This window comes from Camponotus vicinus, unplaced genomic scaffold (genome assembly GCF_025532165.1).
Source record: "Camponotus vicinus isolate PSW18456_S1 unplaced genomic scaffold, iyCamVici1.0 SCAF_2, whole genome shotgun sequence".
Taxonomy (NCBI): domain Eukaryota; kingdom Metazoa; phylum Arthropoda; class Insecta; order Hymenoptera; family Formicidae; genus Camponotus; species Camponotus vicinus.
Window position 1 is genome coordinate 2,334,909 of NW_028141956.1, and position 140,861 is coordinate 2,475,769.

General features: G+C 31.8%; 7 protein-coding genes and 1 long non-coding RNA gene across 12 annotated transcripts; 6 read left to right on the plus strand and 2 right to left on the minus strand.

Moving 5' to 3' along the window:
* The first annotated feature begins 9,887 nt into the window (after positions 1-9,887).
* On the plus strand, positions 9,888-64,010 carry LOC145966393 (uncharacterized). 2 transcript variants are annotated; one of them, XM_083090446.1, is made up of 3 exons: positions 9,888-9,980; positions 10,071-11,061; positions 58,709-64,010. In XM_083090446.1, exon 3 carries the CDS (start codon positions 58,826-58,828, stop codon positions 61,190-61,192), a length of 2,367 nt encoding a protein of 788 aa, XP_082946572.1. In that variant the 5' UTR covers positions 9,888-9,980; positions 10,071-11,061; positions 58,709-58,825; the 3' UTR covers positions 61,193-64,010. The 2 variants fall into 2 exon arrangements, with proteins under 2 accessions (XP_082946572.1, XP_082946573.1); XM_083090447.1 differs by lacking the exons at positions 9,888-9,980; positions 10,071-11,061 and adding an exon at positions 53,868-53,996.
* Mrm2 (Mitochondrial rRNA methyltransferase 2) lies at positions 64,007-65,086 on the minus strand. 2 transcript variants are annotated; one of them, XM_083090449.1, is made up of 2 exons: positions 64,287-65,086; positions 64,007-64,196 (listed from the first exon to the last, which is right to left on the minus strand). In XM_083090449.1, exons 1-2 carry the CDS (start codon positions 64,851-64,853, stop codon positions 64,113-64,115), a joined length of 651 nt encoding a protein of 216 aa, XP_082946575.1. In that variant the 5' UTR covers positions 64,854-65,086; the 3' UTR covers positions 64,007-64,112. The 2 variants fall into 2 exon arrangements, with proteins under 2 accessions (XP_082946575.1, XP_082946574.1); XM_083090448.1 differs by having other exon boundaries at positions 64,007-65,086.
* A 668-nt stretch (positions 65,087-65,754) lies between these two features.
* LOC145967217 (uncharacterized) lies at positions 65,755-66,510 on the plus strand. Its single transcript, XR_014437313.1, has 2 exons — positions 65,755-65,980; positions 66,239-66,510. It is a non-coding gene; the product is annotated as an uncharacterized LOC145967217 (long non-coding RNA).
* Positions 66,511-85,207: 18,697 nt separating this feature from the next.
* LOC145966456 (uncharacterized) lies at positions 85,208-86,801 on the plus strand. The gene is made up of 3 exons (XM_083090512.1): positions 85,208-85,340; positions 85,680-85,799; positions 86,225-86,801. The coding sequence occupies exons 1-3, from the start codon at positions 85,280-85,282 to the stop codon at positions 86,425-86,427; spliced, it is 384 nt and encodes a 127-aa protein (XP_082946638.1). The 5' UTR covers positions 85,208-85,279; the 3' UTR covers positions 86,428-86,801.
* A 118-nt stretch (positions 86,802-86,919) lies between these two features.
* Positions 86,920-90,398, plus strand: LOC145966455 (WD repeat domain phosphoinositide-interacting protein 3). The gene is made up of 6 exons (XM_083090511.1): positions 86,920-87,122; positions 87,871-88,047; positions 88,119-88,376; positions 88,446-88,647; positions 88,731-88,954; positions 89,031-90,398. The coding sequence occupies exons 1-6, from the start codon at positions 87,056-87,058 to the stop codon at positions 89,135-89,137; spliced, it is 1,035 nt and encodes a 344-aa protein (XP_082946637.1). The 5' UTR covers positions 86,920-87,055; the 3' UTR covers positions 89,138-90,398.
* LOC145966454 (uncharacterized) lies at positions 89,913-93,539 on the minus strand. Its single transcript, XM_083090509.1, has 6 exons — positions 93,134-93,539; positions 92,342-92,472; positions 92,087-92,261; positions 91,881-91,966; positions 91,674-91,809; positions 89,913-91,434 (listed from the first exon to the last, which is right to left on the minus strand). Exons 1-6 carry the CDS (start codon positions 93,522-93,524, stop codon positions 91,241-91,243), a joined length of 1,113 nt encoding a protein of 370 aa, XP_082946635.1. The 5' UTR covers positions 93,525-93,539; the 3' UTR covers positions 89,913-91,240.
* A 650-nt stretch (positions 93,540-94,189) lies between these two features.
* LOC145966391 (UPF0193 protein EVG1) lies at positions 94,190-95,887 on the plus strand. Its single transcript, XM_083090445.1, has 5 exons — positions 94,190-94,446; positions 94,598-94,728; positions 94,807-94,903; positions 94,996-95,139; positions 95,378-95,887. The coding sequence occupies exons 1-5, from the start codon at positions 94,350-94,352 to the stop codon at positions 95,602-95,604; spliced, it is 696 nt and encodes a 231-aa protein (XP_082946571.1). The 5' UTR covers positions 94,190-94,349; the 3' UTR covers positions 95,605-95,887.
* A 4,339-nt stretch (positions 95,888-100,226) lies between these two features.
* On the plus strand, positions 100,227-118,725 carry LOC145966606 (sorting nexin-8). 3 transcript variants are annotated; one of them, XM_083090802.1, is made up of 9 exons: positions 100,227-100,503; positions 101,789-101,916; positions 111,658-111,790; positions 113,982-114,172; positions 114,347-114,464; positions 114,626-115,085; positions 116,247-116,463; positions 116,794-116,982; positions 117,298-118,725. In XM_083090802.1, the coding sequence occupies exons 1-9, from the start codon at positions 100,479-100,481 to the stop codon at positions 117,379-117,381; spliced, it is 1,545 nt and encodes a 514-aa protein (XP_082946928.1). In that variant the 5' UTR covers positions 100,227-100,478; the 3' UTR covers positions 117,382-118,725. The 3 variants fall into 3 exon arrangements, with proteins under 3 accessions (XP_082946928.1, XP_082946929.1, XP_082946927.1); XM_083090803.1 differs by lacking the exon at positions 111,658-111,790; XM_083090801.1 differs by lacking the exon at positions 100,227-100,503 and having other exon boundaries at positions 100,533-101,916.
* The last annotated feature ends 22,136 nt before the right edge of the window (positions 118,726-140,861 follow it).

Sequence of the window (140,861 nt, forward strand, 5' to 3'; positions counted from 1 at the left end):
GTTCGCGACTACGAGCGCGGACGCACGCGATTCGTGCTGCATCGCCGCCAGCCTTACATGCGGTCGAGCGTCGACGGGTGCCCAGGAAACAGGAAATCCTGAACAGTGAAACCGAGCAGAAACGCCGGGAGCGCACAGAGCCACCACTGTCTAGGAATTCTCGATCGGTGGAACAAGATGAGGCGAGCGGTGACCAACCAGCGGCCGCCTCCTCTCGGCGAGGAAGGATGCAAATGAGGGGGCTCTCTACCTCCTCGTGTGTCCATACATGCATCGACCTACCGCATCTCTTCTAAATAACTCGTCGCTTTTATCGGCGCCGCACGTCGCCGTTAATTACGGCCGTACTCGGAATGAGAACGCGGCGCACGCGCGTGAAAGAAAGGATACCTTTAATAAAAAAAGGGGAATACAAAGTTAATATATAGCGTGAAAAGAATACAAGTGCATTTCCCGAATTCAATGTGAGGTGACAGAATTCCTTAGCAAATATAATCGATAATTTCCGTTGAAAATTATTGAGAGAAAGCAAGCTTCTTGCAAATAAAGAATTCTAGGAAAATTATAATAGTATATAACGAAGCTTCATTCGTGATTTAATTTTGAACGAAATACTTTTCACATGAGTTAACCTGAGCTTTAGCAAAATATTTTATATTAATGATTTTATATTATGCGAAAATATATGAAAAAGTATGTTGTTTAATTATATTAGGTTTGTTCTTGTATTATATCTAATTAAAAAAAAAAAAACAAATTAATTATCAAATATTTTATCTGAGTATTACAATTTTCTGTTTATTTTAATCTCGTAATGCAACATGAAAGGATATTGAGAATGAAAGTAAGCGCTTTGCATCGGATTATGTGTTAAATCATTAGATTATATCATCTCATTATATAACGATTTTGCTTTGCATAAACATAAAAAGCATATTTTTAAAACAAAGCTAAAAAAGCATGCGCTCTCACATTGGGCCAGATTAAAAAAAAATCTAAAATAGCAAATTCATTAAATTTTTGTTGCCTCTTTTAAAAATGATAGTGTTATTTTATGTAAACAATATGTAACTTTTTAATGAAAAATATAAAGAAGGACAAAATCTAACTGAAGCATATTTTTTGCATGACTGGAAACTGTTTTGAAATCAATCTCAGGCAATTTCGAGAGCACAGTAAGCATAATACGATGACACACGCTGGTAACATCAGGCCGAGCGTTAAATCGGTCGGATTATATCACCTCATTGCGGAAATTATGATCACGAATTTATCTCGCGAACGCGATTCTGTTTTGCGTAACGTAAAGCGCGCGAATGGACGAATCCGGACGGGTAGCGGGAGGAAGGGAGAGGGATCGAGAAAGCAAAGAACGGCATACGGTACGCGCGGCCGCAATTGCAGCGCGCGCAAATCGCAATCGCTAATCACGAAGCAGCTGGTCGGCTCCATGGCGCATTAAAGGTCGATCGATAACGCGAAATTGCGAGAGTTGGAAAGCATGTTGCGCAATGTTTCTCTAACGTTGCTCTAACATCTCAACATTTGAGCCGGTTGTAACGTCGCGATCACTATTAATTCCATTAATTATATCTGAAATTTCTTTCGTCTGTAATATAACTTTCATTCAGGAAAAGACTTTAGTTGAAATTATTCATGCCGCTCTTGTTAACATCGATTTCATTGCGCCATTTATGCTTTACTTGCAACTAGAGATGTAAAACAAACCGTTTATTTTTAATAGAAAACAAACATTTAAAAAAAACATGGTTTTTTTTTCATTGAAGAAGAACAGATTTAGTTTTTTCCATTATTTTTTTAAAAATAATATTATCTTTCTTTATATTTTTTTGTTAATAAAAACTGTCTCTCTCTCTCTCTCTCTCTCTCTCTCTCTCTCTGTCTCTCTTTCTCTCTCTTTAAGTTCTTATACTTTTAGTTTATCTGTTTTTGAGGTAAATTTAATAAATTAATGAACTTTTGGGACAAATTATATCAAACACGATATAATTTGGACAATTTTTAATTTGATGCATAACAAAAATTTTTATTACGCATCTGAGATTAAAAAATTATTTGAATTGTATCGTGTTTAGAGAATATCATTTTAAAAATTTAAAAATAATTTTTAATTTGAAAATTTCATTAATCCATTGAAATTATTTTCACAAAAATAAATTAAGATATATAAAAACTTTATTTTTTTTATATTGTATTAAAATAGTGGTTAAAGTATATTTTTAAAAATTACAAGTTGTGTTACGAACTGTTGTGTATATAATAAAGACAATTCATTTAAATTTAATTTCGATTTGTTTTTCGGAAAATCTTTCATAACTATATAGCAAATTGAAATTTGACCTACATCCAAAAATAATGATGGTTAGTTTAAAAATCTATCATCTAAAAAATAAAAAATAATGAGAAACTGACAATAATCAAAATATAAACATGTTAAATATCTGGAAAAAAACAAAACTTTGAAAAAAAACGGGATTTGTTTTTTCCACAAAAGAGTTTTATAGGAAAATACCATTTTACTGTTTTTCTCTATTTACATTCTTATATTTTACTTGCGACAAAGATTTGTACCCAAATTACTAATAAAAAAGATATTTTCTAGATATATAATATTTATATAATATTTATATTTATATATAATATTTATATAATATTTATATTTTACAAAAAACACTATAGAAAAAATATATTTTTGGTACATAATATGTATACTTTTAAAAGATGCTGCACACAATATTTAATTATATAAAATTATAATATTTACGAATCGCTTTGAACATTTACAATAATAAATAAAACTTATAGAACATATTTTTTACTGATATTATAAAAGTTGCATATTAAATCGTAAAACTGATACCATAAAAATTGAGGAATTAGTTGAAATTATTCATTAATTTTTATTATCTACTTTTGTCTTATAATTAAATTATCATCGCCTTCAGGCACTTGTAATCCATATACTATGCATTGCTCTTCGGCCAAATTAATGCGATATGTTTCTTTCAAATTAAACTTCTGTGCTCGGGAAATTTCTTCAATTTAAAAAAAAAAACAGCCAGAAAACAACAGTCTCTTCCTTTCCTCTTTCTTCACTGTGTCTCTCTCATCCTCTCTCTCTTTCTACAGATCCACCGCGGGTGTGCCTAACCGACAATTAAACTTTCATAACCTGTCCATTAGCGCGAATTAACGCGCTGCACTAACTCATCTGAATTCCGCTGATGCAACGCACTTAATTTACGTGCGAGCTTCAATCGCGCGCGTGTGCGTGCAGGGGTGTGTTTGCCCTCCTTTTCCCTCGAGGATGCGTTCGCGCGAGCAAAACGCTACTGAGCGGGAGAGATCGAACAACAGAGAGCGTGCAAATTTGGATAAAATGAGAGAGAGAGAGAGGGGGGAGAGAGAGAGAGAGAGAGAGAGAGAGAGAGAGAGAAGGGAGAGGTGCGAGAGCGGAGGCAAACGACAGAGGGACATTTAGAGACTGATGGCACAAACCTTTTAGGCAAACTAATGCATTGAACCTGTAACATCACAGAGGCTCTGCTCCAATAGCTCGATCTGTTTCGTCCTGCACCCCTCCCGCCCGACAATGTTCGTATACACGCGTGTACGTGCCAGTGGGTTCATTATGGGAAATGTATCGAGTCGCGCGGGCCTCTGTGTACACAAATATCCGGTGATACGTGTACCCAATGATAATCAACAACGTATATGTATCGCATATTTCTTTTTTACTTTGAAGAAAAATTGCGAGCTTATGAAAGTTGTCCGTCTTATTTCAGAGAAGATTCAAATAACTAGAAAATTAATAAAAATTATAACATTATATGTGGAAAATTATTAATAATATTACATTCTTTTTTAAATATATTTTTAAATGCTTTATGTCTTTTTTTATTGAATTTTACAAAATTTTTCTTTTGTATGAAATCTTATAAAATATTAGAACTAATTTAGGATTTGTATATACTTTCTTTTTTTATCAATTATTCTTTCATAAATTTTGAAAATTACTCAAAAATTTTTCAGAGGAACTAATATCTATAATAGAAAAATGTTAACGTTTTAAAAATCAATTAAGTGTTTCATGGCAATAAATTGAATTAAAGAAATCTTATTTTTCAGACAATTTTAAGGAGAATTTAATGAATAGAAGGAAAAGAGAAGAATGGCTGTGGGATAGAGATAGAGGAAGTTGATCGTTTTAAATATTTATGTTATACGTTGCAAAGAAATAATGGAACAGAAAGACATATTAAAGAAACGTTTAAAAAAGTTATGTGTCATGAAGTAAGTATGGGGAATAGGATAAAGAAAATTCGCTGGAGGTTTTAGAAAAAGGATCTGGATGTTTGATCATTTAATAAATAGTATTTTAATTTATAGAGCAGGTTTTTGGGGATGAAAAGAATATGAGACTATAGAAAGGTGCCTGGATAAGGAAAGATGCCTGGATAAGGAAAGGTGCCAGGATAAATATATAAAATGGACACTAAGATTAGACTGGAATACTCCAAGTTATATTATGAACAAACAAAAAGACACCTTTTAAGAATAGAGACAGGTAAAAGAGCTGTTAGTTTTGAAGAAAAAATTAGGGAGAAATCGCACAATAAATAGAATGTTTTAGAGAAATAGAGAAAAATAGGGAAAACAGATGGAAAATAGACATAGAAATGTATTTTCGAAGAAATGGAATGTCTGGGATAGAAATCAAAAGATTAAAAGAGGAAGATTTCGAAGTAGTACAAAAGCTAAGCGAAAGAGATGTAGAGAATCAAAAACAGGCCTAACAGAATAAAATTCAGAATTCTAGATATGATATAAGATATAGAGAGTTATACAGGATAGGAATACTTAAGAATATTTAAGAAAACAAGGTCAGAAAGATTTTCAAAAAATCATAGCGAGATTTAGATGTGGAAACGAAAAACTCCGGAATAAATTTTGGCGTGAACAGGAGAAAAAACTGTGTAGAATATGTCAGAAGGAAGTAGAAAACATTAGAGCATTTAGCAACAAATTGTACAGAAAATAAGGAATAAAAGAAAGAGTCAAATTTTAGGAGAAAAGGGAGAGGGAATTAGTTGGATGAAAATAATTCTAAGATTAAGAAAAGAGAATAAAACCAAAGAAATTATTAATGACAAGAAGCAATTGAAATTATTTATATAAATCTATCTATAAATCTATCAATAAATCTATCTATTTATCTATCTAATGAATAGAAATTTTTTTATTCAAATGTTAATTACAAAATATTTATTAAAAATACCTATAGATACATAAAAATACCTACAATATCTATAGATCTCTCTACACAACTCATATAATTCGCAACTTGTTTTACATTTGCTATATATATTTATATCATGTATAATGTCCGGATGTAGAATCTGCATACGCGATTGCGTGTATGCGTATTTCTTATTTATGTCATTACATTTTCCCTTAACGTATCTCCCACCACCGGGTATATTCAAGGCGGACGGAAACGTGCGCGACGGGATTCATTATGGCAAATGTACCGAAAGTTCGACCCGTACTTATGCGCGCTTGCATACTGATACGCGAGAATGCGCGCGTGCAATTACCTAGGAGTCACCTCGTCTCTCTGCTTTTCTTCCATACACCCCTTCCATTTATGCACGTGGGTTAGAGTGCATGCATAATTACCATCAGAAAGGCATGATTATTAATTTGAGCATTACTCCAAAAAATAAATCCTCCCCTATATATCGAGGTGCATTCCTTGGCGGGACATTTGGCGTCGTGTTGAAGATTTCCATTTCCTTAACTTCCATTCTCTCTTCGTTAACTTTGGGAAAGAAATAGTAGTTGAAAAGGTTGACTTGATAACACAGAATTCGTAATTAAAAAATTCCTGAAAAAACTTCTCGATATATTGTATATAATTTTCTTTATATTTTTTTTTAGAATTACGAATTTATGAATTCATATCAAATTGTATAATATTCGATATATGATAGAATCAATATAGAATTTTTTAATTTGATGCAGAACTAAATTTAAGTTTCTAAAGTGACTTTGAAATTGTAAAACAATCTGTTTAAAAAGAATTTCTTTTTTATTAATGTCAGTTTTAAATTTTACAACAATATATATAAAACGACACACAGTTAATTACATCAAATAAGATCGAGATCAGTATTATTATCTTCATATATGAAATTGATACTTACAAATCTATTTTTCGCGCAGAGTATATTTAAATACTTGAGATTATTTATGCAAATGATGTTGAACAAATTCAATTTATATATATATATATATATATATATATATATATATATATATATATATATATAAATGTATGTATAAAAGTATTTAAGGAAATAAATTTTAGTTCTAAAAATAATACTAATAATATGTTGGAATAATACATTATAATAACCATCAAATACCAAAATAATAACCATTAATGAAAAATATATAATTATTTTTATTCCTCTATTTATAAAAAATATAACGATTAAAATTCATCATACATTATCCTATATCATCGTATTCTATATATTATTCTATTTTCTATTATATTCTATTCTTTGTTCTCGTAATTGATTCAATATTTCAGTTGTAAGAAATACTTATAAATACTTGCAAGTTTTTGTTATAATTTTGTTAAAATTTATATACACATTTTCTTCAGATTAATGAAAATATTTATATATATAATAATTCTCTATTATAATTCTTTTTAATTTTTCTTATCATCGAATAATTATCAGCGCATTGATGGAAAATATGAAAATAGTAACTGGAACTTTCTCTCTCTCTCTCTCTCTCTCTTTCTCTCTCCTTATTTTTTCTTCTTTCCTGTCTCTATTTTTTCTTTCTTTCTCTAGTTCCATCATTAACACGGATAATTTTCAATTTTTCGGTTTTTAGTTTACTTAAACACTTTGCACGTGAACCACTCTGTATGGATGTGTAATCACGATTGGCGAATCGATTTATGCCTCAGGCTCCGCCGTTCCCGCGCGCACACAGCTCCATTTATTATTCTATTAAATTCGTAGTTTCCCGTCGGGGGTCCACCCTTCCGCCTAGAGCTATCTCTAACTCACGACTTAATGCGATATTCATATCGAGGCGAGCGAATGGACCCTGGCTAGGGGCCGGTCGTAATTAAGTCGGACACTGCGAGTGGAATCCTCCCGCGCGCTTTTTCTTATTCCTGGGGAGAAAAGCGGGAAAAGTCTTCTGTCTGTGCAACTAGTTGGCAAATAATTGCAATCAAGCTGCAACTATAATATCCACCGATCTTTCTTATCGCTCCCGATCCCTGTAATTATTTTAATGATCGTTCAAACGATGACAACGTGCATTACTGTAATTGCCACGCGCGCCGATTAAACTCGATTGCGTTCACTGAATGTGTAACAAATAGATAACATGCATTACCTAGAGCACGAGACTTAAGTAACGGCGCCAGACTTGGAATAGCCGGCCGATTGACTTTGCATATACCTGGTAGGAAAAGTTTAAGTGCTCTTTCGTTTAAAGACGATTGAAGAATGACATTTTTTAAAACTTATATTAGGAGAAATGACTTGTAATATTTTTTCATTTTGATTTTTTTTTTTTCATTTTGCGATATATGATGATTGCGTGTATTAGTAAATCCGCAAAAAATTGGATCATTAGTAAGAAATGGAAACTTATTAAAGCTGAAGCCAGAAACTGTCTCACCTACTTCACGATAGGAAGCCCCGTAGAAGAGAATACCAACACAGATCTGTCACGCATTAACCTATGTAAATCTAGACCTATTTTTTAACACTTTCCAGATATCTCGATTATCTGCACAAATGTAAGAAATATTGGAGAAAATATAAAATTTAAATGCGTGCTCAATTGCGTTGACGCGATACAAGATTAAAAATGCGTACTGTAGACAATCAGGAGTATCATCAGAGTTGCGATAGAAAAGAAGGAGAGAGTTGCATTAAATTTAGCAAGTACTTCAATTTTTAAATTCCGAAAATAAATTCAAAATTTATTTCTCCCAAAAATTTACCAAGAGTCGATATAAATAATCGATATAACGAACGAAACTATTGACGGATATCTTAAGGTTCACTCTTAACAAGCTTAGAATGTTATCCGAGAGAGATTCGCACGCGCTCGCTGCAACTGTCATCGGCGGCTGCAGCAGATGCGCGAAACAAACACGCGTGCCGTGTAAAGGGGGGACAGCTTAGGAAGGGGGGAGGGGGAGGGAGGCGCGGCAGCATCCGTTGCACACTGATAACACAATTAGCTTGTCTTGTCATGCGCGACCTCCGATAAGGGCCAACTGTGCCCCGTTTCTGCCTCCCTCTCTTCTCCTCCCCTCCTCCCCTCCTCCCCCCATTCCCCTCTACTCTTTACTCGCCCCCATCCTCCTTCTTCACCGTGCCCACATGCAAACCCGGCAGGATTGGAGCGATCCAGTGGATCGTTCGCGTCAGGCAGGATCAGGCAGAGAACGAGAAGATCCCTCCCGGGACCACGCGATAAGGGCGCCGGCTTAACCCTCTCTTGGATGCGAAAGGTCCCCCTCCCCCCCTTTCCTCTCCCTTCTCCGCGATGCGATGGGACGCGACGTTAATACCTTCCGGCAGGTTTTCCTCCGTTGATTTATTCCGGAGAAGGGGGGGCCCGGAATCGCACGATACATATATACGTAAGCGGATTTCGGAGGGAGGCACGTGCCCCAAATAGAGCAGCTAAAGACCACGGTTCTCCTGTGTATCTCGTGTTCAACGGAATTTTTCACTCCTTATAAATGTCTAAATATGACAAGACACACTGTTCTTGTTGGCAACGCACATCTTATACAGCTCGAGCCTCGATAATTACATTTACAGGTGTAACGAGAACTTACACTCCCTTCAAGGAAATGAATGCACGTGCGACTCGAGGACGAACGCGTGCCCTTCTGCTAAAGCTCGCTCATGCTTGTCCACATCCGGGTTTGAAAAGAGAAGGAAAAAAAAATATTATTTTTATATTAAGATTCTTTTGCGGATTTCCGGTTCCTAAAGGAAGTCAGCATTGTTACATCCCCGTACTCACGTGTCCAGAGCTTTCTGTATTTACCATTGCACACGCGTGCACGAGCCGACGATGCGTCGTGCATACGTCATGATCGTCATGATCCTTTTTGCATGGATATTCGTGTTTATGGGGATGCGGAGGGTCGACCCTTCGAGGGAGATACTTAATCGAATTGTATATCCGTAAGTGGCATTAATGCGGGGGAGAGAGCCTGGGAAAGGACACTTCTGGCAAAACCCATATTTCAAAAAATTCATACGATTAATAAAAACACGACAAAAGGCTGTTGTAAATGTAATATAAAGTTACTTTTAGAGCAACAAATGTCGCGGAAGATCCTCTTTCCGCATAAATAAATTTAAACTCAAATCGCGCATTTTTTGTTTAAATATTAATCTAATATAAATTGTTTAAATATTAATTTTGTTTAAATATTAATTTTTTGTTTAAATATTTTGTTGAAATATTAATCTTGCATTTTTTTCCCACGCAAATTTATTCCACGTACCTAAACTTTTTTAATAATGTCCGAAAAGAAATTCGCTCGCGTGAAAAAAATGCATCGGATCCTCCTACGGGCTTCGAAAGAGCACGGAATTAAAAAAAAATAGAAGGAAAGACCAAAGGGGGGGTGGCTGCGGGCAGTGTGCACCGGCCACGTAGAGGGTGGAAAACGGTGCCGTAATAGCATAAATCCGTGAACTGTGCGTAGTCGGTTGGGGAACCGATGCCGGTCGCCGGGGAAGGGGAAGGGACAGGCCAGAGTCAGATCGAGCGCTGGAAGAAACGGCAGTCGCCACTCGACGCCTGCACCGAACGGAAGGTAGCTCTGCGAACGCACGGCTCTTTCGAAATTTCACCCTTCGCGCCCTCGCCGAAGAGAGAGTCTCGAGGTCGGATTTTGAGTATAATTCCCGGTGATTGCAAATTTGCCACATCTAGAGATTTTATTTATTTATTTATTTATTTTTTTTTTTTTAAAGATCTCTCGTCTCTGGGATATTTTTCTCTCCTCATCTTTCTTCGTATGAATTAAGAACGATCATCGAGGAACGATGAAACGTCGCGGGATCGTCCTGGATCCGATATAAAGAAGGAAGTATCCGACATCGATCGGGAGATCGATCGATCGGAAAGCGGGCCGAGCGGAAGTGCTTCTTCCGGCCGGTGCGAATTTCGATAGAGTAATCGCTCTCGCGACGAAAGGACCAAAAGGGGGACACGCTGCAATATTCGTTGGATCACCAGCGTGGTGTTTCACGCGTTGAATTGAAAAACGAAACGGCGCGGTTCGTGAAAGTGTGCTTGGTAGCGTCGGCTTGTCAGTCGGACAGGTGCGAGGATAGTGACATAAAGAGGCGGCATAAAGACGGTAAGACGAAAGAAGAAAAGCTAGAAGAGAGAGCGAACAATTTTACATAGTTCCTAATATTTAAACCAATTTAAACATTTAGAGAATTGAGAATTAAGGGGAACGAATAGATGCATCGCAATAGTTTATCGTCAAAGAATAGATATAACGGGCAATATAAAGTAGTGCATTACGTTTAACGGGCGACAGAGAGAAAGTGACATTTATCCGATCGTTTTGAAGGAGACCGAGAGGAAGGGAGAAAGCAGACGACGAGTGGACCAGCGCGCGAAACAGGTCTCCGCGACACGTGACACGGACAAAAATTCGCCGGCTGACACATTCGGGGTCGCTCCTCTTCGCGCTTCGTTACCTTTTTTTTTCAGTTATTCCGTGAGAAAGTGTCCGATTGGAAAGAGAAGCGGATTATTCAGGAAGGCTCAAGAAGAAGAGAATTTCGCGAACGCGTAGAAGAGGAAGAGGAGGAAAAGGATCGCATGCGTAAACACGTGTATGCGTGAGAAGACGCGATAAATTGATATTGTTTTATCGGATATCACGCAACCAGAACACAAGAGAGAGAAGAACAACGGATCCGCGTTTCCCGGACGAATCCAAACGTGGTAAGTCGAGTTTTGTTTATGTATACATACACACATGCGGATGTAAACACGCGCCGACAACGCGCAGTAGAAATTTATCATCCTCGCGATTGAACCTCACGAATATTCACGAAAATGTCACGTACCTTACGCAGAGTTGTAAATTGAAATAGGTGATGAAATACGGGAATTGAAATACGGGATGGCCAGAAAAAAATGTCAAAAAAATTCATATATGTATATGAATTATCGATAGCATTCAATTAAAGAATTATGCTTCCACAAATTTATTATAATACAAAATTTTATATTTTGCATATGTTAATATTTCTCAGAAATTTTTGAAAAGCGAATAAATTTTAAGAAATATATGTTTCGATTATTGCTTAACGAGATAAATTAATAATTTCAATTATTACTCAACAATAAATTAATATATATTTCAATTATTACAAGCAATATAAATTAATCTAAAAAAATTAATGCTTACTTAATGTTAAATTTTTTATAGAATAATTCTGCAATATTTATAACAATCTTTCTTTTCCCTCTCGTTTTATTAAATTCTGAAATTTATAATACATTGTAATGATATTACACATATTTAACTTTTTGATGAGATTACACATAATAAACATATTTAAATTTTTAATTACGTTACAAAATTTTAAATTAAATTTTTATTAAATTTTTAATTACATTTCCGCAAAATTTTGCTTCAATGTATCATATGACTAAATAGTTTTAAATGAAAATTCTCGTGGTTCTTCGAAATTTGAGTGCTGAATTAGTATCAATCGTTCAGCAAACGTTACATTGAAATGAACGTATGACCGATTAATTAACCCAGAGAGTGTTGCGGGTTCCCGCAGTTGATTTGCTTGTAAACAAACGATGTAGAATCAGGCTAAAAGCGCGATTGTTGATACTCCGACCGCTCTTTGCGTAATTACTCACCTTCGCGATCGTCGCTCATTAATATGAGATATGTTGCGCGCGGAGGAAGGTGCCGTGTAATTAAATCCCCTTGTATCCAAGAACAATTACGCTCGTTAACGGAGCGCGCTTCGCGATTCTCAATTAGATATATAGTTTCTCGAGTACGATTCCAACACGAAACGCAGATCTAATCCTTTGCGAAAATGGCTTCATCTATTTTTCTCGGCCTTCTAGAAAGCAAATGAAAAGTACTTGCGAAAAGAGTTTCGTATAGCATATCGAGAACAAACTTTTTAATGTTGATTGTATTTAAGAATTTTGTAATCCCAAGCAAACTTATGGAGCACATTTTACAAATTGCGATCCTTTTTCTCTATCTTCATTACATTCATATTTTGATTCTTACCATAAAATACAGTATAATTATATATTTAATATCCCCGCGGCTATTTGCCAAATTGCAACACGTACACGTACAATGTTCTATTTAATGGCTATTTTACATATGTATTGTGTGCAACGGAAATTACTCGGTTTAGCATAATAGTCGCCATTGACCATAAGAATGCTCGATTCATTAAATTCTCGAGTATTTATCTTTTGTGATAAAAAAAATCCGATGCTTTTAAAATGTAATTTAAAACATGTATACAAATACCAACAAAAATATTATTTTTAGCAAGTGTTTTTTTTTGCTGATGATTTTTTAAAGAAAATTAGTAAGCATTATAAGCATTATAATAAATATTCCTAGGAAATTTATAAAATACAAATATATTAAATCATTATGCGGGCATTTTTCTGTAAATTGATACAAATGATGAGGACAAAATATTTAATGTTAAAAAATATATTTAAATATAAACTGTATTGTTAAAAATTGATTGAATTTTTATCAAAAAGATTTGAAATTTCTTCTTGTACAACAATAAAAATTAATATATAACGTTGCCATAAAACTTGTACATTTTTAACAGTTGCATTGTTGAGGAAACAAGTAATGTCTATAAATGGATAGACAATAACTAGACAATAGATAGTCGTTGTACTCTCTTTTTTATGATAGGTCAGGTTTTATGGCCTTGAGGAATAGTAGCATCATCGGAATTCTATTTTAGTAATAGCATAAGGAGAGAACAAATGATTCAGTGAACAGTCAACAGCGATAGTTATCCTGTTTTCTTTTTTTATGGCAGATTATTTTATTTTGTAACACAAAAGACTCTTTTAGATAATTCGTTCTCAGTAACGTTGACGCATATACTGGGAATTTGAAAAATTTTTACAAGTAGCTACGGATGTTTTCTAATGTTTAGATTTCTCTGTTTTTCATCTTTAATCTACAAATTATCGCAAACATTCCAGTGGACCTTTATTTAGTTATCCTGTTTCCTAAATTTGTACAAATAGAAACATTTTCACTAGAACCTTTTCAATCTTTTCAATCTTTGTAAAAATCACCTTTGCCGCTTTCTATCGTGCTGTATACTTTAGGGATGAGTCCACCTCATAGAAGATAATGAAATGCAGAAACGATGATAAACTGCGAAGAAGGTGACATCATCGGCTAGATTATTTTTTAAAATGTTAGGAATGTCTTAATGTCTTTGGTCCTCAAAAGGAAAATGATCAGATACAGTTACTGTTACAGTTATCTAGTTATCCTGTTTCCTAAATCCGTACATAAAGAAATATTTTCATTAGAACCTTTTCACCTTTGTGAGAATCACCTTCGCCGCTTTCTATCGTGCTGTATACTTTAGGGATAAGTCCACCTCGTAAAAGATAATGAAATGCAGAAACGATGATGCAAAAAGGGTAATGTCATCGGCTAGATAATTTTTTAAAATGTTAGGAATGTCTTAATGTCTTTGGTCACTAGAAGGGAAATTACTTAATTAAGCAATCGTTCTATTGGATCAAAATGCGACTAACCTGTCTTCTTGCATCACTGTATGATCGTCTAATCCTGTCCGGCTGATCAGGTCACCAGTACCCGGTTAGCGGAGGTCAGGATCCGCGTTTAGCTCTGACCATAAAGAAAGACCAATCTAGATCAAAGTAGATTATCCCATCACTCGATGTGATATCAACTTCTCAATAAGGTTAATTCTCTGAAGTAACATGCTTTACATGCTTTACATACCATATAATATATAAAATTATTTTTATATAATTGATAATAATTAATTTTATTATACATATAATAATATCTAAATATATATTTTCAAATAATTAATATTTTTTATTTTAAACAAGTTAAAAACAAATTTTTATTTCTTATTGCTATCAAAAAATATTTTACTATTGCTCCAATATGTATTTTATTTAAAAGAAAAATTTATATAAAAAGCAATTATATGATATTTTTTTAGTAATATAGAGGATTATATAATTAAAATTACTTATAAAATAAATTAATACATGGTACAATAAAATTATCATCATTTTATAAAATTCAATAGTGCCGCAACGTATGTTTTACTTTACAAAATGCTTAAATTTCGCATCGTGATAGAATCTGATTTTTCTTTCACATGTTCCACATATGTTAATACCGTTATAATTTTTCATTGATCTGTTCGGCACTGCTGGACGGATTAAAGAGCAACGGCTCATCCCACACACGTGCACGCCTTGCGACAATATTATGAGCACGACACACACACTCGTTCGATTCTGTTTTATAATCTCGCGAGAACGAATATCCGCTAGCGTATTTATTTTGCCTATCGATTGTGCAAACACGGAAAATACGAGCGCGGATAAATCGCCGTACATCGACACGCACATTTAAGTGCACTATCGTGTCATCTCTAATTATCATACAACACGCCATAATTAATTATACGTTTGCAAATAATTATCCCGTCTATCGCACAAATGGATCTTTTCAATGAGAATCTTGTGTTACAAGAGTTTTATATGTGACATTGTTGTAGGATTATCTCTGGCAGAATTAAGGAAGCGAATTTAAAGATGTCATAATATGATTGACAATTAAACAAAAATAATGAATAAATGAAAAAAAAAAGAACTGTTATTTTTTAAACACAAATCTATATTAAATTCTAATCGCAAAAGTGAGAAGAGAGATATTATTTATTTACGAATTTATAATAAATGTCAGTCATTTATAGTATTTTATTTATGCGAATTTAATAGATGACATTATAACATTTTTCCCGCTTGCGGATAATTAAAAGATAATTAAAAGATATTTTTAATGTAGAATTATTCGCTTGTAATTCGCTTATGATTCGCGTATAATCGCGCACTTTATGACACGACACATGTCGCGCACGCAACACTTTCTAATGAGACTTGTGATCGGAATATCAGGTTCGACATCGATCTCGATCGCGTAACCCGAAGATTCATCTCACGTTTTCAGACTTAACGACGAAAAGTATACGTGCCCACAATTTGGGTCGGCCGTGACACTCTCCTCTCGGAGCTTTCCAATGCGTTAATGAATAAATTATTGTTAGTGTGAAGAAATTTTATTTGTGCTGGATTGTCCAGAAATATGGAACTCCTAAAATTATTATATTAGGTTTTTTCTAATAAGTAAGTACTATATAGCTCATATTCTATTTGACAAGCTGTACTTAAATAATATAAAATATGTAGATGGAAATTTTCCGCGACCATCACATTAGCGAATTCTTTCGATTTTCAATTCTCGATATGGTACAGAATGACAAGTTTCGTAAAAATGGGCAATTTTTCACGTAAAACAAGTAAAAATAACCCCATAGGTTCCTATAATATTTTTCTCTATAACGCATTTCAACCGAGATATTTGTCTTTAATATTAAAATTTGAGAAGCATTTTTCTTAAATAGGTTTTATATCACTCTGTAGATTATAATAATTTGTAATAATTATTTTTGTGTTAAGTAAGTCTTTAAAATACAACGTGATATATTTTTGATGTTAGAGAGACGAATCACTTATAAACCTTAAAACTTTAAAGCCAGTTTTTTTTATTTTTAAATATGTTTTTTCTCCACATTATTTTCTAAAAAAAGGGACACTCTTATTTCATTTCGTTAAAATTGTTTTTGAGAAAAAAATTTTATCGACTAAAAGGACATGAAAGATATGTTGATAAAATTTTGGGCATTTATGACATTATTTTTACCTGCTCATGCTCACAAAAGATTGCTGACCTTTATCGAAACATCCTTTAGAAACTACGAGATTGTTTTTACCTGTTCTTATCATGTCTACAAAAGATTGCTCATCTTTATCGAAACATCCTGTATCATGTGACTAAAAATATGCATGTCTATCTATATGGCATTTTATCTTTTCCTTTGCCTATGATATTATGTCATAATTGAGTCACCGCTTTTATCATTTCAAAAAAGAAATTTATCACAAATGTTTAGCTTATAATTTCATGTCCCAAGCGGAAAATATTCAGTAAATGCTCTCGATTTTGCAAAAGCAATTCTACGTCGTTTCGGGGTCGTTTGGATTCGGACTTACCCTTCTTTGGACTTGCCCTTGTCATTAAAGGCAACAGTAGCAGCTGCGTTTAGACGATTGCCATGGAATCTGGTCCCGCGTTTCGTACGTGGGCAACGCGCGGATAAGAGGGACGGGTCGATAATTGTGACAGAAATTCAATCCTTTGCAAGCTGGACCTAATGCCCGGCACTGACCGCCAATTCAATCAAGCGCCCGCCAATCGCGGCTTCCGGAACGGGATTTTAGCCGGCGCGCAGCGCCGAGGGATTTTGTTACGGTCCGCTGCCGCCAAATAAAATTCTGTGGAACGTGTACGGGCCAAACGAAAATAGGTATTAACTACTCACTGGCGTACGTGATGGCTCCAAAACGCCCGCCTATGTAAACCGTTCGCTAACGTCCGCCGAAGCGCGACAACGGTATGTCCGCCGATTGGTGAAATGGATTAAAAATAAATTAAATCACGGATATATAACCGAGGTCGATGACACGCTATCGAATCGCATGGAGAAAATTTCGTAAGAATGATATATGGATCAATTCTATCGTTGAAATCTTGCAAGTTCGACTTTTGTGAATTTTCGAAATAGGGTTACACAGGATTCAAAACAAGACAATATTCGTAAAAATATTGCATTGATGTTAAAAATTTTCGGAAATTCAAATTTTGTCTTGGTTTTGAGTGAAACTTTGTAGCAAAAATCTCATCTTGTATTGTTTTATCTCAATTTTATTAAAAATTTTTATATAATACTTGAAACAATTGTTTAAAATAATATACAACATATAGTCTTTATAATGTAATGTAACATAATTACTACCATTTATGCGTCATTTTTCAAAAATATTATATGAGAAAAAAAAACATTATATACGAAATTAAACAATTTTATTTAATAAATAAAAACATTTATATATTAATAAACTTGGAAACAATTAATACAATAAATAAAATAAATAATATAAAATTTTAATATTCTTTTACAAAAAGATAGTTACATACAGTGCCAGAACGCAAACGCTCATACAAACAATACTAACGCAAAATTTTGTGTAGCTAAATAATTAATTGTTTTATAATTTTTTCTTAATTAATTATTAATTGTTTTTAAATTTATTAATATAAATGTTTTTATATATTAAATAATTTTTCCAAGTTCATATATAATGTATAGTATGATTATTTTCATTTGTAATAATTTAAAAATATACATACATATTTTAACTATTTTTAAAAATTAATAATCTTGACAAGACAAATAATTTCTTGGCAATCTTAATTTTGATATTGTTTTCAGAATTAATCAAGAATTTTATCTTGATCTTGTCTGGAATTTCGAAATAAAACAGGATAATATCAAGATTAATCTTATCTCGTGAAATCCTTTACAAATAATCCTAGTAATATATTTTTTGTTCGTTTCTTCCTAGCAATATATTTTTTTGTTTGTTTCTTCAAAACCTCTCGCAAAACATATTTTTCGTTTGTTTTTTCAAAACCTTTCGTAAACAGTATTTGAATCATTTCCCAATATTGCTTTATCCACAGAAAAGGATGCAAATATTCCCGATTAAAATTAAACCTGTAGCTAAATTTAAACTAAATGTGTCGCATACGTTGCTTTTGTCACGCGCGATGCTTTCCATTTAAACTGCTTGCAGACATATCTAAATGCGAGAAACGTTGCAATTTTGTGGCGAGATGCGCTCAAGACGTTTCGTCGCGCGCGTCACCGATGCATTTCCTCGTCGACGCGAGAATGTTCACGCTGTCGGAGCGAAATGCGGGAGACGATGACACGCGCGTTCGTGATGTTTTCCCGCGCGGAAAGAAATGTCCAGTAACGAGCCAGGAAGTGGCAAGAATGATACGACGTTGCGGTACATTGTCGCACGTAACATCGTGATGTTACGTTACACGACGTTAACATGTCGGCGACGCCGTACAATCGATTTAAACGCTGAATCGACTATCTCCGGTGTTTTCAAAAAATGAAATTCTTGCGACACAACACACAATGGGTAACACAATTTTGTGTACAACATAGTGTTCTCAATTTTAACAGTAATCTAAATTTTTTCAACTCTGCGAATGTAAACATTTATCATAAATGTATATATTATAATGTATATATTATATATATGTATATTATATTACATATATGTATATGTTATTATATATTTATATTATATATTATATTTATATTATATATTATATTTATATTTTTTATTATATATTATACACGTAAATTGCACGTATATTACATATTTTTTCATATATTACATGTGTTATTTGAATATTATATTCATAGGAGAAAAGAAGTATTTGAGTTTAGTTAACTCGATTTAAAAAAATTTAATACTTGCATTTAGCTGAACAAACTAAAATGTTTCATTATAATATGTACACGGAAATCATTATTTATTAATTATAAATAATACCGAAAATTGAAATATAAATTAAAACAACTACAAAATTTCGACAAAACATTGATCATCATAATGCATAACATTTGGTTTATGCAACTTATACCGTTAGGTATTATACGTTGGGTAATTTGAGGAAACAATCTAACGAGGATTTGTTTCGTGCTCCCTGGAGAAGAGTCTCTCCGGTAACTACTTTGTGGGTGTAATTATAGCACCTCCGTTAATTTCTGCAAGTCGTTACGCGGCGCGTTGGCTTTCTGATAGCTGGAAATAATGCCAGTATTGTGAAACGAGAAAAACTATTCTATTTTCACAGTTTAGAAAACTCATGATTATTTCAAAGATTTCCACATTTTCTTATTAAGAACGCTAAATTGAAAATTTTTATACAACAATTAATACAACAATAAATATTCAATATATATTATTTTATTTTTACGTATTTATTTATTTGTTAAATTTTGGCTTTCGGCTTTTACTTTTATATCTCTAATTTTTGTGTAAATGAACTTCTTAAATATCTAAATTAAAATGTCTATAGCATCTGGTGATCTCTGGAGTAAAATAAAATAAAAATCATTATTAAATAGACAAAAAGTAAAATAACAACAATATTAACTTAAAATTATTTAAATTAGAGTTATACATAAAATAATATACATAAAAATAGCATAATATTAAATAAAAAATAAATAAATAGCATGAACTGTATAAAAACTATATAAAAATAAAAATAAGAATTAAAATCAAAATAACTTTAATTGTGACCCTCAATAATCCCTTAAAATTAAAATAAAAATCAATATCAAAAATAAAGTCAAAATCAAAATTATAATTGAAATTGAATTTAAACTTCAATATTAAGTATTCTAATTTAAAATCAAAATTTTATAATTGAATACAGAAGCAAAATAACAATCGCAAAATTAAAAATTAAAATAAAAAGTAAAAGAAGAACAATAGACTTAAAATGTAGACATTTTTAATTATAACTGACTCTATATGTATATATATAATTAATGTAAAAATTAATTCTCTTATAGTACATATTTAACGAGTTTAATTTAAAGATAATGATTTTCTATGGAAATATATATAATATATATAATTCAATGCACATATAAAATATATTACACTTGAAGATGTAAATTATAATTTTTCTCACTGTGGGAATCAACCATCGTTTTAACACAAACGGTAAAAAGTGTCTTGCTTTCGTGCCTTATTCCGCGGTTGCGAGCGGTTTCAGGTTCAAGGCTCTCACCGCACTACTGTTTCTGCAGCGTCCTGCTGACGCGTGGGCAGTGTCTCGATTTTTGCCGGTGAATTGGGCTCTCATGGTTGACCCCGTTTGGAAACGGTAGTTCGCTAATGAATATATATATAGTCGGAGAAAGGAGTGCCGCAGTTGACGCGGAGGTTGGAAGGTTAACAGCAGACGGTACTTAATTGCGGGGGACAGGGGAGGAGAATGCGGCATTACATAACGCCAGGATGTCCGTTCGTCCGTACTTCATAAGGCATTCAACGTCCGTGCATCGACTGCTTCCACCTTGGAACAGTTTCGAGTCAGCACGAGGCTATGTGTATATCGCGAAAGAAAGAGCTGATTGCATGCAATATTTAAGTAATTTAAAGGCATCTCTCGACACGCTTACGTAAAAATAATAATACTCGAAACTGTTATTTGTATTTTAGTGTTTCATCAATTAAGATGCTTCAATCTTTATTTATATAAAATATATTTGTGAAATACTAAAATATATTTATTTTATATATATAAATTTTTTTTTATATATAAATGAGTTATTTTATTTTATATATATTAATATAATTTTTTTATAAATCTTTTACATTTTTTATTTTAATATAAATTCTTTTATATATAAATTAATGAAAATTATATAAAACATAAATATTTAAAAAATAAATTTGCTCTCTTGATATTCATGAAAGCAAAATTATACTCTCTTCTTTTTACAGAAGAATTTAAATATTGATGGACGGAAAAAAATCGAGTATTTTATTTATAATATATATAATTGAAATAATATATTACAATTTTTTATGCAAAAATATAATTCTTTGAATTGAAAAAATTATCATATACAAATGTATAAAACCTAAACTTTTTTGCATATAAAATTCTTCGTAAAAATCTGAAAGAAAAATTGTAAAAAATTATAATTTTTCTACAATTTTTTATATTCTCTATAATGTTGCATTCAATCTTATTGCATTCGCATCGTCATCTTCGCCCCTTTAATAGATATTAGCTTGTAACTTTGAAAATATTATTATATTATAAAAAAAATCGAAATCTCACAAAAATTTCCATAAATGTGTTTTTTTCGGAATACAAAAGATTTCAAAATTTTAAAGATCTGATCTAACCAGATCTGTCTCCAAAATTTTATCGTTTATTTTTTTTTCAATTGAAAAGGAAAAGCGATAACAATCAACGATCGTTATCGTAAGTGGCAATAATGATCATAATCGTGCAAAAATGTCTATTGCAATTATGCAAATGCAAATATAAGAATAGTTATTACTATTCCAGCATATATGTATATGTAAAGTTCGATTTCTTTTCTCCGTAAATTAAAACAGCGAAGTTTAAATTAAAGATTCAATCTTGTATCAGATCGATGTAGGTGCAGTAAATCATTTGAATTATAATCACACAAAAATATCGATAGCAAATCTTTTTTCGTTGTAACGCGTATCTCTTTTGGAGGAAATGATCAATTAAAGAGAAGTTGACAGTGCAGGAAAGGATCTTTCTTTTTGTTGATTGATAGCACTCGGGAGGTTCGCTATTAAAGTAATCATAAGACTTGATGCGGGCAATTACGCGATCAGGTGCTTACTTACGGTGAGTACCTGTCGTCCGCGCTGAAATATGACGTAGCCTGGAGATAGTGCTGGTCGAATCTTCTTTGGGAATGGATATGTCTGCGGGATCGCGAAATTCTCGGAATTAGCTGTAAGAGATCTCGAGCGTGCCTCCGACACGGACTTGCCATCGTGGGACATGTTCGCGGGAACTTTTGTATAGGCGAACGAAGCATTATAATTAAAAATCCATTTAATGACAAAATAATATAAAAAAAATGTTGAAGAAAATATAATAAAAAAAGAAGAAAATATATATCATTGAAAAAGAAAATTATAGATAAAGAAAATAGAAAGAATTTTGTTTATGATTTTGTTTAAGAGTGTAGTTTCTTTTATAAAATTATATATACAAGTATTTTATATAATTTCTACAAAATTATTTTACACTACCGAGTAAAAATATACATCACTTATATGCAAAATAGGAAACTTTATTTAATATTAGGAAACTTATTTAATATTACTTTAACGAACAAAAATATACATAAATATTATCAGATTTTATTTTGTATTATTTTATATCGTAAAAATTAAAAATTATAACAAATAATAACAGAGAAATATTAAATTTTTAATTCTTCAAAATTTCTCTTCTCTACTTTCAATATTGCCTCATTCAATATCGCCTCTTGGCATTCTTGATAATAGATTTTTTTTTAAATTGTTATTGATATTTGATTTTTGCATGTTTGCAAATGCGTCCAAAGATATTGAGAGAATATAGAGGACAGAAATAGATAATAGATCATTTATGTAACACATGTTGTAGAAAATATAAAGATATAGAAACCGTTTATAATTAATGCGATTACATTAAAAGATATCGGTAATATAACACATTTTAAGTAGTATTTAAAAAAACAAGTATTACAATAATTAATCTTAGAAACCAAAAAATAGAAAATATATATACACTTTTCATATTTTATAAATATGATCAAAGCTAAGAAAAAAAGAATAAAACACTTTAATCATTTATTTGCGTTTTCTGTATTTTGAGGAATGATGCAATATTTTTGACCGATACACTGTATATATTTAAATTATTTTTCCAATCTAGTTTGTAACGACTGCGTTATATTTATATGTCGTTTCAAAGTACGTTACATTTATCAGAATTTTATTATATCTTACGACATCGACGTTTTTCGCGAGATGCAAATATATCGATCAATTTGACAGCGAGGTGCAGCGACAGAACCCTTCTTCTCGAGGCCGGGGTCTGGACAAGGTTTACGGTCGACCAAACGCCCCGATGTAATTCGCCAGCGCGTTTTACACGGACGACTTGATCGTCGCTCAAGCGGAGTCACCCGTCATACATTCTCATTCCATATTTGACGCGAGAGAAATCAATTAGACATGGCTTAATTATAGGGGCGAGCGAACGTGCGCGCACCATCTGATGCGGTGATTAACGAGAGAACTATTTTCTGCCGTGTTTGTACCGCGATTTTCCCGCGTGTAACGGTTCCCACGGGTAGACCGGGAGAGTTCTCGCGAAACGGATGACGTTGTCGTTTATTCACGCGCTAGAACGGCTGTCTTCTTTTTGTCTTCGCGTCCGACTCAAGGGTCAACAGGAAACAGCCGAGGTAACTTCCTCGGAGTAGGCTGATACAGAAGTAGAAAATGCGGCTACTCAGATTTCATATTCACTTGAAGGAATTAATGAAAAGAATGTTAAAATTGGCATGCCACTTTGTTTTTGGACTCTAGTTTCTAGAATTGCAAGATAAAAGTTTATATTCACAGATATTTATTAGAGATTCCTTTCTATCTTATAAGTTTGATCTTGCTTTAAGATTTTTAACAAATAGTCTCAGAAAGCAAATTTACATCAATTCTAATAAAATGGCACTAATTGGTAAAAAAGAATAGATATCGATTTTTACCTTGTATTTACTTAGCAAGATTACTTGGAAAATCTCATCAAACAATTGCATGTAGCTACTCAGATTTCATATTCATTTAAAGGAATTAGTGAAAAGAATGTTAAAATTTTGGCATGTCACTTGGTTTTTGGACTCTAGTTTCTAGAATTGCAAGATAAAAGTTTATATTCACAGATATTTATTAGAGATTCCTTTCTATCTTATAAGTTTGATCTTGCTTTAAGATTTTTAACAAATAGTCTCAGAGAGCAAATTTACATCAATTCTAATAAAATGACACTAATTGGTAAAAAAGAATAGATATCGATTTTTACCTTGTATTTACTTAGCAAGATTACTTGGAAAATCTCATCAAACAATTGCATGTGGCTACTCAGATTTCATATTCATTTAAAGGAATTAGTGAAAAGAATGTTAAAATTTTGGCATGTCACTTTGTTTTTGGACTCTAGTTTCTAGAATTGCAAGATAAAAGTTTATATTCACAGATATTTATTAGAGATTCCTTTCTATCTTATAAGTTTGATCTTGCTTTAAGATTTTTAACAAATAGTCTCAGAGAGCAAATTTACATCAATTCTAATAAAATGGCACTAATTGGTAAAAAAGAATAGATATCGATTTTTACCTTGTATTTACTTAGCAAGATTACTTGGAAAATCTCATCAAACAATTGCATGTGGCTACTCAGATTTCATATTCATTTAAAGGAATTAGTGAAAAGAATGTTAAAATTTTGGCATGTCACTTTGTTTTTGGACTCTAGTTTCTAGAATTGCAAGATAAAAGTTTATATTCACAGATATTTATTAGAGATTCCTTTCTATCTTATAAGTTTGATCTTGCTTTAAGATTTTTAACAAATAGTCTCAGAGAGCAAATTTACATCAATTCTAATAAAATGACACTAATTGGTAAAAAAGAATAGATATCGATTTTTACCTTGTATTTACTTAGCAAGATTACTTGGAAAATCTCATCAAACAATTGCATGTGGCTACTCAGATTTCATATTCATTTAAAGGAATTAGTGAAAAGAATGTTAAAATTTTGGCATGTCACTTTGTTTTTGGACTCTAGTTTCTAGAATTGCAAGATAAAAGTTTATATTCACAGATATTTATTAGAGATTCCTTTCTATCTTATAAGTTTGATCTTGCTTTAAGATTTTTAACAAATAGTCTCAGAGAGCAAATTTACATCAATTCTAATAAAATGGCACTAATTGGTAAAAAAGAATAGATATCGATTTTTACCTTGTATTTACTTAGCAAGATTACTTGGAAAATCTCATCAAACAATTGCATGTGGCTACTCAGATTTCATATTCATTTAAAGGAATTAGTGAAAAGAATGTTAAAATTTTGGCATGTCACTTGGTTTTTGGACTCTAGTTTCTAGAATTGCAAGATAAAAATTTATATTCACAGATATTTATTAGAGATTCCTTTCTATCTTATAGGTTTAATAACCTTGTTTTAAGCTTTTTAACATTGACATGCCACTTTGTTTTTGGACTCTAGTTTCTAGAATTGCAAGATAAAAATTTATATTCACAGATATTTATTAGAGATTCCTCTCTATCTTATAGGTTTAATAACCTTGTTTTAAGCTTTTTAACAAATAGTCTCAGAGACCAAATTTACATCAATTCTAATAAAATGGCACTAATTGGTAAACAAGAATAGATATCGATTTTTACCTTGTATTTACTTAGCAAGATTACTTGTAAAATCTTAGTCAATCAGTTACGATTAATCCAATAGGCTGACCCTATGGATTTCTTTCTTTATTTCAAAAATAAGATAAAGGTGACGATTTATCTCGAGACTGTGAAAAAATACGTGATCATTGGCAATGCTACATAACATTGTAAGTGGGCCAGACGGTGTGAGTGTATGTGCGTGTGTCTGTATCAGTGCCAAACCCACATCGAAGGTGATCGTCGCGAGAGGGATGGGGTTCTCTCAGGGCCAGCGACCGCCGCTGGCGGATGAATCTTGGTTCCAAGATCGATGTTATCGATCGCGAGACACGCGTGTCACACGGGCGAGTTGTAACGGATTTATTTCAATCGCGGTCGCGATGACCGCAACATCGGGGTCGATTCTAATGCCGGCTTCAGCGCAGGTAAAGCTCTCGATTCGGTTCTATCCGTATCGACCGATCGTGATTGATTCGTAGATGCGACGCAAAGTGGCATTCCACGTGTAATAATGTTTAATTAATTTATGCCAATCGTATGTTATTTTATTGCTCAGCAAACTTGCTTCTTTTAAAAAATAATTAGATTCATGCAGTTCTTGTACAGATCATCAAACAAAAATAAGCGTGTCTTCGTTATTTTCTGCAGGCATTTCTTGTAGGGAAAAAATTGTGTGTGCACAGCGCAGGACTACCTTTTTTGCCTTGGATGAAAGCAACTAACGCATTCTGTTCACGCGATACACAAAATCCCTGTGTTTATGCAATCGATATATCGCGCGGGGAACGACACGGGATGAATCGATAAGACACGCCGAGTGAAAGCAAATCGAATTTCAGACGTGGTATCTCGGCTTTTTTTTCTCTCACAAGCGACGTGAGTGCTGTTCCCGCGTTTAAGCACCGATGGGCGCATAAACGTCGCCTCTTTTTTCGGTGTGAACGACACTTAAATCATTTTGAGACGATGTTCTCCGTGCAAGGCGGTCTGGTGGCCTTAGGCTGTCGGTCACTGACACTGTTTCACAACCCGCACGACGGGCTTCAACGGCCCGGCTCGTATTCTCACGTGATCGCACGGCGGAACCGAAAAACCGAACGGGTGCTTCATTTCGATTCCACGTGGGATCAAGTATAGTTCTCTCTCGAGACATCCTAAGACCTAATTTCATCCAAATTAAAAGTGAATTTCGAATGACCGAAGATTATGTCACTAAAATTAAAATCCCAGTTGAACAACTTCTACATAGATTTATGAGATATGGAATTAATTATTTGAGATAGAAACTAGAAGCTAGAGAATCTTCCCAATTTTGTCGAATATCAATTGATTAACGCAGATTGAAATTATTTATTATTTATTATTTTTAATTACTAGATATTTTTAATTTAAGCAACATTATTGAAATGTGAGTCAAATATTTCCGGAGACTACGATTGAACGCGGATAGGCAAAGAGGATTCTCTCGCGAGGCAAGGGAGCCACAAAACGAGAAGGCTACCTTCACTCGGTGATGGAGATCGAAACTTTTCCGCGACCTTGGCTTGGGCTTTGGCATAAATCGTGTCGAGAAAGAGCTACGCCTCGGGGAGATTCTTCCCAAAGGACATTCTAAAATCGGTCTTAAGGTCGCCCAGGAAACTGCAATATCATTTGTTCCCCCGCAATCGAAGAAACTTCTCTCGTATAATCGCTCCACTGTCTCAAAACCCGATGTCTCTCGCATGTAAAATGAATCAAATAAAGTGTTTCCAGAAAAACAACTTAAATTTTACACAAATCTGAGAGCGCAATTTAATCGAGCAGCTGGTAGTGCAATTGAATAGATGTTGCCGATGACAAATCCTTTTAATATTTCGGAGCAACGACCGTACTAGTATGATTAATATGGACCGTTCTCTCAATTTGCTCTTCCTCGAAGCGCAAATCGCCCTGAACTTTCGCAGTGGATCAAAAGCCATAGCGCGTATTACATCGGAAGAACCGAGCTGCTGGCGAGCAAGACTAAGGGGTTAACAATCGGGTCAATTCATCATCTAAACCAGTTAGTCGTAAGAAAAGACCAGATACGATCGGCAAAATCGATGGTCTCTCTAACTGAATTATCCCCGATCGATCAAGCGTACGAGACCTGTTTTTCATGGGGCATATTTTAAAGTTGTTGCTGGTGGTCTCTAATTTCCTTCAATATAAAAAAATATAAAAAATCAGCGTTGAAATAAGTGTCGAAAAATATGTTAAAAAGGATTCATCGAAAAATACTTTTTTAATTTAATAGAAGATACTTTTTTAATTTAATCAGAAATTATTACGATTGTTATCATTGTACGCAGAGATGATGCGAGAGAAATTGATAGAGACATAATGCTCCTCTTCGCGCCACGGATCATATCATCTGCGCGTTTTCATCATCTCAAGTATTATATCGTTTTTTGATGCGAAGCGATATCAGCCCGTCGAGGTCAGGGAGAGCAAAGCGATGATGCGCATATTCTCTTGGCCACATCACTCGCCAGTTATTATGTTTCAAATTCCTGCGTCGGCGGACTGTTATAATTGCGGTAACGTCGCGATTACGTAACGAAGGCCTCTCCTCGCGCCCGCGATAATTTGCGTCAATATTGACGCCGAGACCGCGTGTTTCCGGGATGACGAACGACGATAAATCTCGATCGAGGGATCAAACCAAGCGGCAAGCTGCGGCCAGTTTGAAACAATTGTGATGAATGCTCGCGCGCGATTCGCGACTCGTTGTGCCGCGGGTCGTGCAGTTTACTTAAACTTCCGTTCGCGGCTGTCGACGCGTTTTCGCTGGAATTCTTAAATATAGTAACCGCGAGCTCGAGAATATCATTGCAGTGGATTATAGTTGGAAACTCGCGGCCCTAGTGAAAGTATAGCGATCGGTCGTAAAAGTAATTGCTGCGCTTCCTTCTCGACGAGAGAAAGCGAGTGAGTCAATGAACGGGTCTCTTTTCTTTTAATTTAAGATGTGATTCACCCTCCAATTCATTCGTCGTTGCTGCAAGAGCGTTGCAACTTTGTGTCGCAAGAAATTTCATCGAAATTTCTCCTGTCGTCGCTTGTCATGTTCGTGCCTATCGCGCTTTTAACGGAAAAAAGCATCTGCCATCGGCTTGACAGTTTCGTCGAAATTTTTATCTCTCTTTGCCGTTATCCTCGGTAATCCTCGGTCATGCAGACTGAATTCACTTTGCGAACACTACCAACCATTCTGAGCGAGTCTTCTTGAAAGCTCGAAGAACATAACGACCAGAGGCTTTTACTTGCGCACGAAAGCTTAAACACTTTTGACATTCGCGATTCGTAATTTTATGTTCGAAAATTCACGTGTTTACTTTCTGTTTAATGCTTTATGAGATTTATTGATAAAAATAACTCTGTAATATCTTTTATAATAAATAAAGAAGGTAAATATTTATTATAAATAATTCGACGACTTCTCGTTTTTTATCAAATATTAAAAATTCGTATACAAGGTGTTTTAGAAATATTTGTACAAACTTTGGAAATAAGTTCACCATATCTAAATAAGAAAAAAATATTACATATGCATATGTCTGGTTTATGAGTTATAATCGAAAGATTACATTCAACAAAAAATACAGATGTCATATTTTATTTCTGACAAAATACATTTACAATAATACATGACTAATATAATAAATTTTTAGTTTAATTGTTTATCTATTCATAATTTACCACAAATGCTCAAAATTTTCCACCAATGCTTTAATGCATGTATGGACACATCGAATCATGAATTATCGCACTTTTTCAAAGATTTTAGGATGATCACGATAGCATTGAATATAATCTTTCGATTGTAAATTAGGCATTTCCGGACATATGTGACATTTTTTCTAGTTTAAGCGTAAAATACTTGCCCCCAAAGTTTGTATAAGTATTCCTGAATCATCCTGTACATATATTTCTGTAAAATCTTCAGTCTATTGGCAGGCATAAAATATTCGTAGTCTCGAATAAATGAATCTTTTTGCGACGAATCTGCAAACCTTGTCGAAAACCGCAAGCTCAATGAGGATCGCCTCATTAGGCGCTCATACTAATTCGCTTTTATCCGGGAGAGAAACGCAGAAAGCTTCTTTTAACACCGTGTATTTTGGAACGTATCCAAAAGCTTTCCAGACAGTTGGGCGCATAACTTGACATCTCGCGAGAAGGTTATCGAAGAATAAGTTTATAAAGAATAATATTTACGGTAGCGAATGTTGATAGTTACGATCAAGATAGATACGATCGTAACTATCGTCTGTCGACGTTGAAATTAAACGGAAACTGCCTCTCAAAATTAAGCGAACTAGTTGCTTCTGTTGTTATCGGAAATTGCCTGAAATTTGTTTACATCTCGTTGTAAGAAAATTTCCTCTTTTATTGAAATTGCGATTCTGATTTTGGCAACACGCAAGTGTAACGGTCGAGGTCGCCTAAGTGAATTAGAGTCGAGATGAAATTTGGGTCGACATTGAGTGTAAACAGAATACGCGCTACTTGCATCTTCGTCCTTGGCCGCCCTCAATTACCTTGGCACTTCTTATTATCAAGCGTTGCGTAAAATTTTGATTTATGATGATCTAAAGTGATGTTTAAAAAGCAGATGTTCGACAAACGCAATTTACGGAGCGAACGGAGCTTGCATCGCACGATAAAGTCTACGTAGAACAATTTGCAATGAAAAATATTATATATATAAGCAATAATGTAATAAAGTATTTTTAAGAGCAATTTTAATTATTTCTTCAATTAATTAAAATTGTTGATTAATTAGATTCTAAATTAGATTCCAAAGAATATCCAAGAAAAAGATTAAAATCGAAATATTGCATTAGATTAATCGATATCAGTCGTTCTCAGAAATAATCAAGTTTAATAAAAAGAAAATTTATAAATAAATTGATAGATTCTGTTGTAAACATTGGAAAAATATTATAGTTTATCCATCTTACTTGAAGCATTGTAAGAGCTTAAGCGCTCTTCAAACAACCAATAAATTCGGCCAAAAACATATTGCGCCAATCGTGAGTACTAACACAACGTTTACGGACAAATATATCATGCCTGATAAATGTACCATACAGTTTTGACATAAATAAACGACCATGCTGGCTATAACCACTCTGGATCCTCGTCTAAAAGCTTTCGCTCAATTAAGCGAGCATATGTCAGTTACTTGACGCAGCTGGCAAATTTCAATATATGTATGTCTGCTGTATTTTTTTTTCAAATATCTCCTCCTTCAAACGAAAAGATACATTTTTTTATTTTTCGTATTTTATAATATTCTTATACTTTTTATGTGATGGATTTCTTTATAATATAATATCTTTTCAATTCGAAATTACGTAAATAAATTTGGAAGTAATAATTTTTCTTTTATCAAAATATATACATATGCAAATTAATGCAACTGAAATGCATTTTATATGCCTGGTATATTTTGTCACTTTGAACGATAAATTTCAATTAAAATTAATTATAATATGCAATTGAAGAACTGCATCAATGATGATGGTGCATCTCAACTTCTCGTTTTTCTTTCCGCGCATTTCACTGACCCTCTTACCTTGACTATGACCTCTTGAATTCCTCCGATAATTCTTACTCGGCACTATACGAAAGTAAATACCGATTGTGCGTTTCGCTTTCTCACTCTGACACTTATCGAATTTTCTTTCTCGTCATTATCGAAAAAAAGCAGGAACCTGTTATCTTTCTGCCGACGACTTTACAGAATCTGAGTAAAAGTTTATTGAAAGTCAAAAACCCTTTTTTGGTTGTCCAGGGACGCCCCGATCTCAAGGTGAAATTAAAGCGTCTGTGACAGAAAAGATGTAGAAATCAATACTGTAGGAATTATTTAATTTCAATTTTAAATATTTTTAATTTAATTTTATTATTTTATTTTATTTTATTTTTAATTTTAAATACTTCGGCAATTAAACGGAAGAGATTTATACATTTATAGGTTTATAAATGAAACATTTTATAGCGTTAAATGTAGAAATATTTATTCGAGAGAACCTTCACTCGATGCAAATTCAGAATATTTGCGGGAAAGAAATTGATTCGCATCGTCGTTTTGCCGAATGAAATGTTTCTCGTCCAATTAGGGATCGCTGCTGGTTTTATGATCAATCCCAAAAAGTTTCGGTGAACATCCAACCTTTATAATTCCACGAAATACATTTGTCGTCATGGTCATCATTTTCCTTTCCGATCGAGAGAGCGACAGGTACGAAGTTTTCTCTTACCTTCTACGTGCCTTTACACGAACCATTAGAGATGAAATAGTGCTATAACTCTCAGACACACAAGATGTTGCTTAGAAAAATGGACACGTCCGTTTGAAGGTCCGAAACTACGTAAAACACAAAAATAACTTTTACATCCGGAGACTTTTCGTTTAAAAAAGAAAACTCTGATTGATGCTCCAGACGTGATACTGTATGTATTAATGTTTGCCATATTTTTTGTTTGTTTTTTATCTAGTAATTTTCTGTTCACACACACCCACAATGTATCAAGAGAATCAACTGGTAAAATAAATTTTGTTTTTTTTTCTCTCACGTACTTGGCACGTATCTCATTCTCGCAGTCTCGTTCAGAAAATTCACCTACTTCTCGATAAGCGAGATAAAGTGCGAGACTCAAGAATCGCGTTCCTGCGTCGTCAGCTCCACCGTCTAGAATCTCACTCGCGCTATCGCGCGATTTGGCACGTTTTTCCAGTATTGTGGAGCATCTTGATTATTTTGGCGCCGCTCATGGCTTTTAACACTACGCTTAATCTTCAGTTATTTTCCCTAAATTTCTCGATTAAGTTAAATAAAAATTTATTAAGAATTTTTTCTATTGAATTTTCGATGTTTTAATATCTTTATATTTATTAATTAAGAAAAAACATGAAAAAACGACACTCGACACTCTTAGAAAACAATTTATTAAAGTTAATTTCCAATGAATCCTTACGCACTACCATCTGTATCTGACTCTTATTTATGAAATATTATTACGATATATTATTTAAATTTATTATAATATTTCTCTATAAAAAAAAAGCATATGAATGTTATTTTGAAAAAGATTAAAAATTAAAAGATTTTTAAAATAATAATTAACATACTTTATATTTTGTATTTGTTCTGTTTTTCGACTAAAACGTTCAATCATATTTAGTTTTAATTTACTCAAATAGATGTGTAAATAAATTTGAGGATAAATAATTGTAAGTTAAAAATGAATGATCGAAACTAAATTAAATATAAATTGTACAACAAATTTATCTATTTACACCAAGTTTTATCACCTTTACAACCACTATTCACTCACAATCACAATAAATTATGGGGAATTAAGAATATAATTAGCATAATCGTGAATAATTTGTTCCTTGATTAAAAAATCTTTAAGGTCGCTATGTAACTGCTAAGTCAGTCATGTTGTATATCTTCTTCAACCGGAAACGGGTCGCATCATCGACAATTTTATCGGATTCTTTTTGCGGCATGCTTATTATAAGCAAACAAGCGAAAAACAATTACTGTTCTTGCACTCATCTATTTATATTTTTATAGCTAACGAATATATTGAAGTATAAAAGAAATATAGAAATTTTTTTATAGACACAACTAACTGAAAAATACTGTATCTGTAATTTATATTTATTTATTTGGATATATATATATATATATTTATTTATTTAGATATTACTTGTGTATACTATTACTTACATGTTGATTTGCTGATATTTGAAATTACTGGATACTCGAGAAAATTCGTTAATTTAGAATAAACTTAGGTAATAAATAAGTGTTCAAAAAACACATACAATGACTATACGATTTTTAATGATGAAATAGTATTTTTTTAATGATGTAAGTATATTTGTAAATTAAAATTAATTTTTCCGTAAATTTATTTTTAAAATATTTAATCTAGAGCTTTGCTGTATAAAAATATACTGATACATGTTTTTCTCATTTTTTTAAACAATTTTCGATTTCAAAAAATCCACTATTGTTCTGAAATAAAAAAAGATCGATAGTACCAGAGCAAAAGAAAATGGCTATTCCCACGTTTCATTCTCAACCCCTTTCTTCCGCCCTTTCGTCGTTTCCGTTCGTCGTTGAGCTTCGGCCTCGCGCAAAATCGTCACCGTCGATTTCCATAATTTCCGCGTGAATGCACGCGCGTGTCCTATTAACGGCTTCGGCCATGTCCGGCTTTTGAAAAAAGCCAAAGAAACGACGTATCACAACGTACTCGCCCTTTTGCTGTTCTCTATGCGAGTACAAGCGCGAATTCATCGTATCATGGTGAATGTTATGAGTTTGAATTCCCGTCCGTTATTTTATGGGCGACGGGGTGTGAATATAATGCCGCACATTAACACAATTAACACAATGAATCATATTGCTAATGAGACAAAAATCGCCGTAAATTTTGCAATTGTTCGAAGGGTACTTTTATGAAGAGATGGTTAAATCCAAATGACAAATTAATCGAGACCTTTCGATGGCTGTGCATAATAATTGCGTAATATCAGTTCGTGCATTACATGAAAGAGAAAATATTTTCTTTCTTCTATTATTATTTTGTCTTTTATTGAAACTCAAATTGAAATATAGGACAGACACAATGTATATATTTCATATAAAGTATTAGACAAGGTTATTTCCTTCAAAACTTGATATTATATAAAAATATTTTAAACAAAATTAATAGAGTTTTGAGAGGAAAGAAATTGATAATTTTGAATTTTAACTAACATTATATTTTTCAAGATTATATGAACTTAATGTGTTTTAAATAAACCCTAATTTTTTTATATAAATCGATTTCTCGCAATATTCGACGTAAAAAGTCATAAGGGTAGAATGGTTAAAAAAATTGAATAATTTACAAGATATTTTATATTTTTAGAAAATAATTTGATGTAATTTTTTACATAAATTGAATCTCGAAATATCTCATAAAATATTCCTTTTTTTTATTATCTTGCCTCAATACTTTTATGTACAAAATAAAAAGAGGAATTAATTGATGAATAAAAAGCATGTGGTTGTTTTTAAGAAAAAATATAAATTTGCAATGAGTTACATATTTTTTCTTAAAAACAACTATGTACTTCCTTTCACCAACTGATTTTTTAATATAATTTTATAAATAATACCGACGATTAGAACATATTACAATACAACGAAGTGTATATTGTGATAAAATGTATCTTAGTCTTTTGTTATTATTTGATATTAATATTTAATAATTTGTGAAAGTACATATTATCTAGTAATTTCTCATTACAAATCACTTTTTTACATTATATTAAGAAATTAAAAATTAAAGATGATCTATTTTTTAATCAATATTCTTAGAGCATTTAAACTAAGCCTTCAGTTATCGTCTTATCAGCAGTATGAAATATAAAGTTCCTCTCAAAGAGTCAAACTTCAATGAAGATGCAAGAGCATTCAAGCCGTATTTCTCATCCTTCTACCGTATGTATCGTCATGCGCACCTATAGGGACTTCCTATTTATTGCAATCTTCATTTTTTCACTACATGACACGTCGTATTCTAAAGTGTCTACTAATTTAATCACGTATAACACGAGATAACCTAAATTAGACGAGCCGGCTTGATGCTTAGAGCGTGTTAGAGCAATTATCAGAATGATTTAGAGCAAACAACGGCGGTGAGACTTTGTGGCACTCACCAGTCTGCTAATTAAGTGATACTGTAATTATTATCGTAGCCTGAAAGAAGACCATGTCTATTGTTCCGTATTTCTTATTGCGCAAATAACTTTTGTAAATTGAACACAGAATCTATTATTATACAATCAATTGCACATAGTAAAAGATGAAGAGAGTGAAAATATATTAAAAATAAAAAATACAAATTTTATAGAAAATTAAACTTAATAATAATTAAATACTAAATTTTTTAGAAAATTAATAAAATTTTTTTTATCTCTAAATTTTCTTTTATCTCATATCAAATCGATTTCAAATCATTAAATAAAATCAGAGACTTACTTTACATGTTTTACATTACATGTAACCGATTCGATTAAGAGAAATAATCACGAAATTATGTTTTTAAGTTATATACAAGAGATTATATATATTTTTGATATAAATAAAAAAATATTAATCTTATTATTCTAATAAAATATTACTTAACTTTATGTAAAAAAGACATATATAAGTAAACAGATATTGAGTGCATCTTATCAATGAATTTTGGTCAATGATGAAATGATTGCGCAATTCGGTTATTTTTCTCTTAAGTAATTGGCGGGATGGAACACGATCAACAAAAACTGCGAGACTCCTCTTGAGCATTGAGGTAGGTCCGGCACGCGACCAGATGATTCGCGATAAATTCCACGGTGATGGTACGCGTCATGCTGCGGCCAAATGTTCACGGATGCCAGAAATGCCTTAAAAATATCCGAGCGAATGCCTATGGCTCCCTATCTCTATCAAACACGCTGCAACTTCTTACGCAGATGTATTTGTAGCTTCGAGAATGCAGCTCTTCTAGCACGAACTCCTGTTTCATAATCGCGCCTATTCTTTAATGATCCGGGGAAAAACAAGGCGATTATATACGCAATCTTTATATGTAAAAAATACTTTTTTTCGAAACTGCACGTTGTCATTTACAGGGAACATCTCGGAAATGATTTTGTGCTCATCGTAATTCACGCAATAGGCAGCCGCAAACAACGAGATAACATCGTACAAATTGTATACGAATCGAGATATTGTATAAAAGTTGGAACAATATAATAGATAAATAATGTATAATGTGGATTTTTATTCCGCCAGCTACAAATTCTAGTTTCACGTCGCAAAATTTTGCGATGAAGTGTACCTTTCACTATTAATTTGTGTGAAATTTTTGCGACGACACGATTCTAGTTATTTTGCATAGTCATTCTCTCTCTCTCCACCAACCAGAGGGAAGGAAACATTGTGTAGGAAATTACACAATAGGAAAAGACAGAATGGAAACGAGTTTTTCGAAGATAAATGCTAGACGTGCAGCGAAATTGCAATGCCATATTAGATACAGATAGGTAGATTTTAATTAAAATTATGATGAAAAATCGAGAAATAAGACTATGTGAAATTATAGATTATTCCGTTGAAATATAATTAGTTCATCTGATCTGAATATCAGCCGGAACTGAAAAGATTAATAGAAAGAAAAATGCTTTTTTTCAAATATTTTCAATGGTTTTTTGTGAAAAAATTGAGCTTTGTTTTTTTCAAAATTTCTCAGATATTTAACATCTTTATTTTGATTATTGCACATTACTTTTGATTATTTTTGATTTTTTAAATGATAAATTTGAATTAATCACAATTACTTTAAATGCAAATCGCATTCTAATTTGCTATATAGTTATGTAATTATTATTTAATTAGATTCAAAAGAGATTTTCCAAAAGAAATTCTCCAAAAGAAACTCTCTAAAAACAAAAATTGTACTTGAATGGATTTCTTCATTATAGACACAAAAACTTAGGTTATAATTTTTAAAGATGTATTTTAATCTAGATCTTATTTTAATATAATATTTAAGAAAGATTTATAATTTTTATATTTCTAATTTTTTTTAAATAATGAATTAATGAGATTTTTGCGTTTAAAATTATTCCAGGCACGACACAATTCGAATAATTTTCAATTAGATATATAATAAAATTTTTGTTATGCATCTAACTAATAACTATCTATATTGTGTTTAATGTAATTTACCGTAAAAATTGCATTAATTCAATAAAATTATTTTCGAAAAAAGATAAAATAAAAATATAAGAACTTTATAGTTTTTTTTATTATATTAACAAAAATGTGTGTGTATGAAGAAAAAAATGTTAAAAAAAATTATTAGAAAAACCATGTTAGTTTTTAATTTATTTTCTAGAAATAAGACAATTTTTTTACATCTCTGATCGGAACGGATAATCAAATTATGCAAATCTTGTCTCAAATCAGAATCATCTTTGCCAAAGGCGCACTCGAGCAATTCCTTCGCCACGTTATAAATAATAACGAATCAAGCGATAACGAATTGAGCCAATTTTTCTCTCGGCTTTATTACTGATTGTCTCGTTCGTGAAACTGAGATCGCGTAATGGAAGTATCGTATTATTTCGTCATCAACTTGTGGAATAATCTCTTTAGCGGTTCTCGGGAACTTCAGGAATTCGAGCGGGAAACTATTTGAAAATCGCGAAGCGATACCGATCGCGCGGCACGCTCTTATTATCGCCTTCCAATTTGATCGGTCAAGTATGCGAACTCGCCGGTATAATTATCGCGCATGAATTGTTACCTTCGTCTGTGTCGCTCCCGTAGCAAAAGAAAGCGCTCTTGCGATAGAGCCGAGGCGCGAGTCGCCGTCGAATTGCGAGAGACTTGCGAGCGTCGAAGTCTATCAGAGCGTGTCTGAGGGACTTGCATTGATTTTTCATCGATTCCAGTTTGCGGTAGTTGGCATTAGCTGGCCACCGCTCTGCGCTAACTACTGGACTATCTCGGCCTTTATAATGCCGTTCGGTGATAGGCGTGTTTCGTGAGCAAAGCAATATTCCTTATCGAAAGGGTAATTTTATAAAAAATCAATAAAATTTTCTTTTATCTTATATAAGATCGGTCTCGAATCCTTAAATAAAACAAAATCTTATTCTGCGTGTTTTTTATGAAATGTAATTGATTCGATTGAAAGAGATAATCACGAAATTATGTTTTCAAATTATATGCAAGAGATTACATATATATATTTTTAATGCAATAAAATATTAATTAACTTGATGTGAAAAATATAAATATAAATAGATATTAAATGAGTACATATTATCAATGAATTTCGGTCAATGATGAAGCGATTATGCAATTCGAAAACCTCACTAATTGACATTCCAAGCATTATCTTGAAGACTTTATCAATTTTGGAGGCAAATAGGATTAAAGTAAAGATCATGTGAAACTAATTGACAATTAAAGTTTTTTATTGTATTACATATATCTTTAAAGTTTAATTCGGCAGAACCTTCTTTTCTTTATTACTCATGTTTGGATATTAGACGTTTTTTTGTTAAGATAAAATTAACCTGATTTTATTTATGATATTCATAGCGTTTCACGGCAAGAGGTATTTTAATTGCCTATAAATTAAACATATCAACCTGTTGTTGCTATCAAGCAGAGCTAATAAAAAGCTTTTGTTCTTGCATTCTTGTCAGCATAATTATTCATTTCGAAGTTATAATCTTGCAAGAATGTGTCCCAGTTTATCGAAAAGCGCTTGTCATTGTAACATTCATATGCTTAGGTGGTGCGTTTCTTTTTCCCGTCAGATCGTATCTACTTTGTAAATGGCGGAATACAAGATAAAACGTTGAAAAAGATGAAAACTCTTTAATGTCGATTCGCGCGAATATATATAGGAGATAAGAAATAGAAATATGCTGCAGCGCATATATAATTAGGGCGATGTTGCAGTACTTGCCGGTTTACGGTAGACATTTCACGTTATGGCATTGTGGTTCGCCGTTTTTCTTCTTTTCAATAATAAGCAACAGCCGGCGGAGCTATGTAATATTCGTCACGCAATTGGCCGCGGCCAATTGGAGTCGGCGGCGAAATATCGGAAGTGGACGATTTGCCAAACCAGTTTCCTGTAGACTTTACTGCGCTCTTTTAAACCGATCGCGGACGGTGAGCGGATTTTACGCGGCTCCATTATTGTTGCTTTCCATTTAAATCCTCGTCATCATTATTTTTATTATCTCGCGCAGTCTCGGGTGTTAACTCGAAATATTGTCTCTCTCTCTCTCTCTCTCTCTCTCTTTTTCTCACCGTCGCCCGAATTACACGTCACGGATCGCCGCAATTTATCGCGAGTATATTCGAGATCACGAGGATCATTTCGCGCTCTTTTCGCACGCGCTCTCCACAGGCCACGATGCTTCACGGAAACATAATTCGCGATAAAGTCGGGCGATCGCGCGAGAAGATAATATATACGATGTTATTTTACGATGGCCGGCACCACATGCGCGCGTCGATTAATTGGTTTGCCGATGCTATCAAAGCGAGAGACAGTTGGCCTCAAGGTCCTCACGCGTGTCTTCTCATCGACGATCAAAACGAAGACGATGACGATGACGACGATGACGACGACGATGAAACTGCCGTTAAATATTAAATAACTGCCGTTGCTATTTTTCGTCCGAGGCGTGTTTGTGAATGTGTTACGCCATTTATCTAATTAGCCGCGACGATCTATTAATCTTTCTCGATTATGAAATAATTGCATGTTTCTTATAGAATATTTCGTAATCTCGAGATTTCGAATTAATTATATATGTATATATATGTAAAATAATGTGTTATAAAGATGAATTTAAAGGCAAAGTTATTGTTGAAATTCAAGATGAGATTTCTGTCAATTTTTTAATATATATTTTAATATATATTATTATTTCTTTGCAATCTTTAAAATATTATTAAATATCTTGATGCGTATATATTAACTTTGAAAATAAATTATTCGTTAAAATTCTTTTATTTTAGTTTCTCATAGAATATTTTGTAATCTCGAGATTTCGAATCAGTTATGTAATATATTGTAGAATTTAAAAATAAATTCTTTTTCGATGAAATTCAAGATGATTTATAATCGATGATTTTAATATAGATTTTTAATATATATATTATTTTTTCTTTTTTTAAAATATTATTAAAATATTATTATCTTTAAAATATTATTAAATATTTCGATGAGTATATTATTTAAAAAAAATAAAAGATTATATTAAACATAATTACTACATATAAAACGTAGTGTACATAATTATTATATATGAAATATTATTAAATATCTTGATGTAAATATATATATTATATTAATATATATGTTATAACTTTGAAAATAAAAATAAGATTCTATTAAATTGCACTCAAAATTTTTGTTAAAAAAGATTCTATCACATTGTAATACATAGAAATAAATTCATTTTTAAATTCTTTTATTTTATATCGTTTACAATCAAATATTTAGTCATTTATCCCAATTATTAGAAAAAGAATGAGAAAAAAAGATCGCGCACATTATATATATTAGAAAAACATTCTTAAATATTTTAAAAGTTTTTGAACACGTCAAAAGCACAAATCAGACAAGAGAAAATTGGAAAATTATTTTTTCATATCTTAATGGCGACATAGAGGCGCCGAGGTGAGATAGAATGCATTACTTCCGATAAAATGGGAACGTGCTCGCTTGGAAGGAAACCTTCACTTCGCCAAAGAATTTCAGCGATTCTTTATGAGAAGTACGTGTAAAATTTCTGAGCGTGTATGCACAGACGCTCCTAATCGCTCGATACCGACACCGAGGGTGGATTCTTTCGAGAGGACAGGCACACAGCTCAACGGACAAGAATGTTTTTGTCGAGCTTGGAGAAAGTGCAGTCTTCGATATTCGTCTCGTTTTCTAAGACCCGGCCAAAAGCCGACTTGTGGGTCAATGTTCCACAAAGTGCTATTTACACGCTAACTTACACGATGTTAAATGAACATGTGTGGATTTATCAAATGAAATGAACGGTAATTAGTGACTATGGGATTGCGCTTAATTATTCAATGCTTTTTCTTTTATATACGCGATATCCTTGTTTCATAATAATCACGTGATTCCAGCCGATACGGTTCGATGTCAGTTTTCTGCGATACATATTATGTATAAAGCGCTCCACTCAAATGCGATTCGTTTCCCCGGGTCGGCTAGTAACGGAGTCTCTTTTCTACTTTCAATTTGCCTTGAACTTCTTTGTCTTCATCGCTCGCCGCGGCCCGTTGAGCCCGATCACTTGTTTCAGAGCTTGCATAATCTGAATACCTGCCGCGAGATCTCTACCCCACTCGTGGAATAATCGAGATATCGTTAAACCGGTAAAGTGGGGAAAGTTTACCAGTTTCCCATAGAAATTGTTATTAAAAGTGACAGCAAAAAATTAAGCAAGTGAAAAAAAAGTCATAAAAGAAATACGTCTTTCGTTTTTTATTTCAATTATCTGAAAATGTTGCAGGGCTTCTTTAAGTACTTAATGAACAAATTGTCGATGTTCATTCTAGACATTCTTCGACTATTTAATAAAATGCACAAAGGTGGTACCTTTTTAGTAATCCTTTTAAATTTTCGAGACAGCAACAATCACAAGCTCAACAGGATAATACGAGTAAACGAGAGCCGTTTTTCGGCGGAATGTAATTGGGACTTAAAAAAAAAACCACTTGACGAGCCTGGCCCGAACGCTTCTTTAAGCCGACGCATCCACTTTTGCTTCTCTATCCTCTCGCTTCGAACACGCATCGAGATAAAGCCGCATAAGATGAGGACCCTGTCAGAAAGGTAGAAAAGATCGCTGCTGTTCATATACCATGCTGAGAAAAAGACATTTGATTCTAAATATAGCCAGTTGTTGAACAGATTTAGAAATCCGGTTCGAGTCACGTTTTTAAGCAGCGCGCTTGCTCTTGGGAATTAAAAAGAAAAAGAATATAGAAGCCGGGTTTCTCCCCTCGGATTCCAAACACGCGTCATTTTCTACGCCTCTGGCCTCTGGTTCAACGAAACGAAGCGAAACGTTTTTACCCTCTTACAAGAATATGGTTTTGACGGGGCCATAATAAAACGCGTTAACTTCGGCGAAGGATTAACCGCGGCAAAACAGCGGGATCCGTTATGACAGGTTCGCACGAAAACAGGGAGGCGAATCAAGTGGAATAGTTACCTGCTTGTCTACCTTAACAAAAGGAAGCGCTAGAAAAGGTAAGCATGTTACGCGCTTCTTGTACCTACCTTGTACGTGGCTTTTTTATAAATTCCACGTTATGGTGTTTCGTGTAAACTGAATAAAAAAGTGAACGGAGAACGAACATCCTGGCAAAATGTGATGCGGCAGCTTGCAAAATCGTAAATCATTTAAATCACAATAAAAAGATAGATTTTCTTAAATACATTATTCATTTCTTCATAATTATATTTTTTAATTATATCATCATTAATCTAACCTCGATATATTTTTAATTAATATTTCTTAGTAAATTCTTGCGGAATTTGTTCTCGGTTTTTTGACACGCAATTGAATAATCTATTAATTATAAATGTCGTCGCATAATTATTCTCAGTGTGATAAATGCCATTGATGCAACGTGTTTCTAACACAGTTGTTCTAAATACAATCTTCTTTCTTTCGCCATTTTTCACGTAGCAATGATTAATTTTTAGAAAAAAAAATGCAAATGTCGTGTACTTAATTTTTCAGAAGTTAATCGAATGAGCAGATGACAGATTGCAATAACATGAATAAATTCGGCAAGTTCTTCAGCATCAAAACGATGAATGAGAGTTTAGAAAAAATAGGACAAAATGTGTATGTTAATTCGTTATTGACGTCATAATATAGCATATCATATTTTTTAATTATATCATCATTAATTTATCGTATTGTTTGTCTTATCTTGTAACGGATATTATTTTATACGCAATGTTCTAGATATAAAATAAGTGATAAATACACACACACATAAATAGGAATAAAAAATACAAGATTTAGTTTATTATTTTCTTTGTCCAAGCAACATCGATATAAGTTTATCTGTTCAGTTGCAAATTAGCACAACTCATCAGGATGTTCATTAAGATTACGATTTTACAAGAAAAGCCTTCGTGCCTCTTTATTTCCGATAGAAAGCAAACGCATTTTCTCGATTAGGAAGGGCAACAAGTGTCGAGACAAGGTGAATAAGCTTTATCTGTCGGCGGCTCGTATTGTTTCCTGTCAGTGAGAACATCTTCGTAATGCATTCTTCAAGGTGGAATAACGTTAAACACCTTGCAGGATGCGCCGACAGTGGTCGGAGCGTCATAAAACACGCGTTCCTCGTACTTCGCGCAAAAGTATGAGTATGACAGCATAATATAATGACGTTGATTAAGCTTTTCATAATATTAATGCTTGAAACCATTATATTTATATGTAATATCATTAGGTAAAAAAAATTAAAGTATGTAAAACAATTTTTTTCTAATAGAAAACAAGCGTTGGAAAAGAAATTTAGTTTTTTTAATTATAACATTACATTTTTCGATATATTTTTTTGTTAATATAATTAAAAAAAACTAAAATCCTTATAATTTATCTTTCTAAATCCTTTTTAATTTATTTTTATTGCGGCACATTAAACACGACATGATTGGGATAATTTTCAGTTAGCATAGCAAAAATTTACATTTAATTAAAGATTAAATTGTATTTGATATAATTTTAATTACAAAAATCTCATTAATCCATTTTTAATTACTTTTTGTAAAAAAAAAAGTAAATTAAAACTATAAGAACTTTAGTTTTTTATTATATTAAAATAGTGATTAAAGTACATTTTTAAAAACTACAAACTGTATTTTTGTATCTGTAAAAATAATTTATTCAATTTCAATTTGTTTTTAAAGAATTTGCCTAATTAAAAAATAATAATTACATAATTATATAACCAATTGGAATGCGATCTGCATTTGAATAGTAGTTCAAATCTAAAAAATAAAAAATAACAAAAAATCAACTTGTAATAATCAAAATATAGTGATGTTATATATCTAAAAGAAAAACGAAATTTTGGAAAAAACGAAGTTTGTTATTTTCTTCATAAAAAACCGTATTGTTCAAAAAACATTTTGTGTTTTCTCTATTTATATCTACAAAAAAGATATTGATATTACCTTTAAACGTAGAAGGTGATTGCTGACCCACGACTGGAGAAGGTTACGCATAAGAGATCGGCGGAGACCTCGTGTTTTCAAGAATATTCAACTATCTAGAGAAAATGAATATTTTTGCATCCTTGAAGATGTTCTTTGCATAATGATATAATGTCTTATAATTCTCACTTACATATCTCAATAAAATGCTAAAATCACATTAATAGATGGATCATCTTTCAATGTCATATAATTATATATGTCATCTATAAAAATCTGCAGAATTTACAGAAATTCATGAAAAATGTTTAATCCTCTCAAGATAATGAAGATAATGATGTTCCTTGAAAGTTACACAATAGTTTTAATTCATCTAAGCGTTAAATCGAGGAAGGGATTTATTATATAAGTAATATTTACCTGCACGTGTTATAAACTCTCTGTGCAAGCTTCTTATGAACTTGCCTAGACTTCAATGCCTAGGTTATAATTATAATGCGTCCTCGTAATATCAAAAATTCCGATAGCAAGCAAAAACTTGATACTCGAAAGTTGACATTAAATGCGATCCCATCTTCGCAACGAAAAATATAATGACGTCGAGATGTCACAATAAATTTCGGCGTGCTTTTTCTTTTCGCACGTGTATTTTCAAAAAGCGCGTCATGTAAATATATTTTTACATCGACGAAACGTTATTGTAAGGATGTCTCAAATACATCGAATTTAATATCTTCGCTGTCTCAGTGAAATTCAATACTGAGAGCAAATATATTATCTCTTTAGTTTAAAAAACCATACATCTTTCATTTCTTCTAAATAATATCAAGTCACTTTTTTACGAAATTCGTAGCTGATTTGTTTATAAAAAAAACGAAATAAAAAGAATAACATAAATAAATTTATTATATTAATAAATTCAAATTAAAATAATTGTTGATTACATTCTACGGGATTTTACTAAGAAAAATAAAATCTTTGTAATATCTAAAGTTCCTTTCAATCAGAATATCTTACGAGTATTTCTTGTATCCGTAACCGCAACTAAGAAAGAGAAAGCTGGCGTTGATTTTATTTTCTACATCGAAAGAGCAGAAAGAAGAAGATCCACACCGATCCAGCGCGTGGTCCAGACTCATAAGTCAGTCTCGGAAGCAGGTGTCTACGATTAACATTATCGGAGGGAGTGTCAATTTTTGCGCTCGTGGTAGTGAGTTTGGCGGCGCGCCAAAGACTTAATTCTCATGATCCAGACGAACTTTTGGCCGTGCCGATTATTACCGCTGTGTCTTTCAACCTCCTTGGACGACAGCCAGACATGTTGCAAACATGTACTGGAATTCCCGTTGCGAACCTTCGAGTTGCGCATGCACGCGATATGTCACGGACTCAAAACATCTACGCAGGACTCGAAATTGCTCCGACACGTTCCCGCGAATGCAATTTCCGCGACGAGCATGGCAACGAATCGTATACACTACCGCTCAAAAGTATTGCATCACTTATAGAAACAAGGAAGTTGTTACTTTTATAAAGAAACATATATATTACCAAATTATATTTTATTATTATTATTTTATTTATTTATATTTTTGCGATATTATGCTTTAATATCATGAAAATTAAAAATTATAATAAATAATAATAAAAATATTAAATTTTTGAAATTTTCAAAATAGCTCTTTTTTTATTTCAATATATGAAATTCTTGACAGCAATTTATTTTTCAAATTGTTACTATATATATAATATTTATTTTAGCACATATTTGCAAATACTCCTATAATTATTAAAGGAAATTCAGAGAGAAGAAATAGATAACATTTACGTAACGTATATTGTTGACATAGAAATTGTCTATACTTAACGCTATTACATTAAAAAGTAAAGTAATATAAATTTTAAACAATATAAAAATAAATACTTATAATACTTGTACAGTAATTAATTTTGGAAATCGAATAACAGATAATATATATTTATATTTATCATATTTTATGAATATGAGCAAAGCATCTAGAGAAAAAAAAAAATAAAAAACTATCATTCATTTTCTTTTATTCTTTTTCTGTATCTTTTGTGATTTTTTGGCGATGATACTATACTTTTGATCGGGATAATGCATGTCTAAACTTATAAAAATAAAATTTATCATTATATCAAGGTGCATATAATTTTTTTTTTATTTTTATTATAATTAACATTTTATTTTTCATTGAAATATATTTAACAGTTCTTTTTAATATTTTTATATTTTTCCCAATATAAGTGTTCACTATTAAAAAAAAATATTGTCATAGTTTCGGAACCTCTTTGAGCGTACGTAGCGTCACGAGCGTGTTCGCGAGCATATGATTCCATCGCGGTGCATCGGCACCGGGAAAAATAAGACAGCGAGGAAGAATAAAAAGAGGGAGCAGAAGCCGCCGCCGCCGTCGTCGCCTCCGGGAGTGGAGGCCTCGAGGTCGCGACTGTGTAGTTCCCCACGACTGCGGCTCCCACGAGCTCAGCCACCGCGAGTACACGCCGCTTTTCAGATCAGATTCATTGACCCCGCTGAATCTCTCGGAGCGGAGACTCGGAGCAGCTCGTGCTTTTTCCTGCGTGACAGAAACGCGGCCCGCCCGCGGCGCGAAGAGGAAAACGAAGCGCGTAACTCGTATAGCTTTGTCTGAATGATAGTAAATGATTACACGTAATACGCACGAGAGTGAGAGAGGGAGAGAGAGAGAGAGAGAGAGAGTCCATCATAAAAAAAATTAAGTAAATCCAATGTAAACAAGATAAATAGAAGATAAATAGAGGGACCACGAAAGGAAAAATAATTTCTTATGACAATCAAACACGTTTTTTGAGAAACGAGATGTTGAGTGTAGGAATGAAAAAAAGGGGTTAAAAAAATAAAAGATTGTTTCTTTCTCTCCTTAAAAATTTCAGGAAAATTTGCCTCATTATTAGAAGATTCCCTCTAGATAAGCATCTTTTTTAAAGGCATAATTTTAGCTAACAAGAAGTAATAGTTGGATATAATAATAGGTAACTCTAACAATGTTTAATTAATTTTATAAAAATTATAATTCCATGTGTTTGTATGTAACACGCATATAAAGTACATCGGGACAATGATCTCGAAGTTTCGTCGTGATAGCCTAAACGAAGGTCAACGAGTAGAAATATAAATTATTACAGATAATAAATGATGTGTATGTGTGTGAGAGGCAAACAGGAAGTGTGCCGGAAAAAGCGCTCTACATCTCTGGCTCAGAGCCAACTTCGATTTTCGATTCGAGGTACACGTACTTTTAAAAAAGACGAGGTAATAACGGAAAAAAAGTTTTATATTGCCTCATAATTCCGATGTGACGGTGTCCATAATTTTCAAACAAAAGTGACGTATATATCGAAAATTCAGTATTATAATATGATCTCTCTGTGCCAACCAGCGATTTAGTCATTCCTTGATAAAACGCCTCTGACATTGCGATGAAATAATAACGAGCGTCCCTTAAAGCATACATGGTAAAAGAAACTTATTCATTTATTAAAGAAAAATACAGAGAGAAAAAAAAGAGAGAGAGAGAGAGAGAGAGAGGAACTATAAACAATTTAAGCAGACTCAAAAATTGTATTAATATTTCATAATATGTGAAGATATCAATTTTTTATAATTATGCAATAAAATAATCTTGAAAAAATTATATTAATTTTTATTAAAATCTTTAATTTATTTAAATAGTAGACAATTTTTTTTATAATTCAAAATTCAAGCAGCAAAATTCTTTAGTATAAAGAATCCTTAGCTAATGTATCTTAGCTAATATTCCTTAACTAATAAACAACTTGCAATATATTCTTTTTTTTAAGATTATTCAAAAACGACTGACTATCAATCGAATATAACTATTAATTCCTCACCATCAACCATCAGCCCGCAGCGAAACACGAAACCTTCAATTTTTCTGTTTCAATTGCGGGCGCCATGATTATCGATGATCCTCGTTGAATCGATTGTTCCCAGACAGTCGTATCACCAGAAGAAGTGTGTCACATCTGCTCAGTCGCAGCGAACACGATGTTGCGAAGGAAATTGATCTCGCGTCTTATTATTTAAAAGCCCAGCAATTCGGATCAATCGAGACCGCCTCTCAAACGGTGAATTACGATATCACTCAAAAATTAACAGTGTCGGACCTAATTTCATATTTAATTTAACGCACCGATTACGTTAACCGGCGAGCGCACCGCTTCAGGATGCGATCCTGTCGATCAACCTTCGCCGTGATATGACAAAATTTTGAATTCGTAGAAAACAGTGAATGTTCGTGCTATCGACGAGTTTTATATACCTGAACAATCCCAAGAAGTTTCTCGCAACTGAATAAATACATAATTTTTAATCTTTTTTTCTTTTTTTTATTTATTTATTTGAAAAGGCTGAGTAATTGATTGAGTTGTTCTAGCATTTATCTTGCTTGTTTGACGTGTCGTCAACGTCGTATAATAGCAATTAATGGTCCGTTTAATAAAAGTCAAAAAGTTTTGCAAAAGTGATATTTTTCGTATAATATTGAATAAATATGCGCACCTATTTTAGCCTTTATTTATCTATTGCATTAACAACGAGTTCCGATAATTTATTCGGCTGATCTAGTATATGATTCATTTTTTATACGTTGTCGATGTCATAAGGTAGTGTCATAGAGCTCATTTAAATAAAGTCGTAAAATGTTATTAAGGGTATATGCACTCGCTTTATTTTCTTATAAATATACGGTTATTTATTCATTTATTCATTTGGATTGTAATAATTGACTGAAACATTGCTCGGACACTTAATCTATTTGACATATTATTTGTGCACCGCGTATAATAATTTATTATTATCAAAATGAGTAAAATTTTTCTTTAATATTTTTCTCAAAGGCTGTTTTTCTGAATATTGTGGCAAAAAATGAACGATACATTAATCCTAGAAATACAAATTTGTTACAAATTGGCACATTTATCCTTATATTTGCTTGCATAATATGGAATAACGTATGATCTAAAATGTCGATTAATGCAGCATAGATATTCCGTTGTGAGGAAATGTAATCGCGCGGAGAGAAAGAGCGAACTACTCGGTTGAGCGTTCGCGCAACAAGTATGCAAGAAGTGGCTGTTGGATGCAAGTAAGGTGTATCAGAGATTTAGAACGCGTACGCACGTATATGTAGCACGAGCGAGGGAGCCGAGACGCTTTGAAATATATACGGCCATGGTCAAACTGCACTCAATCTCAGATAAATACAAACTCAGCCGAGATGCACCAGCTCCGGGATACGTACGAGAGCAGACAAAGTGCACGCTGTTGGAGATATAGGAGATTCTTAGCGAAGATGCACCTGCTGTGCGACTCGTACTCGCATCTCAGACTACAGGGTGTCCTAAAGAAAGAGAGAGAAAGAGATGTTGCATCTGCGCCTTCAGGATTTATGAACACTCGTGATTTATGACTTGCAGGACTTTTTTCGATGAAATTTTATTGTAGAAATAGTGTGCTTGCAAAAGAAGAATTTCTCTCTTAGGAATATAAGCTATTTTTATGACAACTTCTTTTGGTCAGACTTTTCAAAGATAAGAATTTACAGTCGATTTGTAAATTGTTATCGTATCGAGAATGCAGGATTAAACTTTCATTAATAACTATGCATCACGCATCTCATTAACAATCAAAGTTGAAGAATTTACTGTTGCATAACATCATGTAGGTATGCATTTAATATAACTGAAAAACGCACCGATAAATGCAAATAATAAAATATATAGTATTGAATGAAACTATAAATAAAAACATAAGTGAAATTAAATAAATCAAGTTTATCATGAAAAATAATCTAGCAGCTTAAAATGTACTTATAATAAATAGATCACGCGCATTCCTCGTTAATGTCAATATGCATCAGCAAAAAATATTTGGCCACTTTATCTCGAAATACGGTCACATTGATTGTCAATAGAGCGGAATCTCGTTGGAGAGAAACCGAGAGAGAAGCGGATTTACTAATCACCCGAGAAACGCCGAGATTACAATCCTGAGGAATGCGCTTAGAGCCGTAGTTTCGAAAGGCTTCTACTCTCACATTCTAGCTGCACCGTATTATGTTCGTCCACGTGTACAGATTTGTGGTCTTTGCTAGCAACAAAGATTTATTTATCGCGTGGTCGACGATCGTAGAGCTCGGTCTCAATATTTTCTTTCTTGCACACCTGTTTATCACGCACATCTTCGATTATTATTAATTAAAATTGAATTAATGCATAATAAATTATGGAAACGTCCGCAAAATTCTTCCCCGAATTTTCGCTTTAGAAATAAGGATGTCCGCTCCTAAAAAGAATTGTTTGCACGATATTTATTGTCTGCTAAATTGCTTTAAAACATGTACAGATTTTGATTATCTCGGGATAACCCGAGCGCGAGGATTTATTTTACTTCGTATTATATTGAATTTGCTCTGCTAGCGTCGCGTTATTTAGGGAGAGGTCAACTCGCAGTGAATCATCGCAGATTCGAGCAAGAGAGTATTTGCGAGAGAATTCAGAAGCGACGAAAGTCGAAGAAGACGCGATCACCATTGGTCATCTCGAGGCCATTTTAACCGACCGAGAATAGTACCTCTCGGGATAAATCTCTACTCTTCGCGATTTTCTACAGGGTGATCCAAGATTACCGCCTTTTCTTTCAGTTGCATATTTTTTAATGGGATTTCACCTGATTCGTGAACGAGAAAATAAAACAATTCGAATTTAACATGTATATATATATATTAATTTAATGAGATGGGACGATTTTGAGATAGAGGGAATAATTTTAATATTGTAAAAAATAGTCTTAATTAGAAATCGAAGCTTTCTTCTTTCTGAACGATCTACTTATCGATTTGATCTTCAGTCGAGGCTTTATAATTTCATCTATCATATTAATAATATTAAAATATTCTATGCATCGATCATTGCGTTAGACTCGAAATAATCTTTTATTCATGGATGTGTTGATTTGTTATCAATTTGTAATTAAATTAAACGGATCAGCGGAAGTGTACCGTTAATTTTCCCGGATAATATTATCATAGCTGCGTTGTATTAATTACATGCAACGCATTTGCGTTAAAAATCAATGCCTGCATTCTGCCAATAATTCACAGAAAAAACGAGAGCATCGCGCCATAATAAACAACGTATGATAGTCTCTTAATTATTCTCATGCGTATGTATCACTCGGTACGATCGCGATTTGCTTCGAGTAACTCGAATACGAAATACATTTGGATGCAAAGTGCATTTGAATTCCACGATGCGTTTATGCAGTTTCTTTGAGCGATTGCATCACGAAATATATAATAAATAAACCATATTAAGAAAACGTAGAAGCTTTGTCTCTTTCTCTTTTTCTCGATGAAATATATGTAACACATGAATAAAGTCGGCCAAACATCTGGTTCTCGTTTGAAGATTAATATCTTTCAATATATCTCTTTCTTCGTTAAATTGTGTGTTTTCAATTTGTTACAAGCTCTAAAGATTTTCTTTCTCTACTTAATTTTACAAAAATGTTGTTATTGATTAATATATAACTGTGAATCTTGATACATTCTTAAAATTTTTAAAGATAAAGATATTAATTTTATTTTAAGTTTTAATTTTTAGCAATTAAATCTTTTTATATTTCCGAAAATTATTTTAACATTAAAGATTGATTTGCGAAAAATCAATTCTTGAAGTGTAGTCCAAAAAAGAGTTTAATACTCACGCATGTACATTTATTATATATGTATTATACATATATATATATATATATATATATATATATATATATATTATATATAATATATATTTATATATTTATATATTTATATATATTATTTATTATATATAATATATATTTATATATTTATTTTTTTACATATCTTTACTCTATGTAGATTTTTTGAACACTTAAAACAATAAGTGATTATAACTCGTAGACACTTTCTTTATTTATGTAAAGAATTTTATCTTTATATGAAGTAGTTTTTTATATAAAATATAATAGAGAAAAAATATTGATCATATTGCTTAATACGAATTGATATTCAAATAATTGTAGAATGTTTGATATCGACCCATTTCTCAACACTATCTCGGATCGCGAAAGGTTAATAGTTGTTCTGCCAGCTGTGTCCAGATTCCTCAGAACAACAAACGTTTCTGCAAATTAGAAAAGTCCGACAATCATATCAGAATAATTGGCGATGTAATTACATAAGGAAACATATTACGGAAAATTTTTAACGATGCATCGTTTTATCATTAATTTTTCACGCGGTATATTCTAGATTTTGCTGTTAGTTAATTTCCTATTAAATCTTAAAGATTTATTTTCTATTTTCACACAATTATTGTAATTTTATTTAGCAAGAACTGCTCTAACTTAATTGTTTTTATTATTTATTGATAATTTTTATAGAAAAGCTTATATAATTTTTTTTAATTGCAATAGATACATAGAGTTTTTTAAATATAAACTTTTATATGAACATTGTCGCGATTAAATGGCTCTTAATTAATCTTCTTTGACTTAATCAATCTTGAATGTCCACGATTAAAATTAAAAAGTTTAAAAGACAATAGAATTCATAAATGCTGGGTAATTAAATAAATTCCCTCCCCGCGAATAATCTTGTTTGTCAGTTGGAACGTCACATTATAATTAATTTTTAGGAAATCAAGCTTAACGGGCGCGCGTTATCGCTTAATTATAATCCCCTAATAAACGCTGAAGCGTTAATTAACGGATTTTCCGAACATTCCTCTCTATATGACCCGCTATCCTACCTTTTTCGTCGAAAATGACAACCTTATCGGAGAAAGCTTCCAATACAGGAACGCTCGTTGGTACATGAGCAATCAAAGTCGCTGTTCATTGACAAACGCGGATAACGAATCGCGTAGGAAATACTCTCGCCATTGGCTATCAGTGAAACGTCTCCTCTTAAGTGTTCGTTGAAACGAATGGATAATCGTTGGCGAACTACATACATCGCTCGTGTGTCCCGACTCTGTAAAATACGTTTAACGAAAACTTTTTCGTCGAACCGGGCAGCCATCGATATTTTTATTACGGTGCACATTTGAATAGCGAAAACGCTTTGCGCGAAAAACGTATTCAGGACATCAAAGGATGTCAACGTACAATGCACGCGTGTTAAGTCACTTGTTAAATCACTTTAAGAGAATCGGTACATCTAAAACATATGAAACAAGATTCTAAATAATTAACTTTTACGAGAGAAATAATGTGTGTATTATATTTTAATTTAATTAGATGACACAATTTCTTTCCCACAGTTTCTATTTTCTTATTAATTTTATATATAAATTATATGATTATATTTGAATGTATGTGTGTACATTTCACTTTCTCTACATTTTTATCTCTCATTCTGTATAATTTCTCCATTCATATTTTCTCAAATAATTGATAAAGACTCATTAATTTCCCATTAGCACTATAGTCGATGATCTTGATAAGAAAAGAATCACCGAGAAAAAATGTCAAAATGACTGGCGACGAAGAATAATCGGATCTAATTCTCAAACACCTCGGCATTTGATGTCTTGCTAGTGGTGAGAGCGGTAGTTAGACATTATACTCGTATCATATAGAAACATATATTTTTGCAAAATAACGAGTTTGAAACGATAAAGTGTCACGAACGTTAATTCCCTTTCGGTGACCTCGAGCAATCAACACATCCAATCAGGCAAGTAGTGAAAAATTTAAACTATATTTATATTTCGCTCTGTCCGAATTTCTCGATTTAGCTGGATTAGTGCCGTTTCTTTGCGCCATGTAATGTGTGTTAAACGTGATATATTTTCACTTACTTATTTTCTTTTTCGGATACGCGCATTGCACGTTTTGTTTTGCGAATAAGCTTGAATTTTATTCGCATATGCTTAGCTCTTTGATTCTCGCGACATTGGAATAAAGACTTAGCATATTTGTTTCCTTTTTTTTCCTACAACTCAAACATGTTTCTTTCTTATTATTAAAAAGGACTAAATTTAAAAAAGAGAAGTTTTAGGCAAATTCATTTTTCCAAACAATATTTTATGTCTTTATATTTATTTTATTAACTTATTTATTTTTAAAATTAAACGAATCAGTTTTAATGGCAATGCGAGTCAAGTGTCGATCTTATAACACATTTATTATACAAAACAAATAAGTATGAACCAATAAATACAAATGTGAAAATGTTTGCGAACGTTTCGATCCTATTTTTGGGCCATCTTCAGCGCAAGTTTGATGATTGAATAAATAACAAAGGGTTTACATCGGAGTCAATTATATTAAAAGCGTGCCGTCTAAAATTATATTAACAATGAATGATTCCGTGTCTCATTATTTTCGACACTTGACTCACATTGCCATTAAAACTGATTCGTTTAATTTTAATATTTTCGAGTCTAATATTTTTAATAATTTTATTTATTTTTATTCTTTGAAATATTTAATTATTTTTATTTTTTAATAATTTTATTTATTTTTATTTTCTTCTATTTCAATTCTTAAAGTTTGTAAATAATTTTGCAAAAACACTACGCATCCTGTGCATATTAATATATTCATACACAGCGCAGAGAGCGCGCGTTATGATGCCTTTTATTGGCATGGAATACATTGAATAACCAATTTAACAATTAAAGCTGAAATAGGCTATAAAGGATAAGTATCCTAGTTTAGCGATCTTACCGCGATCGGAACTGTGAACATTAATCGAGCGCCCTTACGCCCTTAACAGCTCTTAATAGAGACACTTCCACGTGCTTACACTGCGTGTCGAGATAGGGTCATTCCGAAGGAAGAATCGTCCCGATATATCGCAACGACGATCTCAAGAGGCACGTAGATACATACTTATATAGTTATAGCTCTCGCATAAATCATACACAGTCCTTTCTCCTCCCGCGATAACGATTATTATCGATGTTTCATATCCCAAGTATTCACGATCCGCGCTGCTCTACTCCAGCGTATCACCGATATCGACGATCACCGGGACCGGGCGTTAATTCAACTGAGATTGTCAATATCGTGGAAAATCGCATTTCCCATCGCCAGGCGAAATTATTGCGCGAGTGGCAGCGGCGAGATATAAAACGTACTCGTATAAAAACGGGAAAAGCCAGACGACGGCGCTTCCTGTCGCGGCCTGACATTTACCTCGATGTTAACGCATCGACTTTCGTTGATTGGAAAGGCTGATAAATATGATCGCGCGCGCGAAAGATTCAATCTCCCCGGTCATTACACGTCGTTTTATTCATAGCATCAATTTCAGCAGCCGCGGGACACGTTGAACTTTTTTGGAATGTTAACGGACTTGTGCTCGCAGGAAGCTATATTTTACATCTGCATCGGAATACACGTTTATAAATTGAGCGGTTTGAGTTCAAGAAGGAAAGAAGAAAAAATCCGTTCGTGTTGATCGGCATCGCGTTAATTTGTATCTGCATTTTGTCTAATCTTTTGAATGTCAGCACTAGATTTAAGTCGCTTTCGGAATAAATTTGTAGAATAACGAATTTCTTTTCCTTCCGGAAGTGAATAATTTATAAATATATCTTAGGATATATTTATAAATTTAGGATATGGAGAAAGGATATAGAGAAAGAATTTATAAGTATTTCTTTGGATAGAGAGAGAAATTAGCCTAGATTAAATGCGATTGTTTATCTTGTTAAGAATTATTAAGAGAAGAATTTGAAAAATATATTTCTGTTTTTTATAATGATATTTAACATTATTTAAACTTCTATAGCCTTTTTTTTTACTCGCGTGTGTTAATTTGTTTATATTACTTAAAAGAAGTCACATCATCAATACGAAAACTAAAAAATTTTCCGATTTTTTATACATTAAATATAATACAAATTTATATTTTTTGGCTAATTAAAACAAATAGAAATATATATAATTAATTTAAATATACTATATTCATATATCTATATGTGAATTATATATAATTTTATGCAAGAATGTTAGTACAATCAATTACGATCAATTCTCGTATTTGTATGTATTTATGAATCAACTATAAATAGAGAAGTATAAAAATAAATTCTTTGATTTTTTTGTCTATTAAGAAACAGTTTTATATATATATATATATATATATATATATATATATATATATATATATATACACACACATATATTGGTACACACATATATTAATCTATAATAAACCTGTAATTTATTATGTAAATTTGTTATGATACATATTAATTTATAAATAAATTTATAAATAAATCTATAATTTATTATGTAAATTTTGCATTCACACATTAAAACATATTCTGTGAATTTCAAATACTAGATTTTTTCTATTAAAAATCCGATTACGTGTTATAACTATTAATTTTTCATGTTAAATATATGAGGCTTACATGACACTCTCGAATTACGACGAAAGTAAAATCAATTTGAGATTAATTAAAGTATAAAACATTATTCGTTTTTATTAAGCGTTTAAAGAATTTAATTGTAAAAAATTATTAAAACATATAATTTTTTATGTCGTTAATCGAATCATTTAATAACATAAATAGGAAATAAATTATGCATATCAAATGTCATTGATTGACATTGTCGTAATTGTAAAAGATCAAAAAAACCTTGATATACATATTCATTCTAATTAAACATGAAATAACTAAAAAAAATTTTAAAGAAATAATAAGATTCAACATAACATGACATTGTCCTGCCTGATATAAATTTTATAGAAAATATGAGATTTTCATAAAAAAGTATGAACTATAAAAAAAACTGTTATGAAGTTATTTCTGTTTGCAGTAAAAATTTATGCGACGTCGTTCGCTTGATTGACAAGCGCCGAGGCAATCATCATATCATAATAATTATTAATTAAAAATATTATTTTTTTTTCTTTAAAAAACAAACACAAATTTGTCTTAAAATAGTTCCCGATAAAAATTATCGGCATAAACTGAGATATGCAATATATTTCGCAGCTTCTTTTGCTCGGAACATCGTAAAGTAACTGCCGCTGTTGCTTTTGCTGTTATTGCTACTGAAAATAGAAAGCAAAAGAACCCTTAAGAGGCCCCATATATTCTACGAGGCGACGACACATAAACGATCGGGAAGTCGATTCTCATATTTGTACGTCTTATTCACGAAGCAGACATAATCCCGTGCCTGCGTAACGGTAAAAACAGATCGGCGTGCATTCACTTTTCCTCGCTGTGCATACACACACACACGCAAACATATTATTCAGTTGCATACGCATATGAAGCACGCACTTTGCAACGCGCCTTTTAAGGATATATGCGAACGGTATATCCTTAGTAACGAGCTAAAATATATTCTATTTTTTGAGAAACAGTGCAATCTGCATGCAACCAATTTTTCTTTAGTACCTTTAGTATATTTTTTTAGATGCAAGAGTCTCGATTCAAAAGGAAGGTATAATATAAATATAATTGACAAATAGGAATAATTGGTGAATCCTGTATTCTGAAGTTATATTTACAGATATATTAATCATATAGAAAGAAACATCATCATGCAAATTAATACGATCATACATTTTTCCTTTACTGATATAAAATAGTAATAAATATAATTTCAGAAATCAATAAACATTTTTCTATTTCGGATGCATTTATGCAAAATTTTTGGTTGGAGATAGATTTCTTAGAAACATGATATAATCCTTCGAAAAAATTGCTTCGCGTTCAAAAATCGCTTTTGATTAATACGTGACATTCGTGGGCGGTTGACTAAATTAATAAAGCCGGCAATTGACTTGTGGCATACATATGTGTACCATCAAATTTAACACGTAGAAATATATCCCCAGATTTCTTATGTGCTCCTAAAAGGATACGCAACTTTTACTTCATAAAAATAATGAACCATTATTTTTTATACGTATTATTATAATTATGATTTGCTTGGAATTGTTTGAAAAATTACTTCAACACTCTTTGCGTCGATTTGTTTTTCTCTCTTTCTTGTAATAAATATTTCTTTATACATTATCCCTCGTAATAAACGCGATACACTGTCTTAATTCGCTCTAATTTGTCAATTTATGCGACTTGCGGACCGATAGAAATATTTCTAGAGGCACTTCAGACGCGCTCAAAGCAGATGCGCAACATTCTGAGAAACTCCTGAGGAAACTCCCAGTCCTAAATTACCTCGGGGAACGTTGCGTCCGGTATACGCATCGACTAAGTGGCGTCTATTAAGATTAGAAACTGGGTTAATATTGCTCCCTAGGAGATGAGCGGCTACTTAAGTGAAAGCCCTAGCGGTTCAAGTTAATTCATCGTCATGTTACGTAAACGTATAGCTAATTTCTCCGCTCGACCCCTTAAATACCACTTACATATACAGATAATAATTAACTTCATCCTTTCTATCTGTTGGCAGATTCATCCGATGCTTCCAAAGAAGAATAGGTGACAAGCAAAGGACCATACATAGACAAGCATCTCTGAGAATATCTGAAACACTCTTTGAAGAAGCTTCGTCGAGAACACGAAGAAGATGTTGAATCAACGACGAAGGCATTCTCGATGGAGAATGTCTCTTATCTTCGTGACTTTTCTCGGATTGATCTGCAACAGCGAATTGGCACCCCTTAATGTACATGAATCGTCGTCGTCGGCGCCCACCGCCAAAAGGAAATCAGAGGACATTGGTTCCCTGAACGACTTCACCTGGCAAGCGTGGCTCATGGTGGACGCGCAAAACGACTTTCAACATGGAATGGACTCCGCCACTTTTCTACGAAGGATAACACCCAAAAGCGTGTTCATCGCACCGCCCGCATTGCCCGCCTGCCCCGAGGATTATCACGCGGATAGCATGGGCAGATGCGTCAAGAGTGTCCGCATTAACGAGAACGCGCACAACAACTTCCTTTTACAACGGCTGAACGCCAAGTACGCAATAGAAGCTGCGAACAAGAGTGAGCAAAAAAAATCGACAGGTCCATTACAACTTAATATCCCTCTAATCCCCTCTAATCCTAAATCTCCATCGACGAATATCGAGCTCGAGAAGACATTCCCGATGGACGATCCGGTCGTGCTGCCACCTCGCAATGAAACTCACCCGGATGACGAAAAGAAGACGAGACCGCACGAGATCGCAATAGCGAGTAAATACGAGATGAAGAATGATACGATGTTAGACGAGGAGGAGACGACGTTTCTTACTGGGAATTCCAGTATCGACGATGTTAGCGAAATTCATCAAAAGGTTGACACAGTGGTTCCGGTAACGGATCTCGTCGAAGAGACGAACGACACTAGTTTCTCCGAGGTGGTGAATTACAAGATCCCGATAGATTTGAAAATTTCATCGAACACCTCGAAAAGGCTCAATACGAGCGATGTTATGAAAAATACCCCGACAACCGAAAAACCGGAAAACTTGACTGAAATGTCGTCCACGCTGATTTTGCTCAACCCATCTACAAAATTGCCAAGCGTAGCGAATGATCTGCCAATAACACAGAACGAAACCAGCCACGCGATCGCGCAGATATCTAACGTCACGTCGAACGAAACCGCAAAGGAGGTCATTGCTGCCAGTGTGCCAGACTCTGCGCTTACTTCAGCGGATAAGTTAATAATAGTTCCATCAATTGTAACTAACGAGACGTTCACGGAAATGGACTTCGTCTATGACGACGAGGAGGAAGATGCAGAATACTCATACAGCACGGATATACCGGACGAGGAGGATTTGGAAGAGATCCTAAGACACGGAGAAGCTGGCATGACGATTCCCACACGAAACATCGAGCGACTGCATCGCGATCAGCAGCAACAGAACCAAACTGCGGATCAGAAGAAGACACTTGAGGCGCGCGATCAGATCGTGATCCACTTTAATGATTCCACTTTAATGCCTACGGAGGACAAGGACGAGGCGGGCAGCAATGTTTCCAGTGAGGTCAGTATCGACGGCGACCTCATTTTGGAGACGACTCTCTTGGACGTAAACACCGAGAAGCTGCAAACTACTCCCACGTCCCCGGATGTGACTCGAAAGATTAAGAGCAGCGATGACGATCACAAGGAATCGTTCAGCAAGAATCCTCACCGGTTCGACACCGAACCGGAGGTCGTATTTTCTCATGAAGCGCGCGACACGATGTTTACCAGTCTGCCCGGACGCAAACGAACCGAACACTTGACGAAGCTCGAAGATAAGAAGAACGACGAGGTCGTCGTGCCTTCGATAGAGTCGCTTTTGTACCATTTTCCGGAGGAAGACCCGATAACAGAAACCCGTATGACCGATAAAGAACAATCAACCGTCAAAGAGAGCACGCTGCAAGGAAATTCGAAAGATTTTCAGCTAACTGTTCTCGCGAACGATTTCAAACGGACCACGATAAATCTCGGCTCGCCCGAGAACTATGTGAGGTTTCCTGACCACGTGAAACAACCGCGGCAGGATGGTTACGTGAGATTCCCGTCCAGCGAGGCCAACAGTATACACAGCCTAGGTCACAAGCAGCCCATAGACGACGTTGATGCTCATGACGGCACCAGCACCAAGAGCAGCGTCCCCGTTCGCCAGAAACCGGTCTACTATTTGCCGAGCTGGAAGCCGGAGCGATTGCAAACCGATCACGTCCCGACGAGCGAGAGGCAGAAGCAGAGACCGGATTTGTTGCACTTCTGGAGCAAGATGCCGCTGGTCAGGGACCCTGGCGTCCATCGCGGAGATCAGGTTCCGGATGACGAAGAGACCGACGACACTCAGGAGCTACGCCGCGACCGACTCCACCGGATATCACGGTTGCGGAGTCTGGCGAGATTCTTCACGCCAGAAATATCGTCCGAGAACGTCAACAGGGTGTTCACGCCGAAGACAAGACTGCCAATCGACGACTAATTATCCTCATGTTATTTTCCTTAAAAAAAGTATCTAGTAAACCGTATTTGGAACTGTGCCAAGTGAATTCGCCAGAAGTATTCCAAGATCGCACGAAGTCGCGACATTTAGATCGCTGCAGCACGAGAAAAAGAAGCTTCGAAAAAAAGAAACGGGATTGACGAGAAGAATCATCGATTGAAAATATTTTATTCTGTAATTTCACAATAAATGCTGCGTAAATCGTGTCTAGTATTTCGAGTTGCGAATGCTGCGAACCGTTTAAAGTTTGACGATCTCAAAAGGAGTGATCTAGGTGTTTTCCAGGCTCTCGTGTGAAAAGAAAACAATCGAGCTGAACTCATTAATAGCGAAAATATTTAGTAAAAACGTACTAAACAAATATATCACGAGTCATATTGATCATTAAGTTCGAATCTGGAAAGATTCTTTTTCCATAGAAACCCATAGCTATATTGCAACCAAGTCGCTTTCAACATATGAAGAATGCATTTTGACAATAGTTACGCGATCGATAACAAAATTTAATAGAGAAAGAAGGTAGAATATGTTAATGTAAGAGATTTGCATAATACTGATGACAGAATTTTCGCCATAATAATGAATTTTTTATGGAAACTTTCAACTGCATCTTGCATTTAGACAAATGCATAATGAGTTGTAAGCATCGGATATTCTTTGCGAACTCGTTGCATTTAGCGATGGTGAAATGTTGAATTGCGAAAAAAAAATATACTGCTGTGCTATACGTCGAATAAGGAAATCAAATCGTTGAAACTTTACATCGAATCTCATTGACTAAGCTAATATTTATGAAACAAGCAAGCGAAACATAGATAAGGTCTTAGAATGCGCTAAAATAGACTAGAAGAGAAACGTAAGATTGAGATCGTTTTTAAATTTGTTTACAAGTGATATTTTTTCGATTTTATCAATTATAAAAATTCATAACGATCCACATTTTCGTTGCATATTTGATTTTACACATGCGATATTCTGAACTCATATATTTTATATTTCTTAACTATGTTAACTTTAATGAACTTATATATGTAACAATTGATTTTTAATAAAATTTTACTTGCGCTGATTTCACATTATTAACTCCGTTATTATTTATTAGGAAAAATTCCATATTACTTACATGAAGAATACACCGATTAAAAACATACAATGATATTTAATATTAAATATGCGATAAAAGTGTGAAATAATAAATTTGTAGTGTGAAATATATTGCTAATAAATAGCGTTGAAAGGAGTTATTAATTCATGCGAAATATTGCTGAATTTTTATTCTCTGTATAACGGATGGATCGTTATTGGGCTTGTCAGAACGCTAATACTACTTTCGAGATAACGATATATAAGCGGCGTTTAACGAGTTCACGAGCGATATGTCGAGCTAATCTATTAATGGAGGTGTTATCGAAGCAGACTGATCTTTAGGGTTATTATTATAGAGTAGGAAAAAAAATCGAGATTTCCGGTCGTATGAAATCTTGAGAATCGCATAGTAACGGAGTAATATTATAGAGCACGTCGTTGTAAGAATTTTCGGAGAAGGAGATGTAAGTCGATTTCTCGATTTTGACAGATTTTTAAGCGAGTCGATTTTATAATTCGCCTAATGAGCGAGCGTGTTATTCGACGTCTTAGATTATTTTATATCGCAGATCAATCAATGAATTACACCTACATTGTAGCCGGCAACGTAGTGTAAGTGTTTTCGATGTGACCTGAAACAATCGTTCTTTCACGTCGATAATTCGAAGAATGATCGAAATTTTTCGAGTTGACAAGTTTCGATCAACTTTGTCGTATATTTGCTTTGTCTTTCGTATATTCATACATGCGCTTCGATGGAAACGTTATCGACAACCCGCTATAATAAACGCTTCCAGCTACAATAAGCAAGAACGCTTAATAAAACTTTTATTTATCTAGACAGTATTATATGGTAATGATACTTGAGAGAATTGAAAGAGAGAGAAAGAAAAAAAGCATCAATACGCAAAGTAATTATTTAGATCGATAGGTGAATCGTTCGAACAAAAAAGTGTAGCTACATATTAAAAAAATTCAATTTCTTAGTGTTAATTACAAATTAATTTTTTTAATAAACACAATTTACTTTATAAATAATATACATATACATATAATAAAATAATATGTATATATATGTTATTAATATATTCCTGGAATTATTTTAGCTTCCTATATCTTTTCTCTAAAATAAAAAAATTGCGAATATATATCATTGATTAAATAATTACGTTAATTAAATAACTTTTCAAGCTTATTTTCTTCGAATAATACTCACTAAATCCTGTTGTATATCGAAATTTGTCAGATCGTTTCACTTCTCGATTATGACTTGTTGCGTATATAATGTCGCAATTAGAAAGCTGTAATGTTTATTATAGCAGTAGTTATCGAGACACACTGTCACCAAACATTTCGAATTAGCTTTCGTTACTTTAGTGCGTGTTTCGCTGCGAAAGCGAATAGTTTTTATAATACTTGACATTATGCGGCCAGTAAGTCTACAATGCGTTTCAATGTGGTGTGTAATGTCTCTCGTATTATTAGATGTCGATTCATGTACATATTAGTTTTATTATTGAGAAATGTATATACTTAGCATATATAATATAAGTGTTAACAACAGCGTCCCGATGCGTATTCATTGTGTAACTGTATTGTATTATTTATAGCGTACACTATCGATGTATATTGCATTTGTCGTGTTGTGCAAGGCCGCCTGTTAGATAACAAAGTGAAAGGAGTTGTAAAAAAAAAATGCATACGATATTCGTATGATACCAAAATTATTGTGCACTTTTATTTTTACAACCTGTCCTCACACATCGTCGTATCTTATAATAAAAAATTAATATGTATGTCGACTCTAATTAGATCAGCTGGTCTTCAGGCCCTTAAATCCTCTAGCCAAAAAGAATTTTTCCGTCGACTCGTCTCTCGTCGCGTCAGGCTTGACTACCTTAACGTTATCATAAAATCTCAATAAATTCTGCTCCAACTCTTGCGACTTGCCGCCGTCCCAAACTTTTATAACAAGCGTACCGTGTACCTTAGTGATTTGCAGTGCAAATTTCAAAACCGCGTACGCTAATAATATTATATTATCGTGATCTATCGCTCTTATACCAGATGCATTTGGAGCCATGTCGGATAAGACGACATCGGCCTTTTTATCTTGCAATAATCCAAGCAAAGTCTCCTGCGTCTTGGCGATTGTAAAATCCATATTTCCCAAGACGGTTGCACCTTCCACAGGAAAAAATGGCAGTTTATCAATAGCGTATACCTTGCCAATGGGACCCTGATTTTTAGCGTGTGAATTGGTTAAATTGGTGGCGACTTGCGTCCAGCTACCAGGTGCTGCTCCGCAATCAATGACAGTCAGACCCGGACTGAAAATTTTGTATTTCTTGTTCATTTGCAGTAGCTTAAACGCGCTTCTGCATCTGTAGTTTTCCTGCTTCGCCTTCTCCACATAAGGATCACGTATTTGCCTCGTTAACCATAGCTGCGAACTGTGTTTCTTACCCTTCAAATTCCGCGGCGTCTCTCTCAATAGTGCGCAATTAGTGTACACGCTTCTCGTCTGCGAAACACTTTTACAGAAGTAATTCATCTCGGTTTATCCAGTAAACAAATACGTCTAGTCTAACCTAACAAAGTCGTCGTGAACGTGCTCGATATTGGCGTTCCTTGTGAATTATTTATCCTCTAGTAATTCCATGCATCGTATATTTTTGACGAATATATATCACTCGTATATACGCAAGCTGGAATTAATTAATTAATTGAAGAATAAAGATGTGCGTGTGTAATAAACAACGACTCTATGCGCGACCATATTGAATAACTACGCCGCATTTTCAACCATCAGCAGATCACAGCTGATCAACGGCCGCATTCAGCGGACTCAACCGCTAAGTATCAAGCGAACATGATTGGTTTCTACTTTCAGGTCCGACCAATTAGCGTCGAATTACATCGGAAAATCTAGTAATGTTGCCCAACTGTTGAGTCCGCTGAATGCGGCCAATGGGAGTTAGCGATCTAGTTATATTATAGATATCTGTGACATGTGACAGAGAGAAGACCACAGATATCTATACAATAACTAGATCGCTAACTCCCATTGATTTTGTACATAAAATGTGTCCCCGAAAACCATGTAATATGGCGGTCGCGCATGCGTAATATTGGTGGAAAACTAATATGGCGGACACTTGTAGCCAGCTAATATTTAAGTTTTCACCTTAAAACTTGTACTTTTTACATTATAAACTTTTAATTTTGTAATAAAATAAATATAAATATATATATAAATGTTATGTACATATATTTTTAATCTTTATATATTTTTAATCTTCTATATATATTTTTAATCTTGATTTTAATTATATCATATACCTTTTAAATATATTTTGATATATTTTATCTTTAAAGGCTGTGATAAATTTTAATTAAAAACGAAGAACATTATATATTGTTTAAAAATAACTTATATTCAACTGTAAGTTTATACACAAATTACATACTTATGTACATTGTACATAACATCAACCAATCACAAACGTGACTGCTGTCCACCAACGTTACGCATGCGTGAGAATTTAGTACATAAATTTCGTGGACATGTATTTGACGCAAGTTAGCGGTCTAGTATATAGTATAGATGTCTGTGAAGAAGACTGAGAGATGTCATGGCCTGCCACAGACTTCCGGACGGAGCATTTTCCCGAGGGGAAGGTACGGGCAGCGGTAAGGGGGGAACCAATGCACCTCGGCTCACCTCGGCTCCCCTCGGATACATTCGGTCATTAGACGAAAGAGAGACAAAGACGCTCTGCGCATCAACTCTACCGAATATATCCGAAAAGAACCGAAATAAACCGAAATACACTGACTTCTCCCCACTTTCACCACAGTTCCCCCTTCTCGACCTACCCCCCTTGCCTAAGATGGCAGTTCATGCTCCGTCTGGAAGTCTGTGTGGCCTGCTTTTAGGTGATTCCTGAAAGCGATACTCCCTCTATGGACATTGAAAACGTGGACATGAACTACAAAGCCAATGTCCATGAATGTTCTCAGAGGGTAATATATAATGTGCACAATTTCTGGTTTCGTTCCGTGCTATGTGCACGAAATGCCGGTAGCACCAGAGTATAACAAGACACTTATGTATATAAATTGATAGTAAATAAATTATTCAATAGCGAAAGATACTGTAATCTTCTAATGTAATGTTCAAAGATGAAATAAATATTTTTCTATATTCATTGCCATATTTATATATTTTTATTTACAAAACACAAAATGCCTGCTGTGGAATAAAAACATTTTTAAATTAAGATTTCTATAAATCTTAATTAGCAGTAAACTGATCTTTGATATTTATTAATCATTTTTTTAATTATTTAAAAATTTAATTATTAATACATGTATAGAATTTGTCAAATTAATCACTGATTCTTCTAAAGTTTTTATAATTAAGATTCGAAAAATATAAATGTTATAAAATATTTTAAATATCTTCCTTTATATAAAATATAAAGAATTCATATATTCCATTTTAATATAGCCAACATTATTTATATATTTTTATTATAATTTTTATACCAGCATAATATTTTTATGCTTAATACTTTATATAATACAATGTACTAAATTATAAAATTAATATAATTACAAAATAGTATTACACTATTAATAAATAGGTTGTATTCATACTGTCTTTTAGTTTCTAATCATTTCCAATCACTATGCATTTCTATCCAATATATTCTCTTCTTCGAGTTCTTGGATTATTATGATTTATTGTATTCCTTTGTGTTAAAATTATAAGGATTACCATCATTTGTCATGCTATTTTCTATGAACATTTGTTCTCTCGGGTATAGATATTCAAATCACTCAGAGAGAGAGAGAGAGAGAGAGAGAGAGAGAGAGAGAGAGAGAGAGAGAGAGAGAGAGAGAGAGGAGAGAGGGTTTGAGATATTCAAATCACTGTAGTTGCCTTTTTTCTATTTTCTCAATTACTGTCTTTTTTTCTTTCATTTTATTCAAAAATATTAATATAATTAAAAATAATATATATATATATATATATATATATATATATATATATATATACATATAATTTTGATATCTCTCTTAGTCTGACTCTTTCCCTTCGACCTGTCCGGCATGGGTAACCCTATCTAACTACGGCCGGCACTCATAATTCACTTTTATATTTAAGATCGTCTTAAGTAAGTTGGAAAATACAACTATTTTACTAACTGAACGGAATCTCAAGACGCGACCTAAGATCATACTTAAGATTATTGTAAATATAAAAATAGTCTACATGAATATCAGCGTACGTTACCGCCAGCATAGCTCTTAAGTTCATTAAAGTACTCAAACCTCCTCATCCAGCAAATGCCTCCGTTAAGGTGAAGATACAAGGAGGAAAAAATTTTTTTTTAATTTTATTTTTATTTTCTTTCAATATAGGGTTTAATACAAAAGTGAATGTAAAATATAATTTGAAACTTAATACAAAATAATTTTTATTTATTACATGGAATAATTTATTACGCGAAAATGTCCAAAATATACGTATAATATGAAATTTACTAAAAATTTTTATATAGTCCAGACAAGCCTGATTAGCGATGATTAATTATGCAACATTTATCATTAATAATCGATATGCGATAATAGAATTTAATAAGTTTTATGTAACGTAAATATATATAATCGTGATTAAAAGAGTCATTAATAAAATTATTGATCATTTCTTCGATTGTAGAAGAAAGTATTTGCATTACTGGCGCATTTTGTGTAGATTATCAAAGGAAATATTCAAAATACGAAAAAATAAAATAAGCTTCGATGTAAATCAACAATTAAATTACAAAATAAATCGCGATTTAAAAATTCGCGAGAAAACGCGAATAAATAAATCGATAATAATCGGAATATTCGATTACGAGAAATATACGTATAATTTTTGTAATATGATAATCAAAACCATCAATAGATACGCGCGCGACATAATTATTATCATACAAATGATGATATACGAAGATATTTTGATAAACATTTGTGGTCCGTATTGTTTATGAACATAAAATTCACTGTCCAATTTATTTGTGATTAATACGCGATTTTATACGAATTTCGCAATTGAGAATAAAATACATATCCTATCTCGCGCATGATTAGCTAAATAAGATAAAATGAGCTTTAAAATATAATTAAAAAATCGCGTTATCGTCACGTTTAATAGAGAATTGAATGATTTTATCAAGGTCCCTCTAATAATCGATGTAATAATAGAATTTAATAAGATTTACTAGTGTGTAAACAATCGCGATTAAAACAGTCATTAATAAAGTTATCGACCGTTTTTTAATTATAGAAAAAAATATTTATATTATTAGTGCATTTTACGCGGATTATTAAAGACAATATTCAAAGACGTGGAAAGATAGACAAAGCTTCGATGTATAAGTCAACGATTAAATTATAAGATAATATTAAATTATAAGATAATATTAAATTATAAGATGAATCGCGATTTAAAATTCCCGAGAAAACGCGACGAATAAATAAATCGATAATATTCGGAATATCCGATTGCGATATGTGTGTGTATATCTTTTATAATATAATAATCGAAGCGCTCTCAATTACATTAGATATATATAATAGACATTATTATATCGCGCGCGATATAATTATTATCACATAAATGCGAAGATATTTTGATAGACAATTTGATGTCTGTAATGTTTACGAATATAGTACTCACTGTCCGAGTCATTTGCGAATCTTTATAAGAGAAATCGCGATTTGAATTCACGCGAAAACGCGACGAATAAATAAGTCGATAATATGTGGAATATTTGATCGCGATAAGTATAATTTTTATAATATAATAATCCTAGCTCTCAATAGACACGAGCGCGATATAATTATTATCACGTAAATATAGAAAATCAAAGATATTTCGACAAACATTTGAGGTCTGTAATGTTTACGAATATACAATTCACCGACCGATTTATTTCCGAATTTTTATAAGATAAATCGCGATTTAAAATTCGCGATAAAACGCGACGAATAAATAAATCGATAATATTCAAAATATTCGATTGCGCATAGTTTTTATAATATAATAATCGAAGCCATCAGATACGAGAGTGACATACCGATAAAAAGAAGAGCGATTTTAAGAATGGAGAACGATTAACATCTTGTTTCTACATCAAATTTCGCAAGATCAATCTGCGAAGAAAAGTTAAGTGATCCATTGAACGTCGGGAACTTCACTGTAAGAGGGAACGAATCCTGGATCTTCCAGACTATTCCCAATAGCAATGATTTCAGTAATATATCAACGACGAAACAATTATCCCTCGTCATTGTCTTCAATTCACGAAATTGATATGCACGTCAAAAAATATGTTCTTTCATTATTAAGAAATATATTTTTTTATTGAAAATTAAATGGATATAACGATTTTTTTATAAAAATGTGATTACGAACGATTATATTTATAAATAATAAAATACATGCAGCATTGGAGTTTGTGTTAAATGTGCGAACACAATAATTTGGGGTACCGTTCGCACGTGCGAGACGAATCGAACCCGATATCAGCAAGATTTAAAAAATTTCAATTCGAATAGTGTGCAAAATAAAATAAATCAAATAATTTTAAATAATTAATTCTAGATTAATTCTCTAGATTCTTATTCTTATAATGTTTAAACTAATAATTTTTTTTCTTTTAATCAATATCTTACTGATATAGAGGTATTCGATTTGTCTCGAAATTTTCAAGTATTCGCACATTTTATGTAACATTTATGTATAATTTCGCGTATATATAATATATAACATTAACAAAAATTATAAAAATATTTTGGATACGTGAATTTGTGCATGTATTTTATTATACATATGTATAAAATGGTATATATCTAAAAACTAATATTTTAAAATGATGATGTATGTCCAATACCTGTAAATAGTTTCTTAAAAGAAACTAAAAATTAATGTTAATATCCCCAGTATCTAGAAATAATTTTTCAAAAGAGAGACAAATTATATTAATTAAAAATATATTTGTTCGTAATCATTTTTATCAAAAAATTAATAAAAATTAATCACAATATGAAATTATTTGAAAAATAAAAATTTATACACAACGCTATATCCATATTTAATCTGCTATTAAATCTTTCTGGCATTAGACAATAATAATACCAATCCTAATAATGATAGAACATTTTTAACGAAGAAAAGAAAAGATACATTTCTCTCATCTAAATATATATTATTTAAATTAATTCGACTTTAAAGAAGTATATGGCGTTCGTCGTTGAATTACCATCAAAATCATTGCTTTCGGAAATTGCCAGGAAAACCTGGGATTAGTTCCTTCAATCTTACAATAAAAAATTCCCAATTTTCAACAGGGCACCGAACTAGACGTCGCGAATGGATCTCACAAGAACCGGTGAGAAATAATTCTCCATGATGAAAATCGTTTCGACTCATTGGCGGTTGCGCCGATACTTGATACACATATATTTTTAAATTTTAAAATAAAATATAGCATGTTAAGATATTTCTTAAACATTAATAATAATGCAATTTCTTTAATATTCCTGAAGATAATTTTGATAATTTAAATTTCATTTTTAAAACATTTTTATTTTAAAACATGTTACATTTATTTTTACAATATTTTTAAAAATAAATTCAATTTAATTAAAATAAATTTAATTTACCCCTAAGATTATTGGAATATTAAAAGAAAGAATGAATCTTACCTAATAGCCCTAACAACCCTAATATTAAAAGAAGAATTCTAATGATCTTACTTAATATAGCCCTAACAATCCTACTTCCTGATTAACTAAAATTATTCGAGATTTGTGGAACCTATTTCTAATCATCACCTAACCTAACCATGTATATATTTTAATCACGTGCCCTAATTACATGCCCTAATCGCGTGCCCTAACCGCGTACTCTAACCGCGTACCCTAACTGCGTCCTCTTCAGGCCAGTTGAACCTACCTTTCGTTGATCCTGGCCATTTTCTTTCTCGATCCCTAATCAGAGATCGAAAAAGGAGATAAACACTCCTTTTTTTGCCGGATAATTACCGGCAAATGAGCGTGAAATATTTACGCTCATTTAGTAACGATCGTTCCATTTTACGATCGTTCGTTAAATATTTGAATATAACTTTATTTTAACTGAAAAGAAGCCAAATTATTACAAATTTCCATATATTTTATATTTTGTAATAAAATTTAAAATTAATTTGTGTATAATTTTTATCATATTACAAATTATTTAATTAATTAATCATTTGACTTTATATTAAGTTAAAGTAAAGTTTAAAAACAATATCTACAAACAAATTCTACGATGGATGAGTTATAAGGAATTAGAAGATAAGTGCGCGTTATAAGAATAAATTAGCATAAGAAATTAATAAAGTTGATAAAATTGTTAATGCATGTTCTTTATTTAATAAATTAGACAAAATCTTTTCAAAAAAATCTTTTCTTGATTTCTTCTTTTTTTAATTAATATTTTAATATATTTTTGTAATAGATGCAAAGCATTTCGAAAGAATTTATTAAAATTTATTTAATTTAATCCATCCTAGCTCATTCATTTTAAGGCAACGGATTTATCTACAATCTACAATCTACATCTACATCTACATCTGCAATCTCTACGAATCCGTTACCTTAAAGTTAAATAAAAGTTTTTCTCACTCACCGACACTGATGCGCAACAGCGGAGTTGTTGTTATCGAAGCTAGTTGTCTGTAACATACAAATATAAAATTCATTTATAATAATGCTCACAAAATGCAATCAATATTTAAAAAAATTTTTATCGAGCGGAATTTTATATCCGATGTGTAAAATAATAAGCAGAAAAACACGTATGGAAAAATTTTATAAATTTTTGAAACTGTTTTTTAAATAGAAAATTTTATATGACTTATAAAAATCTTTCTCTTTAATTCATTTAAATAATAAGATTGAATTATTGTTTGTTTATAACAAGTTAACGATTTATAACAATTAATATATATATAATAATATTTACCATCAGGTTGTTCCGCCGGTGCAGGATGCCTCTCCTAGGCCTGCTCCTCCTCTCAGATCATCAGGGTTGTTGCATCGATCTATAACATACAAAAGAAGATTCCAATGTAGCAGCGTTCAAAATAATTAATATTTCAAAAATTATTGTATACATTGAATTTTATATTCGATGCATATAATAATAGCAGATTAATAAAATAATTCTATAAATTTTAAAAAACATTACTAATAATTCTCTTATAACTTTATAAAAGCTTACACCTTTACAAGATTATAGCTTTAATTTAAAAATCTTTTTCTTTAATTCTCTCTTATTTAAATATAAATAAAAAAATATAAATAAAAACATCAAATTAATTGTTGCGATTAATTGTTTAATTTAAATTATAATAAATATATTTAATATTTAATATATAATTACAAATAAATAAATTACTTACCAGAAGGTTGCTCTGCCGCAGCCTGATGCCTCTCCTAGGCCTCCTCCTCCTCTCAGTCTTAGACGCGCGATACTTAACGGCACTCCCGCACTCACGAGCGATATTTTTATATCGCTATTTCCGCTATTTTACGCGCGATACTTAACGGTTTCCGCACTTTCGATGCGATTAAAAATTTTTTATTTGATCGCGCGATGTATATACTTAATATGTACATACTTTGAACGGCACTCCCGGTTTCGGTAGGAGCGAAAATCCCATTTCACTTACGAGAATTAGCTTCGAGCCAACAGGTCGGGAATGCAACGATACGACGAGCAAGCATTAGGCCCAAACCGGAAAGAAGACGAAACGATTGACGGAAATAGAGGAAAATGAAGTTCACCAACTCTTTTTCGCGCATAATTATCCTATCTCGTATCGAACCTGGACCCGCTAAGCACGATTTCAGGTGCTCCGCCCGGACATATTATGCCTCCCGCGGTTGCTATATGCTACACCAGGCTAGTAGACGGCAAAAGAAGAGGATACCCACATTTTTTAAAGGCTTACATTCAGCAATTTAGAAAATGGGGAGGCAACCCCTTTTACCGAGCGAAAATCGTGCCTAGGGGAATCCACTCGACTCCTCGACAGGGTTAACACACGCAGTGCGTGTGGCTGTAGACGAGCAAAGAGAAGGGACCCATTGACGACCATTCCGAGCAATTGATCGAGTTCTAACTAATTCGGACCGAATCACTTGACGAAGCACGAAGCAAAAGTGTACGTTGCACAGCAACGTGTGCAAACTCGAAACATCCCAGTTAGTTGGCATCGGAAGTAGAGACTCGTGACAATAAATGAAATTGGGATTTTATATGAAAAGTCCAAAAGTTCCGCGAAAACGCGACGACGCGAGAATACTACAACGCGAAAACGCGGTAACGAAGCGCTTGCCGTCCGCGGCACGTTGACGGCACTGACGACTCGAAAGGGTACTTAGCTTCCCATTCAGGCACCTTAAGATTTATCATAAATAGAAAAATTTAAGATAAACCTCAAGGCACCATCCAAGTACTAAGCCCTCCCACCGCGACAAGGTGTACCCCATAGGAGGGTTATATTATATATAATTTTATATATAATATAATACATAATTTGAAATTTATTTTGTAATATAGTACATAAATTTAAATTCGCAAATATAAATAAATATACGATAAATAAAAATATAAAGAATAAGAGAACATCTATTATACAAAGCAATGTTCAAAATAATTGACTTTAAACCTAATTATTGCGCGCAATTAATTTTTACATTTTTACTTTTAAATAGATATATTTTAATATTATAAACTGCGTAATTACAAAATAATTTATATTTCTTAGATATAAACTTTTAAAAATATGATAAATGAAAAAATTTCTATTTTTTTATATATGAAATATTTAAATAAATATATTAATTTGAAATGTTTTATAAAACATAAAAGTATCTGAAAATATTAATTAATAAAAAATTTTATGAATGTTTTAATTATTTTAAAATAAAATGGAATATATTTTATAAGTATATGTATTATATATGTTACAATTTAAAATCACTATTAAATCACAATCAAAGAAATAAAACGAAACGAGAAATATGTATATTTTGAATATATATATTATTGATAAATAATTTATATATTGTTGCGTCCGCGGAACGCGGTATATATCGAACGCGATATATATCGATCGCGCGCGACACAATCGGCAAAATACATAGTATTGCACGCTGACGCTCGTGCACTCGTAAATAATAACGCGATTTAAGGTGCACAAGAATTTTAATAAATCGCGAGTAACATACAAGAATTCAGAATAATCGTAAAACGGATCACAAATAGACGCGCGTCCGCACAACTTGACAGCTGGGCTTAGACTCTCTGACAATCGTTGTTTATAACAATATTTTGACAACGCGCTCGAAAACGATCTTCTTCGAAAGAATTCAACGGGTGACGAATACATTCAGCGGGACGGGACGCGGGGACGCAACAATATAATAAATAATGAATGTGATAAATAATTTATATTAATGACTTACATCATATCTTATTGATCCATCCACTTCCAAAACATCCTTTTTTCTTTTGCTTCCTTCGCTCTTTTCTCATGGCACTTTAATCCTCGTTGCACTTACACTTATTCACGAAAAGTTCCTCGTTGCACTTGCAATTATGTTTAGAGAAAGAATTTGATAATATATGAAACGTCTCACATCACTACTTCACTGCTCAAGAGCCACTGAGCGAATGATCGTAAGTCAAGAACATTACCGCGGTACTGTTTATATCGCCAGGGTCGACTATGTAAAGAAAGAATTTGATAATATATGAAACGTCACTACTTTATTGCTCAAGATTGCTGTGCGAATGATAATAAAGCCGTGTAACGTATTAACAATAGCGCTATACTGTTTATCAAGGTCGAACACGGTGTTATTGATAATTCTCTCGTTGCCGAAATATTTTCTGTAATATAAAATATTTGCGCGAGGAATATTAAATTATAAAAATATTTTAATTTATTGATTAAGATTAATTCATTATTTATTAAACTATTCATCACTCATGAAGTCTTTCGTTATGCTAATTATTTGCATCTATAATTCGATTATTTTACTTCGTGTTCTCTCACAATCCAAATTATATTGAGATTGTCAAGTAGATTGATAAAGTAACACGGATGGAATATATTTGTGACTCTAAGTATTAAAATAATAATTATTGTCCGTAAAGATTGCAAACATTGATGTGATTATTTAATATGTTGGATTCCTATCACATTAAATCGATTCTCGATTAAATTTGTATATTGTTTAATTAACCAGGATTGAGAAAATTTAAAACATTGGTCGAAATATATTTAATTCTAATATCGTTAAAGAAATATTATAATAAGCATCGATGATCAAAAGATCATAATATATTTAATTCTCTTGTCCCCTTTCATGTATCCCCTGTTTCAATTTTTATTCGCAGTAATGAATGATTACGATTCGATAAATATTTATCGTTGAGATACAGTTTCATGTCGTTTATCAAAAGTTAATTAATTTTTAATTATTAATATTTATAGCAAATTATATTTCAATACTAATCGTAATCGTGTTTAGTACAAAAATTACAATATACGAAGCGTTTCTCATCACTACTTTATTACTCGAGAGTCACCGTGCGAATGATGACAAACCCGTAATGTAGCGCGCTACTGTTTATATTTTATATTGCCAAAGTCGAACACCGTGTTATCGATAATTCGTTGCCGAAATATTTTATTTATTATAAAATATGCATTAACGCGGAATATTAAGTTATACAAGTATTTTAATTTAATGAGTAAAATTGATTATTTATTAAATAATTTATCACGGAGCCTTTCGTTATTTCGCTAATTATTTGCATCTATAATTCAATTGTTTTACTTCGTGTTCTCTCATAATCCAAATTATATTTATATTGTCAAGTAGGACGATAAAGTAACACGGATGAAATATATTTGTGACTCTAAGCATTAAAATAATAATTATTGTCCGTAAAGATTGCAACGAAATGATTATTTATTATCTTAGATTTCTATCACTTTGATTTTTGATTAAATTGTACATTACTTAATTTTAAATTGTATATTAAATTGTATATTAAATTGTATATTACTTAATTTTATATATGCTAAATAATACGGAAAATTGTGTCGCGACGATAGATCTTAAAATGCATATTTAGCGATGTGTACAATTTAATCAAAAATCAAAGTGATAGAAATCTAAGATAATAAATAATCATTTCGTTGCGAGCTTTACGGACAATAATTATTTTTTCAATGATACTTAAAATAAAACGTATTTCACGCGTGTTCCTTTGATAATCAAAATATATTTGGATTATGAAAGAACGCGCGATAAAACAATTAAATTATATATGTAAATAATTAGCATAAAGGCTCCGTGATGAATATTTAATAAATAATCAATTTAATCAATAAATTAAAACACTTCTATAATTTAATATTCCGCGTTAGTGCATATTTTATAATATATAAAATATTTTGGCAACGACTTATCAATAACATTATGTTCAATTTTTGCGACGTAAACAATAGGATGCTATTGTTTGTATGTAATGGTTTTGCTATTATTTATTCGGTGACACTCGAGCAGTAAAGTATTGATGCAAAATGCTTTGTATGTTAATTAATTGTTTAATAAATGATCGATTAATTAATCTATAAATTAAAATACTTCTGTTATTTAATATTTAGCGTTAATGTATATTTTATAATGTATAAAATATTTCGGCAACGAATTATCGATAAGACGGTGTTCGACTTTGGCAATATAAAATATAAACAGTAGCGCGCTACATTACGGGTTTGTCATCATTCGCACGGTGACTCTCGAATAATAAAGTAGTGATGAGAAACGCTTCGTATATTGTAATTTTTGTACTAAACACGATTACGATTAGTATCGAAACATAATTTGCTATAAATATTAATAATTAAAAATTAATTAACTTTTGATAAACGACATGAAACTGTATCTCAACGATAAATATTTATCGAATCGTAATCATTCATTACTGCGAATAAAAATTGAAACAGGGGATACATGAAAGGGGACAAGAGAATTAAACATATTATGATCTTTTGATCATCGATGCTTATTATAATATTTCTTTAACGATATTAGAATTAAATATATTTCGACCAATGTTTTAAATTTTCTCAATCCTGGTTAATTAAACAATATACAAATTTAATCGAGAATCGATTTAATGTGATAGGAATCCAACATATTAAATAATCACATCGATGTTTGCAATCTTTACGGACAATAATTATTATGTTAATACTTAGAGTCACAAATATATTCCATCCGTGTTACTTTATCAATCTACTTGACAATCTCAATATAATTTGGATTGTGAGAGAACACGAAGTAAAACAATCGAATTATAGATGCAAATAATTAGCATAACGAAAGACTTCATGAGTGATGAATAGTTTAATAAATAAATCAATTAATCTTAATCAATAAATTAAAATATTTTTATAATTTAATATTCCTCGCGCAAATATTTTATATTACAGAAAATATTTCGGCAACGAGAGAATTATCAATAACACCGTGTTCGACCTTGATAAACAGTATAGCGCTATTGTTAATATGTTAATGGCTTTATTATCATTCGCACAGTGACCTTGAGTAGTGACGTGAGAGACGTTTCACATATTATCAAATTCTTTCTTTACATAGTCAACCTTGGCGATATAAACAGTACCGTGGTAATGTATCTGACTTACGATCACTCGCTCAGTGGCTCTTGAGCAGTGAAGTAGTGATGTGAGACGTATCATATATTATCAAATTCTTTCTCTGAACACAATTGCAAGTGCAACGAAGAACTTTTCGTAAATGAGTGTAAGTGCAACGAGGAATTCAAATGATTGCAACGAGGATTGAAGTGCCACGAGGAAAAAGCGAAGAAAGCAAAAGAAAAAAGGAGATTTTGGAAATGGATGGACCAATGAGAGATATGATGTAAGTCATTAATATAAATTATTTATCACATTCATTATTTATTATATTGTTGTGTCTCCGCGTCCCGTCCCGCTGTATTCGTCACCCATTGAATTCTTTCGAAGAAGATCGTTTCCGCGCGCGTTGTCAAGATATTGTTATAAACAACGATCGTCAGAGAGTCTGAGCTCAGCTGTCAAGTTGACGCGCGTCTATTTATGATCCATTTTACGATTATTCTGAATTCTTGTATGTTACTCGCGGTTTATTAAAATTCTTGTGCACCTTAAATCGCGTTATTATTTACGAGTGCACGAATGTCTTCTTGTATTTTATAAAACATTTCATATTAATATATTTATTTAAATATTTCATATATAAAAAAATGGAAATTTTTTTGTTTATCATATTTTTAAAAGTTTATATCTATAAGAAATATAAATTATTTTGTAATTTTGTAATGTAACGCGATTTATAACATTAAAATATATCTACTTAAAAGTAAAAATTAATTGCGCGCAATAATTAGTTTTAAAATCAATTATTTTGAACATTGCTTTATATAATAGATTTTCTTTTATCTTTTATGTTTTTATTTATCGTTTATATTTGCGAATTTAAATTTATGTACTATATTACAAAATAAATTTCAAATTATGTATTATATTATTTATAAAATTATATATAATATAACCCTCCCATGGGGTACACCTTGTCGCGGTGGGAGGGCTTAGTACTTGGATGGTGCCTTGAGGTTTATCTTAAATTTTTCTATTTATGATCAATCTTAAGGTGCCTGAATGGGAAGCTAAGTACCCTTGCGTGTCGTCGGTGCCGTAGGTGCTGCGGACGGCAAGCGCTTCGTTACCGCGTTTTCGCGTTGTAGTATTCTCGCGTCGTCGCGTTTTCGCGGAACTTTTGGAATTTTTCGTATAAAATCCCAATTTCATTTATTGTCACGAGTCTCTACTTCCGATGCCAATTAACTGGGATGTTCGAGTTTACACACGCTGCTATGCAACGTATACTCGCGCTTCGTGCTTCGTCAAGTGATTCGGCCCGAATTGATTAGAACTCGATCGATTGCTCGGAATGGTCGTCAATGGGTCCCTTCTTTTTGCTCGTCTACAGCCACACGCAGTGCGTGTGTTAACCCTGTCGAGGAGTCGAGTGGATCCCTAGGCACGATTTTCGCTCGGTAAAAGGGGTTGCCTCCCCATTTTCTAAATTGCTGAATGTTAGCATTTAAAAAATGTGGGTATCCTCTTCTTTTGCCGTCTACCAGCCTGGTGTAGCATATAGCAACCGCGGGAGGCATGATATGTCCGGGCGAAGCACCTGAAATCGTGCTTAGCGGGTCCAGGTTCGATACGAGATAGAATAATTATGCGCGAAAAAGAGTTGGTGAACTTCATTTTCCTCTATTTCTGTCAATCGTTTCGTCTTCTTTCCGGTTCGGGCCTAGTTTTTGCTCGTTGTATCGTTGCATTCCCGACCTGTTGGCTCGAAGTTGATTCTCGTGAAAGGAAATGGGATTTTCGCTCTTACCGAAACCGGGAGTGTCGGACAAAGTATATATATATTAAGTATATACATCGCGTGACCAAATTTTTAATCGTACCGAATTAGTGCGGGAGTGCCGTTTAGTATCGCGCGTAAAATAGCGGAAATAGCGATATAGAAATATCGCTCGTGAGTGCGGGAGTGTCGTTAAAAGTATCGCGCGTCAACAACATGAGAGGAGGAGGAGGCCTGGGAGAGGCACCTTGCATCGGTGGAGCAACCTGATGGTGAATATTTATTATTTGTATATCAATTGGTATAAATTGTACCCATAATAATTCGGTTTTATTATTTAAATGAATTAAAGAGAAAATTAGAGAAAAAGATTTTTATAAAAGTCATATAAAACTTTCTATTTAAAAAACAGTTTCAAAAATTTATAAAATCTTTCCACACGTTTATCTATGTTTATTTTTTTTCACATCGGATATAAAATTCCGAACAATAAAAATTTTTTGAAATATTGATTGTATTTTGTGAACATTATTATAAATAAATTTTATATTTGTATGTTACAGACAACGTAGCTTCGATAACTCCGCTGTTGCGCATCAGTGCCGGTGAGTGAGAAAAACTTTTATTTAACTTTAAGGTAACGAATTCGTAGAGATTGTAGATGTAGATGTAGATTGTAGGTTGTAGATTGTAGTAATCCGTTGCCTTAAAATGGATGAGCTAGGATTATTTAAATTAAATAACTTTTAATAAATTCTTTCGAAATGCTTTGCATCTATTGCGAAAATATATTGAAGTATTAATTAAAAAAAGAGAGTCAAGAAAAGAAAATTTTTTGTAAAGATCTTGTCTAATTTATTAAATAAAGAGCACGCATTAATAATTTTATCAATTTTATCAATTTTTGATGCTACTTTATTTTTATAACGCGCACTTATTTTATTCTAATTTCTTATAGTTCATCCATCGTAGAATTTGTTTGTAGATATTGTTTTTAAACATTACTTTAACTTAATATAAAGCCAAATGATTAATTAATTAAATAATTTGTAATATGATAAAAGTTATACACACACATGAATTTTATATTTTATTAGGAAATATAATATACAGAAATTTGTTGTAATTTGGCTTTATTTGAGTTAAAATAAAATTATATTCAAATATTTAACGAACGATCGTAAAATCGAGCGATCGTTACGATGAGCGTGAAATATTTACGCTCATTTGCCGTTAATTAATCGGCAAAAGAAGGAGTGCTTATCTCCTTTTTCGATCTCTGATTAGAGATCGAACGAGAAAGTGGCCAGGATCAACGAAAAGTAAGTTCAACTGGCCTGAAGAAAAGCTTTACGTACAATAGTACGTAATGTCGGACATTTATTCACGCGGTTAGGGCACGCGGTTAGAGAATGTAATTAGGGCACGTAATTAAAATATACGTGATTAGAGATAGGCTTTCCTCGAATAATTTCACTTAATCGAAAAATAGGATTGTTTGGGCTATTATGTGTTTAGGTGATCGTTAGGATTTTTTAATTTTCCTTTTAAGAAGTAAAGGATTGTTAGGACTATTATGTGATTAATTTAGGTGATTAATATATTATGTATCTTTCAAAGAATTAGGAAATGTAGGTTTAAATAATATTAGGGAAAACAGATTAATCAATATTTCAATAATTATATTATTAATATTAAGAATGTTTAAGAGGCCAATATTTTTTGAGTGTTTTTTTTTTATAGGTACTTTATTTATATAAGGATGAAAATTAAATTGTTAACACTCAATAATTTTTATAGTAATACGAATTTTTTTGCGAAATTGTATGTACTTATGTAATACGAAATTTATGTACTTTTATGTAATACGAAATTTTATGTATGTGAGAGGCCGCTAAATAGGTCCCGCCGGGGTGTGCATAAGGAGCATTTTCCCCACGTAAAAAAAAAAAAAAAAAGAAAGGATTGTTAGGGCTATTGGGTGAGCATTAAAATTTTTTTAATATTCCTTTAATGCTAAGGAAGATATATTAAAATTCCAATAATCTTAGGGATTAATCATCGCTAATCTTGTCTGGACTATGTAAAAATTTTTAGTAAATTTTATATTATAAAATATTATACATATATTTTGGACATTTTCGTGTAATAAATTATTCCATGTTATAAATTATTTTGTATTACATTTCAAATTATATTATATTTTACATTTACTTTTGTATTAAATTCTGTATTGAAAGAAAATACAAAATTTTTCCTCCTCGATAGTATCTCCACCTTAACGGAGGCATTTGCCGGGTGAGGAGGTTTGAGTACTCTAATGAACCTGAGAGCTATGCCGGCGGTAACATACGCCGATATTCATATAGACTTTTCTTATATTTAAGATAATTTTAAGTATGATCTTAAATATAAAAGTGAATTATGAATATCGACCGTAGTTACTGATAGGGTCACCCATGCCGAACAGGTCGAAGGGGAAGACTAAGAGAGATACCAAGATTATATAAATATTTGTTATATTAATCATATTAATATTTTTAAATAAAATGAAAGAAAAAGGGACAATAATCGAGAAAAGAATAGATAATAGAAAAAGGCAACTACAGTGATTTGAATATCTATACCTGAAAACAAATGTCCATAGAAAGTATTCCGATGGAAGGAATAAGCATGGCAAGCGATGGTAATTTTTATGATGTTAACACAAAGGAATACAATAAACCATAATAATCCAAGAACTCGAAGAAGAGAATATATTGGATAGAAATGCATAGATTGGAAATGATTAGAAACTAAAAGACAGTATGCATACAACCTATTTATTAATAGTAATACTATTTTGTAATTATATTAAATTTTATAATTTAGTACATTGTATTATATAAAGTATTAAGCATAAAAGTATTATGCTGGTATGAAAATTATAATATAAATATATAAATAATGTTAGCTATATTAGGATGGAACATATGAATTCTTTCTATTTTATATAAAGGAAGAGACTTAAAATATTTTGCAACATCTATATTTTTCGAGTCTTAATTATAAAAATTTCAGAAGAATCAGTGATTATTTGACAATCAGAGTTAATTTGACAAATTCTATACATGTATTAATAATTAAATTTTTAAATAATTAAAAAAATGATTGATAAATATCACAGATCAGTTTACTGCTAATTAAGAAGCTTTAGAGAAATACGGTTAAAAATGTTTTTATCCCACAGCAGGCATTTTGTGTTTTGTAAATAAAAATAAGATATAAATATGACAATGAATATAGAAAAATATTTATTTCATCTTTGAATATTACAGTATCTTTCGCGATTGAATAATTTATTTACTATCAATTTACATACATAAACATCTTATTGTTATACAGCACTGGTGCTACCGGCATTTCGTGCACATAGCACGGAACAAAACCAGAAATTGTGCACATTATATATTACCCTCTGATAACATTTATGGACTTTGGCTTTGTAATTCATGTCCACGTTTTCAATGTCCATAGAGGGTGTATCGCTTTCAGAGATCACCTAAAAGCAGGTTATGACATCTCTCAGTCTTTTCTCTGATTGGATCTATTATTCATGTAGGTAATTTTAATGAACTCTATAACTGAATATAAAATATTATATAGATATATTAATAAATATTATTATAAAAACTATAAGATATTATAAATCCATCGGGACAATTATGAGGCTAGAAAATATATTGTTTCGCAATACTTTGCAATGAAATGATTATAGATATAATTTTATATACAAGAATTTTTTACATTAAGCTTATCACAAACAAAATTTAAATGTCAAATTTATTCTGTATTACAATTATTTTGATTGACGTTAAAGCGTTTTGTTCTCTTGCGATGATACGCTGTCATTTCCTTAAGTTTCACATCAGGAATATGCATTTTTTCTTTTTACAAGATTGGAAACTTGTTAGTTTTGCTCTCGTATACTTTCATTCAATCGCATCATTTGTACAAATCTTTGTCGTAGGCATCCTTATTTCGTATTCGTGTGCCAAAAGAACCTGAAGAAGTGTGCATTCAATCAACAGTAAACGTTTTAGTGATTGTATCCTTTAGTATTAAGTCTTCCCGTGCGTTTCAGCTCTCTCTATTTATGTTTTAAGATTAAGAGTACCCGCCCGTCTACGATGACGTTACCGGATGCAGTAAATGGAATTGCGTTACGCTTACGTGGATAATACTGTCCATTAATGAATTTCACAATCACATATCATACTTTACATTTTTTAATGAACTTTATATATGAAGCTTAAAAAATACTTGGGAAACAGAATAGCTTCGCAAAATATAATATTGATATATTATAAAGCAAAATTTGATAAAAAATATTGATTATAATTGATTAAATATTAATATATTTGATGAAAAAGAAGTTGATTATCAGAAGCTTATCAATTGTAGAATTATTATAACAATTTTGTGATTTTTTAGCAGCAAACTCGCGATAAGCAATACATAGTTAGTAAAATTTTATTCTACACTAAGAATTATTATTGTACGGACACTCCTAATATGTAATAATACTAATAAAATGAACACACATACGTATACACACGCAAATTGTGCATCTTTTAAGTTTTTAATATGATATAAATGATTTAATATCAAATTTTTTGTATAGATTTTGTTTAAATTATAATATTTATAAAATAGTTCATAATAACAAGAAACTACATCTAAATATATAATAAAATTTTTTTTTAATTTATGGAGAGAATTCGAGTTATGAGTGTAAAATGGTTTTCATTACAAATGATATTTTCTTTAATTTTAAGTTTTATATATATAAAATTATTAAATAATGAATATATATATATATATGTTTTATGTGTATGTGTGTGTGTGTGTGTGTGTGTGTGTGTGTATAATTATATCATTACAAAATATTGCTGTGTTAGAAAAATAATTAAAATATTTTGCTATTTATATTGTGCAAAATTAATATCATATTTCTTTACAAGAAATATTGTACCTCAAAGAAATTCTTAATAAAATTTTTCTATGAATATAAAAGAATGTAACAAATATAGAATAGTTCATTTTTCATTTAAAGATTATGTTAATTGTATTATATTATATTATTTTATATATAAAAATTTATTTGCTAACAAAGGAAAACAATGTGTTTTTATATAATGGAAAGTATATATAGTTCTTCTAAGTATCACTATTAGTAAGTGAATTCTTGAAAATTTATTTTTCCTTATTTGTTTATCGCATAAGGGCGTGGTGGAGACCAAGCGATAATCTATCGTTTATCTCAATCAGTTATAGCGAAAAAATGATGATAACATAGGCAAGTCTATTCTAGATTTCTCAACGTATGACGACAGTCATTGATTGGACATAAATCAAAGCACATTAAAAATGGAAATTCGCTCTTTTTTTATCACTATTTTGGTAGTCGCATTCGCTCTTCTTCATTATGGTACGTTTTATATAAATTTTTGATGATTTATTCGATAACGCTAATTTTGTAGAAATGACAAACTTTTCAAATCAAGTTACAAGGACTTCACACCATATACATCTACTATAAAATCTGATTTTAAGAATCATCATAAATTTGTTGTGAAATTAATATCAAAATTAATAAAATAGGAGATATTATTTTTTAACATTCGTATAATTTATTCGAAAAATCTCATTTTTAAGTCTAATTAATTACTATAATCGGTGAAGATTTTTCTTGCTCTTGACTCCATTAATTCAACATATAATTGTATGCAAAAATATTTTTACTAAAATCTATTATTTTTATCCTAAGGAGAGGCAACGAAATGTTATATGTGCGATTCGAGAATTAGTAAAACTTGTGCAAACGAACCATCACCGAAAGAGGTAATAGATTGTCCAATTAACGCTAATTGTGGGATTTGTAATTATAGTAAGTACTAAGCGATGAACGGCGAATGAACATATATTATATACAATGATTTCTAATACATCAGGTATTTTAATCTTTCTAAAAGTAAGAGAAAGAAATTTACTTGAGACAAATTTCGAATATAACTATGCATAAAAAGCTCTCTAATAATCTTATATATTTAATCTTATATTTAATATATTATATATAGAACATTATTTTTATAAAATTTTAAAAGTTGTATGCTTCTTGCACATTAATATATTGTTTTCATCATTAATAGCATAATACTTTGATTATATATGTATATTATGGATGTAACTTATTTTTTCATAACACATTTCCTTTATTTTATTTTAATAATATTATTTTTAATATATCATTTAATATTATTTTAATACATAACGATTTCAGAATTGTTAATAATAAATACAATTTTTTTCCAGAATTATCCAACGGTACTGAATTTCTTTTTCGCACCTGTAGCTTCAATATTCTTCCTGAAGCCATAACCATAGATAGCACAAGTTGTCTTATGTGTGATAAAGATTACTGTAATAATGCTAATATGGCAACAGTTAGCATGACAGCATTAGGGTGCCTCGTATCATTTTGGGCGATTCGGTTTGTTCTTACAAATTCTTATTAATTGTTTAACTCACATCATAAAAAAACACGCCCTTATATTAAAAAAATATCACATTAAATAGCTCTATTTCTTTTTTAATTTTATCTATGCTAATTATTATATTATATATAATATGTGTCAATTATTTTATTATATAAATATATGGTACATAACAAATTAACTAAGATAATTTCGTTTTTATTTATTTAACAATCTTATCAAATCAAATATCTACGTCGTTGACTCGATATAAGTATATCAAACTTCAAAGCTGGAGATGCGCGCGCATGTGTGTGCGACAGCATGGACGTGCGATTTTTTTTATATTGAATTAAAATTTTATAATAATTTATAATTAACAGTTTAATAAAAATTTCCGAATTTAAATTGTCATATTTAATACAAGTTTTACTTTAATTAAAATTTTTATTCAATATTTCCTACGTATTACATGACATCAAGTATGTGTCACATACACATAAACACACACACACACACGCACACATGCGTCTTCTCCCGACCACGCTCGTAGCGGCGAACGGGGAGAAGTATCGCGGCTCTAACCGGCGAGGATGTGACCGAGTGTCGCGACGCGAGCGCGAGATTTTATTTGGATCCGGATGTTTTTTCGTCATCGGGGCGATCCACGATGAACCTGACCGCGGGGAACCCGCACGGCAACGGCTTGCTCTACGCCGGCTTCAATCAGGACCAAGGTAAGTGCGTGCGTCGCGCGCGATTCCACGCGCCTACGTTTGACAGCGCGCGTTTATCCCACGCACTGTCAGATCCGCTCCGTCTAACCTCACTCGCGCGAGATGTTTACGTCGCCGATGCCGATACGAGCCAAACGCGACCGCGACGCGATGCTTGACGCCAGGCTCCTGACGTCAGGACGTCAGCAGGCTTACAGCCTCGCGATCCTGACCGCGGAAACCGTTCGATGTCGCGGACCGTAACGGAGTTTATCGTTCCTAACCTAGTTCCTGCATCTCCATGCATTCGTGGATCGTAATCTTGTTTGACAATTAATTCATTCCGCGAACCTCCTTGCTTCGCGGAAAAAATGTCAATGATCTCTCGACATTGAAATGTCACTCGGGACGCACGTGGATTTCGACTCGTATCGATCATCTATTTTCTTATCAATAAATTATTTTATTCTAATTTTTGTAAAAGAAAAAATGTAATAAAATGATTCAATGTTCATCAATATTTTTTTTCACTTTCAAAATCATGTCATGTCATATATGTATATACATGTACGTATGTATGTACGTTATATGTTACGTATGATTGCACGTTTCATGTTCGTGATATTACATTAACATGTATGAGTTTATCATATCCAGTTAGTTTATGTATTTGTGTTAATATGTACTTATCATAAATGTGATTAATATTGCTGAGAAAAGGGATGTATATAAGCAGATAAAGATATCAGTTTTGTTCACGCATTTGCAGGATGTTTTGCTTGTGGTATGGAGAATGGATTCAGAGTTTACAATTGTGACCCATTGAAAGAGAAAGAGAGACACGATTTTAGTGACGGAGGTCTCGGATATGTAGAAATGCTTTTCAGATGTAATTATTTAGCGTTAGTTGGCGGCGGAGCGAAGCCAATGTATCCAACAAATAAAGGTTTTTTACTTTTTCCATATATATGTTATAAATATTGTAAACAGATATCATTTGTATTTTTACAATTGCAGTTATGATATGGGATGATATAAAAAAATTGCCAGCAATCACTTTAGAATTTAATGCATCTGTAAAAGGAGTCAAATTGAGGAGGGACAGGATAGTAGTAGTATTAGAAGGTGTTATAAAAGTGTACACATTTACGCAAAATCCCCAACAGTTGCACGTGTTTGAAACTAATCCTAATCCGCGAGGATTATGCGTTCTATGCCCGAATAGTAACAACTCCTTGCTCGCCTTTCCCGGAAGAAAGAACGGCCACGTTCAAGGTAAAATTTGGTTGCAAGGAAACAATGCGCTTTATACATGTTATACAGCGAAATTTGCTTTTGTTTCAGTTATAGATCTGGCTAATACAGAGAAACAACCCTTAAATATAGAAGCGCATGAAACGCCCTTATCTTGCATAGCTTTAAACCTGCAAGGCACTAGATTGGCTACTGCCTCAGAGAAGGGCACTCTGATAAGAGTATTTGATACGCAAAACGGTAACATGATTAACGAATTAAGAAGAGGAGCAAATCATGCAAATATTTATTGGTAAGTGCGAAAAGAGATGTGATGGATAAAATATATATGTATGGAATGTTAAACATCAACTGATGTATATGTTTTATTCTTAGCATAAATTTCAATCATGATTCTACGTGGCTATGCGTTGCCAGTGATCACGGAACCGTACACGTATTCGCCGTCGAAGATCAAAAACTAAATCGTCAATCTAGTTTAGCGTCCGCCACGTTTTTGCCAAAGTACTTTAGCTCGAGTTGGAGTTTCTGCAAATTCCAAGTGCCGAGCGGTCCCCAGTGCATGTGCGCGTTTGGTCAAGATAACAATAGCATTATAGGTAAGCTGTGATTTCGAAATATATACATATGCGATGTATATGACAATCTTTCTTACGTTTACAATCTCTTGTGCAGTGATATGTGCGGACGGTAGTTATTACAAGTTTGTATTCAACAACAAGGGTGAATGCACGAGAGACTTTTATGCACAGTTTCTCGAATTGACCGACGACAAAGCGTGATTGGAGGACGATAACGGCGGTGAATTCCTAACCGTACGACGAGAAACGACTGATCGTCGTGTTCCTTCGTTGTTTTTATTTATATCAGCTAATAAAAATGGGCGAATATGGCGGAGGTACATTGCTCATTGAGATTGCAATATGTGGGCTGTTCATAAGAAAGATAACGTCCATATCGGATGTTATGATAGAGGACCAAATAAAGAGTTCTAATTAATTGTTGGTGATACCGATCGTTGATCTATTGTGCGCGATTTTTCGAAAAAGAAAATGAGAGAAAAAAAAAGAAAAATTATCGACGCGAGCATCGCAAGCCGCGTTAACAGAGATTGTGTCATAAACCTGTTACATGAGCCTATTCACCCTGACGCCTATTAATAGAAGAGCAAGTTTTTAAATATAAAAAAAAAAAAACAGAAGGAATATACCCCAGCTATAACACAGGGGACACCGCAAGTTATTTGTTGACGTGATACTCACATTTTTTCTTACAGTTTAGATAAGAATGCTGCTGCAACTATAGCTAAAGCGAATGTTGGCCATAAACATCATTGTGGCAAAAAACAAATAATCATTTTCTGTAGCTGTGCAGTAAAAGCTTTGCAATGCAATCGTGTATCTTTATCGATCTTATGTTTTTGTAGCTTTACAAATTTTTTCGTTATATATAAACACGTTATATATAAAAATGATATATACATCTCTACTCCCTTTAATGGTTTTAAACAAGTTATCGATATAAACACTACGTTCCCGGTTATAGAATCATAATTCGAGATTAACCAAATATAATCGGGGCACACAAACTTGTTTATTATTCAGAAACATATCTAGTCCTATCAATCTTGCTCTTACTTTGCTTGGACGAAAAAGAGAATGAGATTGAGCGAAATAACGTGACATTTTTATGAAGTATATATTTAGCTTTTGGCATGAGATTTAAAATCATTGCTCAGAAAATTAAAAAAGTAGGGGATAAATTACCATTTTACAATAGAAGCAAAAATTGATTTTATAACCGGGAGATTCTGTTTTTGGAGATTGAAATGAACATGTTTCGTTTTATAGTCGAATCATATCATGTATGTATCGTACTGGAATGTATTGTAATTTTTATTTTTATGTTTTTCCATACATTTAATATACATATACACAAGAAGTGACTCTACAAACTTTATATCACACGGATTACCGCAAATAACAAAGTTGTAATTTCACAAAGAGATTGAGTTGAAATATGAAATAAAATTAATTATATATATATGTGTATACATATATACATATACATACATATATGCATACATATATACATATGCATGTATGTATATGTATATATATGCCACGACTCGCGGAGTCCTGCCGCTATTTCTTTAACAAATTAATCTATAATTCATCAAGTTTTTTTTACATTGTTAAGAACTATCTACCGAGCAAAGATCTCTCGAGAATATTTCACGTTAAAAAATTAAATTCAGTCTTGCGCGCGAAAGGAAGTGCGCACTCGTATAGCAGTGAGATTATAATGTTAAAGTCGCGATTACTTTATCCGTCAGAATTATCCGACGAGTGAAAATCCAGAACTTACATGTGTCGTACGTGTGCGTATAGTGGATATGCAGTTTTTCAATTGGATAATTTAAGTATACCTATAATGACATTAGCATCTGTGCGTCGAATTAAAGAACCGTTTTAACGCACAAACGTAAAGAAGCGCGTAACTTTAACAGGACAAGAAGAAACGTGTTAAATATAAGAAGCAAAGTCCTTTGCCAGGACTTTTTGGGGGTTTTGTACAGTAATATATATATTTTTTTTTCACTTATCTTCTCACGTCCTACGTCGAACTTATACTTTTTCTCATGATACTTTCTGCGCCGTTAATTAATTTTTCATTTCCGACATAATGCACTTTTCTTGTGCGATTTTGCAATCATTTCGTAAATTACTATTCCAATTTTATGATTTTTTTCAAAGCACACGATTTTCTTTCAAGACTGCACGCCATAGAGAGCTCCTTCGCGATTAAATCTCGCGTCTTTGCGAAGTCACAGATTTCCTCATCCACGAATTCTTCGTTGCTCTATCTTTATCCTCATAATATCTTTAAAGCTCGTAGGGTTTGTTCGCTGAAACCTGGATCGCTTTTGGTACCTCCAGTGGCACAGGAACCGCGTACTTTTTTTTCATACTGTGCACTTCGTGCGTGAGTCCTTTCTTTGTCTCGAGGCTCTTATAAGTACTATATACGACGAACCAAACGTAAAAGCTCATAATTATCAGGAAAAAGGCAATAAGACCTGAAAATATTATATCCTTCAATAAAAAATGCAATAAATGTATTTAATATAAAATATTAATATAAGATGCTTCGGTAAATGCAATACGAAATAATTTGTTCTAAAATGTATATTTTATGCAATCTTAAAAAATTGAAAGAATATAATTAGAATTGATAAAAATTTTATCAAAAGAATTCATTGTATATGTAACGTGGAAATTTTTGAGGCATCTTATACTATTCTTATTTTTAACGTACGTTCGCAAATACCCGCCCTTCCGCCCAAAGTGGCAAGGAAAGGACAGTCTTCTTCTACTAGAAATAGTGAGATCGCTAGGGCTGATATGATAGTGATTTTGACCATCATCCAAGGCGCCATAAAATGACGATTATTCTAAAAATGGAATATGTAGAATATAAGAAAGAAATTGAGCTTTAAATAAACTTTTAAATGACTTTAATTACCGTCAAAGCTCCATAAAGAAGTAACATTGTGGAGATGAAGTGAATAACTGTTATGACGAGGCCACAATACATTGCATATACCATTTCTGCAAATACATAAAATTGCCTTTTCAAAAATTATGTAATAAAAAAAGGGAGATAATATTTGTTTTGCTATTGTCGCCAATAATTTTTGTCTCTTTTGTAAATATTTAGATAATATATACCAGTTGCATTATGGTGTGCCAGATCCATCTTCTTGGTGTTGAGATGATTCGACGATATCTCCTCTAAAGCCTCTCTCTCGAGAGCATCTTCAGTGTCTCTCACCACCATTTCTTGAATTCCCATTGCATGTGCTAGCGCCAGGATGAAAAATATCATACTGAATCCGGAAGAAAACTGTAATATTTTTTACAATTATATTCAGTGAAGAATAATTGCTCAGGAGATGCTAAACATTTCATAGAAATTTTTGTTACCAATTGAAATATGGCAATTAATATTGTTCCCTGCCTCAGATTGAAGTAGTGTAAAAAGTTTTTCAATAATCCAATCTTCATGTTGGCTTTTGTGAATTTACTCGGATTATATATTATTTTTTTAAATATTCCTGAAAAGATTTATAAATTTACGTATAGGTAATTTACATACACAAATTATCTTTATCACAATGTCCTCAATTTAATAAATATCAAAATAAATATCAATGATGCAATGCTTGTATTGATCCAAGAGACCAACATTTTGAACAATATCTTTATTAAGGAAGCGACAACATAAATAAATAAATAAAAAAGTAATTTTTTTGTTTTTTACACTTTTTTTCAAAACGAAACAAAAGTAAATCTCAAAAGGACATTTTTTTTCTTAGTTTATCGATCTCTCATATGCTCCCGAAATTTTGACATTTAAATTGGAGACATCCTGTATAGTATACATGACACATTAAATACGCATTATTATAGTACACATTGAATATATATTATTATAGTACAGGCACACATTAAATACGCATTATTAAATTTCACTGAAACACTTAAATTAAAAAAACATAATAATATGAAGCATTATCTTAATATAAAGCATTTGTTTTGCAAATATTATATTAAAACGAAATTATATCACATATTGTACTCCTTATAATAAACAAACGCACATTCTTTATAAATAAAATATTACGAAAACACAAGGTTCCAAATTAAACTGACGTACTCACGTGATAAGTTTACTAATTAATTAACAATTTATTAGATAATCCGATTTTTGCCTACCTCGACAACCCTTGTACAACACAGTCTTGATCAAGACTCGCAGTGATGATGAAAGTAGGTGAAATACACGTCGCCGTTTACCTTCGCAGCAGGTGTGCTTCAAGTAGCGTTCAGCAAATTGTCGAACACCCTTCGCTCGTGAAGGGAAATCAATAATTTTTGCTGGTTTGCGCTGCGGAAACGAAATGCGGGATCCGCAACGCGACGTCTTCGTTGGAAATGTCGCGATTTTTCGCGTGCTCGGAAAACTGTGAGGTTCCAGGGTCGGTATGCTTGAATAAAACGCGAGGGTTACTGTGTCAAATGAAGGGGGAACAAGGGGTGAAAACGGACTCCTGTCAGTAAGCAACCCAACAAACGCGCACGCGCTACAATACACGCACACGCGCATCCTACAAGGTGATCAATCCGCTCGGAATTGATCATTGTTTGTTTATACGCGTTGCGTAGATTAGTCCGATTAGTCCGATGACTCTGTTGAGTTTATTATTATTTTCCTTCTTTAAGAAAATTTTTTTAATTTCCTTTTTTAACTCTGCTAATTTAATTTTCAATTGTAATTTTTAAGTGTAATTAATTTTTAATTGTATTTTTAAATGTAATTTTATATTTTAATTGATTTTTTAAGATATTTCTAGAGCGAAATTAAATTAAAGAAGGAAACAAAAATTTAAATTATAAATTTTACATTTTTTGATAATTAGATATATTATTATATATTATTTTAATATTTAAGAGATTCTAAATTTTATGAAATCTTAATAAATTAAATTTTGAAAACTATAAATTCACACAAAACGAGAATTTCTAGATTTTTAGATCTAAATATCCTACAGATTCCAAGATCTAAAAAGATCTCAGGAAATTAAAAAATCATAATTAATAATTATTGTATTTCAAAATCTATGTAAATTAAATTATTTTAATTGTGGCTGGAATGATGTACGAATCTCTCGAAATTACTGCATCTGCTGGTATATAATAGGCTGCGATCTTTAATTCCAATTTGAAAGTTAGTTCGATCGAGTTGAGTCATCTTTCCGAGTAGTCATAGAAACACGATGGACACCCCCAATGTTATATTACAGTCAGAGGGATGATGTACATGCGTGATTGTCGCTTTAGTAAGCAAATGCAAATTCGTGTGACAGTCCGTTCAGTAAATTATATATAATTGCGTATATTTTCCTCTTGAGAATTTACAATTTTCAAAATAATGGATCGAAAGTATCAGAGGGTTGGTTTGGGCGTGGGTGCTTTTCACAATCCCCCAAGAGCAAAATACAGCGAGGAAACCAGAAATCTTATTAAGCGTGAGTAAATAGTAACCAAAATATTCGATCGATATATTAAATATAAAGGATGTTTCATTTAATTGGAGTTAAAAGATATAGTTTTTTTTTGTAACACAAAATTAAAATTTAAAATCACGCTTTTAATATCTCTGAAAATTTCAAATATTAGTTTTAATGGAGGAATCTAAGCTAACAATGTTGCAAAGGAAGACGATTCAGGAAGCAGTCGACAAGGGCGAATCCTTACCGTCTTCTATTGAAAGGACGAAGAAGAGCAAAGATAAAATCGAAGATAATCGAGTAAATATCGTGTCGTTATAAAAAAACGTTTTTAGAAAATGATTTCAAGATATTATCTCGTAGCGTTCCTTCCGATAGGTTAAATTGCCTAGTGCTTGGAGGAGACGTTCACAGGACACGATTATAAGCAGCGGTGCTTACGAGAGGGAACAATACAGGAGGACAGCGCCTTTACGTAAAAATTATAAATAATTCTATTCTTTCCAATTATATACTTTACTTTTAATCACAAAGGCGCATTAAATGATATGCATTTTACACGATTAGCCAATATGGAAAAACAAAAGCGTCATTTGGCATGCATGATGGCTTATGGGAAGGATATGCCCGAGACTCCTCATGGTCCCAAGATCCTTCATAAGAAGAGACGAGAGCCACAGATACCTGAAAATGTGGACCTTTTAAGTGATTGTAAGTTTTATCATACAGACCTGAAGGTTTAAAAGAGTTTAGAAGTTTTATGATATCTAAAGATTTATATACAGAAAGAATACATACAACAAAAAAGTTTGCTCTTTTTAATATCGCTAGCCATTTATAAATGATTCTACAAAAAATGGAATTTTCCAAATTTAAAATAGATTTTTGTAGTACATATCGACGTTGTCGACAGAAATATGCAATTGTATTGTTGCTTTGCTTCCTGTAGTAGTACAAGGGATTCGAGAGAGGATGGATTTTTTGCACGATATGGAAAATCTCGGAATGGGAAAGAAATATCGGCCCATAATACAGCAGGAGATAGCGCAGAAAATACGACTCATTGAATCGCTAGATAAACAAACATCCGAGGAACTACGAAAGGAGATTTATGAATCTAAATATGAAAAACCGTCGCCAAAACCGTTTCCCCTTGGAGAATTGGAAGAAAATTAATCTCCTTAAAATAATCCCACCGTTTTTCGATGTAATTTACACGTATAATGCATAAGATATATATCGAGATAGACCAGGTTCAACAAATCAAGTTGTGTCAAATATATTTTTGTCATTTTCAATTATTTGGTAAGCTGCAAGAAAATTTCAATAAGATAACACAAAAGTAAATTTGAATATAATTATTCAATTATCATAAATCGTGTAAATGTATTCTATTCTTTCGTATATAATATACAGGATGAGTCAAAAGTATGTTTTAAAAATTTGTGAGCGTGTTCCTGGATAAAAAGGAAGAACAAATGTTCATATGAACATATGGTCGCAAATGCTTTGTTGTCGAGATAATGGACATAAATCAGCAGTATCAAATAATGCTTTATTTGAACGTTTACAATTTTGTTATTGTTGTTTGTTTTTTTTCGTTCAAAGCATTTGCGACCATATGTTCATATGAACATTTGTTCTTCTTTTTTATCCAGGAACACGCTCACAAATTTTTAAAACATACTTTTAACTCACCCTGTATATATTAATTTTCATATTTAATATATTTTAATTTTTTAACCGATATATAGGTAGACTTGTTTTCTTTCTCTTCTTTTCCATCTATTGCTCTTTAATATTATATTCGTATTGTTTATTATTTTATATTATTATTATTATGTATTCTGAGAAAAAATATAAATTTATTATTACATTTTATTCAAGATTTGTAGAAAACTTTTGTATTGATATCTTAGGAGATTAATCGATTTCGAAGGAAAATAAATGCAGTTATCAAATTATTGTTTTTCTTTCTACTTAAAAATAATAAAAAGTAAAACATAATAAAATATTAAAGATAATTAAAAGTATACTATTTTAATCGAAAAAGTGATTAATGTGTGCGCATTTTATAATAATTTTCGCAGATATTGTTATTTCAATGATGAAAACATAAAAAATGTAATTTCGAATAATATAATTATCCTAAATCGTCAAAATATACATATATTAATTTTCATATTTAACATTAATTTTTTAAACGATAAAATTCGAATTTGTAGATGTATTTGTTTTCCTTTTCTTCTTCTCCTTCTTCTGCTTTTTAACATTGTGTATTTTTATTACTTTGTATTATTATTATTTATACTGTGAGAAAAAATATAGATCTACTATTATATTCTATTTAAAGTGATATATATATATATATATATATATATATATATATATATATATATATATATATATAAAATTTTTAGATCTTTCAGGAGATTAATCGATTTTAGAAGGAAAATAAATGCAGTTATTAAATTATTGTTGTTTTCACTTAAAAATAATAAAAAGTAAAAAATAATAAAATAATAAAGATTAATTAGTAATAATAAGAAATCATTAAAAATATGCTGCTTTAATTGAAAAAATATGATTTATTTAAAGTGTATAGAAATTTTTATATTGTGATTTCCTATATAATAGATTAATCGATTCCGGAAGAAAAATATAGTTATTATTCTAGAAATTATTATTCTTTTTTTCACTAAAAATAATGAAGTAATCAAAATAATTAAACGTATACTATTTTAATTAAAAGAGTAATTAAATTTTACAATGTCTCTCGCAGATGCTGTATGAAAATTTCAATGATGAAAGCGCAAAAATAATTTTGAATAATATAATTCAATCTTATCTTATATATCTAAGAAAAATATATATATTTATTTTATTTATTTATTTATTTATTATTTATTTATTATAGTCTTTACCTTTCTGCTTTCCGAATTAGACGAATTTCCGGTTACATTATTGTATACTTAGCATTTATACTTCGCAGCCGAGGGGCAAACCGCTGAGGGCATTGCGGTGTACAGATTTGAGGCATTGGTAGACTTATTGGGCATTGTTTGGGAATTACTGGCGTTTCTTGGGCATTAGTGGGCATTGCTTGGGCATTACTGAGCATTGCTTGGACATTACTGGGCATTGCTTGGGCATTACTGGGCATTACTTGGGCATTATTAGGTTTTATTGAAGTATTAATGCGTATTATGGACGTTATTAAAGTAATATTAAGTCTTTTTTTCCAAATAATAATTTTATGTCACAATTACAACACTCAATAAAACGTGTTTTTAAATTTTAGGTAAATTGTATAAATATCTTATGATGTTATCCGTTGAGTATTCCGGTCGGTAAACGCCGGTTCAGCGCTGCTATCACTACTATTGTTCTCGTTTTGTTACGTCATCATCGAAATTTGGATATAAGGGTGTCCCATTTTAAATAATACGCTCAAATATCTCCGAAACGGTGCGTTAAATAAAAAAATGTTTCAAACAAAAGTTGTATGGCTTGAAGGGGACCATCAAATGGTGTCATTAATTTGACCTTAAATAGTTACTTGAAGGTCACGTGAAGATCACCCTCAATTTTTTAAATGGAACCGCCTATTTTTTATTGCATATTCTTGTAGCTTATCTCGAGAGCTTTCCAAAACACTATAATAAAATATTTTTCCCTCAAGTACTTTTTGAGTTATAAGGCTTGAAATCATTTCTTAATTTTACATAAACCGTAAAATATCTTGTAAAATATTCATTTTTCGATTATCTTACCTTAATACTTTTATGTAGGGATGGGCAATATGTTTCGATTAATTAAATATCGATATTTTTTTTCCTAATAATTGATTATTTTTGTCGATGTTTCTGTAAATCAATTAATCGATTATCAATACTTTTTTACACAACATCGATATTTTTTTATCTCATTCTTTATAGATTTAATAAAAACTTTTTTTCTAGTCACGAAGTCAATCCTGTCATACTTATAGCTCAAGAACCCGCAAAATACTATTACTACTTGGAGGAAATTCATAAATATTCTTCGAAGTTAACATTAAATGTACGATTCTGATTTAAATATATTTTGTAGTAAAACTTAAATAAAAAGTTAAGCATGATTTTGAAGGAATTACAAGTATATAAGAAAGATGGTGTACTATTTTTTTTACCTGTATATGCATTTTCTAGGTTACGTTCTAGGAAATGTTATCGGAGTGCATTTTCTCTTTTTCTATATCGCTGAGATAAAAGTGATATAGAAAGAGAGGAAATGTGCTCGGGGTAATGTTTCTAAAAGCAGTCCTATTAAAAAAAAAATCGATACTTCGATATTTTTTAAAAAGCATCGATGTTCAAATATCGATTTTTAAACTAATCGATTATTTTAACATTGATATTTTTTTCGAACATCGCCCATCCCTACTTTTATGTACAAAATAATGAGAGAAATCAATTGGTGTAAAGAAAACACATAGTTGTTTCGAAGAAAAAATATGTAATTTGCAATTAACAATTACATATTTTTTCTTAAAAATAACTATGTGTTTTCTTTACACCAATTGATTCCTCTCATTATTTTGTACATAAAAATATTAAGGTAAGATAATCGAAAAATGAATATTTTACAAGATATTTTACGGTTTATGTAAAATTAAGAAATGATTTCAAGCCTTATAACTCAAAAAGTACTTGAGGGAAAAATATTTTATTATAGTGTTTTGGAAAGTTCTCGAGATAAGCTACAAGAATATGCAATAAAAAATAGGCAGTTCCATTTAAAAAATTGAGGGTGACCTTCACGTGACCTTCAAGTAACTATTTAAGGTCAAATTAATGACACCATCTGATGGCCCCCTTCAAGCCATACAACTTTTGTTTGAAATATTTTTTTATTTAACGCACTGTTTCGGAGATATTTGAGCGTATTATTTAAAATGGGACACCCTGTATATTAGATGATTTAAATAAAGTGTATTTATGTAAATCTATTAAGGTAAATATTAACTTATACAGTTTTACTATGACTGTGATCAGCAGAAAAAGCAACTTATTTGCAACTGTTGTAAGATTCTTCAATACGATTAATTCTTGTCGAAATTCTTGGCCGTTCTTGCCCTTAGTTCTTATCGATCTAAATGTAATAAATCAATCATATAAAAAATTTTATAACAGTTGCAAAGCTACTTTTTCTGCTGAACGCAGCCTATTAGTCTTGCTTGGGCATTGGTGGGCATTACTAGGCATTAGTAAAAAATTTAGCAGTAATGCCCAGAAATTGAGCATTAGTAGGCATTAGTGTATATAATTTTGATCAGCGGTTTCCCCCTCGTTCGCAGCCTAAAGATATATGTACATTAATCTTAAAATTTAATAATGAAAAATAATAAAATAATTAAAAATAATTAAAAAACAATCAAAAGTATGCTGCTAATTGAAAAAGTAACTTATTTAAAGTGTGTGTAAATTTTTGTATGGCTCTCCTAGGAGATTAATCGATTTTCAAAGCGAAATGCAATTATTCAATTATTGTTCTTGTTTTCACATAAAAGACTAATAAAAAGAAATAGAAAATAATAAAATAATAGAAATAGAAAATAATAAAATAATAGAAAGTAATTAAAAGTATGCTATTTTAATTAAAAAAGTATATTACGCGCATTTTACAATCGCAGATGTTACATCGCAGCATCGCACTTCTGTCAACCGCGTCGCTTCGCGCATGCGCCGAAGCGTCCCGATCGCGTCCCGGCACACGGCATTCCGCGTTGTTGGCGTCCCGTCGTCAGTGTCGCGCGACACGGCGACGGTGCACGTTCGCGAGTTGTTTCTCTCCGTGACGTCACGCACAAACGTTCCGTCGTCGACGCATCATCGTAACGTCGTTTCGCACGCGAGTGTGAGTGCGCGCGCTTTCAAACGCCTCCGTTGACGCGCTCGCGCACGACCGGAACGGGACTCTAACCTCAAAGGAATTGGTCGTCGCCGTCCGCGACAACCGTCGACCTCATCGCCGATCTCACTGCACGGATGATCCACGGATGATCCAACATGGCGTCGACCGATCTGTCGTTCGGTAAATGATGAGCGAGAGAGCCCCGTAACAATTCGCGACAAGGTCTCCCGGCGAGGTCAACCGGTTCTCGTCGAGAGCGTTCGTCGGAAACGCGGTCGGCTCGTCCCCCCGGATGTACCCCGATCTTCTTATCAGTGCATTTAGAATATAGGACGGAGCGGATGTCTCGTTCGTCGAGAATGAAAATTTCGCTGTTATAGGATTTACTTGTTTTTCTCTTTTTATTCGAGAGTTTCTTAGAGTTGCGCCGCGTTCGACAGTAATCAGCTGATCTTTACGCGACGCTTTGACATCCATGCCGTAATCGCATATGCGTGGCCGGTAGTCAACGGTAATAACGGTAACAACGCGCGTGTCTCGTCCTATCTCTGCGATTTCCGTTTTAATAATAATAATAATAACTTTATGCTGGGGAAAAGTTTACTGCTTAGGCTTGACACGGGTTACACTTCAAGGTGTTATTCAAATGTAATCGGTGTTAAGAGGAAGTTAAGTCGCGATTTTCGCGTAACTATGTTAACACCGACTAATAAATGCGTATAAGGTGTTTCGTAAGCACTTTGAAGATGACTACCTTGACAAAGATTTCATTACGTGTCACATTTCTTCGCGACATATGGATAACATTAAGCATATTAATGATCGAAGATTTTCTCGAACTACACAGCAAATAAATCGAAAAATGTCGAGTTAAATTTATCAAAATTATTTAATTTTTAAAGTTGGATATTTTTATAATTATATGCATAAAATTATAATGTCAATATATTTGTGATTTAACTGAAGAATCGCATAAAACGCGACGCAAGATCTTACGTCAAAAGTTTCCTCGTCAAGTTTATGACATTCGATTCACATAACTTTTTCTTTACATAAATAGTCAAATCATTACATATGAAAACATAATAAATTTAAAAATAAAACTTGTACAAATAGTAAAAAGCAATATCAAAACATAATATCTCTTACGAAGGAAATCCGGCGCGATGGAAGCTTGTTTCTCGTAAGAAACGCGGAGAAAGTGCCCTAAGTTCCTTTTAACAAACGCACGATTTAATTTACGAGACAAACGATCGATACAACACGATCGTACACACATGCATACACGCATATTCTGCATGCATTTCGTCACGCGCGAACGACGAGAACGGATAGAATCGCGAGTAGAACGAACGGACGCCCGCTCTCGAAGGCCTCGTTTACAACCGTCGAGAGCGAGCGAACGACGCGATGGCGAGATCGCCAAGGAGATCTGTCTCATGTTTCTCTCCCGCACGAATCCCAGGCTCTATACCGGCGTTCTACAGAGAGGTCTACGAGAAGATTTGCTCGCCCACCAACGGAAACGTCAAGCTCGAGGTGTTCCGGTCCCTCCTCGTCAAGTCGCAGCTAAACGGTTCCGTCGTCAGTCAGGTATCTCTTCTTCATCTGTGATGCTGATATATAAATTTCATTATTTGTTAAATATAAAGATTCCTCCCTCTATTGAAAATATTCATGTATTATAATTTAAATTCTCTTTATTTATTATAACTTTTTTAAACCCTCTCTTCTTTATCTCTTAATGAATTTATATATTATATATTCTTATTATATTTACAATTTAATAAATAAATAAATATATATATATATATATTTATTTATAATAAATCCATTATATATATAAATAAATATATATATATATAAATATATATATATATATATTTATTTATATATATAATGGATTTATTTATATATATAATGGATATATATATATATATATATATATTTATTTATTTATTTATATATATAATGGATATATACAGCTTGTTAATTTTTTTATTCTTTCGGTTGCTGGGGTTGGCCGGAAAAGTTCAGTGAGTAGAAAAAACTGATAATTCCGGTTTTTACTGTCTCGGATTTAATCCAAAGGACTTAAAGACTGGCAGAAACTATAAAAGAAACTAATATATAGTACTAAAATATATTTATATAACTTTATACAAAAATAATTTTATTTTAAATAATAATTTTACTTTAAATAATAAATCATCTTTAAATAACTATAGTTTAAAAAAATGAGGTCAATATAATAATCAAGTTTTTTTTATTTCAAGTTAATGTGTGTGAAATTTTTAAAATAAAAACTTCTTTTTTTAGATAAAAACCTTGGAGATACAAATGCTACTAGATTTTATATTAATTTTTAGTTTAATAAGAAAAATGTATGTGTAATAGTAACAGAATTGAAATTTTTTAATAATATAAATCTTGTTTGCGTTTGCCTTTGAACATCTAACAAAAGATTAATTTATTTGTTACAGTGATTCTTTTTTTTAAATAAAACTTAAATTTAGGAAATATTTTCAATTGATGAATATCGATAAAAAGATTTTCTTTTTAACATTTTTAATAGAAAAAACTAGTTTATTTCCAGAAAATACCGAGTTTTATGACATAGATTTTATCTATTAAACGTGGAATTTTGCCAACCCTGGTTTTTCTACAACTTTCTAGTCTCGATCTTATATCAATCTATTTTTAAAAAATAAAATTGATCTTTATTCAGTTATATTATACAATATTTATTTCGCAAATATATTTATTCCATAATATATTATATTTATATATCCATTTATTCCATAGAAAATTTGAATAATTATTGTTTTTTCTCGATCAACAACTGACAGAATAAAAACATTCGATCTTAGTCAGCCATCAGTCAACCTCACATATCGAAAATAATTTCTATTCAAAAAATAAATATTTATTAACTATAAGAAATTAAAAAATAAGAAATAAATATTTATGTATATAAAGCTGTTTTTTTTTATTCTGCTGTTGATCGAGAGAAAATGTTAATTATTTCAATTTTTTATTGTGAATCTGTCGAGAAGTAAATAAAAATGTGTGAATAACGCGTAAAAAAAAACGTTTCATTCATATAAATAATTATAAAGAAGTTCATCGCACTGAGAGTAACTCTGATAGCGAGCTTAAATATGCGGTATCAAAAGGTTTCAGTTTCTAGCGTACCGTACGTGACCTTTCCCAAGAGGAACCCTTGTGTTCTTTTTAATTTATCGCGACTAGAAACAAAGTGTCGCATGATATACCAAGAAATACCATAATAAAAATCTTTTTTCTTGCATGTTTTTCTTTTACATCATTCTCTACGTTTTTCTTCATTCGAAGAGAATCATAGCTATAATTAACGAACTATCTTTTTCATAGTGCATTAAAGACGTGTATTTTGCAATCGTAAAATGCGAATAAATAATCAACAATATGAATGAATAATCTTAGCTAATTATTGAAGTGAGCATCGTTTATTACAACTATTAAAATATTAATATATTAATCTTAAAATATATGACTACAAGTAAAGAATTATAGCTCGCTTTTATTCTTTAAGACGCCATTTCTTATGATTATTCAACATTTCTAAAATCACTTGTATAGCATTTTTCCAATTTATTATTTAGTATTAATGACGAATCACGATTTAATGCAACGAAAACTTATCATACATTTAAAAAAAACATTAAAAAATCATCAATTAAAACATTTATCTATTATAATTTTATATGCATTAAGAGTCGGCAGTTACTTTGAACCTCAGAGCAAGAAATTTCGTGTTAACGATTATCGCTTATTCAAGGATAAGTCGAAAAGGACAACTTGAAGAAATTTTCTTCAATGATCTTTAATTTTGCACATAATTCTGTTAATGTATTTAATAGTCTTTTTACCCGGTTTTTTGTTATGTAGATCGCAGACACCGGTTTAGGAATACGTGGAATTGAGGTTGACAGGATAATTTGTTGGATCTATAATAAAACGTTTCTCATGTTACCGATGCCATGCAATATACGTATATGCATTTCGGTCATTTAACGCGACCTTTGCTTTTCCAAGGAAAAACTCAATAATCGTTTATGTCATTTACGAAGATAATAATGAGTCAGTTTATGTCTCTGAATGTATTACTGGTACTTCGTGTTTAAATATAAATTTGCGCGTATATTATCGGATCTAGGATTGCGTCTTGGACTGCAGTATTGGAAATTCTAAGTGAATTGATTAAGATGTAAAAAAACAGTTGTTCTTTTTTTAATACAAAACAAAAAATAACAAATTTGACTATTTCACTGAACTCTAATATTTTTTCATTTTTTCTTTTTACTATAAAATTATTTTTCTTTTTTTTTTAATGTAATAAATGAGAAACACAAGTTTTTGTATTTTTAATTTATCTTTTTTCAAAAATAATTTTAACTAATTAATGAGTCTTTTATCCAAATTACATCAAAGACGACAAAATTCGGATAATTTTTGATTAGATCCATAACAAAAACTTATATTATGCATCTAATTAAAAAGTATCCGAATTATATTGTATTTGATATAATTTTAATCCATAGTAACTAAAGTACATTTCTAAAATTATACTGCGTTTTTGTATTTATCATAAAGACATTTTCCATTTTCAGATTCAATTTTGATTTGTCTTTGGAGAATTTATCTAATTAATAGTAATTACATAAGTATCTCATTAAAAATAGTAATTATATAAGTATGTCTAATTAAAAATATATAAATAATTATATAAGTATCTAGTCAGTTGGAATGCGACCTGTATTTAAAATAGTGTTAGTTCAAATCTATCATCTAAGAAATTAAAAAAAAAATAAAATAAAATAAAAATAAAAAATCAATTTCTGATAATCGAAATATAAAAATGTTAAAAATTTGAAAAAAAAGTGTAAAAGACAAAGCTTATTTTTTTCACAAGAATATATTTTATAAAAAAGAAACCTCTCTCTCATTTTTTTTATATTTTTACTTTCTATTTCTATCTCTGGAGTTTGTTTTCCGGATAATAATTTATTACTCATCATGTCTCATGCAATATTATATCATTACTAGCAGTTGCGATAACATTTCAATTTATCTTCATGAAATGGTACGCTTGGTACAGAATTATTAAAAGTATTGAAAGTATTAAATTCGCCTTTAAGCATTTTCTCAGATCAAATATTTAGAAAACTTTAATAATTCTATTCAATATTTGCGGGAAAAATACGCGATTAAAAAACTTATTCCTCTCTCAAGTAGCTTTTATTTTCTAATATTCAAATTATAATTGCATCTGGATAATGCCAATCTGTTGTACTAATTTGCATTATTACGTAATATTAATATTTGCAATTCGAGATGCATATCTCGCTTTTTGTCGAATCAGTCTATTCATTCGCGGTTTAATTCCGCGAGAAACGCTATCAATGTCAATTACATAGTGTTGCATTATGCAAGCAATGTGGCACTATTTAACTTTTTAAAAAAAGAAAAAATAATTAACACATTTCGCAGACGCCATATCAGGAGCAAAATTTTATCATCTTCGACAACATGCCTGTCGACGATAACGATGGACGCCCCTTCATAATGATGCAAGATTACGTGGCAGGGTCAACCGTATCGACGCGAACAGTCTGTTGCTCGCGACAACATCATAAACATGTTCTAGCATATTCAATCTCGAGCGCCTTTTATCTCTTGAAAAAATTAATCTTTTAATTGTCAGTTAAATAATTTCGGCAAAAATATTTAAGTTTCGATTTAAATTTTTCATATTAATGTATGAAAAAAAAAATTTGTAAAAAACAATACATCTTAATTTTTTTTAATATTTTGCATATGGATAGGCTATGTAACATTTCATAGCATTAAAGTTTTATGAAATGCAGACGTTTTTCGAAAATATATGAATTTACGTAAATTTGAATACGCATCCACGGTAGCTCCGAGAAATATAGCGCGAATTAAAAACTTGTTTTGCAGAGATTTTACATAAAAATCAATATCAACTCCGCAACAGCTAAATTTGTCACGTTGTATCGCGACGTTCGTGTCTGTCTCTCGTTCATTGTACTAACAACACAATCAAAATAGTATTACGCAGGGCCGCGCCGAGGTGTGTTTCGTTTCGCGAATAGCATAATAATCTGTTGCATATAAAATATTTTAAAATTTACAACGTGAATTTTTAAGGCAGTAATTTGTCATTGAAATTAAAATCAGTAATGTCAACGTGAATTTTTAAGGCAGTAATGTCGATATATTATCCCGGTATGAAACTATAAAATAAAAATAATATGAAAAAGGCAAATATATTTTTTTCTAAAAAAAATAGTTTTCATTTTTTATTAATAAACAATATTGTAGTTAATGCGAAATTCATTATTACTATACAGGTTACATTAAATTTTTAATATATAGATTAAATATAATACAGAATATTTATTAATAATAATAATATTAATATTAATTAAAATTAATTACTAAATAAAATGAAATTTATTTAATAATAATAGTAATAATAATAAAAATAATAATAATAATAATATCCTAATTATACAGAATATTGTTGTATAAAATATTTTTAAAATTTTTCTATTGCTTTATAGATTATAATGTAAGATGATTACGTATGATTATGTAGATATAAATTATAATATACAATGATTAATTATGATTTATTATACATAATGAGATATTGTCGTTATAATAATCTCTATCGCGAGTAATTATCAGTAGCGCATTTTAGAATAACATTATTATGTATTTGCATAAATAAATACAGACAGAGCACACACACACATACACACACACTCACAAATTACTTTAATCGTAGATTATCTCATGTGTAGATTATTATCGCATATTGTGAAGTGTTTATATTAGATTGTACTCCTTTTTTTTTTGGATTGTCACGTCTACTGTTGATGATCCATCACGCACGATTACTTTTATAAATTAGTAGTAGAGATACTATAAGCAATCGAACGTTTATTATTACGTATTGACGATTTATATTCTCACGATATTTTGAAAGAAATTACATTTTATTTTATACGAAGAAAATTATTCTCCATTTTATATGATATGTATATGAAACACAAATCATATCTGGAAAAGGAGTATAACTGATGTTATTTTTTATTGCATTTCTTTTGTCACAATATACGATATAATAAGCGTGATTTTTTTAAATATAATTTATCGCCGTAAGTATAACGCTATTAAATCTATCCTAGAATAATGAAGAATGTATGAAAAGTTTCCATGGTCTTTTCCCATTTTTTACACAGGGAGAATGAGAAAAAGAATAAAACGGTATCTCTCGTTTTCTCTAGGCTTTCGCAGACATGATTTACTCCGCGCTCGTATAATTTTATGTTGCCTCAATTAAATAGAATGGATTAATCGCTGATACTTCCGCGGGCATCCCTAATATCCATTCCCAACGTTGAAAACAAGTTCAACGTAATAGCAGCCGGTATGTTTTAACGTACGACATACGGGTCGTCTTCCTGTTAGGTGAAATCGTTTGATTACCGTCTTCCGCATTGGCACGCAATATATATATGATACTTTTATATCTAAAAGTATTCCCCGTTAGAAGGAAAAGCGCCAAAGGATAAAAATCTTCCTTTTGCGTTGCTATCAAGACGCATTCTTTTTTTATTTTTCACAATTTACTTTACATACAATTTACCATACATGTACAATAAAACGAAAACAAAAAATATTCTCTTACGAAACAACGATAAGTAAATAAATAAATAAATAAATTGATAAAGAATTTTTTTGTTTTTTTTTTAATTCATTTTTAAATTATTTTTAATAAATTCTGCTTAAAATTTTTTTTTTATTCTTCACAATTTTTAATTATTATCAAATAATTTTCAATTCGCAAATAAATATACGTGCTGTGATGTATTAACTGATATCGGGTACAGTAAATTCTTTCCTTTGATATCTCGATTAGTTTTGTGAAAATGGAAATTTGAATGTCATTTCAAACACATGTATGTTGCTATCGTATGTAGGTGTATATCCGTAGCGGGATGTTTGAGCATCGTTCTTCAGATTATATACTTCAGGTACGCAAATGAGAGATGATGATGAGTTGTTGGCTGGTTCAGTGCCTGCGCATAATTATCTCGCGTTGAAATGTTGCGTGATGGCGAAACACACATGGCTCTCGTTACAGGGTTTGTGTATTTCGCGTACGTCCTTACGTGAATATTATATTCGTTCCGAGCGCGCGCGCGCGCGAGAGAGAGTAAGAGAGAGAGAGAGAGAGAGAGAGAGAGAGAGAGAGAGAGAGAGAGAGAGAGAGAGAGATCGTATCCAGTTTTATTGACACAAGTGTTAATATACTCCCACGTTCTCGCGCGAAAGCACTCTGTGTTTTTTTTATATCTTTGCAAACGTAAAAAATATTTTTTTATTTTTGAAAATCGAAATTATGATCATCTTTTACATTTTCCAAACAGAAAAGAAGAAGAAAGATTGTACGGAACAATCCTTTTTTTCTCGAGTTTGAAAAAATATTAGTTCTTGTTGATATTCAATAATCTTTTGTTGAAATTCTATAATCAACTGAATAATCGAGGAATATGGTTTTATAACAAGTTATGCGTATAATCTGTCGCTTGCGTAAAAAATTTTATTCGATAACAGACACAGGTCATTCTTTATTTTTTTTATCTTATTATATGTATAATAATGGTAACGATAAAATTTTGTGGGTACACGAACATATAAGGCATAACGAATATATACCTTGTCGCGCGTCAGATAACAGTTTCTCAGCGTAATATCGCTCTCTCATCTCTCTTCCATCATAAATTTCTTTACATGGTGTTCTTCAACTTGTTTTGTATACATTCCCGTGTACTTGCATATCACATCACAAAACATCTATATATATATATATACATATAATCTTTTATAATATATATATATATATATAATATATATGTAATATATATTATAAAAGATTATATATATATAGATGTTTTGTGATGTGATGTACAAGTACATCTCATTAATTTATTAAAATTACTCTCGAAAAACAAATAAATTAAAAATATAAGAACTTTAATTTTTTTACTATATTAAATTATATATATATATATATATATATATATATATATATATATATATATATATATATATTCTTTTCAAGCACCCACTTCTTCTCTTCCTTTTACATTCTCCTTTTCAACAATATATGCACATTGATATTTTCTTCTTATCTCTCTTTTCTCTGTAAATATCTCTATCTCTATTTCTTCTAATTGATATATTTCTATCGATTTCGCCCCCATTTTTTTCTTTTTATTCATTCAACTTCTATCACGTTCTTTCGACTAATAAAAAACACACTTGCATTTATCGAGCATATAGATGTAAAAAAAACCGTTGTTTTTTTTTCTAGTGGAAAACAAACGTTGAAAGAAAAACATGTTTCCTTTTTTTTCATTGAAAACAAATTTTATTATTTTTTTAAATATAATATTGTTCTTTTCATATTTTTTTGTTAATAAAGAAACTAAAGTTTTTATATTTTTAATTTATCTTGTTTCGAAAATGATTTTATACAAACTAATGTGAGTTTTGTAACAAATTATCTATCACGACATGATTTGGTTAATTTTCAGCTAAACGCATAGCAAAATTTTTACTATACATCTAATTAAAAATTATCCAAATTGTATCATATTTGATATCATTTTAATCCCAAAAATCTCATTAATTTATTAAAATTACTCTCGAAAAACAAATAAATTCAAAACAGGAACTTTAATTTTTTTACTATATTAAAGTAATGATATATAAAGTATATGTTTTTAAAAATTATATATGAACTATGAGTTTGTATCTAAAAAAGAATTCTTTCAAGTTGAATTTTATTTTTTTTTTGGGAATTTATTTAATTTAAAATAGTAAAAAAAAAATTATAGTCAATTTGAATGCAATCTACGTTCTCATAAAATAATAGTGGTTCAAATCTATCATCTAAAAAAATAAAAATAATGAAAAATCAACTTTTAATAATCAAAATATAAAAATATATCAAACATCGAAAAAAAAAATAAAATTTAAAAAAAAGTTTTTTCCACAAAGAAAAATCGTATTTTATGAAACAGACAAACATTTTGTTTTTTTTCTATTTACATCTCTACCTAAGTAGATTTTTGCTGTTTGTTCGCACACGTAGCTAAAATGGAGAATCTATTATTGTCGGGCTTTACTCTCGGCTTGAACTTGATCGACGATTAAGGTTTAACGACACACTCGAGAGGGAGCAATGAGAGAGCAAGGGTGCCCGCAGTGGCGTAGATGGATGCCTGCTCTTTTCGACCGTATTTTCTCTATTCAGATCATTTTTCTTGCGCAAAGCATCAGTGAAATACTTTTAGTATAAATGTATCTTTCATTCTCTCTCTCTCTCTCTCTCTCTCTCTTTCTCTTTCTCTCTCTCCCTCTTCAAAGCTCATGATCGATATAAAGTTATTTATGTATTATTTGTATAAATTTAATTTTAGTAAAGTTATATTAAATTTAATTTTAATAACAAATCTCTACAATTTTAAAAGTACAACATTCAATTCCTTATTGTATGTACGTACATATCTGTATTTCCCTAAATTATAGCAATTAAATTAAGGAATGAAGGCCTTTCCTGTTTGTTGATATTTACAACTTTACATATACTTGTCCTCGGTCTAAGTTCGCATGCACTCGTCATGCACCTCGCGGTTACTTCGAGTTTAGACGAAGATGAGGGGAAGGGGTAAGGAAGGGAGCCAAAGTGTCGCGCGTAAAATAAGAAAAGAGGGGATAGGAGGAGGAGAGACGCGAGTGAAAATGGAAGCAGAGGTGGAATGGTGCGGTAGGTAGAAAAATCCACGGAATGCAGTTACTTTCATTTATGGCCTAATCCTTAAGCTTCGTTCACACAGAGTTTACTATTGTGCCGTTAGTCGTATGTGAGGTGTATGATTGGCGCTTTCTCGGTGTCGTAAACTTTGTTTTTTTTTTTTACCATTTGCGATATTTTTCGAGAAGAAAACAGTCGCCTGTACTTTTGACAATTATTTTATTTAGAAGTCTATTTAGAATTGAAATTATTTTATAAATATTTCATAAATATTTTATAAATATTTCATAAATATTTTATAAATATTTTATAAATATTTTATAAATATTTTATAAATATCGGATTAGAGTTATATAATACTAATATTGAAATATTTCTCTAAAATAGAAATATAATCGAAACGGTACGTTTAAAACGGTTTCTCTGTTCCTCTTCAGATATGGAAACAAGTAGACAGTAAGACGGGTTATCTTACGAGAAGTGGACTCTACAAGGGACTTGCTCTTGTCGCCTTCGCTCAACAAGGAAAGCAACCTAGCGATAAGCTGTTGGAAAATTCCGAATCTCAAGGTTAGGTTCCGAATCAACCCCTAAGTTACTAATCTTTTAATTTACAACACAAGATACTAACCGTGATAAAATTTAAACTATTTAAAAAATCAGAATTTTTAACTTTATAAATATATTCATTTCAATTATAATTATTTTTGTCAATAATTTAAAAAAAGTTTTATAAATTAATTTTAAAAAAGTTTTGCAAGCGAAATGATATTTGAATATAAGAAAAGGATAAAAATATAGTTTTTAGCAAAGAAAGGAAAGACTTTTTAAGAACGCATCAAGAAAAATTTTCCAGAAGTATTTAAATAATATATTTTTCAAACAGATTAGACTGATTATTTTATATTCCTAATATTGCGTATATCTTTTTAATCGATAAAAAACTTTTACGACTATATTGGATAAGATAAGAATATCAATAACAATGATTAGAATTGATTATTTAATCGGAAATAATCAACGTTTCGCTGACCGAGAAAAATTATGCGCTTGTATTGAATTTAATTCAGTGCTTTTATACAACAGTTATTTTTTATAACTTAAATACGTAATTTACCCCGCAAGTAAAATATGCCATATACGATCTTCCGTGCCTTAATATAAACTGCACTGAGAAAGTAGGTCTTGAATAAATCTATTATCGGACAGGTACTTAGATAATGCACGCGAATGTGGCTCGTTAACGTATCAAGAAACCTGTAGGCATTACCAGGAGTCATTGACCAGTAAAATCATTGCTGTTTTGCTTATCGCTAGAAAGTTGCATATCTTCGTACTCTATTGTAGTTCAAGAAAATACAACTGCAACTTCCTGTCAGAATATTGTGTCGGTCGCTGCTGCATGTGATGTATTGTGTAGAAGTTTTTACTTCAATGTGTTAATAAAAAGAAATGAAATACGACTATTCATCATGATCTGTATATTTGAATCATTTGAATTAATTATTAATTATTAATTTATTATTATTTTATTATTTCTTACGCGTATGTTAATAAAATTATATTCTTACTTATACGCGCGTCTGCTAATCTGTCTGAAAAAAGGAATAATTTTATATAAATAATTTTATATAATTATTTTATATAAATTTTATGTTTTATATAAATTTTAAATGTTTATTATTATTAATGATTATGTTTCTATGAGACTCTGGAGATTCCTGAGATGAATATTTTATATACGAGACAGAAAAAAATTTTAATATAGTTCAATAGCTTGATACGAAGATAAAAATTTGATGGTGAAAACTTTCTTCTGTTTTGAAACACTTTTGTTCGTTCTTATTATACAATGTCAAATTATAAATGCATGGAAGAAAAATGGTTTTATGATAGTGAATAGTGAGAGAGACTGTGAGAACGCAATAAGCGTCGCTGTAGTAAGGTATCGCGAGGTCAGGAGACTCTTTCGTTATCGAGGTTGCGGCGACGATGATTATTTGCCACGGCAAAGGAATAATAATGCCGTGAGATCCTGTTCCCCGTCGAAGTAGAACAGACATCGAAAGGACACGGAAAGAAAAGAAAATAATATAAACTAATTCCCTTTGTTTTTAAAATTTTTTTGTATATTTTGTATATATTTTTTATATTCCTATTTCTTTTATATTCGTCGAATTCGTTACTTCAGTTATAGTAATCGCATTTTTTGGTGAGATGACAAAGTGAACGAAAACTTTTTTATAATATTTATTTAAGGACATTTTTATAGTATTTAAAAAAGAAAGACAAAATTATACAATAAAACGAAAAATATTCTTTCACGAAACAAAGATAAATAAATACTGTTAAAAAATATATATATTTGTTTTTTGATATTCTTCAATAATTTTTAATAAATTTTATTTAAAGTGCCGTAAAATGAAGTATATACATTTATATATTTAAGTATAAAAATATATATGTGTTAAATTTATGAATATAAAGCGGATTTTTACAAATAAATGGATAAATTTATAAATTTATGAACATAAAAAATCTCAAAAGCGAAGAAATACACGCAAGCATCCGAGATCAGACAAGAGAATATTGCCTTGAAATCCGGGATACTTAGTCACCCCCTCGAGAGTTTAATTCGTTAAACTTAATATATCTCGATCAAATTTTATTGCTACTTCATAATTATGTAATTGTCATCTCTCCACTGAATACGACTGTCAAAAAATGCGTCCTTCGCTTGAGAGGATTTTCTTATTCGCAGAATTACCCGTGCCTGTCCTGGGTGATCTGTCGGAAGTGACGTTATTGGCGCAGAGGCTGCACAGAGGCAATCCAACCAAGCTGAGTCACACATACTCGGACATCTGCAATCTCGACACTATCGAGGTCAACCTTGTTCCCGAGAAAAAGGGTATCTTCCTGAAGCACGTGGAATATCAAGTCACTAGTAAGGTACTATAAAGTCCGCGCGCATGTATGTGTTTGTTTATATAAATAGGAGAGCATAAAGGAAAATTAACGTTATAATAAAATTATCCAGATTCCAATTTCTAGTAATATAAGAAGACTATATCGCGACGAAGAATATAAGCTAGTAATATGGAGTATTTTGTTTGTGTTTTTTAGAGATTCAATTCTGTGGTCTACAGACGTTATAATGACTTCGTGTCGCTGTACGATCTCCTTTTGGCCCGGTTTCCTTATAGATTGATACCCAAATTACCACCGAAGAAGATCGTGGGAGGTGAATACAACACATATACATATGCCTATTTATTTGAACAATACGGAAAATGCATATACATTATATCATCATTATATTATAATTTTATAATTAATATATTGAACGTAAGATATTTTCGAGGAACTCGGTTCTCATTTCACTTCCTTTATATATGTATGTAGCGGACTCGCAATTTCTCGAGGAAAGACGGCGTTCCTTATTGCGCTTTCTTACGCTAATCGCTCGCCATCCGGTGGTGAGCGGGGACCCGATCGTACAGTTCTTCTTCACGTTCACCGGCGACGAGACGCAGCATAAGATCCGCGAGGTATTTAAACGCGTCCCGGACGAGTTCGCGACATCGGAACTGTCGTCCAGAGCGAAGGAGCTGATGCCGCCCGAGACGCTAACCGAGTTCGCGAACAGCCGCGATCAGATACGCGTGATACTTTTCGGGGTCTCGCGGCTCAAGCATATCGCCGACAATCTGGCAATCAGATCGCACAATTACGCCGTGGACATGGCCGAGCTTGGCAATCAGCTGAGCACTTTGGCGGCGGAACAGCATGGCACCGGTACTTGGGTCACCGGCGGTTCCAGTCTCTGGCAAGACATGAAGAAGGGCTTTCATGTAATCTCAAAGTAAGAATTAAGTATGAATAACGTGAATCGTATTTGTAAGCTCACGTTATCGTCACGGTAATAGTCATTTTTTTTTATTTTTGTATTTTAAAGATTCTAACAATAAAATTACAGTTACCTGTATTTTTTTAAATTAGTTCTAAAAATAAATAACATTTATGTGCAAGGTGAATTTGATAGAAAGTTCACCACATTTTTTTTTTAAATTAGATTAGAGATAAGGAAAAGCACCCATTATAAGACAAATAGAGGGATATACCTACTATGGTGATTTTAAGTAACCTTGAGTCCTTTTCATAGATACTAAAAATACTAAAGAAAATTTCCTTGGGATACTTTTAAATTATTTAAATTATTTCAGTAATATTTAATGAGTTTCGCATCAGAACATCTTTTCAGAAAGTAAACCATTATCGAGATATTTTGAAATACAAAATTATAAGTCAGAATGAAAGTTTGCAACCAGTTGATGATTTTACAGGGATAATGCAGAGCTACCTCTACTGATCTATTTGCTTGGAAATATTGAACTCTCGCTTTATAATTTGTTATTTGAAAATTAAGTTCTGTGTTTGCGAGATATTCAACATTTGAATTGTAATTATACAATTGACAAGTATTGACAGATCAAGCTGCAAACAAAGATTTCTTTTGTATTTAGTTTCAATATTTAATGATCCAATTTGAAAAAAATGTTACATTCTTCAATGAAGAGATTTTTGAAACTTATGTTAATGATTTATAAATACTTATTGTAATAAAAAAAATTTTTCCAAACTTTTATTCTTACAAATTGGTATACACAGACCAAGGATATTCAAGATTATTCAAGGCCATCATAGTATGTTTCTCTTCTTGTCCTACAATTTTGATAATGAGTGTCCTTTTTTATTTCTAATCATTTTCGAGAACAATGTAGTGAATTTTTTATCAGATTCACTCTGTATATGTATATATATGAATAAAAGTCATACAAATGAACAAAATTAAATAATGTGAAGTTTTGTGATAAATAGATTTCAGTAGATTATTTGGTAGTTTTGATACATTTCATAAAAGGATATCTAATTAAAAAAATTATTTAATTTAATTTCGTTTGATTAATAAAACTTGATTGCGTTTAAATAAGCTACAGGATAAACCAAACTCAAAATATTTTAGAGAGTTCAACCTGCTATCGAGCAGAGCTCTGCAACAGGCGGTCAGAGAGGAGACCATGATCTGCGAGAGATTGAATCTTCTGCTTGATATTTTAGTCTCACACAGAATGTTGTGCGAGAGACACGAGCGAGGTGTCAACGCCGATCATCAACGCGCCCTGTCCACTATGTTGTCTCTCAAGAAGCGGCAGATGCAAGGCGTTATTCGCGGAACCGACGTACGTATACTTATTTAAGATTCATTAGCCGGCAAACCGTGACTCCTCGCGCTCATTCAAACAAAACGCGTAATTTAACCAGCAATCACATTGTCGCAGTTGTATAATTACCCGTCATCAATTGAAAGATCAGTAGTATAATCAAGACGTGGGGAGAGAGAGAGAGAGAGAGAGAGAGAGAGAGAGAGAGAGAGAGACTCGTTATTGTAAAGAGTAAATTGAACTTCCTGGGGGTTACATAATCCGTCATAGTTTGCGAACGCGCGGTGCGAATACAAGAAGAAGAAGATTGCATGATTTTGTATACGTATTGTGATTGTGTATACTCAGGCTGACACCGTCGAGTACCTTGAAAACAAGATGGTCTCCCAGGAATCGGTTATCGCCAACGTCGAGCTGAGAAATTGCTTTTCGCTGCTTTGCCTGCACATGGAGACTCAGCTCGTTCATGCACACCTGGAAATACTCGCTGCCGTGCTGCAGAGTCTCGTGAGCGTACAAATCCGCGGACATTCCGAGGTAAATCATCGTCAGCTCACGGTTTTCAGTTATATAATTTGTTGATTAATGAATTTGTTCATTTTGCAAACAAACACAGGGATTTTGGTAAGTCGTTGGATAGTACATGTTCTTTTTAAAATTTGTATCAATTTTGGATCCGCATCATGTATCCTTTCTTCGATATCAGCTACATTATGTTTATCGCGATATTATATATCCCATAACAAATATATATTCTAAGAAAATATTATGTTTATTATTAAGAGACTTGCATATATAAATCTCTAGAATCGCAAACGGAAGGAGATTGTTGATGCAAATGTTTGTTTATAGTTGGCTGAAGTGTGGAAACTAATCGAACCGACGATTACTAAGTGTTTACCTGAGAAGTTGGCAAGCGGATCCAGCGAAGGATAGCATAGCAAAGTGTTCATGTTTATCTCAGCAGATCATGCGCTGTCAATAATTGACAATCTCTAAATTTGTATACAATTATTAATAAACATATGGTACATAAATATTATGTGATTGTCGAAGAGAGAAAAAAGAGCTACAAAATTCAATTTGTCCAGTGACTACATAGAATCTATATACTAATATTAATGTTATATATATATATTAATTGATTATAGATTCTTGTACTATTTTGTATATCGCTTACATGTTCATATGTACCATGTTTTTATTAGATATTTATCTTTTATATAATTATATAATGATAAGAATCTCAAATATGTATATATAGAGCGCGTTCAATTTTCAGACATTCCTCTTGTTATGTACTTAATATATTTTACGGATTAGCGAATATTTTTAATTCTCTAATAATTGTTATATCGCTATGTATATAAGGACTTATGGGTTGTATATATGTCGTATCGATATAAAGTGTCTAAGCAATTGTAAATATATACGTATATAATTCGAAAATTTATTATATATATATATATATATATATATATATATAATATTATTATATATATAATCTTATTATATATATTATAAATAGTTTGAAAATCTTTTATGTATGCCATGTTGACCATGAATATTTTCAATCACGTATATATGGAGTGTCTCAGAATTATCAGTATTTCACTCAAGATATTGCTTTAACAAATCTTTAAAATCTATTCTTACAGCACAAGTTTAATGTAAAAAATTATGATTTAATGAATGAAGTCTAATCAATCTTTGTAAAAAAGACAAGTTTAATTTTAAAATGATTAAGGGATTTACAAGTTCAAAAATCGATAATGGTTCTGAGGTGACTTGCATACAATACTCATTTTATATAATATTATATACGATATATGAAATATATATTGTTATTTTAAAAATGTCTATTTCCAATATTTTTTTCTAAATTAAATATTTCACAATGATTAAAATTATGATTGTCTCTCTCGACGAATATTTAATATGCAAGTGTTTTTAATGGCAAGGAAAAGATCGAATTATGTATCGCATTATTGATGAAGAGAATATTATCGCGCAGCGCTGTATTATAAATTTGTTCAAGGTGAACCAGCATGTTTTCTTAGTTTATTTATATAAATATGCAATTACTATTTAAACCAGCGAATTTGCATAACGTGTTTCGCGCTTCTCGGAGATAACGTAGTCCACTGTATCAGCTTGAACTGCAATGTCACAGATGTCAGTACAATGATCTCGAAGAGCGCTTTGGAAAATTATGGAACCTTGTATGCACATACATTTATTAATGATGAATTTTTTAATTATTAAAATTGATTTTAAAAATATTCAGAGATCTCGATGTATTCCTAAAGAGAGAACAATTTTTTTCCATAGAAAACTTGATTCCTGTGCTTTACGTTCTGTTTGTCGCTGAAGGACACGTGTTACCGCAAGGCATTAATTATTGCTAGGTCACCAAAGTGGTAATTTACCACTTGTGTAAGGACCGACGATACGTAGAGCTAGCGCATCGCCTCGTAAATAGGCGACCGAATGAGTCGTATCAATTTGAAATAAGGTCCTTAAAAGCTTCATCGACATCCTCGCTCTCGTCTAGCGCATGGTAGTCCCGTTCTTCGGATGACCAGCATTTTAGATTAAAGGCGGTTAACCAAGCCTTTCTCGACGTACCCGAAGAGAAGGAAAACGCATTGGAATCCCACCCAGACGGAAATAACATTTATCCCCAACATTTCTTTTAATTTGCTCGTCGAAGACTTCATGTTATATAATTTATATATTGTATGATTGTATATTTGATTGCATGTTGTATAATTTATATATTTGATTCAAAGATGCATCGCATGTGGATTTCTAGAAAAAAAAATTGTCATACGAGAACTCAAACTTTTTTTCGTTTAAGATAGATATTTGTTTGAATTTCCAAAATAATTATTATGATAATAATCATATTAATATATAATAATAATTATATAATATTTATAATAATTATATGTATATATATATATATATATATATATATATATATATATATATATATATATTAATATTAATATAACAATAATAATTTTAATATAATTAATATTGATATATATATGCATATATGTATACTAATATTATTATACTAATATTATTATTATATAACGATGATTTACAAAATTCTCTTTGTTTTTCCGCAATAGGTAATTTATAAAGATCATCAATGGAGCGTAATTAGCGTTGCAGTTTGATGATTAATTGGCACTGGGACGCGATTCTTAGTCGACTCTTCGCCACGTACAAAAGAACCCTTCGCGATCATTGCGGAGAGCACTCTCGTCGCACTTGAATGCCAACATCATCAGATAACGTTCGACGAGCAATTGAGAACGACTCGAGGAATAAACGGCTCCCTCCCCCTTTCTCTCTTGTTTCTCCGCAACCTCCTCGAAAAATCGAGCGAAAGAAGCGTACGATGACCAACAACAAGAAAGCGACTACTGAACATTGCAAGAGCAATTTTCCTCGACAATGTCGGCCACTTTGTTTTCGTCCACACTTTGTGCGCGTGCTTTTGAGAAAGTCACGCGTGACTCAGGTGTATCCCATCCCCCTGCTTTCTTCCGCCGGCGTCGCTTGCCTCCCCCTCATCCGCCCGTTGACGTCAAAGGAATTCCGGCTCCGGAAGAGTGCGGCGCAGTTTTCAGGTAATGATGAAGAGGAACGGCCGTAGTAACGTAGCGCGTTAATTAGGCGCCTCAAGCAATACCGACTAATTCGCCTCCTTTGTGCACTTTCTCACGATCCTCCTCCCCCTTCGCATCGGTTGTCCCTACTGCCTACCTTTACGTTACCTTACTTTTCTCGCGCGTCTCGTTTAATTTCATCACTTAAATAGAGTACTTCGAAGGCTTCGGACAGTACTCTCGTCTGCGACTTCTTTTTTATTTGCGTCTGCTTGCATTTATATGCCGTTTCGTAGAAATGCGTAGATATTGATTTGAAAGACGAAAACTTCCCCTAAGTTTACTGGCATGTTCTAATTTTGCAATTATATACATCACTTATAACTTCTTGTTCTTGATTTATTTATGATTTCGGGATTTGGATATTCAAAAATATAGGATACCAATCTAATAATTTTAGCAATTTCACACAATTAAATATGTTTATTATTATTTCATTTATGTCTGCTTGGATGTTATTTCGTAAATATTGAATTGAGAATCGAAAACTTCCCCCAAGTTTACTAGCACGTTTAAATTTTGCAATTATATATATATCGCTTTTATAATTCTTGTTTTTGTTGATCTATTTATCGTTTTGGGATTTGCATATATATGAGATATCAATATAATAATTTTACCAATTCAATATTTAATTAAAAATATTTATTATTATTTCATTTGAGTCGCTTGAATTTTTATATGCTATTTTGTAGAAATGTTTCAACATTTTGAATTAAGAATCGAAAACTTCCATTAAATTTATTGGTACGTTCGATAAAATTTATTGATACGTTTTGCAGTTATATGCGTTAAATTCTTATTTTTGTTAATCTGTTTATCGTTTCGGGATTTGCACAAAAATATGGGATATCAATATAATACTTCTATTAACTTCACACATTTAATTATAAATGTTTATTATTATTTTATGTGCATCTATTATATACGCTATTTTATAGAAATACGTAAATATTGAATTGAGAATTAAAAATTTTCGTTAAGTTTGAAATTTTATCACATATAATTCTGGTGCTTATTAATTTGTGTATTGTTTCGGGATTTGCACACACAAAAATATGAGATATCAGTAAAATAATTCTATCAATTTCATGCATTTCATGCATTTAATTAAAAATGTTTATTATTATTTTATTTGATGCAATATTCTCTCCTAAATTTTATAGAACGTGACTTTTTCTTCGAATAAAGCGAACCGCGTCATTTTTTACGAATTGCTCCATAAATTTTCTCAGTGACTTATCAAGGATGAGAGCGAGATGAAAATAAAAACGAATGATTTTCGGTATCAAAGCTTAAGCACTGTTAGATGTTAGTCAAATAATCAAACTCGAGATTTATTTGTTCGAAAAAGTGTAAACAAGTTACTGTCATAAAATAAAACAGAATACTTTTTTCATATAAAAGATGTACAAATGTATACATAAATATTGATTGAAAATACATTTTTTGACGGATTTTCTAGGTCGATAAAATCACACAAAGAGAATGAAACGAAATTTTACAAGATATCGCGAATAAATATACAAATCTCAGATTTCACAATACGACAAAATATTAAAGAGAATTATAATTTCATGTGAGAATAAAATGATCTATTAAATATAATAATTATTTATGTTCTTAGTGTTTTTCTCTTATCTCCTAGTGATACTTTTCTATTTTAAAAAACTTCTGAATTTAAAGGATTTCTGAAGTCCTGCGGTTATTCTAGCGCTGTAATAGTGCATAATCCTGCATCAAAATGTAGCAAGGTATAGAATTGTCTCGTTATCGTGACCAGCTGGGCGAGTGCGGCTCGTTAAGAGGATTCCCTTTGACAATCTCTTTTTTTCTCCTTCGTGTTCATTATTCTTCCTCGCGCACCTCGTTTGCAAGATTTTACTTACGCTGGTACATAAGAAAGGCTCATATGATTAAAGTTACGCATTTGTATCTTATAATTGGACGTACAAAGCGTCAATTAAAGACGCAGCCACTATTTTTTCGAAGGGATGTTTCTCCAGAAAATTGTTCGTTGCAATCGTCGACACGTGCGCGATTACAACTCGATCAGAATTGTCTATTTGCTGAAATCGACTTGCCATATTTCTTGTTTCTAGAACGGCAGCGTGGATGGAATAGTGTTAATATAATATATAATATTTGTTCTGTTTGCGCGATTAAACGCGATTTAACCACAGATATTGTGTCGATGCAACTCGATAAATTTCCCTCTATATTCGGAAACAGAGTGATAATCGCTAAATAAAGTTTGTTAATTAAGATTGCTGGTGCAATCAGACTGTTAAATATTATCTCTATTATTTTAAACATTTGTATTTCAATAACCAAATTCATAATCAAGGCTTTACTTTGGAGAAACGCTCGCCAAATGCAACGATATATCGTGGATCAGCAAATCCATTCGTTTCATTTTGCCGGATTTTATAGAGAAGGAAAGTGGAGGAATCAACGGAAAATTTTGCCGGCTATTTTTATACGGGCTACTTTATGCTTCTCTATATTATGTGTGCGAAATTCGTTGGCAAAAATCACAGTTCATATGGGAAAGGTGGTTGTTGGAAATTTTACGAAAAACTGAACGATAATTTGCATTTTTGACAATCATATTTCAAGCGCAAATAGATCATTAAATAATAACGGCATCAGTAGAGAAAATTGTCATACGTTCAATGAAAATCGAATTTTCCTCGATGTTGCTTCCCGAAAGATTTGAAGATTCCCTCTGCTCAATGTGCGTAAAATATTTTTGGCAATAATGATTATTCATGTTGATGGAAATTGATTCTTTGATTTTCTACTTGGGAAAAATCAAGATCTCCATCTTCGATAAATCATCTGGAATAATTGAAAAAGGTACGCTCTGGAGAAAAAATGCTTCTTATTTGATCTTATATAAACGATGGCATATCTATAAGATATTATAAGATTAAATAATTCATAAGAAAAGCCTTATTTTTCGTGTCTGAACATATAAAGATTTTTGTGCATTATATCCCAGGTAGCAAGATGACATACTATGACGTCATTAAAACGTTATTAAGATGTCATTTGACGTTATTCTGCTGCGTGGGATGAAATAACATATTTAATTTGGAATAATATATTTAATAATAATTTATGTATACATATATATATATATGGATTATTTATATGGATTATATATATATAACGTATGAATAATTGCGGATTTATAATCTGATCTGATTTTACCTCTCTTTTTTGCAATATTTAATGATATCAAAATTGAAGATTATTAATCGAAGAAATGTTTAAATGATAACGAAATTGCGTAACGTAGTAAAATATTTGCATTGCGTTAGGTAAAGTCGCTCTTGCGTGTTTGAGCAAAAATTCGCTCGTGCGACGAGTCCGCAGGCGTATAATTCGTTCGAAATGATCATCAAGCGCGAACTGTATAAATTCGCCTTTAGGGATCCAATGTAGCAAGGAAAAAGAGATGGGGCGGGGGAGAAAATTTTCGAACTCTGACGATCGGACCGGGTTTTACATTCGGTGCGCTGGATTTTTATTGTCGACCTGTTTCGCCGGAAGGATGTGCCACCTCCGGAGAATTTAAAGCGCCAACCCGGCATTCTCTATTCTATTGCGCTACGGGAAATAAACCTCGCTGGCCGCGTCGCCTGTAAAATACCATCGGTTTTTCGGCGGTTAATGTCATTTTATGCCATATACCGGATCGCGGATTATATCGGGCGCCGGAAACGATTTTGCCTGACGTTACTTGACAAATAATTAACACAAAAAAACAATAATCTTTTTCGTAAATTGACATTTTTGAGAGGAAGAACAATTTTTTCTGACAAAGAACAATTTTTTTCGACAAAATTAATGTATCGGAATCAATGCTTAGATGTTTACTTAAGACTAGGATCTATATCTTTACAATTTTCTTTAATTTGTATGTTTTAATTAATATTACAATTCCACTTGAACCTATATTTTTATCTAAATAATATTAGTTATTGATTGAACAGGTTTTCGTACAATTAATATTAAAAAATTCTGATTTAAATTGAAATCATAAAAATATTGTCTTAATAATTGATACATCAAAAATTATATCAGAGACAGAAGAATTTTAAGAAAAAGAAGATAAAGTATTTTATTTATAAATTATAGCCGTTTTAAATAACTATTTTTTCAAAATATACATTATAAAATATCATGAGAGAATAGACAGTATTATTAAAACAAGTATAGATAATTGCAGGCAATGATGGAAATAATTTCACATATTATGAATGCCACTGAAAATAATAAATGTCCTTCCACCTTTCTATTTCGAATGGAATATGTATAAAAATTATATTACTGTCTCATAGAAAGTAATTCTGAAATATATATTTATCGTCATAATTAATATATGAATTAATTCAATGTAAAATAGAAAGAGCGCGAGTAAATTTTAAACATGAATGGAAAATGGTATGAATAATATTAATAAATATTAAAAATAAATATAAAATAAATATTAAAAATAAATATAAAAAATATTAATAAAAATTGAAAAGAACTCGATATATGTGTGCTTATACTTTAATATATAAATATAATTCAAATAAAAAACGATATTAGATATGTGTACGATTTTAAATAGACATTTCATGAGATAAAGGCTACAAAATGGCTAGGAGATTATTTATATATAAAGCGAAAGCGCCTATGACATGTGACACACCTAAGAACTAAATAAAACACACCATATCAGCGGGTTACAAAGGCTATAATCTAAATATCATAGTCCCTAAAAATATCTCTACATAGTTTCACGTGTCGAAAGGTTACTATGTACGTAATATCCGATATATAAAGCATACGATAAATCCGTAAATTTGCTTGATTTTGAAACGATTAATCCGTTAAATATATTTGTAAAATATAACTTCATTCTAAAAGTGATGATTTTTTATGTAAAGAGATGTAACGCTTAAAAAAATATAATATATGACATTCTCTCGTTCTTTATCGTATATACTCCGTGTATATCACAAAGGAAAATGTACGATTGAGATTGACGATTGTAAATTTTCGCTTCAAAAGTAAACAAAAAAAAGGCGCATCCTTGTAAGCCAATGTAGCATATTTATCACTTCACTTTGCTTTTAGTTAGACAGACGTATGTTCGATATTATTGAATAATCTGCGCTATCAAGCTGGCAGGACTTCAAGTTCACAACCGCGCTTGTTAAAGTACGCTTCTTGAACAGAAGCGAAGGGCATAGGGTATAGTTCGTAGTAAATATAGATTGTAACTGACATGCTGACGATATTATCGAAAAGTATTTTATTTAAGCGTTATAAAATACAGCTGTACACAAAACTGCACATCTCAAATTGAATAAGTACTCGGAAAATTTTGTTTCTTATAAAAGAAAACATGTGAACATATATATATATATATATATATATATATATATATATATTTATATTAATTATAAATTATATATATGTATTTATAATTAATATAAACTCTCTATAAAAGCCGCAGAATTTATAAATTCTAGATTTATTTAAGCATCCAATAAATAATTAATTAAATCTTAAGTATAAAAAAGGGATATTTTATATAAGTCTCTCTCTCTCTCTCTCTTTCTCTTTTTCTTGACTTGTGAGATGTATTTTAAAAATGGATTTCAGATATTTTAAAATAATAATAAAGTTCTTAATAAAATACATTCGCATGTTATCTAATATTATATTTTTGCATTAAATTGCGATATTACGTAATAAGTAATTTCGAAAATGTTTCTCAAGACTATAGATTATAAATAAAATATAAAATTATTAAAATTTGTGTTTTTGCCTCTGACAAACTTAACTTTGTTTTTTTTTGTTGAACGTGCATAAACTATTATTAAATAATTTTTGACAACTGATAGCACTTCAAATTTCTCGCATACTACGCTAGTCGTGTAGATACGAAAGCAAAGATATAAGACATAGCTTTCTGTAATGTAAATAAATAATATGATATGATAAAACAATTAATACGATAAATTGTTGAGTTGTAAATGAAATGTGTGGTTTTTAAGCTGGGAGAAAATAGAAAAGAGGGAAAAGAAGAGGCAAGAGAAGGAGAGGAAGGAAGAGCAAGGATTCTATCCTGAATGCGATTACAGATAAGTAAGGATGCGCCGTAAGAGATGATAAGTGATGATGCTTGAAATAACGCTTGACATAATCGCATTCTTCGATTCATAAATTACTGAAACATCGATCATTATTATACGGCTTGTAACATTATTACGTTATATCTTACGTTATCAGGTAATGGTGGATTTGCATATCAGATTTCCGGAGCCAATGCACTCGACATTGATTCCTGCAACAAATTCCTCCGAGATATCGAGAAAGGAAGAATAGAAATGAGATCTCAATGATTTTGAAACATTTCTCCGAATCCATTTTTCTATCTTTTTCGAAAATGTATAGAGAAGAATTTTCTAATAATATTTGCATTCTAATTAAATTGATTAAAATTATGTGTGTAAACATAAACATATAAAAATAAATATAAAAGTAAAAATTATTTTAGATAATTATTTTAATGTAATTAGTTACATATATTATAGATAAATTGTTTTAGATTTTATTTTAATATAATTAATTATATTTCTTTTTCAATTCAATTATTATTATTATATTTTAATACAGTCAATTATCATAATTAATTATTTATAAATGCAATTAATAGCGAGAATATATAAAGATAATATAATATTTAAAATAATATTAAAGAGAAATAATATTAAACATACAATAAATCGCTTATATGTATATATTTTTTTTATCTTAAAGTTTTAAAATTCAAAAGTATATATGTGTATTTTTTTGCCGATTTTTCACACACAAGAAATTTTAATATATATGAAAAAATTATACATATATAAAATTTTAAAGCTGCATGAATGGTCAATTTTTTGCAAATTTTATGATGTCCAGAATAATGCAAATTATGTCATAATCTGCAAGCAGATTAAAGATAGGATATAGATACGTCAGTTGTTAGATTGAATATACAAACTCTTCGCGCGTGCACACAACGTGGATTAATTCTAAATTAAAATTATCGATAAAATATGAAAGGGAGAAATAATGAAATGCAGAATATCATAGAAGCATTATTATGATAAAAACAGAAAAAGATATCTCATGGAGAAAGAGAGAAAAAGAGGAAAGGAGAAAGAAGATAGTCTCGCTTTTCCCTCCTCTATTTTTTTCTCTCTCTCTCTCATTCTCTCTTTCTCTCTTTCTCTCTCTTTCCCCCTTTCTCTCTCTTTCACTTTTCATCGCTTTGCATGCCATGTATATAGGATAGAAAGAGACGCACGAGCGCAGAGAAAAACGGCAAATGCGAATGGGAGAGGAAAGACAGAGCGGGAGTTAGGATCGATAAGCATTAGCGACTATTTCACAAGCACAGAATCCAGCCCAGCGTGGACCATGCTTTACCCCCTTTTCCGTGCTTCCCACCTATCTACCTTACCGGAGTACTAACTTTGTCTTCTTCGCTCTCCGTTCATCTAGCACGTCAGCATCGGGAGGAGAACACCCCGTTACAAAACACGACGATCCCGCTCGATCTTCATTGGGGAGAGAGAAAGAGAGAGAGAGAGAGAGGGAGAGAGGGAGAGAGAAAGAAAGCGAAGAGAATGCACGCATCTAAAGCGCATAAATGTGAGTGGCAGCCGACGTCGCTAAAGTGTATAAACTCGTAACGGAAAGTGCGAATCGTGTTTTGCCCGTCTTTCCACCCCCTCCCCCTCCCCCCTCCTCCCCTCTATCTCCGTAGACACAAATATATGAAATATATACGAGACTCCCTGAGACTTATTGCAATCTTCCCCCTCGCGTGATTTTTCAGTCGCAGATAGTGGAATTTAAATGAAGACGAATGGTCCTTGTTCGAAGCATCGATAATAATTTCTCGGTTGCGTCTGATGGAAAATTAGAATTCAAACGTAATTTCGAAGATGCGAATAAATCCCATTTTTTAAACCCTAGTTTCAAAAGCGAAGGATATTTTAACTCGAAATTTAGTTTAATGAGACGTTTAATGCGAGAAACTAAAGGAATTATGCGAAAGAAGCTGCGTCTAATAAAAGACGCGCTCGAGGAAAGTCGGCTCTAAACTTTTTGAAGAATCCTCTGCAGATAGTTTATAATTTGACGTGTTATTATACAGTGTGCTCGCGCTACTATTATATACAGTGTAATTAAATAATTTCGCTCGATAAACAAATGTTTTACGTTATAATGTCGATACTTGAGCTAAATACTTTTGATTTACTCGATAGATAACGATGACAACACGCGACGCGATTCTCGAATCCGGGATTGTCACTTGGTTAAAACAAATACGCGGCGGCTCCCGCCGTTTAACTTCTGCAAATTCAATAGAAGGCGGAGCCAATGGAGTTCAACCAGCGTGATCACCTCGATATGTTCACCCTTGGCGGGGAACCACCCTCACGGTGACCTGATTTCGAAAAGCTGCAGCCGCACAAGGAACTAGTTCATCTGTAACTTCCGCGCTCTGAAAACCTATGCCGCCTTTGTTCTCCCGACTTGTCATAATATTCGATTATTCCGCCTATCGATAACTCGCCATAAGATTTATCGCTGTTGAGAACTGTATCGATAATACAAAGAGAGAGAGAGAGAGAGAAAGACAGAGAGAGAGAAATTTTACACATAAATTTTTTAAAAGAAATAGGAAAATTAAATATATTCAATTTATAAGATAAATATAAATAAATTATTACAATTTTGCAATTGATTTAATTAATAAATATATAATATGATTGATATTGTTGATCGATATCGCATCTTTTCTGGATATGAAATTAAAAATTTTATTACAATACAAAAAAAATGAGTAATAAAAATGATACATTTTATAAGGATCATAGATTTCAAAAAGATAGAATGAAGAAAATTTGCTGCATTTTCGTTGGACCGCAGTACATGTACATGCACAAAAGTCAGAATTGCGAGATATGATATTCGGAGTTTTCTCCCTTGTCGTGGCTGGAACATCGCGGTTAGTCAGGTGTCAAGTGCATATTTTAATACTGCAGCGAATAAACTCGTTTGTAATATGTACGACGCGATGCATTCTTTAAAGTGGCGCGAATCGTTTTGCATCAGCGGCACGCGCGGTAAGAAATTGAGATGGACACGCTCTTCATATTAATGCACGTAGGCGAAAGCGGAGTTACCGCGACCTGATTTCGCGGCAGAAAGGGGTATAAGAAGCCGGTTAATCAAAATTAATATTACGTCGTTATGCGCGAACTCGAACACGACGATAGGAAACACCGCGTAATACGCATGCTTAATTGCGGTACGTTTATCGTCAACCGTATTTCGTAAATTACGGTGTTCTAAGTCCGTCGTTAAGGCCTTTGTGCAAATTAAGGCATTATGACCCGCCTCCTTGAGAGTGAAAGGAAACATGCCATGCACACGTATATATTATATATTATTATTGTGTATTGTCTCATGTAAAATTCTAAAATTGCAATAGTTTACCTTTTTATTTTGTAAATTGAGCATATAATTTTTTATCTCTTTTAAAAAATTTACTGTTTATGCGCACTTGATGTTGTAATTTTCTTTTATATAAAACTTTTATATATATAGATCACGTATACATGTGTTTATCCTCGTCCAGTGACATAGTCGTGTAAGAGAGTGGGTATTATGTTACCTCGAGAGTGTCCTGTGCAGCCACGTGTAAAATATTCGGCTAGTGAACCCTTCTTTGCATCATGGCACCGCTATAAAGACAAAGTCCGACGTGCGATCCATTCAAAATGCAATTAGCCTCGTTTGACGAAATATTGGCCGGTGAAATTTTACGAAATATACGAAAATTTTCAGGAAAAAGTTCGAATTTAGAAAATCGACACATATAAATTTATAAATTAAAGAATTCGAAATCCACTCTGTGTGTATGAATTTGCAGAGATCCAGCAATCCGACATCTTCAAAAAAAAATCACAGGTTTAGGAATACGGATTAATTTACAGAATCGAGAATCGAAGAGCTCCAATGCACACAAATTTCGAGACTTTTGAAAGAAGTATAATTATTCTAGAACAAAATAAAACTTTTTGAACTTCAAAAAAAAATTTCAACGAAACTTAAATATATTTCAAGGATTCAAGGATCATAATAATCCGAAGAATTTGATCAAACTTGCGGGGGTAATTTAAAAATTTCATCAAAGAGAGGGAATAATGAAAAAATTTATTACATCGAGATCTATTGTATGAAGGAAAAAGAAACAAGAATGAAATCTCGCGATTATGTAAAAACGATGAAGATCTTCCGTTCTATCCTTAGTCGCGAAAGTTCTTTACTGAAGTAATTATACTTGCGATTTCTCGCACAGTTAATGAAGGCGCTGGACGAACAGAGTATGCAAAGGGCAAAGTGCTAATTTACCATATTCCTATCCCTTCTGTGCAGGAATTACGCGAATAATGCCAAAGTTACGAGCAGTTAAGGAGATGATTAAACATCTTTGAACTTTTATGGTATTTAAATATAATCTACAAATCTTAATTCGTATACACGATAATTAGATATAATTGCCACGCAAATTATTCTAAACAGTTTATCCGTTGAGAATAAATTATTTGATAGGAATGTGTAATTAACGCTTATGTTTTAAGCGCGATAATACATATTCTATTATTATATACCCGTAATATATAGTATTTCGATCATATTACTGTGATTTATGTGCTCGATTAAGCAACGCGTGAAATTTTCCTTGGGCAATGTACATATCTATGCCATATTTCAACTTTTCCATTTATGCGAAACGTCAAACGGCAGTTACGCGGCTACAGCTGCAACGAAATAAAAAAGGAGCTTTATTATTAATCTTTTTTTAAAGATGATAAATTAAACATTTATTCCCCCTAAATTTAATATATGAAGTACTTGGAATATGATTAGCGATTTTTCTTTGTGAGAGAAGTTTAGAAGTGATTATTCTGCAAAATATTCAAATATTTCTGAGTCAATATGTTGTAATTCGTGCAAATTAAATTTGTACTTTTTGTTACAAATTTTTTTTATTGATTTCGCTTCTCTTTAATTCAATCAATGTGTACAAAATCCTATTGATTATTTAAAAAATTAAAGAAAACTAAACGCATGTTTGCTCCTTTGTTATTTTACGCGAAAGTTAATTTAGGAATCTTGCAATTTCACAAAAGCGCTTATTGCCTCATGTATAAATATGAAAATCATTCATTTAATTCTGTTTATCGGAGCAATAGTAATTGTAGCTCCTATCGCATGGTTCACAGGAAGTATGCAACTTCTGCGACGCACTTTACATGACATGTTACTTTATTGCTTTGCATTTGCAACACGACATGTTCGGTTTTGTGCGCCGGTGCACTGTGCAATTTCAAATGTGTTCCTCAGGAAAAGAGGAGTTTCTAGTTTCGCGAAAAGCAACAGGACTATCTAAATTCCCACGTGAGGTGTCATTAGCGAAAATAATGTATCCTCATGGTACAATGGTGCGTTAAATTTTACAACTTTCAGTTAAATACTGTGTAGCAATAGCAGTAACAATCTATATGTCGTTCCTATCATATCGCGCCCAAACAATTGTGATTCACGGAAACTTTAAATTTATGTGAATTGTTAATTACAATAATTGTTAATATGCAACTAGTTCGACATAATCACAAGAAAGCATATTAATTTACAATAAATATGTCAATTTATAATATATATGCAGTCATGTGTCTGTGGTCTCTGTTAAAGTTAACAGTGATTTAATGGAAAGAGAAGAAAGGGAATATATATGCATATTTTTTCAATACTCAGAAAGTATTAATAACTTGTAAATAGATTCCACTGAACAGATTGAATCATGTTTGTGTGCCTTTCTTGTTCGTCTTTTTAATTATGAGAATGCACGTATATGTCGATTTTAAAGATTTTCCCTTATCATTAGATCCTTATCACTTATGATTACTCTGATAGTCGTCAACATATCGATATAAATTGAATAATGTATAATGATAATAATCATAATGACAATGGAATCTGTAAATATTTAAAATATTAATCTAAAGAGGAATCAAATCCGATCATTATTATATGATATTTTCTACTAAGAAATATTACAATATTACATCACGATTTCTTTATTTGTCTTGCTAATATAAAATATGTATGATTTTAGTTATTATAAAATCACGAGATACAGTAAAATTCTGGCTCTCTAAATTAGGAAAATTTATGAGCTGAAAACAATTGAATAGTTTTGTGTTAAAAAAAGGAAAAGAGGATATAAAATTTTATATTTTTGAAAAGACTTTTTAGATTAAAAATCACGCAAATATTGAAATTTAAATTAAATCATGTATTTAAAAATATGTATGTTGGATAAATATAATTGGATTAAAACTTATGTGCACACAAAGTAATATCTTTCTTTAGCACATAGCAAATTTTGGGAAAGTATTTTTTAAGAAATTATCTTAAACAATTATCTTAAAAAATATATCTTTAAACGTCTTTATTTAAAAAAAAATACAAATTATATTGTAAATATACAAAAAATGTTCTCTTTTTTTTACAAAATTAGTTAATTCTTATTAAAAGTGAGATGAGAAAAAAGAAAATAACACTATAATATTTTTATTAGATATCAAGATATATATTCAATTTTTTAACAAAATAAAATACTTAATTTAATAAGTATTGCGAGAAAATTTAATATTAACCTTAAACAATAATAAATATTTTCCAACCAATTTCTATCTTTATCGAATTCCAGGATGTACTATTCTAATGGAATAGGAAGCCTGTCATCTCGATATGATACTGACAGTAATTAATAGGATATTTGAATAATTGGTGATTAATTTTTCGATATTCTATGCTGAAAGAGAGACACGATTCAAAAATGATAATTATTTTCGAAAACTACACTTTTGTCACATATCATAAAAATAGCGAAAAGCACATTGATCATATATTATTTCTAAACCAACTACAAAAATTCACTGTACATGAATTACAGCAAATGTGTGCCCAGGGTTAGTCTTGATTTCCTATCTTATAATAAAATAATTACATTGTTTCTAAGGTGAAAAATTTGCTTCGCATCACACACATATAGCAAAGATTATCGATACATTTACGTGGCACTTTGAAAATGAAATGTAAAAGTAAAATGTTTAAAAATAACAGCAGCTTCACAAAAAATTAGGTTTGTGCTAACTCAACAAAATAAATTTAAACAACAAAGCCTCCGTTTCAACGATATACTTAGACTCAATGTTTGATATCCATCAGAATTCTCTGGATTAAAAAAAAAATTTTTTTTAACAAAAGATTAAATATTTCTCTAAATCTGAATAGAAGCTTTTATGTGAAAATAAGAACTAATTAAGAGTTTTTAAATGTTATATTCTTTTTTGTTATATAAAAATCAATGACAATTGCACAATTTGACTATTTTAAAGACGGGAATATTTTTCACGTCTATCATTGTTATCTAACAGCGTGATTTAATACGCGAGACTAGTAAAACTATTGTGAGAAACGCAGAGAGATCGATCGGTTTTCACGATGACGTTAGTTTCTCGATACGGCGTTAACGACATTATATTTCGGTATACCGAGAGCACGACGGATAACGCGGAGCGTTTCGCGAATCACGGATTCTCATGCGTCCGTGCCTATCCATCAGAATTAACGACGGCGCACGCATTATTCTCGCGCTCGAATCTATCCATCTGCACGAGCATATTGGCCAAGCCGAGTGCAGAAACGCGTGCGACCGCATTATCGGAATCATTTTAACGCGCTGCATTGACCATCAGGTACATAATGTACGACTATTTTGTGTTAATATCCTTTCTAGATGCGATTCCAACGATGTTGATGATATACCTTTATCGATAATTAGAAATGCAGCGAGAGACGTGACACTTCAGTCTTTCTAAATATGTAATAATAAAGTAAAATAATAAATAATAAAAAAATAAAAATAATAATAAAATATAATAATAAAATAATAATTATTATAAAATAAAAATAATAATAAAAATAAAAATAATAATAAAATATAATAATAAAATAATAATAATTAAAAAAAAATAACGGAAAAATCATATGACGTAATGTATTTTTTAGAACGAATGGAGCTGGAAGTCGAAATCTTTTACGTACAAAATATTTGTATCGTTATATCTTGATAATGTAATGTCACCTAATTTCATTTCGTTTTTAATAGAAAACGGTTTTCTAGCTTTTTTAATTATAATAAATAGCTTCCTTTTTCTTCATATTATTAGAAGTATTAGATAATACCGGTCAAAAGTATTGCATCTCCAAAAAATACAAAACACGCAAATTAATGAATAAGATTTTTATTTTTTTCTTCTGACTGTTTTGCTTATGTTTAATATAAAATTATTAAAGCATAAAATAACAGTAATAAAATATAATTTATATATGTTTTGTTCATTTTTTAGTAAGTAATGATTTTTCTGTTTCTATAAATGATGCAATATCTTTAACTGGGATATTGTATATTAAAAACCTTCAAAGAGAAGATTAAAAATCTGCACCATAAAAGATCCTCACCGCATATTTACACCTAAACTGGTTTCCCGCTTCTCATTTCATGTTGATATTAAACGCGATATCTTTGCATTTAGAGAAGTTAAATATTCATTTCGTTCTAGTTTTAATATCACAGAATTTTTACTCAATTCCCAAGAAATATCGAAAATTAAATGATCGTAAGAAAGATTCGTGCAAAATTTTTCTTTTAAGCAGAAATCGAGCTTAATTTCATCAAAAATTTCTACCGAGTTTTTACTCTTACGTGACAGCTATGCAATTTCAGAACACTCTTTCTCCATTTACGAATGAGTTTCGCACTTATATATGTGACGAATATATTACAATTTCTCTGCATTTATATACATACATACATACATATATATACACATGTGTATATACAGTACCGATCGAAAGCATTGTATCACTCCTCAAAAGTATAGAAAACGCAAGTAAATGATTAAGTTTTTTTTATTTTCTTCCCCTGGCTGTTTGTTCACGTTTATAAAATTACTAAAGCATAAAATAATAGGAATAAAATATTATTTGATAATATCTATATATATTTTTGTTCATTAAAGTAATGATAAGTTTTTGTTTCTATAAGTGATGCAATATTTTTGATACCTGTATATATATATATATATATATATATATATATATATATATATATATATATACTAATTATATATTATTATATATTTATTTTAAATTATATATTGTTATATGCTAATTATATATATATATATGTATATATAAAATATATAATATATATCATATATAATTTTTATGAATCTATAACGATGTCGAGTTGCGCAAAATCGAGCTCCCTTCGCATTTGTCGTCGTCGCGCAGACAGGAGGGTCCGCGTAGTACGTCGTAAACGGGGTTTTTGCACACAAAACAGCGTATAATGCCGATATAAATTGCGCGCAGGCTTAATTAATTGCAGTGCGCTCGCTCGCGCAGGCCCGGCAAAACGACTTGACCGAGAGAGAAAGGCAGACAAAAAGAGAGAGAGAGAGAGAGAGAGGGAGAGAGAGAGATGTATGCATGGAGATTGCATGTGCAACTGCATACGGTAAAATCAATGGCCGCGGACGGTACCGGACGATTCTCCCTGGCATTCTCTCCCTTCTGTCTGCCTGTCACCCTCCTCGCCTCCGTAGCAAGCCGTTCCCTTTCCTCCATTTCGCGCAACCTCTATCCTTCTCGTATGAACGACATATCGCGAAACGTATGTCACCCATTCAACCAGGCTGACAGCCGAGCGGCGCACTCCAATTAAGGCTAATGACTTTACGCGCCCGTGCGCGTCCCCTTACCTTTAATTGTCACCTCTTGTCCGCGTTCCTGCTTTACTCTTCCGAATCTTTCGCGTTCTCTCTCCTCTCTCTCTCTCTCTCTCTCTCTCTCTCTCTCTGTCTCTATTTTTTTTCTTCTTCTATTTTTTTTCAACTCTCGTCAATTGCGTCGCATCGGGTGTTTTGTCGACGGCCAAGTCGCCGATAGAGGGTATCTGGGGAGTTAGAAGCGCGAGAGTGAATTAGCTCGAACCAATGTGGGATCTATCGCGACGAAATGAAATTGGGTACGTGAGCGTAATACGACCAACGATATCGAAAGCGTAATTTCTTTGCCGCGTGCTCGCGAAACCGAAAAACCAAAATCGTCGCGATCTGTCAGAGGCAACACAAGAGAAGAATTCGCTTGCCGCACTGCATACCTGTGGACGTTTCTAAAGATTTTGGAAAAATTAAATTTACGTATCTGCGTAAATTGTGTTTTGTATCTCGTAAAAATTTTACGAAATACAAATCGCGATTTAATATGTATAAATCAGCGTGACTAACTATTTAGATATTCTAAATTGATATTAACGAAGACTTTCTGAAAGCGACACTAAAAGTAAGTCCATTTACGTCTGTTGCGAGGACGATATCGAAATTTAGTGCGATTACATGTTGTAACGATAAAGCTACGTATCCGAGTATCCCTTTTTTAGATCTCCCACGAGTAAAGTTGTACGACATTCCAAGACTTGATATTGCCTTGTCTTGTTTCGAAATTCGAAACAAGATCAAGACGACATTTTTTTAAATTAGTTTTCAAGACAATACCAAGACTGAGATTATCAAGATTATCAATCTTGTTGTCAAGATTATTGATTTTATAAAAAAAACAAAAAATGTATATATACATTTTTAAATTAGAGAAAAAAATCACAATATGATATATACAAATTCAAATTTTGTTTAATAAATAAAAACATTTTAAAACAGACAAACATATTAACAAATTTATAGAAACAATTAACACAATAAATAAAATATAAATACTATAAAATTTTACACAATTTATATTCAGTTAAATAAAACTTTGCGTATAGCACATATACGTGGTTCTCTGATTGTGTGTGTGTGTGAATCGTGTTTGCATTCTGATTTCACTGTATGCAAATGCGTTTACGTAAAGACAACGAATATGTGTTTTTTTAAAAAATAAACGAGTGACATAAAAATAGTAATGATTATTTTAAATTATTTTATGAAAAAATTATATTAAATATATATTGTATCAAACAATCGTTTAATATTGGATAAAAATTGTTAATAAAATCAAGATAAAACACAAGATTTTTGCTACAAGATTCATTCAAGATAAAATGAAGTTTTCAAAAATTTTCGATACAATGTTTTTATGAATATTATTTTGTTTTGAGTTTCCTGCTACCCTACTCACGAGCACCTACGATCGAGGTGCTTTCGAAATAGACGATCTAGTCGGTGTATTCGTCAGGGACACGTGGGAGGCGTTTCCGAGATTTACAAGGGATACAATTACTATCACTTTGCACTCGGTCTAACGTTCTGATGGTCAATAAACGTTATTCGTAACCAGCACATACGTCCGAGGTTCGGCAAAGTCTTACTTATTACCAGGGAACCAAGAATGCAGCAAGTATCTGTTACTGCTACGTGAGAACTCCATGATCTCTCTCTCTCTTTCTCGCTCTATTTCTCTCTTTTTTATCTATCTATTTATCTATACCTATCTCATGCTATTAATAATTCCACTCGCGGTCGTTTCCTTTGATTACGAAACGAGGCTGCTCGCGTTTGTTTGCCCGCCCGATCTTCCACCCGCCACCCCTTTGCCGATGTGTTGTACGACACCCAAAGGCATTGCTCCGCGGTAGGATTGCGCGGTACAATGGTCCATTACATAATGGAATACGGACGTGCGATGTACCGAGGGGTCGCGATGGATGCTGCAAAGGAGGAGGCCTTCAGCTAAGGATCTTTGGGGATCGCATTGCGCAGGATTTCTCACGTGACATGACTCTCTCGTGCATTAAGAATCTTTTTTCTCATCGAGAGTGCAGGAGATATCCCTTTTTCTGTCGATCGAGTAACTATTCTCGTCTGTTTACGACGTTTTCGGATTTTATGTTCGATATTTTTGGGCAAATAAAATGCGAAATAGAGGAGACATAAATTGTTTAATTTTTATGTGACTTAAGGTAATTTTTTTATAGCTAATATGTAGAAGAAAGCTTTCTCTCTCTGTGGGAAAAAATCTCGAAGGATGTATAAGCAAGGAAGGGAATATATTAAAAGAGGTCAACAAATTTTCTTTTGTTGTAATTTAATTCCAAGTTTGCTTCCTTACTTTTGCAAAGTTTAGCGTTACAAAGTAATGGAAAGTTCGTATCAATGCTAATATCATTCACAGTTGTTGCTCGCACATGGACTACTCGCCGAGGACGGACTAAACGAAAGTTTTGTTTCACCGTCGTTTTATTCAATCCGGAAGAAAAGTTCAAGCTTTCACATAGAGAAAAGAATATGGGAGAATATATATATATATATATATATATATATATATATATATATATATTGCGCTTCCCATACATATTAGAGCTTATAAAAAATATTTTTTATAATATATATATAAGGTCATATAAGTATATTGAGTTATTTCGAGTCATTTTACATATAAAAAAAAAAGAAAAACAATATATTATCAGTTTTTGGAACAGTAATAATTTTAATATTGATTAAAAGGATTACACTATTTAGCTGCAAGCCAACTTTATAAATAAAACTCAATAATATATTACTTCAAAAGTACTTCTAACATTATGTTATTTACATTTTAATACTATAAACAAAATATAATTTTCTCTATTATTAGTATTTTTATTATTATTAAAATAAAAAATTTGTACTCTGTATCATTCGTACTCTGCAACAGTTGCAAATTCAATCAATCAAAGCAACAGGCATTCTCGCGATTTCGAAAGATATCTATTTTCACATTTAACTTGTTATAGCGCGAATACAGTTTGTGTATTCCCTTCGACATAATGGGCATCTGTGATCTTTCAATCGTTCTTGGCAATTACCGCAAATACATATGTCCACATGGAACAAATGTATACTCAACAGTGGCATTTAAACATGTACAGCATATACCATTAACGCGCTCGCTTACTATTGTATCTGGCATCGTAGTGACAGAGTAGGAAGGTACATCGATCTATTCGTTATCGCTTAAATCAAGAATACCAAAATCATTTGCTGGTATGTGAAAAATATTTTCTAAATCTTTAAACTACATAGACAAATTAATTAATCAATAATAATATTAATCGCGATTATAGAATGTGTGTATATCTATTATCATGATATCATCTCATTCTAATCGAATTCGTTCGTAATCACTTCCATTTCTACATTTTGCTGTTGAGTGCTTGTATTTACTAGGCTAATAGTACCAAAGTCGTATTCTTTAAGAATATATAATATCGAATTTGTTGCTCAACATTTGATTTAAAAAAATGGAAAAACTGATACCGGCGGTCTCTCGTTTTAGTCAATTTTTCTAATTAAATATTGAGCAACAAATTCGATATTACATATTCTTCGAGCAACAAATTAGGGAAACATTTTAAGACGAAAATAATCGCAACAACTAATTGCATTAATATACTTTACTCTTGTAAGCAAGAGTAGCATCGTCACTCGTCCAGGTTAATTTTTTTAATTGAATTACTGGCAATAAATTAGGAAATAGTTTATTTTGTATTTTATACAGGAAACAATTTTATAACGAACTGATATTGTTAGCTACTTATTTTAGGCTAATGGGAAGCTAGCACCCCCACATTTAATATAATTTTCCTGCTAATCGGTAGGAGCAACAAATTCGCGCTTGTAGCAACAAATTAGCAACAAATTAATATTTAATTATGCAATTATGATGTATATCCGAACTTGATTTCGTGGTGGGGGTGCCAGATTAATAGGAGTGTATTATTAATATTGAAATTAAACTCGTTTAACTAATGTTATATCTAAGTACGACAATTCAAAAATTTGTCATTTATTTATAATTCGTGTATAATTTGTAAGATTAAAAAAATATTGAAATGAATTATAATCGGACAAAAATTTTTTGATCAGAATAATAACACTGGTCGACACCATTTTGACGACCACTTTAAAGTACAAAAAATTGTTTCTGATAGATTTTGATGTGCTGATTACGAATCTGACCTCAACAATGTCATATCACGTCAAATTTTTGAGATATTCTAATTTAAAGGTGCAAAAAATGAGGTATTTGATCATTTTCAATGACCTATAAAATCTCTAACAATTTTTTTTCAGCATCCAGGCGGATGTCACATTAAAATGCTCTTATCTTTTCCAACGCATATTCGACTGCTATGATCCGACTTTTTTTTGCTGAGATAGAGCCAATTGAATTTTTTTGTTTTTCAATTGAAGAAGGTATATCTACGTGTAGAGAAAGTACAAGGACTCCTAAATATCTCGAAAGATCGTTAAAAAAAGCCAAATATACTTCATTTTGCACCTTTAAATTAGAATATCTCAAAACTCTCTTGATGTGATGACATTTTCGAGGCCAGATTTGTAATCAGATCTACCAGAAACAACTTCGTTTACTTTAAGGCCAAAAGAAAATTACATTTTTGTCGACCAGTATAATTAAAGTTAAACATCAGAGTTTTTAAATATTTCAATTAAAAATTCTAATAAAATAACAATTTTTATCTATTGATAA

Coding starts and splice junctions, on each gene's coding strand:
- Mrm2 (XM_083090448.1), bottom strand. CDS start 64,853: ATGAATTACTTCTGTAAAAGTGTTTCGCAGACGAGAAGCGTGTACACT.
- LOC145966455 (XM_083090511.1), top strand. CDS start 87,056: ATGAACCTGACCGCGGGGAACCCGCACGGCAACGGCTTGCTCTACGCC. Junction 87,123..87,870: donor CGGCTTCAATCAGGACCAAG/GTAAGTGCGTGC, acceptor ACGCATTTGCAG/GATGTTTTGCTTGTGGTATG. Junction 88,648..88,730: donor AATCATGCAAATATTTATTG/GTAAGTGCGAAA, acceptor TTTTATTCTTAG/CATAAATTTCAATCATGATT.
- LOC145966454 (XM_083090509.1), bottom strand. CDS start 93,524: ATGCGCGTGTGCGTGTATTGTAGCGCGTGCGCGTTTGTTGGGTTGCTT. Junction 92,473..93,133: donor GTTGTACAAGGGTTGTCGAG/GTAGGCAAAAAT, acceptor AAATCTTTTCAG/GAATATTTAAAAAAATAATA. Junction 91,435..91,673: donor AAGGGCGGGTATTTGCGAAC/GTACGTTAAAAA, acceptor TAATATTTTCAG/GTCTTATTGCCTTTTTCCTG.
- LOC145966393 (XM_083090446.1), top strand. CDS start 58,826: ATGTTGAATCAACGACGAAGGCATTCTCGATGGAGAATGTCTCTTATC.
- LOC145966606 (XM_083090801.1), top strand. CDS start 101,734: ATGGCGAGATCGCCAAGGAGATCTGTCTCATGTTTCTCTCCCGCACGA. Junction 111,791..113,981: donor GGAAAATTCCGAATCTCAAG/GTTAGGTTCCGA, acceptor TCTTATTCGCAG/AATTACCCGTGCCTGTCCTG. Junction 114,465..114,625: donor ACCGAAGAAGATCGTGGGAG/GTGAATACAACA, acceptor ATATGTATGTAG/CGGACTCGCAATTTCTCGAG.
- LOC145966456 (XM_083090512.1), top strand. CDS start 85,280: ATGGAAATTCGCTCTTTTTTTATCACTATTTTGGTAGTCGCATTCGCT. Junction 85,341..85,679: donor ATTCGCTCTTCTTCATTATG/GTACGTTTTATA, acceptor TTTTATCCTAAG/GAGAGGCAACGAAATGTTAT. Junction 85,800..86,224: donor TTGTGGGATTTGTAATTATA/GTAAGTACTAAG, acceptor ATTTTTTTCCAG/AATTATCCAACGGTACTGAA.
- LOC145966391 (XM_083090445.1), top strand. CDS start 94,350: ATGGATCGAAAGTATCAGAGGGTTGGTTTGGGCGTGGGTGCTTTTCAC. Junction 94,447..94,597: donor AACCAGAAATCTTATTAAGC/GTGAGTAAATAG, acceptor TTCAAATATTAG/TTTTAATGGAGGAATCTAAG. Junction 94,729..94,806: donor ATAAAATCGAAGATAATCGA/GTAAATATCGTG, acceptor TCCTTCCGATAG/GTTAAATTGCCTAGTGCTTG.